Source organism: Gigantopelta aegis, chromosome 13 (assembly GCF_016097555.1).
Source record: "Gigantopelta aegis isolate Gae_Host chromosome 13, Gae_host_genome, whole genome shotgun sequence".
Taxonomy (NCBI): Eukaryota; Metazoa; Mollusca; class Gastropoda; order Neomphalida; family Peltospiridae; genus Gigantopelta; species Gigantopelta aegis.
This window is the reverse complement of record NC_054711.1, coordinates 26,620,452-26,758,384: the sequence shown is the minus strand read 5'-3', so window position 1 is coordinate 26,758,384 and position 137,933 is coordinate 26,620,452. Positions and strand designations below refer to the sequence as shown.

Sequence of the window (137,933 nt, the reverse complement as noted above, 5' to 3'; positions counted from 1 at the left end):
TTTATTAATTTTGACATGTAGTCTTTAGAGAGGAAATCCGTTACATTTTTCCATTAGTAACAAGGAATCTTTTATATACACCACCCACAGGCAGGATAGTATAGATAGATAGGCCTTTAACATACCAGTCGTGGTGCACTAACTGGAACGAGAAATAGCCAAATGAGCCCACTGACGGAAATTGATCCTAGACCGATCGCGCGTCAGGCGAGCGCTTTACCACTGAGCTACATCCAGCACAAACGGCGTATTTAATTCGATCACTGTCACTAGCTGCGATTCTGAAAATCCTAAATGAGACTCTCCACCGTATGGAATCGACCCTACGACACACTGTACGTCAAACTAACCGCACCCTCCTCCTATTCCTTGCCTGCTCAGTATACAAGAATGTGATTTGCAGCTTTTTATTTTATGCCATCTTTCTTTTCATCTTCCTCTTTTTTTCTTTCTTTCTTTTTTTTGTGAAAATAATTTTCACAAAATTGATTTGATTTTTATCTAAAATGGCCTTCTTTTAAGCATGATGTAGAGGTTTCAGCTTTTAACCAATCATCTCAGCAATTTCTTTTTACAAAGGGAATAAAGAGGAAAAGGAATAAACGTATTTTGTTTGTTTTTTGTTTCGCAGGTGATCAGTGTTCCGACAATTGTCAGGAGTCGGAAACGGAAGTCGGAGGTTGCTGGAGCACGTTCCCAGAATACTGTGCACGAGGTTAGTCTCGTCTGTGATTATAAAAATAAATAAGAATACAATGCAGTGGCGGATCCAGAAAATCCATTTGTTGGGATGGGGGGGGGGGGGGGGGGCAATAACATGAGGCAGAATGCCAAGGGAACTTTGGGGGAGGTTTGGAGAGGGATCGTAAAAAACTAAAATTAATATATAATATAAAATTATAACTCATAAAATGTAGGGGGGGGGGGGGGGGGACGGGCGTTTCATGTAATGTAGATAACGAGTAGGCCTGTAGCAATACGATGTCTAGGAATGGCGAAAGGGAGAGCATGTTGGTGGTTTATTCTAGTTGGTTAAATAATAATATAAAATGTGTATAAGACTACAGTTTTAAAGGGACATACCCATACCCTAGTTTTTAAACACTAAGGCATAGTTTTGACTATTAGAGCCGTTTTTGATAACTGAAATCATACTTTACTTAGATTATTCATTTCCGCACATTCCGAGTGTTTTTGGTCATGCTGGTGATTTTAATATCACAAAAGGCATTTCACATATTTTTTAAAACTCACGTGCGTCTGAGAAGTAACAGTTATGGAGTCGAGTTTTAGTCTATTTTTAGAGGGTATTTCACCATTTCACAGCCACAGACTCATGTTTCACTCAGTTGTAACTTTATCAAAATGTGTTACAGGTTTGTAGATAAACTAAACTTAGTGTGCATTTTTACGGGTTGAAACTAGGGTCTATCGCTTTAAGGTCGTTGCAGTGAATAAACTATGGTTAAAACATATCTTGGTACATATCATAGTGATACATCCCACTTAGCGTTACGCCCCGTAACACTTCGACGTCATCGACTGGCGCACTACAACCTTACAGGACCGTTAACCAAACAAGCTGAGTGATATAGATTAAGATTGATTAAGGGTAATAAATAGGATATTAAACTCGCTACCATTTCGGATAATGTTTATGTCCCTCGTGAAATAATTTTCATTGTCATTCACTAAAACTCGTGACAGTTGAAAATTATTTTACTCGGAACATAAACATGATACGAAATGGAAGCTCGTTTAATATTCTATAAATTCGTATTTTTGGCCCTCCTGTATGCGGATCAATTGACCGTGATCCGTTGGATAAGTTGCGATATCTTGTAAAATTGTCCTTTTGACTCGGTCTTGTGCAAGAGGATTATTTGCAAAGTCAATGTTTTTGTCGTTCAGATTAGTTAATCTGACAAACACCAACGTTGTCATGGTATTTTATGACCTTCCGTTAGACCAGAGGAAACATGACTTGAGGAATGACTGCTCACAAACAAATGTCACACGTAGCGTCACGTGTTCACATAAGCCAGTTATGTACCAATGGCAGCCAGAGCAGTATTCAGTGCTTTATTTAAAGTTGGCGGAACGAACTTTGACCAGATGAGATTCTAATTGGTGTACAACTAACTGTAGACAAATGACAGAAATATAACAATTCGATTAATCCTACTTCTGTCTGTAGGAAGACTATCACTCCAAGACTAGTTTGACAAATGTCAACCTGCTCAGCATAGATAGAAAAAGTCCGGCACATTAAGCTTTCTTTCAGATTAGAAATGGCCTAAAAAAAAAAAAAATGCCTTAAAAAAAAAGTTTTCTAACGAACTGTTGATTCCCTTTACAGGACATAAGCAACAATGTGACGAGTCCTGTCCGGAGAGGTGTTTCGGTCCGAGTTCTAACCAGTGTTGTCACTCACAATGCGCCGTTGGCTGTTCAGGGCCCACGGAGTCGGACTGTGTGGTACGTGGTACAGTCGATCTTACTGACACTCCAACTTGGGGTTTCCGGTAGTGGCTCTGACGAAAGTCAGTATCAATGTCTTGCAATCTAATTAAAATTAGCTCCACTATTACATGTGGATCTAAAGACAGCCAGTTGGAGCTCATGTCCACCAATCAAAACCTTACTCGCAGAATCATGCCAGTGATTTAAAACTAACAACACTGCGTGTCCCCAATGTCCAGGTAACATTTCGTCTGTAAATAATAATTTAAATATTGACCAATCACACTTCGCCTTTTATAACGTTATTTGGGAGCATACAAATTCTAAAAATATCGGGCGAGTCTATTTTAGTGGCCGCAGTACAGCGAACCATACCAATACGTACGGGGTGGGTTATCAGTCTTCAATTTTACATTAAAAATTATTTATTTATTTATAAAATTAAAAAAAACTAAATCAGTCTTCAGTTTTACATTACACATTATTTATTTTATAAAATAAAACATGTTTTAAGGCATTCGTAATTCACACGAAACATGTCGTATACCCTCAGGATAATTCGGAATGTTTTCAAATTATTTTTAAATCACTGGCAGGATTCTGCAAGTAAGGTTTTGATTGGTGGACATGAGCTCCAACTGGCTGTCTTTAGATCCACATGTAATAGTGGAGCTAATTTTAATTAGATTGAATGTCTTGTCACGTGTTGATGCGACCATTTTGTTTGTTCGAGTGTATTAAGACGCTGGTAGGTTTATCCCTGCCATGTTTTGATTGGTCGAATAACAGGCCACTTGTGATCTACTAACGGAAAGGAAAGGAATGTTTGTTTAATGATACCTCATTTTTAAGCTACGGTTATTTTGGTGTCTTAACAATGAGACAGAAAAAAGACTAGATGCATTCTCTCTGTATCATTCTGTCTCAGCCAAATACACACAGACCATCGTTCACATAGTTTGTAAACGCACACACACACACACAATAAAGACACATGCACACACACTAAAGAGAGACACACACACACACACACACACAGAGAGAGAGAGAGAGAGAGAGAGAGAGAGAGAGAGAGAGAGAGAGAGAGAGAGAGAGAGAGAGAGAGAGAGAGAGATTAAACACAATCTTGAACGCACCCCATCAATTATTACAAAATTTTATTTATTTTCTTTCATTACAGATGTGTAAGGATTTCAACTTCAATGGAGAATGTCGATCATTTTGCCCGGACGGGACGTATCCAATGAAAAACAGATGCATTACGTTCTAATCACCAGCATGAATGATTAATAACATAGAACACAAACATGCAGCATTTCTGTCACTGTACAGTGCATTTCACATTTAATATTTACATTGCATTATAATTTATTGGCATTTTTAATATGTATACAGTGGTAGAACTTACTGCAGCCTATTTTAGGAAACAGTCGGTTTATTATTTAGACTAATGGTAACTTTAGTTAAGTTTTTTTTATATATATATACTACGCACGAATACGACTGAAAATGGTCTGCTGACATCCCAGTTTAGTACTTACTTGAATCGTTGATAATTCTTTACCGAATGGATTCCAGTTTAGTACTTACTTGAATCGTTGATAATTCTTTACCGAATGGATTCCAGTTTAGTACTTAATTGAATCGTTGATAATTCTTTACCGAATGAATTCAAATGATACAGTTTACCAATGTGATGATCAACGATAGGCAAAAGGCATTCTAAGTAACATACTTAGGGCTAGCGAACAATTGTTTATAGGTTGCATTGTACCAAATCAATTCCTAATGCCGATAATGTTAACGTTTACTAATAAAACTGATGTAAGCAGTATATCCAAAATACAGGCAGTAGACCAATAAAAAGTGTTGTGACACGTCACATTTGACCTCCCTTCAAGGAAATGGAGGGGGCGGGGGGCGGGGGCGGAATGTCACAAGAGATTTGATGAATGTTTTTATTAGCAACCCTCATTGTTGCTAACCGGCCTCGGTGGCGTCGTGGCAGGCCATCGGTCTACAGGCTGGTAGGTACTGGGTTCGGATCCCAGTCGAGGCATGGGATTTTTAATCCAGATACCGACTCCAAACCCTGAGTGAGTGCTCCGCAAGGCTCAATGGGTAGGTGTAAACCACTTGCACCGACCAGTGATCCATAACTGGTTCAACAAAGGCCATGGTTTGTGCTATCCTGCCTGTGGGAAGTGCAAATAAAAGATCCCTTGCTGCCTGTCGAAAAAAGAGTAGCCTATGTGGCGACAGCGGGTTTCCTCTTTAAAACAGTGTCAAAATTACCATATGTTTGACGTCCAATAGCCGATGATAAGATAAAAAATCAATGTGCTCTAGTGGCGTCGTTAAATAAAACAAACTTTACTTTTCATTGTTGCTGAAATCGTAGTTCCATGTTTGCTAAGACTTGCGGTTCCATTTAAAAATTATATATATCATTATTTTATTTTTTTAATTATTATTATTATTTTGGAGGTTTCTTTTGGGGAGGGGGATTACACTTCATTGGTTTCAACGTCTAATGTATACTGCATAACAACTGTCTACTAAATAAAAGCGTATTAATTGGCACTGGATAATAGTGTTTGCATAAATAATAAATGCCATATATTATTGCCAATCAGAACCAATGCTGGTTTTACTCCGTAAATATTTAACGGTGCACCTCGATTTGTGACCCATAACTGTTCTGTTTGGTACATTGCAACCTGTATCCACTGCCTAACGAACCATCTGGAATTGGTGTCAGAAGTGAACGTAGCTGTTGCAGATCTATTTAAAGATATCCGAATGTCTGCCTTGTGGTGATGACCAATATATCACATACAATAAAAATGAATGAATGAATGAATGAATGAATGTCTAACGACACCCCAGCACGAAAAATACACCGGCTATTGGGTGTTAAACTATGGTAAAATGCAAAAATTAAGTGATGAACAACATCAATATAAAAAAATTAAATGCTGACATCATAAATATACAATTCTCAAATAATGTGGGATCGAGCCCATCAACCCACGTTATAGTAGGTAATAACAATAACATAATAATAGATGTAGGCCTAAAAGTTAATGTGGATGGTACGGTGGCTGATTTTTAGTTTGGTTTTTATTAAATTAATCCAAAAAACAAAACCGAAGAAAAAAAAAGAGAAAAAACATTGTAGCTTTAAAGGCATATTGTCACAGACCTCTGACCTATTTAATGGTCTAACAAAGTATTACCTGAACAAAACTAATTTGGTTTGTCCCTAAATGTACTTTATTCAACCATCTTCATAACCACCATACTCCATTTATTAATGATATTTTGTAAAAATAATTGAATTATGGCAATGGTCCATAATTCAAAAAGTAAAATTGCCGAGAGGGTTGACATGGATTTCACTCCATCATGGTTCAGTTAAGGTGATGCAATAGGTAGATTTGGTTTTCAACAATTAATGTAATTTTTATTTATTGTCCATTTTTAGAGAAATAAGGTCCTTAAATCTGTGACAGTATGCCTATAACAACTTTAACGGATAGGATTCATCGAAGTAAATACACACAAACCTACACACAAACAAATCTTTCATCGGCGCATTAGCACATCCCCTAACGGGTCTTACTATGACGTAGGTTTTCAAAATAAAGAAGCACACAAAATTAAAATTAAGGTTATATTTATAAATCTGACTCATTTTAAATATTCTTAGATGTTTTTGTATTGTGTCCACGATAATATGTCCAAAAAATCCAAAACGGTATTTCCAAAGCTATGATTTTCAACACATTTTAAACCATTTTCACACCCATACGAATTATAGCCAAGTTTTCCCAAATGTTACACATATTTATGGAAACCTTGTATGTTCGTTCCGACGCCATATAACCATAAATAAAATGTGTTGAGTGCGTCGTTAAATAAAACATTTCCTTGTATGTTCCTTGTTTGCTTAGCTTAGTAACTGGTTTAACGTGTCCATATACCACTAGGGTTTCGAACACGCCTATCCCGAGTCCGGCCTCCGATAGGATCGGGGGTCTGACTTGGGACTGTTCCTTGTAACAACTCCCATGCCAATAAAACATTAGCTATTCATTTGTTGTGTGAAACCAGTTTTTTTGAATATATATTATTGTCAAATATAGTGAATCCATCATAAACATGTTTTGTGGGGGTTTTAGGAGGGGGTTTAATTTCTCATTGGCTGTCACTGCTTAAAAATGTATTATATTTTCCTAATAACAAAGGTACACAGGGGAGCTAACTGTACCCTGCCTTACAAAAGATTGCGATAATACATGCAGTTACGTCCCGTAATTTGTTTGACTACTGCTAATACTAAGGTCTAACTATGCGAAGTATCATGCTACAGATTAAATTTCGTCGGAAGAAAGAGAGCTAGAAGATTTGGTGGGCGTGGATGTAGTCCATGAGCCAATCGGTATCGGTATCATTTTGGGGAATAAGACTCACAGTAATTTTTAGCAAAGTATGCATATCTAGAGTTGGAAAATAGGTGATAGCATTGGAATAGTTGTAGCTTTTTCCTGACCCTACCCTAAAATAATCATTTTAAAAATACGACCTTCTTCTTCTGCGTTCAAGCTATAGTTGATCATGCTTTGTCAAGTATAAAAAAAGAAAAAAAAGAAAAAGAAAGACCCCCCCCCCCCCCCCCCCCCGACCAACACATGGTAAAACAACCTATTTCTACCCAGTGCTACATTATCATTAATAGTCCTTGTCAATGACAGGGGCGAGACGTAGCCCAGTGGTAAAGCGCTCGCTTGACGCGCGGTCGATTTGGGATCGATCCCCGTCAGTGGGCCCATTGGGCTATTTCTCGCTCCAGCCAATGCACCACGACTGGTACATTAAAGGCCGTGGTGTGTGCTATCCTGTCTATGGGAAGATCCCTTGCTGCTAATCGAAAAGAGTAGCCCATGAAGTGGCGACATGGTGGGTTTCCTCCCTCAGTATCTGGTAGGCCTAATGTTAAATAGCATTTCAGAAAACATTTAATAAAAAGTTTGAAGTTAAAAATGTTAGCATTGGTAGTCCTAATACATACATTGCGATGTCTACAGTTTTAATAAAGAAAGAAAGAAATGTTTTATTTAACGACGCACTCAACACATTTTATTTATGGTTATATGGCGTCAGACATATGGTTAAAGACCACACAGATTTTGAGAGGAAACCCGCTATCGCCACTACATGGGCTACTCTTTCCGATTAGCAGCAAGGGATCTTTTATTTGCGCTTCCCACAGGCAGGATAGCACAAACCATGGCCTTTGTTGAACCAGGTATGGATCACTGGTCGGTGCAAGTGGTTTACACCTACCCGTTGAGCCTTGCGGAGCACTCACTCAGGGTTTGGAGTCGGTATCTGGATTAAAAGTCCCATGCCTCGACTGGGATCCGAACACAGTATCTACCTACCAGCCTGTAGGCCGATGGCCTAACCACGACGCCACCGAGGCCGTATTTCAGTTTCAGAAAAATGTTTATCTATCATTTAGTTTTAAAAAGTCAATAAACGTTTTGGAATACTAACAATTACACATGTTTGAGGTTATTTTATAGAGAAATCCAAATAACTGAATATATTTTATGTAATTGTATATTATATACAGTAGAACAAAAAATGTCAACCCCCCCCCCCCCCCCCAATCGAAAAAAAGACTTCTTTTTGATTATTTTTTAAAATTGTGTTTCAGACCTTAGTTTTTGAAAATTATAGGCGAGTGGAAAATCGCACACCTCAATATCCTAAGGCGAGTGAAAAATCACTCTCCAAAATAAATAAAATAGGCAGAGTAGCTCTGATTGGATTTTGACTAGTACGTCTACAAAATTGTCTATTAAACCAGTATTTCCCGATTTGTTCAACAAAGAGAAATACCAGTTTAACGACTGCATGGAAGCCACTGCCATGTTTTTAACTTTTATTGTTTTAATAAAAGGACCTTCCAATCAGCTAAATGAGCTATGAAGACTGTTGATTTGTGTAAATAAATATACCCATCTATTTTACGTGTGCCGTTTGTTGAGTATAACGTGCGCTGTTTTTCACACTCGTCAGATTGAAATTACGTGCGCTGTACGAGCGCGATCGCACCCGCGCACCTTAAAAAGCAAGGTCTGGTGTTTCATTTTCCTGATGTTGCTGAAGCATACTCTTCTGACATCAAATAAACGTGTATAGTAACATGTTGTAACTATTGTAAACCAGCCTCAGTGGCATAGTGGTTAAGCCATCGGATTTATGTCTGGTAGGTATTGGTTCGAATCCCATTACCGGCTCAAGTCAGAGTGAGTTTGACGACTCAAAGGGTAGGTGTAATGCAACTACACTTAATTATCTCTCACTAACTACTAACAAACTGTCCTAGACCGACAGCCCAGATAGTGTAGGTGCATACCCATTATAAATGAATAAATGAACCATTGTAAGCAATGTAAAGTGTTCAGGAGAAATATGATAATCATATTCATTTTCCACATCCTGATTCCTCATTTGAACTTTTTCAATAGTCCAGTAGTCTACATATCAGTGTAATTTATTGGTAGGTTATTTGATACACACACACACACAATTTGGCTGTGTACTCGTCTTTGGACAGTTTCAAGCCAGCAGATGCAGAATTAAATGACCTCGGCTCCTTCTTCATTTTCAATCATGCACCCTCTACCAATAGTGTTTGGCACAGTCGGTTGTTGATCTCTCACTCCCTTCAATATGTGTCACCTCAAGGTCTGAGAAACAGTATCAATAACCTGGAGGCTGATGACTACATCAACTTTCACGCAAAATAGTTTGTACTCGAGATCACTGACCGTAGTGTATGATGCACTGAGGACACAGAAGAGACGCGTGAATGCCATAACTTTGGAATTTTTATTTAGTTCTCTGGGGGAATCCATCGCTGATCCAACTAAAAACAAAACAAATGTCCTGGGTCTCCCTGAAGCTGGTCAGAAATTTCAGGGCACTTGCCCTACCTCTGGCGGCAAATTAGTGGCTAAAGTAACTTTGTTACTCTTTCTAAGTAATAGATCTAGCTCACGGTAATGGTTCAAGGGATTGAGATAAATTGCCATCCATCTGGAGCATGTGTCCTTGTGCCACCACTAGGATGTAACCAAACAAAGACCCATCTGCTTTTAATGTGATCACTCTCCCTCTTGCTCTTACTTTTACTTCATATTTTTATACGTAATGCTAACTGCTACATCTTGTTAGCTTTCATTAGGTTTTGGAATTGGTTTGCTGGTGGGTCTCTTTCTAATCTCTCACACTTAAAAGCTTTCATGAGTCTAAAAGTGGTGATATCTCTGAGAGCTACCCTTGCAGTAGAAATGCTAATGAGGTCCTACGTTTCTGTGAATGGACCTATCCTTTGATGACGAAAACAACTGATGATGCAGCTTCCTGGTCTTTTTAAAGTTTTGGTCAGTAAATATGATGGAACTTTGATTTGTTACCTTTTAACTGACCTAGAGATGTATTGCTGGGTTCAGCTGTTAATAACACTGTTTGATAATTCCAACTTTGAGGCTCTGCCTCCAGGAGTCTGAGTATCTTTATTGTGACCCCAGTGGTCTAGTTCACAGGGATCCACCAACATGGTTATTGCTAGACATCTGGGGCCTAATTCACTCTCGCAATTTTGCGATCTCGCAGTGCAATGCTAAAATACTTGCAAAGAGGATGCTTTGTTGTCTAGCAGAGCCTAAAAGACCTTTGTGAATTAGGTCCCTGCACTGAAAAGTGGCCCATGTTTCAAGCTTCATGCTTATCAAGATTCGTCTCTAGGAAACTCGCCTTCAGAGCAAAGTTTGGGGCTAGTTACCTGGCATAGTTGATCTAATCACAGGCAGACCACCATAAGACCATAGTACTTATGGCATTAAGGTGCACATTCCAGTTCCCTACACGAAAAGCAAACAGAAGGCCAAGTACATTGTATTACGTCCTCTGTATGTAGAACATCCAGTATGTGAATAGTTTTCCATTGTTGTGAATTAGATGTTTCATGAAATATATCGACATTGTTATCAGCTCACCTAAGAGTGGAGTCTACAAGACGCTATTGAATTTTTGTTCAAATCGGCGACCATGCTAAGATGATCAAATCACTGCTGCCTTAAACATTGTCCTTCACCCACATTGTAAATCGCCATTACAGTACTAATTTCGTAATGGTTTCTTAGGCATACTTATATACCTGACAACATGATTACAGTGCTTACAGTCATGGACCTCAGTGATTAACACCTTAGACGAATGTTTAAAACGTAATAAATTATTTCAGTATCTTTTACAAAAACCTTTGGATCCATAACTACCATAAGTAGTTCAACAAGTAGTTTCTCCCTGATTAGTTCTGACTGCTTAAAGATTTCAAACACTGGTTAACTTTTGCGGCTGGTGCATTGAGAAGGGCAAATACTCAACATCTTCTAAGTTTGGCATTTGGTTGATGTTAAATCTGGCCCACCTTGGGATTCGCCGACCATCTGGACGTGTTTGCCTTGCAAGGATCCACATCAGATTTTTCTTACAGGCAAGGTTAGCAGTTTCATTGGTTTTCTGGATGACGATTCTCTCTGGTGAGATAAAACCATGGGCTCATACGTGCACCGGCTACATAGAAAGAAAGAAAGAAATGTCTTATTTAACGACGCACTCAACACATTTTTATTTACGGTTATATGGCGTCAGACAGATGGTTAAGGACCAAACAGATATTGAGAGAGGAAACCCGCTGTCGCCACTTCATGGGCTACTCTTTTCGATTAGCAGCAAGGGATCTTTTATCTGCACCATTCCACAGACAGGATAGTACATACCACGGCCTTTGATATACCAGTCGTGGTGCACTGGCTGGAACGAGAAATAGCGCAATGGGGCCACCGACGGGGATCGATCTCACACCGACCGCGCATCGAGCGAGCGCTGTACCGCTTGTCTACGTCCCGCCCCATTGGCTACACAGATGTCCAACACTTGGTGTTCAGTGTTGACAGATATCTGCTTTAGTCATCGAGTCAATGAAATAGAAGTTTATGCCAGGGTTTATGGACCACATCGTCCTAGAGCTGAAAAACTAAGGTCCACTATACACCGAAGCTGGATCTGGGTCTGTTTAGTCTGGTGCTGTCAAATTATGTTAGATCGTATTCTATGTCGTCTGCTGCCAGATCTATGGTTCACGCCAGAACAGATGCCTTGTGTTTTGTCACATTGGATTAAGTTTGTTTCTTTTCCAACTGGTACCATACTCACCAAAATTCGTTCCAGTGCAACTACAGTGTGTGTGTGTGTGTGTGCGTGTGCGTGTGCGTGTGTGTGTGGAAGGGTGGGTGAGTGGGTGCACGCATGTAAATATGTACGCATATATGTAAACTTTTATTTCAATATTTTAATTAATTAATAAAAATAAAAAAGAAAGAAAAACATATTTAGTATATTTCACATAATCACCTACGTTCTTTTTTATATGATTTTATAAAAAAATTATGCAATTACAGCTTATTTCTTATTGCGTCCCGAAATTTTGTGACCTCAAAATGACCTTTAATAATTCAAGTAACATTTAGATTTGCCAGATTTTTAACCAAAACTCAATTTCAGTGTTCTTGTACAATAACAAATTAAATAGAAGTCCTGTCATCCAAATACACACGCGTTTCTAATTGTGAGGTTTTAAAAAATCTTTTGTAACTCTTTGCTGAAATACGTACAATTAAGATATTTTTAGCGGTTATTTGATAAAATACATAAAAAAGCTTGTCATATTTGCATTAAATATTATCCTTAAATTTTTTCAGGGTGTTTCTGTTAAAGTATTTTCAGGAAACAAACAAGAAATTAAAAAAAAACAATGCCAATTTCGACAGGCACGGAGGAGCAGGGGGACTGGAGGGGGCTTTAGCCTCATACCCCCAATAATTCTGAATAAAAAATATTATCGGTAGTAAATCTTAAGGCAGCGATAAATTTTACTTGTAGAATGTAGGAAATTGCATTTCAGGACATCTAGTTTTCAAAAGTTTACTATGAAGAATACGCCCGAATGCCCTAAAAATGCGACCTCGATCTCAGTCAGCCCCCCCCCCCCCCCCCCCAGTGTCAACTTGCTTCCGCCGTGCCTGTTCGATTGTAAATATATTTCATGTTGAAGGTTTATATGTTTATAGGTTAGTTTATGTAGATCTACATAATTGCCAAATAATTTGTAATGTTATCGTTTAGCACAATCCAGAATTTTGAAGATACATGTACTGTGGTTTTGAGCTAGGTGTGATAGGGGAGCAGTAGGGGGAGGGGTTTGCTTCCTTACCATCTTGGGCTACGTCAGTGGAAAGAAAGAAAGAAAGAAAGAAAGAAATGTTTTATTTAACGACGCACTCAGCACATTTTATTTACGGTTATATGGCGTCAGACATGGTTAAGGACCACACAGATTTTGAGAGGAAACCCGCTGTCGCCATTACATGGGCTACTCTTTCCGATTTGCAGCAAGGGATCTTTTATTTGCGCTTCCCACAGGCAGGATAGCACAAACCATGGCCTTTGTTGAACCAGTTAAGGATCACTGGTCGGTGCAAGTGATTTACACCTACCCATTGAGCCTTGCGGAGCACTCACTCAGGATTTGGAGTCGGTATCTGGATTAAAAATCCCATGCCTCGACTGGGATCCGAACCCAGTACCTACCAGCCTGTAAACCGATGGCCTAACCACGACGCCACCGAGGCCGGTACGTCAGTAGAAATACATGTGCCTTGTTTTTTTAAACTGTGTGTGTGTGTGGGGGGGGGGGGGGGATGACATCCTTGCCATCTTGGGCTACGTCATTGGAAATACATGTGCCAGGAGTTGATGCCTTCCCAAGCAAGAAACCGAGAAAAAAAGGTTTGTTTTGTTTAACGACACCATTGGTGCCAAGAACAGCGTGCTTGGACCTTAACTGGACATAAGCACGAAAATCAGCTGAAATTAAATGAATACACTCAAACCAGTTTCGGTGGCGTAGTAGTAAAACTAAAGTTAAAGTTTGTTTTGTTTAACGACACCACTATATTAATCATCGGCTGTTTGTTGTAAAACATTTGATAATTCTGACACGTAGTCATAAGAGGAAACCCACTACATTTTGTTCTAATGCAATTTTCCACAGACAGGAAAGCACATACCATGGCCTTTGACCAGTTATGGTGCATTGGTTCGAACGAGAAAAAACCCCAATCAGATGAATGGATCCACCGAGGTGGTTCGATCCTGCGACGGAAGCACTTCAAGTGAGCACTCAAACGACTGAGCTAAATCCCGCCACGAGTCTATGAAATACAATACAATGTTGTAATAATGACCAAGCACCTTTAATAAATCATTTAGCTAAACATCACCATAAATGAGTCATTGTCAATTATTTTATGTTCCATACGGTCAATTTTTAGAATATACCTCGTTATTAACGGCTGTCAAATCCTTTATGCGTGATATAATAAATACAAATAACCAAACATTCAATTCAGGCAAAAATCCAATATTTCCATCGAAAATTAAATTCTTTCTAAAAGACCAATTGGGAAGTAAAATATTTTACAAACTACTAAATAAATCATCTATAGTTCCTACATCACAAATGAAATATTCAGCGGAAGGGTGTGATTTTACCTCTTCATTATGGGCAAAATATTATAGTTTACCAGTTTGCTCTTTAAAAGACCCAACGCTGTTGTGGTTTCAGTACCAAATTTTACATAGAATTATACCAACAAATACTTTTTTACTTAAAATAAAACTGATTGATTATAGAGTATTATAGAAAAATGGTTATTACAAAAAAGTGATTATACCCAGTTGAATAGGAACACAGTCTTATTTGGTATTATAAATAGTAAACATAGGCTATATTTGTAAACTGGTTAATTGTTAATGTAAAATATTACATATACAAATCAAGATTACAAAAGAGTACTTTATAAGAGTACTTTATAAGGTAGTGAAATCAGGGTCTCAACCCTGACACTATCATAACATATTTCTGGGGCATTAAACTATTAAAAAAAAAAAAAAAAAAAAAAAAAAAAATCCGTGTCCAAACGTCTTTTGTGATGCTCTCTGTCTGTTTACCATTCGTGGCTCTTAAAGGAGCACATTTATTTATTCAACATCGGCTATTGGATTGCAAACGTTTGGTAATTTTCATATATAGTCTTAGAGGAAACCCACTACATTTGTTCCATTAGTAGCAAAGGATATTTTTATATGCACCATCCCACAGACAGGATAGTACAATTATACCACAGCCTTTGATACATCGGTCGTGATGCACTGGCTGGAATGAGAAATATCCCAATGGACCTTCCGACGGGGATCGATCCTAGATTTACCAAGCATCAGAAGAGCGCTTTTGCCACTGGACTACGTCCCGATTTCCTCTCAATATTATCAAATGCATAATAAAGGAAAAGAAAGGAAATGTTTTATTTAACGACGCACTCAACACATTTTATTTTACGGTTATATGGCGTCGGACATATGGTTAAGGACCGCACAGATATTGAGAGAGGAAACCCGCTGTCGCCACTTCATGAGCTACTCTTTCCGATTAGCAGCAAGGGATCTTTTACATGCACTATCACACAGACAGGATAATACATACCACGGCCTTTCTTACACCAGTTGTGGAGCACTGGCTGGAACGAGAAATAGCCCAATGAGCCCACCGACGGGGATCGATCCTAGATCGATCGCGCATCAGCCGAGCGCTGTACAACTGGGCTACCCCCCCCCCCCCCCCCCAGTCCATAATAAATTCATAATGGCAACTGATGGAAAAACCTAGTTCTGCGTGCTGCATTATCGATTATTTCAGATGAAACTGCATACCTTGGCTGTCCCAGCATTCCATCTTCACACCTGTATTAGAAATGAGCTTTTTAAATTATTTAAAAGCACAAAGTGTCAATTAGTAGGTTGTATTTTTATACTTTTTAAACAATTTATTTTAATACAAGAGTTGGTATGGGTTTAAAACTTAATGGTATATAGCCCAGTGTAAAGCGCTCGCCTGATGCACGGGCCGTCTAGGATCGATCCCCCTTAAGTGGGCCCATTGGGTTATTACTGCCCGAACATTTATGGATCACACAGATTCAATTATCCATTATTACTGTATGTTTTTTTTTTTGTTTTTTTTGTTTGTTTTTAAATCTTTAAAGTCTATTGAAAAATACATTTACCAAAAATAATAATAAACATAATTTGTTTCAAAATATTCATCACTAGCTTAAAATCGACTCGCAGTTTGCTTGTACTTTGATTGTTATATTTATACTTATTTTCGTTCTTATGTCCAATTCAGTTCAAGCACGCTATCCTGGACACACACACGCACGTTTTATATATATCCTATCCATGGGCTTCCTCTATATGCTACCCAGCCCACATAGGTTTCTTTTACAAGCTGGTTTTCCAGTTCAATGAATATATTATAGTATTATAATATATAATAATAATTAATACTTAAATTTGTTGAATGTATAATTAACATTTTCTTTTTGGTCTTTGTAAGGACTGACCGGCCTCGGTAGCGTCGTGGCAGGCCATCGGTCTACAGGCTGGTAGGTACTGGGTTCGGATCCCAGTCGAGGCATGGGATTTTTAATCCAGATACCGACTCCAAACCCTGAGTGAGTGCTCCGCAAGGCTCAATGGGTAGGTGTAAACCACTTGCACCGACCAGTGATCCATAACTGGTTCAACAAAGGCCATGGTTTGTGCTATCCTGCCTGTGGGAAGCGCAAATAAAAGATCCCTTGCTGCCTGTCGTAAAGAAGGTTAGCCTATGTGGCGACAGCGGGTTTCCTCTAAAAAACAGTGTCAGAATGACCATATGTTTGACGTCCAATAGCCGATGATAAGATTAAAAATCAATGTGCTCTAGTGGCGTCGTTAAATAAAACAAACTTTACTTTTTTGTAAGGACTGTATGAAAAAACTAAATGTCATATTGTTAACGATGTTCTAAATGCGGAATGTTCACATGAAATAAATTATCTTTTATTTTCATGGTACTTTTTCGTATATTTGCCGCCTCCACTCCCCTGCACTTGTTGGGTACGACCCCGGGATAGTAATGAACTAAAATATTTTAATGTGAAATGCCAGACCTGCTTGACAGATGACAGTCGTCCGAAGGTGTATTGGGAGTGGTTTTGAGTCATTCGCTTAAATAGCACAGACCTTTGTGTCCAACACAATAGTCAAATCGAAAAATAAAAATATTTAAAAAAAAGAAAAGAAAAAAAGAGAAAAGATTAAACATTTAAGTTTATGACATAACAAACACGCCAACAAATATAACATAACTATTCTTCAAAATTGAGCATTTTGGGTCGGTTTGTTTGCATTCCAATCAAAACAATCATCGCGCAGTAATACACACAATTACTAAACACGGAAAAACAAAGTCAGGTGAAATAATTTTTAAATTGCGAATGCCGTTTATTTCGATATGCTATAGTTTTAAATATGTTACTTCCTAGGTAAAGAATACTTCTATTTTATTGTAAAAGTACAAACATGGATGAAGAACTATATTTTATAATGCGTATAGCAAAATTGAAAGCGTGCATAAACTTACAGGTGCTCGTTCTCGGCGCATGCGTGTTTGTCAGGAAGCCATCTTGGAATTTGAATTGTTGAGGTTTTCTTTTGAAAACATTACTACAAACGAGGTGCATTTGGTATTTTCGACAATCGTTAGAGGTCCAAAGGGCCTAACTTTTCGGTAAGAGCTATTCTATGATGTTTTAAAATATTATTTTGCGCAGTTCGTTTAAAACGAGAGTGATGCATGTTGCTAAATGAAGTCGCGTTACCATCACAGGTTTGTTTCAGCAAAAGCATCTTTTTTTAAAAGGTCGTTTTGTAGATGAATTCAAAAGAATGTATCTTGAAAATAGCTGACGGTTGTCTCATGAAAGTAGCCTTGTCCAAAGTGTGAATAAATTTCAAAAACAAAGCTGGTAGATGTTTGTAGTTCAAATTATTAGGCCTAATTGCCCCCAATTCGGCGAATCTAAAAATAAGAAACGGTGTTGTTTAAATTAGTTAAATGTCCATTGTTAATAAAATCGGAAAGATATGCGATTGTTACCCCCCCCCCCACCATTATTTTGATACATTTATATAGAAGGGTCATAGCTCATTCCAACCTAAAAAGTAACCCTAACCAGATACATATCCAAAAGCTTACTGCCTTGTGCAGAGGAAGTATGTCGTTAGGCGAAGTTATCATACATATTAGACTTGCTAGAAGACATATATTACAACATATATTATAGTATATATCTACTGTCATTACCAGCATGTTTTTGTGCCAAAACTACAGGGTTATACCACTTATACTACTATTTTTGTGTTGGGACACGCTGTGGCGAGATCGCCATATTTACTTCCGTGTATTACATTTTACAACAAGAAAATCAAAACATAACTACTGCACATAGTAGTTTAACCCTGTAGTTTTGGCACAAAAACATGCTGATAATGACAGTAGATATATAACTTCGCCTAACGATGAAAATAAGTCCTGGCGAACTCGCCCGGGGCAACTTCGCCGGGGCGAAATTGCCAGGCTCCGCGCAGAGCCGGCTCTACACAGGGTAACCCGAGTACTCTGACTGTAAGAGAGCTAGACGGACATTTGGACATAAACACGCTCTCATTACAGTCAGAGACCAGCCTATGTCTTTTTTTGGCAATTCCTGACTACCAAACGGTAGGCAACGAGTCCCGCTCTAATACCACAACAATCCTATGTTTGACGTCAAATACCTTTACATCAATCATTTTCGAGTTAAGTGATACAAAAAAATCCACATATTAATCACTAATACACATACTACAGAAAGAAACCCGACAGCACCCACATTCAGCTACGCTTCGTGACACTCCGTTGCAACAATTACAAAGCTCGGCGATCTATTTCGAGACTGGGCGATTCCGCCTTGTGCAGCAGTTACAGGGGTCGTCTCATAAGAGGAGGCAGTACGTAGCACATACTTTTGCCGTATCCTGTCGATAACACCCCAAATGTATCCTTCAAATTCAAAATGGAATCAATAATGTGTAATTGTTTTGGTTTAATGACGTAATGAAATCCAAATTCATCCAAAACGGCATTAGCCAACTCTTCCATGTTGTAACTTCGCTTGATATGAGACGGCCCCTGTAACTGCTGCACAAGGCGGAATCGCCCAGTGCGCGATCACGTGGTCTACGTCTCGAAATAGATCGCCGAGCTTTGCAATTGTTGCGACGGAGTGTCACGAAGCGTAGCTGAATGTGGGTGCTGTCGGGTTTCTTTCTGTAGTATGTGTATTAGTGATTAATATGTGGATTTTTTTGTATCACTTAACTCGAAAATGATTGATGTAAAGGTATTTGACGTCAAACATAGGATTGTTGTGGTATTAGAGCGGGACTCTTTGCCTACCGTTTGGTAGTCAGGAATTGCCAAAAAAAGACATAGGTTGGTCTCTGACTGTAATGAGAGCGTGTTTATGTCCAAATGTCCGTCTAGCTCTCTTACAGTCAGAGTACTCGGGCTATACACAGGGCTGTTCTGCACAGGACGGTCTGTGGTAGGCTACGGTCATGTGACGTGTATGCAGGCATCGAAATAAGTCGAGAACGGTCGATCAGGTTACATGTAAGAAAAGTAAACACTGCTTCGTTCTCGACAAAAAGTTTCAACGTAACGGTAGTTTCGTTTCCAAATGTAAACCAGGTAATGCATTCCGACTTCCGCATTTCATTTTCTTGTAAGGAATTGCTGCGATGTTCGCGTGCAATTGCAGGCAATTATAGTCATTCTGCATTTAAGCAGCATCCACTAGATGAATTTATTTCTGCGTTTCATTTTCTCGTACGAAATTGCACCGATGTTCATGCGCACTTGTGCAGTTGCAAAGCAATTTCAGCAATCCACGTTTAAGCAGTGCCCACTAGATAAATTTACTTCCTGATTTCGTTTCTCGCACTGATGTTCGTGCACACCCATACAATTCAATAATGTCCACGTTAAAATTAACAGGAATTCAATTCTAACTTTCATATAGTTGTGTTAACCTATAGGTTACCAGGCTATTTTTTTGTGGTAACCTGTAAATGGGTTAGCAGACACAATGCTTGTGTTCTGTCAGTTTATATCAGTATTTTACTCTCACTATAGACCTACAGATGTATCAATATTATCATACATACATTTCAATGAGCTAATGGATATTGCTAACTTTAGACAATATAAACATTTGTCTACCTATATAGACACGTCGTTTTTATAGATCAAATTTAATTCACTATTAATAATAGAGGAGTCATATCTGTGTTAAATACTGTGTTCAATCAATGTTGAGTGTATTGGATATATACGAGAGAGAGAGAATGAAAGAGTTCTGCTGTGCTTTTGTGTAATGAATTCAGTTACCCCACTTCTGGTAATCACACTGTGTATAATGACCTACAACCACCCACCCACCCCTCTGGGTGCACTTGGCCTACTTTATTGATGTTCACCGTTAATTAAATTAGAAACCGTGAAACAACCATGGAAATCAGTATCAATTTATTTAGGTACATAATTCTATACAGAAACAATATACATCAAACACAATATATACCGAATAGGCAGGAATGTTCAATTACTATATATTGTCCTGTCACTTGTGTTATGGAAGGAAATGTTTTATTTAATGACACACTCAGCACATTTTAATTATGGTTATATGGCGTCATACATGTGGTTAAGGACCACAGAAATACTGAAACGTACACTTTTCTTATCTATAACAGATACTTTTATATCTATACCTATATATTTATATCTATATCTTCTTTGTAGTCGAAACAAAGTACTAATTTGAAAGAATCGCCGACTTGTGAATCAAAGATTGTCATAGTTAATTCCTTAATACATGTGTAAAATGTTTATAATGTGGCATCATGCTACTGCTTGTGACAACACAAAATAATGAAACTGAAATGCATAAGAGTAACAAAGCCTTGGCTTGACACTACCTTTTAAATCTTTTATAGAGAACACGTTTTGAGATCGATAATATATACTTAGAGATATCTTGCCTGCAGTACTCGGAAGGTTAATAAGAGGCACGTCTTTTTAGTGTGCAGGCTGCAAAATGACCGGGTTCGCATCGCAAAAAGCGATGCAAAATCGTGCGATTGCGATGCAATATTGTAACAATGACTAGCAGTTTGCGATGCATGTTTTTTGTAACCAAACTGATCTTTGAATTGAGATCGCGGAGAGAACGCACTTAGGGGTGTCGATTTCCGTGATCGCAGCCAAGGTAACTAATTCGCCAATGATAAACATTTTTAAATTTATCTCAGTGTACAACCTTCTCGCGTGTGTTAGTATTTCAAATAGAAAATACTGTCAGAATACGCGGAGGATGTTTGACGTTTTAACAAGAACAGTGACGTAACGTACTAGTTGCCACATCATCGTGGTAACCTAATTTGCAAGCAGCTATGACCATGTACACTGAACTTGTAGCCTACCATGCACGCAAATATATTATGTTCACGAATTAAATACACCGCGAACATGCTGATAGCTCCGCGAATGTAATTACGCGTTAACTTATTTTCGATTTAGCTTTGAATAATGCCTATTGATACAAAACACAGCATGATCTGCGTTCAGCGATAGCCAGTAGTCAAAATGTCTGATAATTATTTTGACCGGTTGTCGAAGTGGTCGTTCGGTTTAACTTGTTGCGTAAAAAACAGTCTGCCAAACATTAGCGACAAATGGCTGCCTGAACTCACGTCTGGTATCTCGTGACTACGAGATTTCAGTTTGTTGTTTTTACACTGATTATTCTTATATTCGATACATACTTGTGGCTTTCGTTATTTGTAAACCTGAATACAACCTATGAATACTACTAATAAATAGTATTTGGTCTAGTTTGTGATTTTTCAAGTTTTCTGCATCATGTATTATCAGACATACATGCGGACAAGACTAACGGCACGCGGACCGCATGGCGAGAATGTCTCGAGTATAATTATATCGTACGTGAAACTGTCATTGAAAGGAGTTCAGTTGATATTGGTCGTTTTTATTTTATTATTGACAAAAACTATCGTGAAAATGTAAAATGAAAGCTTGATCGCGAATTATTTTAGCCGTGAAAATGTTTGCGTATACATACGGTATTATCGACTAATTAACAGCTTGGCGTTTTTAATTTCGAATTGCCTCGGCAAATAATGTTCCGGTGAAATACGAATATATATCGTTTGAGAATTGTCAATTTTCATAACAAAAATGAACACTGAATACGTTGGAATGATCAGCCAAATGAGGAATTTTTCTCGGGCTTCAATCGCACTTTGGATCAGACATACAAATCAACTCAGGAAAGACTAAAAAATCATTTTGAACAAGTTAGACGACCAAGCTGCTTAGCGTAACCATTGACAAATATTATTCAGAAATATGTTGTACTAAAAAAATTAAACCCCGACATTTCTATGCTATTTTCTATATAGCCAAAAAAAAAAAAAAGTGAGATTCTCTGGGTGTGTGTGTGGAGGGGGAGAGGCAACTGCCCCCCTTGATCTCCGGAGGATACGGCCTTGTAAACAAGTGACAGTGATGACCCTTCACATGTACTGTTCTGTACTTGTTTTATTTTGGGGTAAGCAGCCCACAATACAGATACATGTATAAGAAATATGCAATTTTATTGAAAAGAATGTGTTTTATTCATGTTTACTCATTTTATTAAAGTGCTAATCAAATTCCAATAGTTGCTAATCAATTCTCCATCCAGTAGGAAAAACTGCTAATCAAAATTTTAAAAACAAATTGCACCCTGCAGTGTGTCTAGACAGTGTCTGGGTCCGTCTAAATATACACCTGCCAATCAGGAACCACAGGTACAGGCCACGGAAAGAAAATACCAATTAACCAAGAAAACACACTAATTAATATTTCAGTATGTGGGTTATTTTATGTACAAAATGTAAGACAGTTATTTCAACACTTTGACAATGGTGGTTTATTTTGTATTGAAAAATAATATATACTTGATGCTGGCTCACTGGGATGGATATTATTACAGAGCATTGCGATGCATTCGCAAAAATCAGGTATGTTTTGTTTCTTCAGTTCGAAGACTAATTCCTGACGTGACATCTTAGGTATTAACCTTCTGACTACTGCAGGCGAGATATCTCGCCCGACGTCACGTCAGTCGATATACTGTACCCTGTATACAGTGCATTCCCCAATTCATATTTCCTGCCGTTTTGCACACAACACTCACCGGAAACGGAAATATAATTAAAGAAAAAAGATTTTTTTTCAAAATGGTGGGTTTTGTTTTGATTTTTTCAATTGAAAATACCTTGAAATTTTGAGTTCAAAAAGTGGTTTTCGGCAAGTATTTTCGCTTGACAACAATGGCGGCACGTCGCGGTCATTTTCAGGGATCAATAGCTGATTGTGACAGCTAATTTGATAATAAATTTGATCGTTTTACCAACAACGAAAATTACCAAATATTGCAATATGAATCTTAGTTCGGGTTTTAAAAAAAAATTCTGGTCAGAAAACCACTGTTATCGGGAATAATGGACATAAATACTGGACAGCTGGCCACAAATACCCGTAAGTAATCACCATTAGCCGATCTAAAATAATAAAAATTACAAAAAAAGACACGAAAATAATACTTACCGATTAATATATGAACTTTATTTCATGTTTTTATAAAACATTTAAGTGAATATATGTGAGTAAAAATTATAAACTTGTACCCACTCAACGTGGTTTTTGTTAAAAATTAATCCAGTAGTCTAAAGGTTAAGTAACCACCAGCTTGCTAGAGGGTGTATTCACTGGGATGGTACAAAATGACTGCCCGTTATATGTAATAGCCCTCACATTTAAGCGTTTTATTAATTAACTATACAATTATATTTGTTGTTATTAACTGCATGATGAATGTTGAATTAAAAGTAAGCAAGCTTTCAAAATGGGTCTTTGAATTTTGAGAAAACGTCTTGAAAGTTTGTGAATTTTGAAGTGAGAAGTTTGTATGAACCCTGTAGCTTGTATTTGATATGTCTTTGAATTTGCCAAATCTGAATCTGAAGCATCAAGTTTTAAGGTATATATAGAAATGTGTAGTGCACAAGTAATCTATGATCACTAGAAAAAGATAACTAAGTTTTCTACAAGGAATTTTTTATTAATTACTGGCGTAACACTAAAAGGCTCGGGGGGTAAAAGAGCACACAGAGGGTACATAAAAAGCCATATACCCCTAGAGATGCTTCTACAACAAATTTATCTTGCCGACATGTTAAACCATATAGCCAATTAATCAAAATAACGCCAGACAATAATTGTTAACAATTTATTAACGGAGCATGTACCATGCAGAAGCGAACAAAACCACTTGCCAGTGACGAAAAATAGTTCCATCGATAAACAAGTTTTTAACTTCAAATGTTTGTAATACGAAATTGTCTGAAACGGATATTAATTTAAAAAAAAAAAAAAAACACTTTTTAAATTTATAATCTATTTATTGCTTTAGCATTAACTGGGATGGCTGGAAACTGTTGGAAATTACAGACGGGATATAAGAGAATTTGGCTGCGCCCACAGGGGTACAAGGGATTTGTCCAACGGCAAACAACCAATGAGATTAAAGAATTTTACATGAAGGAGAGATAATGGAAAATAATGTATGTGTTAATGTGTTGTCAGTTACTGACTGGGGAGTTACCAATAAATTTTAATTCTTGGTGTTTCCACTTAAGATTATTATGTTACCATGTTGTGTAACCATGGCATAACTAAAGAGAATATATAAAAAAAAAAAATGTATGGTGCAATTTGGGTTCTATTCTTAAGAGGAAATAGCACAAATTAAAGATGGCTGCCGGGTCACATGACAGTTTTGAATTAAAACCTGAGTATTTATGGTTTATTGATTATTAACAAATAATTCTATGAGAAAAATAAAGGCATAATAGGGAAAAAATATTTCACTCCAAAGGTATAGTTTTTTGTGTAATTGCCATACAACAAACCTTGTATAAAATGACGATCTCCGTTGTGGGATGGGCAATGTTGATTGTTGTCAGCTACCTGTTCGATGTTTCACTTCCTGTGGTATTTAATGAAACTAATTCCACAATCCTTTCTACAGTGATTTGTGCAGCTAACAACAACGTATGAAATTACCATGACAAAATATCATTCATCAAAACTGATTTAATTGACTAAAAAACATTTGACTGTTCATTACTACTATTTTCAACAGCAGTTTCTTGCCTACCAAAGCTCACGTGGTGTTTTATCTTGATTTTGTTAACGCTAGAACATAGCAGAATGACAATCGAACACGTCCAGTGTATTTTGTTACCTGATATACATTCGCATTTAAGTCATTGCAATATCGAAAAAAGAAAAGAAAAAAAGTCTACATTTTTGTGTAAATGTTATTGATGACATAACGTGCTCATGGGTTCGATTACTTACTATTTGTAAAATATTTATTTTAAAACATGTTGGGCATTATTTAGGGTTTAAGCTGTCATGGATTTAAGGACCTTATTTCTCTGAAAATGGATAATAAATAAGTTACATAAATTGTTGGGAAACCAAATCTAGCTATCACATCACCGTAACTGAACCATGATGGAGTGAAATCCATGTCAACCCTTTCGGCAATTTTATTTTTTGAATTATGGACCAACACCATAATTAAATTATTTTTACAAAATGTCATAAATAAATGTATGATGGTTATGAAGATGGTTGAATAAAGTACAATTAGGGGCAAATAAATTATTTTTGTTCAGGTAATACTATGTTAGACCATTAAATAGGTCAGTGGTCTGTGACAATATGCCTTTAAAACATTATTAGCAATTTGGCTAATTTGACCCAGAAATCTGTAGCCAGATTCAGGTTTCAATTAGCTAAAAAAAATGATAACAAAATTAAGGCTCTTTTTAAAGCAAAGTGGATGTACAAACATATTTCTGACCTGTATGCGTTTTAATGTATTAACAAATATTCCTCAAAAACAAATGGTGGAAGATAATGAAACAGGATTTTCGAATTAGCTTTTTGGCGATTTGATAATGAAATATTTTCGCCAAATTCAATATTATTTCGCATTTGGCAATTTGGCGAACGACAGCTTAAACCCTGATTATTATTTAATGAAAATTGAAGATTTGTAAAGATTAGCCAAAAATAACTGATAATTAATACACACTTTGGATAGGAATACTTGCCGTCGATTGAAAATGAAATAACTTTATGAAAGCATCATAGACTCATAAACAATAAACAATGACATGGATCATGTTTGTAGGGTTTTAAAAAAATATTTAAAAAATATTAATTAAGTTCTTCTGAAAATTTTATTTGTGTAATTAAGACTCACTAAGATGTTCCCTATTAGGACTAGCTCTGGCACTCGCCAAATTCCCTATTTAGGCTAATCTTAAACACATCTAGAGAGTTACATTAGTTGTTTTCTTACAATTTGAGATGAGGGAAAATGTAGACCTGTTCAAATTGACATATATTTCATGTTGGAAACTTGGGTCAGTGATGACGTTTTCTGGTTGTAAAGCTGGATGGATTTATAAGAGTTATACACTGGGGCAATTCCACGTGACTCGCATTAAATATTTTGCCCACTTTTCAAACTATATCTTTGTGTATATGCTACAGTTGTGTATTTTAAGATTCCAACTGTTGTATGCATGAACCAGAGATGTGAGAGCTACGTGGAAACACGTAAATGAGCTTTTTCATTTCGTCTCAAAAACAAAAACAAAAACATGATGTTTACTATTGTTGACCACACACGGTTCATTTCCATGTTTTCACGGTTTCAAGTTTATGATGTGTGCCTTATATTATAAGTTATAACCAGTTTAGATTTGTTAGCATTGAATGCAATTTTTGGCAGTTCCAGGGTTTGCAAACAACAATTTTTCTTCAGGGGCCCATAAGCGGCCCCTGGACCCCGCTCCCAGTAAGCTTTTTTTGTTCCAGCCCATCTCAAATCCCTGATGAACGTATTTGCTTAAGTATTAAATGATATCAACAAAAACTAACATGATTATGTAATTAACATTTTAATTACTTCTGTCACGTGACTAGTGTTACACAAAAAGGAAAGTGCCAGAAACTACCATAGCACTCTTCAAAATTCTCCTCAAACTATAAATAACAGGAATGAATTAATACCTTTAATTCATTAATAACTAAATAGGCTATCGGATACGGTAGAAAGTGAATTAAATTTTATTCTATGTATAGGCAAGATATTGCATAATCATCGTGACTCATGTTGCATATTTCCGATGACTAATAAAGTACACTTTAGCTGACAGGTATTATGTATTTCTAATTTTGGTTACGGGACAGTATGTCTTTGACCAAACTTGTTATTAACCCTTCAATGTCTGAATATTAGAAGTAATTTTTTGTGTGAGATTTGGATCTGTGAATTTTAATCAGTTTGTTTTACCATCTTCTAGGAATTGAAAATATAAACCCTGATTCTTGCAACAGTTTTATAGTTTTTCAGGAAGACTCTAATGTCTTGCATACGTGCCACTCCAAATTGAAGCTTATCTGGACAGTTAGAAACCTTGAAACCCAAAATGACCACAGTGATTTACAGTGAAGGCTTTTAAAAAAAAAAAAATTATATATATTATTTTATATAAATTTTATTGTCCCCAGTATATAAAAAGGCAGTGTCAGGGTTGGGGTGCCCTGAGCTCACTGTCTCACAATATTTTTAAAATTTCATATGATATACAGTTTTATATACATACATATAAATGGCAGAATATATACACACGAATAGATAAAATCCATGTATATTGTTGTTGTTGATATTTTGTTTGTTTGGGGGTTTTTTTATAATTTTTTTTTTTAATTATTATTTTCTGGGTCCAAGAAGGGAAAAAAAGAAAGAAAAAGGAGATGTTATGTACGGAATTAGTATTGATACAAGAAAGTATTATAAAAAGATGTGTGAAGGAGTATAAAGTGGGAAGAAGGTATTTTAGAAATAAATATATCTCAATATTTGATAGATTTGATAAATTTTTATGATGTTTGAAATAAATTATACCACTGCTCCCATATTGTCTTGAAATCTTCATAATTACCATTTTTATATAAGATACATTTTTCAGTTTTCAACTTTTCTTTAATTATAGTTTTTAAGGCAGAGAAGTTTAATTTTTGTTTTTGTATTTTCATGGAATAAATATAATATTTTATGTTAATAATTAACCAATTTATTGCATATGTATTTGTTTTTTTAAGCAGACCCAAAATGGCAATATGTTTATCTATAATTATGCACTCTTCTATAGTATTGAATATCCAGTTTGTAATATCTTTCCAGAATTCTTTAACATAGCAACACTCATAAAATAAATGTTCAATTGTCTCTGGCATACGATTACAAAAAGTACATTTATTTGAATTGATATAATGTATTGTATATTATATAGAAATGTGTTAGTAGCGAGAAATCTGTGTAGAATTTTATATTGAAACCAACGTAAAGTTGTATCTTTAACGCATTTAAATGGTATATTGTAAAATATATTTCATTCTGCTGGTGAATAACAAAAACCTTTATTTTTATATTTTAATTGAGACTTTGGAATGGTTTTTGTGTAGCATAACAATTTATATATTTCTCTACATCCCGTTTTGTCTTTAAGAAGTTGTTTTAGCTTGTGGGGGTAGACTGGTTTTCGTTTGTAATTGACTCGTTTATTTCATCATTATGTTTTCCATATATTCCTATGAAACATTTCACTGCATTAATTAAAGAAGCATACTCTAGAAAATTTGTTTTTATATTAAATTTTGCAATAAAACCGCATAGATTTAGAAATCTTCCATCAGTATTAACTAAATCACTAATGAAAGAAACTCCATTTTCTGCATATTTTTTATAAAAAATAGGCTTCTTATTTATTAATATTTTACTATTAAACCAAATGTTTATACCAGCTATATCGTTTTCATTTTCTATTGGTTGTTTACACTGGATGTTTCGCCAGCTATCTAGAACATCTTCCCAAAAAGGGTTAGTCATTTTTTTTTTTTTTAAATTAATAAAATGGTCACCATATATAATTAGTTCTTTGATCGATAAACCTGTAACTGACGAGAAGAGACATGCCAGTTTTGTGTTGTTTAAAAATAACCTTCTTATCCACGTTGACTTTAATGATGTTATAAACGTAGATAATTTAATCATTTTTAACCCCCTGTTTTTATGGTCCTGAATTATAACATCTCTTTTAATTTTGTCAGGTTTATTTTGCCAAATGAATTTGAAAAATCGCTTATTTAACTGTTCAACTAATTGTTCTGACGGGGATGGTAGTGAAATTAACAAATTTGTTATTTTTGGTAATATTAGTGATTTTAACACTGAGTCTGCCTAATGGTGTAAGTTTACGGGCACTCCAAGCTTTTAATACAATTTCCATTTCTTCTATTTTTGGCTCGAAATTATCTTTAATACTATCTTGTAAATCTAAAGAGAAATTAATACCTAATAAAGTAAATTTAATTGAACACCATGCTAACTTCCATCTAGAATGATGAAACACTTCTTTTGAATATCTTTTTCTGCCTATCCATATTATCTTTGACTTTGAATAATTTAGCTTCAGACCAGATATTTTTGCAAAGAAATAGTGTAGTAAGTGTATTATACAGGGAATTTGGGGATCCATCCAAGATAAAGGTAGTGTCGTCGGCATATTGAGAAATCAGGAATTCTTCTCCCTCAATATTTATACCTTTGATTTCTTTATTATTACGTATTAAAACTGCAAGTATTTCCGCACATATTACAAATATGTAAGGAGATAATGGGTCACCCTGCCTACAGCCTCTATTTAATTTAAAACCTTCTGATAAGTGTCCATTTTGTGATGGCTTGCTTATGTTTTTTTTACTAATTTGTTGGGAGTGTAAAATATTTCATCAGATTTAGCAGGCCATTTCCAGTTTTTGGTAGCAGGTATATGCACTTTCCTAAGGACAGTACATGTAACCACATCCTTTGATAAATCAGTTGTGGAGAACTGGCGGGTCGGGAAAGAAAAACCAACGGGGTGGTTGAGTCCTACAACCAAATTTCTTATAATAAGCTCTTTCAACACAAAATGTGTAAGTTAAATTGGCATGTATGCAGGCTTGTCTGTTCCGGTGTATGTACGTACTACAATGGCCTCAGTTATTTACACTACTACGTTGGTCAAAATGTGAAAAGAGTAAACATTGTTTTCCTTAATTTCCCTTTCTTCCAGTTAAACTGTTTACATGGTCAGTGTTTCTGCCAGAAAGAAATTTTGGGTATGGTGCTATAGAATTGAATATTTACAATGTGTGTGCTGAATGCAACCACAGTTGACTGAAAGAAAATGGGTTAATTTTAGGGTTAGCGTTAAGAAAATCATACAGTAATGATAAGAGTTCTTAATCATAAGGTTAACTTAACAAATAAAATCTGCAAACAAAATTGGGTATGGCGCCATTCCCGTTTTACCGTCTAAGTATTAATTACAGTATTCTTTTAGTTGAACTTTGTGTTTGTGGATAATGTTGGATAAAAATCTTTTGTTTCTGCTTAAAGTCGCACACCCTAGTTCCATTCAGCGAAAATAAATTATAATTTGGTTAATCTACAAACCTGTAACACACTTAGATCACGTTTTTATCAAATGGAGTGAAAAAGCAGGTTTTATATCGATAAATACCATGGGAATCCCCATGTCCCAATTGCTTGAAATAATTTTGAAAGTTAGTATTCTGATGTCACCGGTAGATGTCGCTCGAAGCACAATAATGCCTACGTCACGACAAGTTTCACAGAGTGCGCACAGACTTGGGGTGCGTTCTTTTAACCTCTCCTGGACATGTTCCAACTGTTCTGTCCTGGTTGTATCCCGTCTCCAGATATCGTAAGACTTAGCAAAATTATTGGTTTTAAGGGTTTGTAACGTTTTGTATTGAGACACTTACTTGTCTGAACTTTATTGTTACTGAAAATGTTCACGAACTGTGAAGAAAAATCTCACAAATGAACAACAACAAATCGGATGTTGATTGCGCGAACCGTGCACGAGAAAACAAACCAAACCAAAATGATAACGGTCATGTGGTATACCAACATCTGTGATGTTTACACAGGAAGATTCCCTCTAAAAATAGATTGGACCTCGCTTGCGTAACGTTTTTTTCTCAACAGCACGTCTTGTGAAAAAATGCATTTCGTGGTTTTACAAACATCAGGATTACCAAAAAGCACTTCAGGTGAATGGAAATGTGTATTCTAAATAATAAAATGTAAGTAAAGTGCAATTTTATTTGTGAAAAATGGGGTTTAATAGCGAAAAACAACGCCGTAATGGTTAACAAATAGCCGTAACTAGGGTGTGTCCCTTTAATAACGTGGTTTCATAAACAAACATGAAGTGAGATGGATTCTGGGGGAAATTATAGCACTGACCTCTGATAAATCTCTGAAACTAATTTAAAGGCTATCGTGATTACAAATATTAAAAGAAAACCAGAACATTCAGTAAAAACATTGTGACTCATGTTACTCTATCCCTTTTTGTTTTGTGACTGGTGTTAAGATATTCCCATGCCTAATATTGTATCAGAACGAGAGACAGTCCTGTTGTTGTTGTCTTTTTCCTAAGTACTGTTAAGGTGATTTAAATTTGCAAAACACCCGCCTGTTGGCGAGTAGATTATTTTGTCGGAATCAAGCTGTCACTGTAACACATTTTAGTTTACTTTATCCTACAATCACTGTATTCATTGTCAAGATATGATGACTAGATAAATCTCTATATTTTTGGTCACATGACATAAGCCCGACTTGACTCGAGTATTTCAGACTAGATTTTCAATAAACATACTCTTTAAATCATTTGTTTTAATACAGTAAATGCAAGTAAAATTTAGCTTTGCAATAACAATACAAAACTTGTATATTTGTTTGTGAATTGGAATTTAGAAATGCTTTTTAAATGTGACAGAATGTAACTAGCGTCTTACAAAGAATGACGTCATGCATCTTGTGTGACGTCATGCATCTTGTGTGACGTCATACATCTTGTGTGACGTCATAGGCAAAATGCTTCCAAGGTTGACACTACTCAATTTGCTTACACAAAAATGGAATAAATAATGATTTTCCGACTATTCCTGTAGGATTGCAGAATAAAAGAAATAATTGATTACTGTCTAAGATGTCGGCTTTATCCTGCTCAGGTCGAATGGCGAATGCAGCTTGGCAGAGCCTCAGTGCATTCCCCATTCTAACCTTCACACGGCACTTGTTTTTCATTAAAAATACACAAAAATTAATTGAAATAAACATTAATGTAATTTATGTGCTTGCTTTAATAAATGAATGGCAAAAGATATAAAAGGCATATTTTATTAATTAATAATACTTTTTGGGGTGTTTTATACTGCAATTTTAGAATTAATTAGTGAAAAAGGCTTGTTTAATCTCAGGGCAGCATGGTGCTGATTAAGGCAAGATGGTGCTAGACTATTGAGGCATGGTGCTGCACCATGCTAAAACAAGCTAGAGAAAACACTAGTTTAACATGTCAAACATCTACACTGTCTGGGTAACCGTTTAATTTTCGTCAACTGCTGTAGAACAGCTCATAAAGCAGGCATTTCTTTGTCCACCAACATAACTTTATCGAAGACTTTTGTCATCTATAGCATTTTCCATTAGTCTATAGTATAAAAAGTGAACTATTACGAGGTATCTGTCACAATTTTAAAGCTTTTGGTATCTTTCACATGTATTTTCTACAAATATCTAACTATCAGGGTTTCTGCCAGAGGGTATAGTGCCATACCGATTTTTTTTATTTTTTAAGTTAACATTTTGACAAAATTAATGATTCTTATCATTATAGTATGATTTTCTTAACCCTAACTCTAAATATAACCCATTTTCTTTGTTGGGGAGACTGTGGCTGCATTCAATTTCATAGCGCCATACCCAAAAATTTCTTTCTGGCAGAAACACTGACTATGGTTGCCTTAATAATCCGGCTTGTTACTGAAAAGTAGTTTTTGAGTCATAGGTGTGGTGGTAGACAAAAAAAGTAAGCACCAATCAGATTACCGTAAAGTGTATAAAACACAAAGAAAATTTAATTATAACTATTTTGGATAAACAGACAGACAAGACAGGTGGAGACAAAATCCACTTGGACTGGTATGGGACTAATGTAAGATAATAATAATTCCTGTGAAAACTCCTCTGACATTGCAGTTATAAAAAAACTTACCAGTATTGTTAACGGCATGAATAAGATACCAAACCAAACCGGTGTTCTTTTTGTTTATTGCATGTACGCATAATGAAAAAAAAAAAAAACATTTGTTTTTATGTAAACAGTGATGTCTGAAAAAAATAAAAATAATGAATAGTTGCTCATAACTTCTGATTTGCAAACTAAACAAATAACAGAAAGTAGAAATGATCACTTATGACCAATTACAGCTGCAATTGAGGCCAAAATACAGTGAAACCTTACCTAACGACCGACCTGATTCTGCGGCAACGTTTGTTGACCGTATCACCTTTCGTTATACCAATGGAAAAATTTGTTACTTACATTTGTCAGTAATTAAAAACACTTGTGGATTTGCTACCTTCCTTGGAGTGAAAAATATTCAGTGAAATGATAGCTAGCAGTGGCGTAGTGTGGGAGGGGCCACCGGGGCGGGTTTCCCTGGGCGCAAAATTCTGGACTGGTGGAAGGGACTCGGGGAGTGCTAATGGTCCACTGGTTAGGGGGTGCAATACTTGCCTTGCCCAGGCATCGAAATAAGCACTGTCTGGTAACCCATTCACAGGACAATTACCACAAAATATAGCCTGGTAACATAGGTTACCACAAATATATGAAAGTTAGAATTGAATTCCGGTTACTACTACTAAATTTAATGCAAAAACGCGGGCGTTCTGAAATTGTATCGGTGTGCGCGAACATTGTTACGAGAAACGAAATCCGGAAGTAAATTTATCTAAGGGGCGCTGCTTAAACGTGGAAAATTACTTGCAATTGTACAAGTGCGCGCCAACATCGATGCAATTCCTTACGAGAAAATGAAACACGGAAATTACATTGAAATTTTTGTCAAACGAAACACTGTTCTCGACTTTTCTAACATGTGGTAACCTCCCGGTAACCTGAACAACCGTTCTTAAATTAATTCGATGCCTGCTTACCCAGGGGGCTGGCAACCCACACTACGCCACTGGTAGCTAGTTCTTCTAAACTTAGAAAAGTGATGCAGAATACTCAAGATTACATCACTCAAAATAGTGGCCTGCAAAAAAGTTAAAAGCTGTCTATTTTTTAAACCTACATATAGCAGATTCACCTGCTAAAATCACAAAAAACCCCAAGGGAAATGGCATCTAGTTCTTCTTAGCTTACAAAAGTCATGCAGATTACTCTTGCAGGGCTCAAAATAGCGGCCTGCAAAAAGTTAATAGCAGTCACTGTCTATTTCTTAGAATAAAAATTCACCTGCTATTGCTAAAGCCACCAAAAAATCACAGGCCATTTTTCAAGAAACAGATGTATACATACATATCTATATATGTACATTAATCTTATTTGCTATTTAGCTTGTGATTCTGTTCAATAATTTTAATGGTCATTATCTCTTTTTTTGTGGGGAGTGAAAAAATGTTTCCCCTCTTTATAAGTCGACAAGTCATAAAATAATTTTTGGGTGAAAATAAATTGACTTATAGGCGAAGATATACGGTATAGATGACTGCAGTATTTTGTGTGTGTGTTGTGTATGTTGACCTCACTTCACAATCAGCCAAGTGGCTTTATGACTGACTTTTCTCTGGTGGCATGTGTCAAACATCTGTCAATGCAGGACGGTAAACAAATGTCTTGTAGTGAGCCAGTTTTGACAGGTACAGTTAGCCTGGGTGCAGTATAAACAGCTAAGAGAAAAGGAAAGGTGTCTTTAATGACACCCCAGCACATGTGTTTGTTCATTCCCATCTGTTTCCTGTAGATGCTTCATATATTTAATAAAGGATATATTTCATTTTATATCTAATATAAAATGTCATACAAAATGTATATATATATATATATATATATTATATTGATTTTAATGCTGAAGAATATTTTATATAATTTTTTGTGCTTAGGAACAACTATTATTATTTAATATTGTATTGCGATGTGATCTTTAAAACACCTTGTACATCATTATGTCTAATAGTTGTTCATTAAAATGAGGGCTTGTCTTCAGTTTAAAGTAGTAGACCCTAGTTTTAACCATTGAAAATAAACACTTAAGTTTGGTTAATATGTAAACCTGAAACACATTTCTGGGATTTAGATTGCATCAAAGTCGTGGCGATAAATGTGCCCAAAATACATACATAGATAGATATACATAGCTCAGAGCACATCGTGCTTAGACTCGCAATTTGCGGGCAATTCAGTGCCATAGGTTTGAGTCCCAGCAACGGCATGGGACAATTTGTGAGGCAAGAAAAGATTTAATTATCCCGTGCCAGTGCGTTAATATCTTATGTATGCAGCGAACATTTTGTTTTCAGAATCTTGATTAGTGACATTTCTAATTAACTGAAAATTAATTAACAACTACTGTTTAATGTTTTAAAATTGTATAGCTATTTCTGAAACTTGTGTAGCGAATTGCGATGTGATACTGAACAAAATGTTCACTGGTATGTAACAGTCAACCTCGACATACATACAATATATAGATATACATACATACATACATACATACATACATACATACATACATACATACATATATATATATATATACCCAAAGTAATCTGATCAAATTGAGTACAAACATGCCGAATTCAAAATATTTCACCTCAAAATAACTTGAAAAGCATTTCTGAATATTGACAACTCTACAACAACTGCTAATAATAGTACTGAACTAAAACGACCTTCCTGGGATCAGAAAAGATAAGTCTTCGGTGTTCCCAAATTAGTGAGATGTAAAACCCTACTTTGGATTAAGTTTCAAGAGAGTTAAAAAAAGAGTTAAACGAAAAGAGTCTGTGACACTGAAGTGGATAATTTAAACAACAAAATCTGAAGTAATGTCTGATTTTGACAAAAAAATGTCTCTAATACACTGTAGTGTTTAAAAACTAGGGTCTGTCACTTTGTTCCTTTCCTTGTATTGGTGTTCTCGCTGCTCCATTCAAGCTCCTTTACCGGCCTCGGTGGCGTCGTGGCAGGCCATCGGTCTACAGGCTGGTAGGTACTGGGTTCGGATCCCAGTCGAGGCATGGAATTTTTAATCCAGATACCGACTCCAAACCCTGAATGAGTGCTCCGCAAGGCTCAATGGGTAGGTGTAAACCACTTGCACCGACCAATGATCCATAACTGGTTCAACAAAGGCCATGGTTTGTGCTATCCTGCCTGTGGGAAGCGCAAATAAAAGATCCCTTGCTGCCTGTCGTAAAAGAGTAGCCTATGTGGCGACAGCGGGTTTCCTCTAAAAAAAATCTGTGTGGTCCTTAACCATATGTCTGACGCCATATAACCGTAAATAAAATGTGTTGAGTGCGTCGTTAAATAAAACACTTTTTTTTTTTTTTTTTCAAGCTCCTTTAATTTTCACCCAGCGAGAACACTGTTGTATGTACATACTTATATATGCAGCCAACATTTTGTTTTTAAAATCTTGATTTGCGATATTTCTAGTCATTTGAAAATTGATTAGCAGCTACTGTTTAACATTTGAAAATTTGTATAGCGATTTATAAAACTTGCATAGCGATTTGCGACGTGATACTGAACAAAATGTTCTGATATGCTATTCCATTCGAGTTCACAAGGGTTGTCTTATAAACCTGATAATACACGACTTTAGAATTTATAATGGTAGTCTGTAGAACAATCGTCACTTTACAAGAAAAAAACTGTACCAAAAAGAAAATGTGAGATAATAACTGCCATTCTGTTTGTTCGTAGTCGACTAACTAGTAAGTTCTTCCATTTAGTGCAATAATTTGAGGCCTAGTTAAATTTTGTAGGGGCCAGTAAAAACAAATTCTTTACTGATGCAGATGGCCACATTAACTTTAAAGTGAAGTTTCAACCTTGATATTTGTATTTTATTAATTCACTACCCCAGGTATTGTAAGATGATGAAAGTCACAAAACCTCACTTGGCGGTGCACCCTGAACATATATATTTCAGTGTTCAGGCCTCTATAATGCAGGAACTGTTTTGTTTGTGTATTCAGTGTGCGAGATTAAAAATTTGGGGCAGTATCCCAGTTGGATACTAACATCTCTAAATCTGGTATCCCACATTTAGTATCTCTCTTCAATGAAATTCATAAATAACATCGTAACAAACTTGGACGACACTGTTCTTGTTCCCAGTCTCTTGCAACGCCGCTATTGCTCCAGTGTAACATTATACTGGGTATAAGTTGGGGAAATCTCCTTACGGCATAGCATTAGACTGGGTACGAGCTCGAAAATACTGTTACTTAACTTCACCAGTAAATGATGACTTTCATTGTTTAGCGAAAAATAAAAACGCTGGATTAAAAAACAAAAACAACATATCGTATCAAGGTGGGATACTGGGTTCTTGAAGTCTGGTATCCAAAATTAAATTCTTGTATCCCCAGGATATCAGGATACCGTTAATCTCGAACACTGACATTGTTTATGCAGACTTTTATTTGGGATTTAACTGATTTACTGTTATTGTAAAATGTACTGAATTTTTTTAATTTAACCCATGTTCATGTTTTAACTTTTACAAGTTTTGAGTGTATAGAACTTAGAAGCCTGATGTTTCAATACATTTTCTGTTTATTTACACTCGCAACAATAAATAAAATTTACACAAGTTCTGTTCTATAATGACAAAATGCATGTACCTTTAGGTACCAAAGAATTAAATAAAAAAAAAAAAATCATGATTATATGGGTTAACTACAGGTAGTTACAGATTATATAAAACCTTTATTTGTGTTCTTAAACTATTACATGATTATTTTTGAAAGGTCCCTTCATGGAAGTGTGACATTTTGTAAATGAACCAACAATAGCCTATGTTAGATGAATGGTGCATTCAGCATGTCACAGGCTGGCACAAGTGATATATTGTGGCAGGGTCGTTTGGTATCAGTGGCTGACGTCACCTTCATACCACAGCCATTTACAATACATGCAGAGCGGCCATGCACACCCTAGACTGGATCTTCGGCTATTGGGACTGTAATTTGCTCACTTTCTCTACTGAGTTGAGGGCAATCACCAAGGTTGTCATTGGGCATTGTAAAATATGTTTAACTATTATATCTTTTAGTTGTTAGGCAATGTAAAATATTTTCAGCTAGTTGTTTTTATACCATATATTAGTTAGGGGCCGTCCATAATTTTCAGCATTTTCACAAGTTTACAAAGAGTACACTTTTGACCATCCCCCTCCTAAAAGTGTACATCTCCAAATGAAAAATGTTGATCGACATTTTTCATTTTCAAAAAAAAAGTACGCTGGCCCCTTGACACACACACACACACACACACACACACACACACACACCCCTGCGTACAGTTTGCACACTCGTGAAAATGTTGAAAATTATGGACGGCCCCTTATTGGGCAATGTAAAATAGTTTTAGTAATTAGCTAAATTATATCTTTTAGTAATTGGCCAATGTAAAAATATTTTCACCTGTTACATCTTTTATTTATCAGGCAATGTTAAAATATTTTTACCTTATTACATGTTTCAGTAATGGGGAAATGTAAAATATTTTCAGCTATTACATCTTATAGGTTTCATATCTTTTAGTTATTGAGCAGTGTAAAATATTTTCAGCGATTAGCAATTACAACTTTTAGTTTTTGGGAAATTTAAAATATTTTTAGTTGTTACATCTTTAGTTACTAAGCAATGTTAACCTGTTTCAGCTATTACATATTTTATGTATTAAGCAGTGTGATGTATTTTAAGCTGTTGCCTCCATCACATTCATCACATGATTTAGTGGCGTTCATAATTATCACATGCGGATTAAGACATGCAATTTTAGGGATTAAAGTGATTAATCACTTTACGGATTAAAGTGTAAAAAGTTTTTGAAACTTTCAGTTAAATTTGTGAAAATGTACCATTGAACACAGGATAAGAATTAAAAAGAAAGAAATGATTTATTTAACGACGCACTCGACACATTTTATTTATGGTTATACGACGTCAAACATGGTTACGGACCACACAGATCATGAGAGAGGAAACCTGCTGTCGCCACATCATGGGCTACTCTTTTTGATTAGCAGCAAGGGATCTTTAATATGTACCATCCCACAGACAGGGTAATACATACCACAACCTTTCATATACCAGTCGTGATGCACTGCCTAGAACGAGAAATATCCCAATGGTCCAACCGACGGGGATCGATCCCAGACCGACCGCGCATCGAGCGAGCACTGTAACTTAAAACCCCATAATCCCAGTACTAAAACATCCATGACAATCACTGTGTTCCAATTTGTACTGTATTAGATTAACTGGCTGCTCTTCATTACAGTAATTTTTGTAGGTCTTATAATCAGAATGTATGTAGAGATAGCTTGCCAATTATCTCAACACATTGGTGTCAGTGTTCACATAAAAAGACACCTGCTGGGGAAAGCTGCTTGCTCTGGTCTGTTTTGACATCTGACATGCTGGTGTTTCCCTGAGCTGTTGATCTATAAATAGACCTGCCACTACCCCAAACTTCTGTCCTGTATCTTGACACTAATGGCAGGCTTCGTGCTTCACTGGACTCATTATTACCACCACCTCCAGTAAGCCTGCATCTGATTGGCTCTCTTCCTCAGACATTGAGTACTGAGGCTTGGTATGACTTTTCTCTGCTGGCAAAAGACAAAGAGAACATCTCAGATTTTGAGCAATCAATTACCAAAATCATGTGTGAGCGTTTATCAGTTAAACCATGTGTCATGTGTCAGTGTTTGTTACCTGTATATATGGTAGTTGTCATTAGTAGTAACCTCGAAGTGTATTCTATGCTTACTACTTGTCCTGGGTAGTTTTTATTGTTTTAAATTGCAAGGTATGAAGAGCAGGGCTCTCAATTTTAACCAGTTAATTATTCTCATTATGCATATTGTCCAGCGATCCTACTTTTCCTTCTTTTTGGTCTATGTCCTATTTTTCCTACTTTTTCTTGAAAATACCTCTTTTTTTTTTTCTACTTTTTCCTACTTTTTTTACTGGTACATTAACAAGGAAGTACAGAATTACTTTTGTGATACAGATGCACCTTATAATTTATAGTGATTTCCCTAGAAATTTGGCACGGCATTATAGACCAAACACTTGGGGCATTTTGACCATTTTCGGGGCACTTGTTTTTCATTAAAAATACACAAAAATCAATTGAAATAAACTAATATAATTTGTGTGCTTGCTTTAATAAATGAATGGCAAAAGATATAAAAGGCATATTTGATTAATTAATAATACCTTTTTGGGTGTTTTATAAAGGCAATTTTAGAATTAATTAGTGAAAAAGGCTTGTTTAATCTCAGGGCAGTATGGTGCTGATTAAGGCAAGATGGCGCTAGACTATTGAGGCATGGTGCTGCACCATGCTAAAACAAGCTAGAGAAAACATTAATCTATGCCAAAAAAAGACCGATTTAAATTTTTTTTTAAATAAAAAATTAGTCTGTATTTAAAAGAGTTGGCTGCATACAAAGGAGAGCGTGTATTATAGCTGGTATATCAATTGGGTAATACATGTAGGCTTTTGCATAAATAAAATTTCGCATATGATCAGCAATGTTTTACGTACTAAGTTTATCATTATTTTATTTTTCAGATTTGATCTGTCATTGATGTCTTAAGTCATGAGTAGCTACCAACTGAACAATTCAGCCGGTCCTGCTAGGACCAGTGAGTATTTTTTACCATTACTTTTATCGTTAATTTTAGAAAATATTATACAAGTTAGTATGTCGTACTGATTTTACGAAACGAGTGTCAGGATTTGTTTTTATTGCTAGAGTGAGAGCGAGGGAAATATATGGATCCTGACACTAGTTCCGTAATTTTAATCAGTACGACTCGCACTAATAATCTCTTTATTATCTATATTATCATTTTTTGAATGAATAACCAGGGCCGTCTCAAAATGTTTCAACCACAACTAGGAAACAAGAAAATGACATCGTATTTCACATGCACAGTCTGACATAGGACTTGGGAAGCAACATCATGTTATGACTTCGCTGCCCAAAATTGCGTCAAATATTACACGTTTTTCATAAGATTTTTTATTAACTTGGTTATGTTGAACTATGTGGATAATAAATTATAATACAGTACATGACACAACTAACTATAAGTCAACTAGCAACTCATAGCTTTTTTAAAGTCTGTAATTATCATTTATACAGATATTTTTGTGCTTATATCAAACTAAGGTTTAAGCACGCTGTCCTGGGTACTAGAGCTGGCCGGTATTGAAATTTGAGGTTCGGTATCGATATCGGTATTTTTGGGGTGATTTACCTCGGTATCGGTACGGTATTCGGTATTGACACGATACCGATATCGAGGGTATAGCCTGTGTTAAGGCTCACCCGCTAATTTCATCTAAATACAATTAAATTCTATACACAAGGCTCTCGTCTGATTTATACCAACCCATTTTGCGTTCGTCAGATATATTATTAGTGGTTTCCGGGAAATATTTTTCAATACCGAAATTTCGGTATTTTGAATTTTGCTCGGTACGGTAAATCGGTATTGACATAATACCGATACCGAACGGTATATACGGTATACCGCCCAGCTCTACTGGGTACACACCTCAGCTATCTGGACTCTGTCCAGAACAATGGGTTAGTGAGAGAGAAGTCTGTGTGGTTGTCTTACATATATCCATTGAGTTGTTAAACTCACATTGGGTGGGAACCGGTACCTACCAGCCTTATGTCCAATGTATACAACATAATAAGCCATCTATTCCTTTATTGGTGACTTGTGGACTGTAGCCACAGCTCACAAACCGTCAGAAATAGATATGGTGCATCATTCAACAGTCCGATGCCATATAACCGTAAATAAAATGTGTTGAGTGCATTGTTAAATAAAACATTTCCTTCCTTCCTCATTCAACAGGGGGGGGGGGGATGTAGCCCAGTGGTAAAGCGTTTGCTTGATGCGCAGTTGGTTTGGGATCGATCCCAGTCAGTGGGCCCATTGGGCTATTTCTCGTTCTAGCCAGTGCACCACAACTGGTATATTAAAGGCCGTGGTATGTGCTCCTGTCTGGGATAGTGCATATAAAAGATCCTGTGCTGCATTAGGAAAAATGTAGCGGGTTTCCTCTAATGACTACGTGTCAAAATTACCAAATGTTTGACATCCAACAGCTGCTGATTAATTAATGAATGTGCTCCAGTATATGTAACAGGGCTAGCTCTGGGTGAGCAAAACATTTCGCCAAATTATCTATTAAGCTTCATAAATTGAAAAACTCAGAGTAACTTTTCAACAAAATAACAATAAATACATTAAATTTTTCTGTGAAATTAAAATAAAATTTGCCAATTGTTTTAAAAATTCACAATTGGCAAATTTGGCGAGTGGCAGGGCTAGCCCTTTATAATTATATAAAAGGAATATCTCCATTCAGATTGGGAACGTGTTAGTCCAGAATTAGGAATAAAAAATGACAGCCTTTTGTCAATGGTGGATAATGATGCAGATTATCGGTGTCTAGAAACACGGATGATAAAACCCTGCCCCATCCAACTGCTTATCAGTATTTAACATTTCAAAATAAAACTTGAAAACCCATTCGATATCTGTTGTTGCAAACAGATAACAACTGATGATCAATTTGATGATGACATTTTAACGGATTCCCATCACTAAGTAGTTTGTCCAGCACAGTGTAATGATATTTCTTCACTTGATTTTAATTTCAATCCCTGCAGTGGTTCAGAATAAATATTGATAGATTTTTGGAATCCTTTGTATAGTTTATTTAAGAAGTTATTTATGAGTGTTTACCCCAGCAGTGGTGTCAGTGTGAATGGTAACATTACACTGGCACTGTAATGCCTGGTGTGTTTGTGTTTGTGTATGTGTATGTGTGTGCTTGATTCATCGGTGTTGTGTAATTTAATGAAGATCTATGCACATACCAGTTGGCATTTATCTGATAACTAATCCAGACAAAAAGAATATACAGCCTTGTTTTGGGTCAGGGGTTTCGAGCTCCACTGGCAGTCTTGACATTTATATACATACTTGAGTGCCCACAAGCCTTGCTTATTTAGACACATGTACATGCATACATTCTGCTTGTATGTATGAAGTCAACTTGTTCAGTTCCTAGTTACAATTTTCATTTAATAGCTGTAAAATACATGTTTTCAAGTGTGTGTGTGACAACAACTTGGATTAAATTTTCATGTGCCTGCATGTAAGTAAGCTAAACTTGTATAAATTTTCTGTTTGTCTGTCGATAGTTACGATGGTAGTGCTCCCACCTATTTAGCTTAGTTGGTTGAGTGGTCACTTGAGGTGCTTGCGTCGCAGAATCAACCCACCTTGGTGGATCTATTCGACAGATTTTTTTTTTCCTTATTCCAACCAGTGCACAACAACTGGTCAAAGGCTATGGTATGTCCTGTGTAAAGTGCTTATAAAAGATCAGGGTTTAAGCTGGACTTAAAACATTATTAGCAATTTGGCTAATTTGACCCAGAAATCTGTAGCCAAATTTAGGTTTCAATTAGCCCCAAAAATTATGACAAAATTAAGCCTCTTTTTAAATTAGTTTATTGCTATTGCTAGGAGTTGTATTGACAGTACATTGTTAAATATTCAGCAAAAATAAAAATAAACAGTTAAATAGTTTAATCAGCGTTTTAACGATCCTTTATGATATACCCGGTAAGCGGTATTCCATGAACAGTCGATCGAGACATGTATGCTTTTTCCCACACGCAAGAAATCACGTGACATCGGCCACATGGAGGAAGCGAAAAGAAGCGAGCTATTCCGATTTAACAAAAATAAAGCCAGTTACGGAATCCGACGCAAGTGGCTCAAAACAAGCATGCACAAATTAGATGTACAAATAACAAATAGTGAGACTAATGTTGCATTTGTGTTTACTCGGAAGTTGTTATTTCCGACTTGTAAACATATTTCCAACCTGTATGCGTTTTAATGTATTAACAAATACTCCTCAAAAACAAATAGCAGGATATAATGAAACAGGATTTTCGAATTAACTTTTTTGAGATTTAATAATGAAATATTTTCGCAAAATTCAATATTAATTCACATTTGGCGATTTAGTGAATGACAACTTAAACCCTGAAAGATCCCTTGCTTCATTAATTTAAGAAAATGTTTTGATAACAATGTGCTCTAGTGGTGTCATAAAACTAAACTTTAACTCCTTTCCTCTTTTAACAATGGATTATAGATTGACTGTCGTACCTTGGTCTTGAAAAAAAAAGAATACAAAAAAAGTTTTGTTTAATGACACCACTAGAGCACATTGATTTATTAATCATCGGCTATTGGATGTCAAACATTTGGTAATTTTGAGTCTCGGAGAGGAAGCCTACTACATTTTTTCATTGGTACCAAGGGACCTTTTATATGCACCATCCCACAGACAGGATAGCACATACCACAGCCTTTGATATACCAGTTGTGGTGCATTGGCTGGAACAAGAAATAGCTCAATGGGCCCACCGATGAGGATCGATCCCAGACTGACCGCACATCAAGCAAACACTTTACGACAGGGGTACGTTCCACCCCTCTCCCCCTTAATCTTGAAGACCCATTCTGCAGTTCTGCTGGATCATTGGAACATAGATTGCTCCCCCTTTTTCTGCCCCTAGTTTGAACAAGAAAGTGCTGATTTGCTAAAGCATTAGATCATGGCGGGGTACGTAATAAAAACAGGACATAGAATTGATCCCCGTTGGTGGCCCATTGGACTATTTCTCGTCACAGCCAATGCACCACAACTGGTATATCAAAGGCCGTGGTATGTGCTATCCTGTCTGGGATGGTGTATATAAAAGATCCCTTGCTGCTAATCTGAAAGAGTAGCCTATGAAGTGGCGACAGTGGGTTTCCTCTTAATATCTGTGTGGTCCTTAACCATATGTCTGACGCCATATAACGGTAATTAAAATGTGTTGAGTGGGTCGTTAAATAACACATTTCTTTCATTTGCCATTCTCATGCCTGTGTACCAGCCCTGTTCATTACAACCGATTTGGTTGCATATATGACCATTTTTTTCATTTGGTGACTAAAACATTTCATACTATCTATATAAAAATACAAGTAGGCGTCATGTGGCTCCTAGATGGAAAGGTTAACGTAGAGGGCTGTGTGCTGTACTGTCAAGAGTGTTATACACATTTACATGGATTGTTGATGTTGATGTCACAGAATAAAGTTGGCATGTTCAGAATATTGATTCCACATTGACACCTAGTTCTAGGTAAAGAGCTTTTAAAATACATAACAATTTCTACGTTTTCATGAACATATATTTGAGTCGGGCCATTCTAAAATGAACAATTGTATTTTATACCTTGGGGCTCTATATCATTTATATTTTATTATAATTGTATTTTATACCTTGGTCTTTTCTCTTCCATTGTGATAAATTCTGCAAAAGCCTTCACCACAGATTTCACTCAATATTATGGGGTTTTTTTAGTTTTGTTTGTTTAACATCACTAGAGCACATTGATTGACTAATTATCGGCTATTGGATATCGAACAATACATTTTTTCCATTAGCAGTATTCCATTCAGGGTATAACAAACAAAAAAAAGTTTTGTAAATTCCACTAGCCCACCAAGATAAAGCACAGCCCAAATTTCTGATCAATTTACAACAAACTTTATATAAGGCTGAAAAAGTATGTTTCAAGGAACCCATCCCCTAATAGCTATAGTACCTAAAAAAAAAAAAAACCTACGGCTGACCCTTTTTCTTCTCTTTTATTGATGTACATGAATATATTTTATTTTTCAATTTTTTTTATTTTTTTTTAGTATTATTTAGTGAAAATTTATGTTGACCTATAGAGGTGAATGAAGTTTCAAAAATAAATTAATATATATTTTTTTTACAACTGCATGACCTACCCCATGTTTGATCCTAAACCATTGTCCCGTTTTCGCTTTTGTTCCCTAGCGGCTAGTAGATTTGTCGAACTATGTAATTTTATAATTTTTACATTGATTTTGAATATTATCGTATACCTTTGTTTGACACCCAATATTTGATGTGTTTTGTGCTGGGGTCTCATTAAACATTCATCCATTTATTCATTCATTCCATTATGTTCCATCTTGTTTTTTAAAACCTGTCTTATATTAACGATCCAGTATAAAAATGATTGTAAACTGATGGCGAGTGTAGTGTATTCTCTGTTGTGATTGGTTGCTTACATTCTGTTTCCAGGATCAAATAAAAATAACAGGAAAGATAATGACGTCATTAATAATGTTTGTTTTTTTGTTTTTCTCACTTAGTGAATCCTAACAGCGGTATGGACCTTGGCGACATGCCGATGGAGTCTAAACAACAGCAAACAATGATGTGGCAACAGAGTCAGTACATGACAGATTCAGGCATTCACTCGGGCGCTACCACACGGGTAAGAACACAGGGTCAGGAAACAAGGAACAGAATCAGTTATAAGTGGGGTGGTGGGGGTGATGCATGGAAATTTTGCTCAGTATTATCTTGTGATACACTACACAAGTTTCAGAGATTGCTACACAATTTTAAAACACGAGCAGTAGTTGCTAATTAATTTCCAGTTGACCAGAAATGTTGTGGGAGAGAACGAATTGATGTGTATTGCATTTATACTACTCAAAAGAATTTAAGGGTCAGACGATATTTTCGACATTATTTTCTGAATGTTAATTATATCAGCTAGATCATAATGTCACGCATGGTATTGTTCCATTTTGACGAAAGTGGGTCTAAGCAACCCATAAATGAATTAAAATCCACTGTCATTGACACTTGTCGACTAGTTCTAATGGCGAAAAAATGTTTACATTTGCACGTAAATTGGGCGAAGGCGAAAGGTCTACTAAGTGCCCATAACTTGCTTTTTCACAAAGCGCTTCATTTGCACGCTTTGCATGTGTATTCCATGTTCACAATGCTGAATTTCCGTATAATTGGAGCTTGCATTCGTGTATGGTGCACACTCCAAATTCGACAATGGTACGACGTCGACTGACTATCGAAGATCGAGGAAGGGCTATTACTTGGCTTCAGGATGGCAATACGCAAAGAAATGTTGCTCTGAGACTTGGTGTCAGTCAGAGTGTCGTTGGCCGACTGTGGCAACGGTACCAAGCAACGAATTCTGTTCGAAATCGTCCACGTTCGGGAAGACCCCGAAGCACTACAAATAGAGAGGACCGCTACATCACCAATATGGCTCTACGTCAACGTACAACCACTGCACGCCGATTACGTGACAATCTGCGGACTGCGACTGGAACTCGAGTGTCTGATCAAACCATACGCAATCGTCTGAGAGCCAATAATCTACGCTGCCGTCGCCAGGCTGTTCGACCACCACTCCTACCACATCACAGAACGGCCAGACGTCACTGGTGCACACTTCATTTGCGGTGGCAACGTGTTCAGTGGGGTCGAGTGATGTTCACTGATGAGTCCAGGTTTAGTCTCCAGTTCAACGACGGTCGGGTTCGTGTCTACAGACGTCCTGGGGAGCGCTTCGCTGACATTAACGTTAGACAACGTCACCGGTTCGGTGGTGGCAGCGTCATGGTGTGGGGCGGCATCTCTATCCACCACAGGACCCCCCTCTATGTGGTGGATGGCAATCTGAATGGAATCCGCTATCTGAATGAGATTATCCGGCCGTTGGTTCTCCCAGGCCTTCAGCAGATTGGCGGCGGGGCAGTTCTGCAGGATGACAATGCCAGACCCCACCGCGCCAGGGTGGTAACGGACTTTCTCAGACAAGGTATCGCCAGGATGGATTGACCAGCATATTCACCTGACTTGGCCCCAATAGAGCACGCCTGGGACGAATTAGGCAGGAGAGTTCGGGATAACCATGCCCCTCCGGCCAACCTTCATGATCTGGGTCAACTTCTTATGGCAGAGTGGCAGGCCATTCCCCAAGAGTTCTTCAGACGTCTGATCAACAGCATGAGGCAACGATGTGTCGAGTGTATTCGCACCAGGGGTGGATTCACACACTATTAAACGAATGTTCTAATGTGTAAAATCCATTTTTGACAACCTTCAACTTTGACAGCATGTCATGTGACTTCCTTGTATACAGTGACGTTTATTTGTGTTTTTTTGTAAATATGGAACAATAAATTAAATTTTTGGTGTAGTTTACATCATCAATCTAATACACTCTGAAACTTATTTGGTTATAAATTTTTGACCCTTAAATTCTTTTGAGTAGTATATTATTGACAGTTGTCATGAGTGTCATAAGTAGCTTTGTAGGAGATGTGAATCTCTGGCGACTAACATATTTCGTATCAGATGGTTTAATGGCTGCGAAAAACGGTCTACTAAAGTTTACATCGGAATGGTTTAAGACTAAAAGCAATGAAACATTAACTTAGACAAAGTCTCTGGAGCTGCCTGTCAAGGGTTTTAGCGATGCAAAATTAAAAGATTCATACAATAAAATGAACTAATTTAATGGAATGTATTTGCTACTTTTAACAATTAGAATTATAGATATATTCACACAGATTTCTAGTGAATTTGAATTCTCCACATGTATCAGTATTTAAAATTTCATAAAATCTGCCTCCCCTTCCCCCTAAAAAAACAACAAAATCCCAACCTCACATAGACCTTTATCACAGCTCTATTTTTCTCATATCGTTTCATTAAAAAAGACAGTTGTACAACTACTAATCAATACTACATGTCTATTATTTAGTTATTTATTTATTTATTAATTTAATTTATTTACTTTTCACTATCATTTATATCAGTATATGGTATTTATGAAGTTAAAAAAATTCTTCGTTTATCTTATCTTATTTATTTCTTTATATTTCTTTCTTTCCTTTCTTTTCTTTCTTTCTTTTCTTTTCTTTTCTTTTCTTTTCTTTCTTTCTTTTATTTACTCTTCACTATATTTTATATCAGACATGTACAATTTCATTTGAAATATCTGGTATTTATGAAGTTTTAAATATACATGTATTTATTTTATTATTATTATAATTAATTTTTTTAATTATTATTTACTTTTATTCTTGTATTTACTTTTCACAATCATTTATATGAGACACATATAACTTCATTTGAAATATCTGGTTCTTACGGAGTTTCAAAAAATATATACGAGGTTATTTCTGTATCGTCAATATCATGTTATGAATATGAATAGAAAATGAATTATTCGAGCCTCTGCCGAGCATAATACATTGTTTATTCCTAATATATTATATTGATAATACCGAAAAATATGAGGGTAATAATCTATCATATAATCTCAGACTAATTATTTTGGCTTAAATTCAGGTTTGGCGTGTTTACTTTTGTTGATTGTCAGTTGTCTAAGGCATGGTACTTAATGTTTGTTTCCAACATTCAAACGAAGTACCTTTTGACTGCGCATAATAAACCCTCTTGTGTTTATAATAAAGGGACCATCCTGAGTTTGTAACCATATTATCAAGTTGTCGGCTAGTTTAAAGGGACATTCCCGAGTTTTCTGCAATCTTTAAGATATTATCGACTAACAAACCCTTTTTAACGATTGCAATTACATATCAAATATATTTTTTGGCATAAAATATTAGTGGCTGTATAATTAAACATGTTTCTGATCGTTCTAATATCCGTACTAGGTTAAATTTCATTTTATTTCCTGAAATATTGTTTTTTCGTACATACGAAATTATTTGATGACAAAGTCCAGTTCGGGCTTCTTAGAAATATTAAGACAACCAGAAACACATTGAATATACAGACGCTGATATTCTAAACAAGAAAATATATTTAATATGTAAGTTTAATCGTAGAAATATTTTATTAGTCGGAAACATCTTACAATGCAGCAAACTCAGGAATGTCCCTTTAATCTCTTATAAATAAAACTTACATATTATATAAATCCGGTTTAAAATATGGCTTGTGCCCCTCCCCATTAGACTGTCCTTCCACTACAGATTGTGCCCCCGACCCCACCCGTAAGTCCAGATATTATTCATACGGGCACGATTCTAATGTTTTATAGTAGCTCAAATTTCATATGTATCATTTAATTTTTCCTCCAAATACTGGACAAAATTTTAAATAATTGTATGAAATAAAATCCCGACAAAAATCAAGAATGTATTTATCCGTGGGCAATTGCAGGATTTACATTGTAAAGTGTAATGTTTTTTCAGGCCCCGTCTATGAGCAGCAAAGGAGGCTTTGCGGAGGAGCTGGAGGATGAAAGCATGGACCCCTCCAAGATGATGTTTGACTGGGGACCAGGAGGATTCGGGGAGGGATACAGCCAAGAGCAAGTTGATGGTACCCTTATAGATTTGTTTATTTTTATAGTTTTCATTCAGCAGTGTATGAAATAAGCACTTGTCCGTTTGTGAAAATCTGTTTGGACAAGCAAAATGTGCTTCAGTGGTTGTCAAGTGAACAAGTAAAAATGTTAGTGCAGTTTCATTTTGAGCAGTCACAATCATCATCCTGGTACTTGAATAAAAGAAAGAAATAGATTTCTAGATGTATTTGTCCGGTGGCCTAGTAAAAGATTTTGCTTATTTCTATAACTGTTCAGGTTGCCAAGGGTTACCTTTTTTTTTTTTTTTTAAGTCAAGAAAGTCGAGCATGGTACTTATTAAACTAAAACTACAAAACTTAAAGTAACAACATTTATACATTTGATCTTTTATACTACACTTGTGAGGAAATAAAAATGTGTAATACTCTTGTAGTTTGTTCACAATCTATTTACAGGTTTTGAATTAGTTTATATTTCTGGACTAGGCCATCTTTTTCTTTTTAATATTCCTAACTGTCGTTCGAAGTCTCGAGAACAATCTATAAACCAAGCTTTTAAAATGGTGTTGAAACGTATGGGCTTATCTGTGAAAAACATGCATCAAATTAAACATAGTGCCTGGTTACAGGTTCCCACAAAATAGGTGCCTAGTAACCTAGTAACTAGGGTGTGGCAATATACTTGACTGTACTGTGCACCGAAGAGCTATTTATATCGTATTTGCATTCATATTCGTATTCGTCACTAGCTGAACTGAATACACGAATACATATGTCATGCTAACTGTACAATTTATATGTTTAATTCACACTTACCAAAAACGCAATACTGATTCAGTTGTTTTGATAATGTCTGAATTGGTCTTGTACTAGATCAACCAATCCTTTTTTATTCAACCCATTGGACTGATACCCTGCTACGCTTAGTTAAAAAAAATCTAGTATGATACGCTAATGACGTAATTGGACGTAATCTTGGAATACAATAAGGGCCTAATTAAAAACTGAATTCATCATTTCTGTGGCTTTTAATTTTTTTTTATTCCAACATATAAAAGTATAATTTGCGGATTAAGAACCATTGTAAAACAGTTATAGTAAGATGTATTCAATAACAGACATGTAGTTTTATTGTAGGCCGAACCCAGTGTTGTGTACTGTAAAACCTTCAAGGCACTGTTCTTTAGTTACGTTACGCTTGCATGCCGTGAATATAGAAAATTGCATGTGAACGTATGCCAGTTAGGAATAGAGTAATTTTAATTTTAACTTATAATATCATATTATCATTCAAATTTAGTATTGATCACATCGCATTACAGTTAATTTTGGCTTTATTGCATTTCGATGCTGTTTTAAAAACAAAATTCTGGTCATTCATAATACTGTTCAAATCGCCCGACTTACTTGACAAAATTCGTTACATTTCGGGTATGTCCGTATCCCTAAACCAAAGACAAGCGTTATCTATGCTAAAAATAGCATGACTCAGTCTTTTGCTGTTACTATGACATAGATATTTGGTGTTATTTGGCGTTTTCTTTTGCTACGCTCAGCTTGTCATGAATGCTACTCTCACTTGTGGCTAAGGGTTGGCAGCTTTGTTAATGGTACATGTATCTACTGGTACGGGCCACTTCATTTGCCCTTTTGTAATTGACGCACCGACTAATGTGAGAGCCCCCCTCTAGGAATCTGGCCTTTAATATTATAAGGAACAAACACTAGGGCTACCAGGTAAACTCTACATATATATCTGAAAATTGGCTCAAACTAACTTTCTTCCTGTGAATCCTGCAACATCTATAGGTAATTATCAATCACTACAGTGAAATAGTGTTTTACCATAACAGACACAGATTCATCAAGATATTCCATAATGTGGCAGTTCAACATCAATAATATGATCTCTTCCTTTAAATTCTTATAAGTGGCTTTGCCGAAACCCTCCTATCCCAATCATGGTTTATCTTAAGTTAACTTTTTGACAGAATTAATTACTCTTATCATTACTGTATGCTTTTCTTAACACTAACCCTAAACTTAACTCATTTTGTTTCTGGGGGAGCCCCCACCCATACCCTGGTTGCATTCAACTCCATTGTGCCATACACAAAAATGTATTTGTAGCAGAAATACTGCCCCTATCCTACCAGCAACTAATTTTTTCAATATACAGTGAAACCTCTCAAAACAGGACCCTGTGTAAACCGGAATTCCCCGGACACTTTGCACGGTACATTTTTAAAATTTGATATAGAACTTAACCCCTCTAAACAGGATACCTCTTAATATTGGACATTTTACTTGGACCCTGGGTGTCCGGTTTAGAGGGGTTTCACTGTAGGTAGCAGCTCTATAAACGCATCTTCTTTACTGTTTTCTTAAACAGTGTAATTCATCTCTAATATAATGATCAGATTATTATTAAAAATGTAAAACATAACATTTTGTGCAAAGGCTGCAATAGCCAATGAAATTTACCAGTTGCCTTCTTATTTTGACGTCTGGTGTAAGATTTTGTAAAAGAAGGTTGAGGATACACTGACTGGATTATTAGTAATATAAGTATGAGTGAGTGTAAACAGGCAATATTATTTAAGTGATATTTGCCACTGAAAAAAAGTGGGTGGTGCTAACCTAAATATCCACCCCTGAGAACAAAATACTTAACTGTTCTACTAAAAACATGATCAACAGTCACTAAAAACAAAATGAAGTAAAACAAATAAAAATGTATTTGTGATAGGATGCTTACAAGCTGATGTTCAGTTTCTCAAATCAGACATGTAACACACGCAACAAATTTATGTAACACACGAAACAATATATTTTAATGATTTGGAAAACGTGTGTTTGAATAATGAGATTATTATTTTCTGATAAATATTAACTTACATTTTGGTGATTAAAAGTAACCTACAAAATTTTATTATCACTTGTAAACTCAAAGAACTTTGGCAACTGTTAAATCTCATCGAAAAATGTCTCGTGTGAATGTAACACACGTACCGCAATCAGATGTAAGCCATTACAAATATGTTTGAAATTTAGCCAATGTTTCTTGTAGGATTATTACTAATCAGTAGGTTATAACAGGAGCCCTTTCATAAATTTCTAATTTACACATATTTTCACCCAATGTGAGTGAAGTGTAACACGTAACGTCGAATGAGCCTTTCTAATTCGTAGTGTTTTCCCTAGCTTGTTTTTATCATGGTGCGGCACCATGCCTCAATAGTCTAGCGCCATCTTGCCTTAATTGGCACCATGCTGCCCTGAGATTAAACAAGCTTTTTTCAATAATTAATTCTAAAATTGCCTTTATGAAACACTAAAAAATATTTATAATTAATAAAATGTTCCTGTTATATATTTTGCAATTCATTTATTAAAGCAAGCACATTAATTACATTTATTTTCATTTCCATTGTTTTTTTCTTTAATGAAAAAAAAACATGCCCTGAAAATAGTGAAAATGTCTCAAAAGTGTTTAGTCTACCATGCCTTGCTAAGTTTCTAGGGAAAACATTAATTCGTATTTGTTACCTCATATTCATGATATGTGTCATATTCGCCATCATGTGTGCCTTTCTCGGCTTTCTTGACATGATGTAACGTCATGGTAACCTAAACAACAAATCTCGACTTATTTTGATACACTGAAACATTTCAATTAACAGCTTATAGTAGTAATACTCGTGACAGGTAGCCACACTTTCACTTTAGTATCTACTTGGAGTTCAAAGACTTCGTACGCAATTCTTAAAGGGAGTGTTGCTTCATACTTGTTCCATTTTTCAAATTGTAAATCATTTGGTAATACTAAATTGTGATGTCGCATATACGTCATGTACCAGGTAAGTTGCAGCATTATAAATAGAAGTTTTAAATTAAGCTGAAAGAAAACAAAGCCCAATAATTTTGGACATTGCCAGTGTGACAAAAATGTATAAAAAGTGGGTTTGTGATTTCCACTATACCCTAAAGCTAAAGCCTAAATATATCTTGAATATTTGTTTATTGTAATTATAACAGTACAGTTAATTAACAAAAGCTATTCATGTTGTAACTTGTAAGTTTAATTTGTTGGTAATATTTATGCAGTTGATTTGTGCAGCTTTCTGATGTTTCTTTCAATAAAAGTTTGACATTTAAAAACTGTTACTTTTCTTTAAAATAATTTTTTTAGCCATTACCAAAGAGCGGACAAATAGTAACGCGAGTAGCCGACCTTTTTGATAGCCAAAAATGTATTAATTGTACAATTTAAAAAAACTAATCATATAAAGATACCTAAACACCATAGCTATGCACCAATATATCCACTTTTATCATAGCTGTTACAGTATGAGGAGACTTAGGATTCTAAGTATGTAATTTTTTTTGTCATGTCCTTTTGTTTCTAACGCGAGTAACCGATGTTTACACATTTACAGTATGAAAACTTAATCATTTTGAAAAAGCCTTAAATTTGAAGGGTTGCTCTAAAAAGTCCCTATTTTGATGATATAGCCCTATATTTTTATGGGCAAGTTCACAAAAGACCCTAAATTGGGCCATATAAGCCCTGAAGTCGATTGACATTTTTCTTCTTCCGGAAACATTAAATAAATTAACAAAAATACCTCAATATCTACTTTCATTTGTTGATCTCTGAGCTCGCTCGAACGTTGGTGTGTAAACAGTGCCAAAATGATACAACGATTCATTCGTAACTTTCGGGGAGTGCTTGATTGGTCATTCTCTCGGTGCAAACTAAATAAAACAGAATATTCGAAAATTATCTGAACTGAATCGGACATTTATGCCTATGTGGATTCTACGTATTTATGTTTATGAATGTTTATGGCGGCCTGCTCGAACACTCCCATTATTTTGTTGAGTTCGAAGATCATTGCAAATGGCAGACAGCAAAGTTTTAGTCCCTAAATTTTACTTACATTGATTGTAAAAAATCCCTAAATTTAGGTTTGAAATTTCTGTATGCACCATGTTAATTAACTAATAAAATGTAATAAAGAAAATAAGTGTTGAATGTATAATTATTCATCCTTAGCAGGCATCGAAATAAGTCGAGAACGGTCATTCAGGTTACAAGAAGGAGCCCACATGTAAGAAACGTCTAGAACGGTGTTTCGTTCTCGACAAAAAATTCAACAGTAGTTTCTTTTCTGAACCTAAACCAGGTAATGCATTCTGGACTCCCACGTTTCATTTTCTTGTAAGGAATTGCATCGATGTTTGCTCGCACCTGTACAGTTGCAAGCAGTTATAGTTAATACGCATTTTAACAGCGTCGACTAGATGAATTTTAGAGTCTGGCAAGTATGGTACCAGTTAAAAAAGAAATGCACTGAAACTGAATCACATGACTAATGTGACAAAACACACAGCATCTCTGCTGGCGCGAACTACAGATCAGGCAGGAGACGATATTATAGAACATGTTCTATATTTTGACAGGGCCGGACTGACCAGTCTCAGCTTCTATGATTTTGGTCTGAGGCTGTAAACAAATATAGCTCAAGTATAGTATGAAGACTTTTAGTCGCTACTGCTGAATTACAGTAAACATCAATTGAGACACTTGTTATTTCAGACATCAGTGCCCAGCTGAGTCACACCCGGTCCCAGCGTGTGCGGGCAGCCATGTTTCCCGAGAGTCTGCCGGAGGGGGTACAAATCCCCCAGACGAACCTGCACCCCGACCAGCCCACTGCCGTACAGCGCCTCAGTGAGCCCTCGCAGATGTTGAAGCACGCCGTCGTCAACCTCATCAATTACCAGGTATGGAACACTTCTTTTTTAGCTGGTTCTTTCTTGTTTATTAGTCACCTATCGGTCTAACCGGAAGGTACTATAGATTTCATCTCATCCCTCTGTCCGTCCATCTATCCCACATATAGTTAATCCCCTATCGGTCCAACCGGAGGATACTATAGGTTTCATCTCCGTACCTCTGTCCGTCCATCTATCCCACATATAGTTAGTCCCCTATCGGTCCAACTGGAGGATACTATAGGTTTCATCTCCGTCCCTCTGTCCGTCCATCTATCCCACATATAGTTAGTCCCCTATCGGTCCAACCGGAGGATACTATAGGTTTCATCTCCGTCCCTCTGTCCGTCCCTCTATCCCACATATAGTTAATCCCCTGTCGGTCCAACCGGAGTATACTATATGTTTCATCTCCGTCCCTCTGTCCGTCCATCTATCCCACATATAGTTAATCCCCTGTCGGTCCAACCGGAGGATACTATAGGTTTCATCTGTCTGTCTGTCCGTCCCTCCATCTGTCTGTCCCACATATAGTTAATCTCTATCGGTCCAACCGGAGGGCACTTTAGGTTTCATCTCTGTCTGTCCCACGTATAGTTAATCCCCTATTGGTCCAACTGGAAGGTACTATAGGTTTCATCTCTGTCCGTCCATCCCTCTGTCCCACATACAGTTGATCCCCCTGTCGGTTCAACCGGAAGGTACTATAGGTTTCATCTCTGTCTGTCCATCTATCGGTCCAACCGGAGGATACTATAGGTTTCATCTCCGTCCCTCTGTCCGTCCCTCTATCCCACATATAGTTAATCCCCTATCGGTCCAACCGGAGTATACTATATGTTTCATCTCCGTCCCTCTGTCCGTCCATCTATCCCACATATAGTTAATCCCCTGTCGGTCCAACCGTAGGATACTATAGGTTTCATCTGTCTGTCTGTCTGTCTGTCTGTCTGTCCGTCCCTCCATCTGTCTGTCCCACATATAGTTAATCTCTATCGGTCCAACCGGAGGGCACTTTAGGTTTCATCTCTGTCTGTCCCACGTATAGTTAATCCCCTATTGGTCCAACTGGAAGGTACTATAGGTTTCATCTCTGTCCGTCCATCCCTCTGTCCCACATACAGTTGATCCCCCTGTCGGTTCAACCGGAAGGTACTATAGGTTTCATCTCTGTCTGTCCATCCATCCATCTATCCATCCATCTATCTATCCCACATATAGTTAATCCCCTATCGGTCCAACCGGAAGATACTATAGGTTTCATCTCCATCTGTCTCTGTCCATCTATCCCACCCACAGTTTTCTGAACCTGTTATATACATGTAAATAATATGCTAAATTTAATGTGTGAATGGAAAATAGGTTGCGCTAAATTAGATTTGTGTGAACAATGCGCAAACAAAATGATAGTCCTCCAAATTTTCAGAGGCCTGAATAAGCATAATTTATAATGTGTAGTGATGTCAATAAAGGGGCGCTATGTAGCCCATTCGAGTCGGTATGGGATCGATTCCCGGTTGGTGGGCCCATTGGACTATTTCTCGTTCCAGCCAGTGCACCACGACCTGTATATCAAAGGCAGTGGTATCTACTACCCTGTCTGTAGCATGGTTCATATAAAAAATCCCTTGCTGCTAATCGAAAAGAGTAGCCGCCCATGAAGTGGCGACAGCAGGTTTCCTCTCTATCTGTGTGGTCCTTAACCATATGTCTGACGCCATATAACCGTAAATAAAATGTGTTGAGTGCGTTTCGATGCCAATGAAAACTGCTTTCCTTTGATTTGAAGGATGATGCCGACCTTGCTACGCGAGCCATCCCAGAGCTGATCAAACTACTGAATGACGAGGACCAGGTGGTCGTGAGCCAAGCTGCGATGATGGTGCACCAGCTGTCGAAGAAGGAGGCAAGTCGCCACGCCATCATGAACTCACCACAGATGGTGGCCGCTCTTGTCCGAGCAATGAACAACACTGACGACCTGGAGACCACCCGGTGTGCGGCGGGCACACTGCACAACCTGTCACATCACAGACAGGGCCTCCTGGCAATCTTCAAATCGGGGGGAATTCCAGCTCTGGTCAAACTTCTAAGGTATGCATCACTATAATCGGGTTCTTATTTTCAAATCTCTCTCTCCCCCACCCCACCCCACCCCACCTAACCCTATCCACACCCCTTGCCCCTCAAACAGGTGACACCTATTAAAGAATTGGTCGGGTGGTGTAAGAGACGTATTTTTATATGCCCGTCTATGATGGGTCGTATTATGGTATGGTGTTGTCTGTCCATCCGTTTGTCCAGCGTACGTACGTCTGTCTGTCAACTTTTTCTTGTCCAGACCATATCTTGCATACAGAACCATCAGACCTCACATGTAGGAACATCAGTAAAACACTGATTGGGAATAAAGGCGATAAATACTAGATATCTCATCACAAATTAGTGTTAGCTACTCTGAAATATCATAAAAATTGAATAAATGTACAAAAATAATATGTAGTTATTTATCACACGGTGCAGGACGTGATCGGTCTGGGATCGATCCCTGTCGGTGGCCCCATTGAGCCATTTCTCATTCTAGCCAGTGCGCCACGACTGGTACATCAAAGGCTGTGGTATGTGCTACCCTGTCTGTGAGATGGTGCATATAAAACATCCCTTACTACTAACGGAAAAATGTAGTGGGTTTCCTCTCTCAGATTATATGTAAGAATTACCAAATTTATGACATCCAATAGCCGTTGATTAATAAGTCAATATGCTCTAGTGGTGTTGTTAAATAAAAACAAACTTTTTATTTATCATAAATACATGTCAAATAGCAAAATATGACGCTTGCAACTATTAGAATACACCTTTAATGTTATGGAATTCGTTTTAGCTCACCGGTGGAGTCCGTCCTCTTTTATGCAATAACCACTTTGCACAACTTACTACTGCACCAAGAAGGATCCAAGATGGCCGTACGACTGGCAGGTGGATTACAGAAGATGGTGGCTCTGCTACAAAGAAACAACAACGTCAAGTTCCTGGCAATAACAACGGACTGTCTGCAGATTCTGGCTTACGGAAATCAGGAGAGCAAAGTAGGAACATTTACACCACCATTTTTTAAATTTAAATAACAAAATTGTGTAACAGTTTAATCTTTCTTTTGTCTGTCTTAACCTTTAGATACTGGATTAATTTTTGCCAAAAATCATGTTGAGTGGGTACAAGTTTATAATTTTTACTCACATATATTCACTTAAATATTTTATAAATAATCTGTAAGTATTATTTTCGTGGGTTTTTCTAAATTTTATGATAGTTTATTTTCGGGTATTTGTGTCCAGCTGTCCAGTATTATGTCCATTATTCCCAATAACAGTGGTTTTCTGACCAGATTTAAAAAAACAAAAACAACTCCAATTCATATCCAAATATTTGGTCATTTTCGTTCTTAGAAAAACGATCAAATTTATTATAAAATAAGCTGTAACAATAGCTATCGATCCCTGAAAATTACTGCGATGTGCCACCATTGTTGTCAAGGGACACTTGCTGAAAACCACGTTTTAAAATCACATTCCATGGTATTTTCAATTGAAAAAACAAACAAAAGACACATCTTAAGAAATAAGTTTCCTGTATTATAAATCCGTTTCCGGTGAGTGTCTTGTGCAAAACGGCAGGAAATATTTGTACAGTGTACAGTATGTCGACTGGCAGACGGTCAGAAGGTTAAATGAGGGGCAGGTGGTAGTTCAGTGGTACTTTCATCTTTGTTAAATATTCTTCCTTTGTATTCATTACATCTGATTAATTGTGCCAGGGTGTTGTTGTTGTTAAGTATTCTACACTTATCGTTACAACTGATAACCATAGCCTGGGTGTTGTTTAGTATTCCACCTGTATCGTTAGAGCTGATAACCACATCCTGGGTGTTAAGTATTCTACACTTATCGTTACAACTGATAACCATAGCCTGGGTGTTGTTTAGTATTCCACCTGTATCGTTAGAGCTGATGACCACATCCTGGGTGTTAAGTATTCCACACGTATCGTTACAACTGATAACCATAGCCTGTGTGTTAAATATTTCCTATATCTTGTTACAGCTAATTATCTTGGCGAGCGGAGGTCCCGGTGAGCTGGTTCGCATCATGAAGACGTACACATATGAGAAGTTGCTGTGGACCACGTCGCGAGTCATCAAGGTTCTCTCAGTGTGCTCCAGCAACAAGCCGGCCATCGTTGAAGCAGGTTAGAACACCGTACACGCTTCTTAACCCTGCTCACTTATGTAAAGAGAGACAAAACTGTCCTCCCTATGTCCTGGACATCGGCAAAATTATAAAAATATATTGAACTGCACTGAAATTGCAGCAGTCATATTTGTAGTTGAAAAAGAAAAATATGGGAAGACGAAATAGTATATATGATTTTGTATTACTGGATATATTCAAGTTGGCAATAAGTAACAAAAATTTTTTATACAATGGTTGGGCCCAAATCAGCAATGCTGGGTCTGGGTCTGGGTCTAGCGAGTGTGGCAAAGTCACTATATCTGGTGTATTTTGACGTCTGGGTCTGGGTCTGGGTCTAGGTCTGGCGAGTGTGGCAAAGTCACTATATGTGGTGTATTTTGATGTCTGGGTCTAGGTCTGGCGAGTGGCAAAGTCACTATATGTGGTGTATTTTGATGTCTGGGTCTAGGTCTGGCGAGTGTGGCAAAGTCACTATATGTGGTGTATTTTGATGTCTGGGTCTAGGTCTGGCGAGTGTGGCAAAGTCACTATATGTGGTGTATTTTGATGTCTGGTTCTAGGTCTGGCAAGTGTGGCAAAGTCACTATATGTGGTGTATTTTGATGTCTGGGTCTAGTCTGGCGAGTGTGGCAAAGTCACTATATGTGGTGTATTTTGATGTCTGGGTCTAGGTCTGGCGAGTGTGGCAAAGTCACTATATGTGGTGTATTTTCATGTCTGGGTCTAGGTCTGGCGAGTGTGGCAAAGTCACTATATGTGGTGTATTTTCATGTCTGGGTCTAGGTCTGGCGAGTGTGGCAAAGTCACTATATGTGGTGTATTTTCATGTCTGGCGAGTGTGGCAAAGTCACTATATGTGGTGTATTTTGATGTCTGGCGAGTGTGGCAAAGTCACTATATGTGGTGTATTTTGATGTCTGGCGAGTGTGGCAAAGTCACTATATGTGGTGTATTTTGATGTCTGGTTCTAGGTCTGGCGAGTGTGGCAAAGTCACTATATGTGGTGTATTTTGATGTCTGGGTCTAGGTCTGGCGAGTGTGGCAAAGTCACTATGATGTATTTTGGCGAGTGTGGCAGAGACACTATGTCCTGGTGTATTTTGGGTCTAGGTCTGGCGAGTGTGCAAAGCAAAGTCACTGTATTTTGATGTCTGGGTCTGTGGCGAGTGTGGCAAAGTCACTATGTCTGGTGTATTTTGATGTCTGGGTCTAGGTCTGGCGAGTGTGGCAAAGTCACTATGTCTGGTGTATTTTCATGTCTGGGTCTAGGTCTGGCGAGTGTGGCAAAGTCACTATGTCTGGTGTATTTTGATGTCTGGGTCTAGGTCTGGCGAGTGTGGCAAAGTCACTATATGTGGTGTATTTTGATGTCTGGGTCTAGGTCTGGCGAGTGGCAAAGTCACTATGTCTGATGTATTTTGGCGAGTGACAGAGACACTATATCCTGGTGTATTTTGGGTCTAGGTCTGGCGAGTGTGGCAAAGTCACTATGTCTGGTGTATTTTCATGTCTGGGTCTAGGTCTGGCGAGTGTGGCAAAGTCACTATGTCTGGTGTATTTTGAAGTCTGGGTCTAAGTCTGGCGAGTGTGGCAAAGTCACTATATGTGGTGTATTTTGATGTCTGGGTCTAGGTCTGGCGAGTGGCAAAGTCACTATGTCTGATGTATTTTGGCGAGTGTGACAGAGACACTATATCCTGGTGTATTTTGGGTCTAGGTCTGGCGAGTGTGGCAAAGTCACTATGTCTGGTGTATTTTCATGTCTGGGTCTAGGTCTGGCGAGTGGCAAAGTCACTGTCTGGTGTATTTTGGGTCTAGGTCTGGCGAGTGTGGCAAAGTCACTATATGTGGTGTATTTTCATGTCTGGGTCTAGGTCTGGCGAGTGTGGCAAAGTCACTATATGTGGTGTATTTTGATGTCTGGGTCTAGGTCTGGCGAGTGTGGCAAAGTCACTATATGTGGTGTATTTTCATGTCTGGGTCTAGGTCTGGCGAGTGTGGCAAAGTCACTATGTCTGATGTATTTTGGCGAGTGTGGCAGAGACACTATGTCCTGGTGTATTTTGGGTCTAGGTCTGGCGAGTGTGGCAAAGTCACTATGTCTGGTGTATTTTCATGTCTGGGTCTAGGTCTTCAAATACTATATTTTAACTGGCGTGTGGCAAAGTATCTGGTGTATTTTGATAATAATTATGATAATCCTACTGTGATATATATATATATATATATATATATCCAGAACTTCACGTACGTTGTTTTCGCTTCCTATTTATTGCGTAAGAATATAAACCACGAGACTGCATAGCGGTCGAGTGGTATAGTTTTTCGTAAATAAACGAGTGCAATAAATAGGAAACGAATACAACATATGTGAAGTTCTGTATTTATTACATATCTTTTATGTTTTACAAAAATGGTTTTTAATTTGTCATAACAACACTTTGTTAAGTCTTTGATCAAAACTCCGTTCATCGATTTATTTGACGTTAAGAATCTTACTCTGCAGCAGCCTTGTGTAATGTTTCAAATACGCTGTGACGTAATTTGTAAATCGCAGTTTACTGCAGTAAAAATAAAAAGGAATTCCTCATTTAAAAGTTCCAGTCCAGATTGCACATATGAGTGATACAAATTAAATTGATCACACTGTTTCACTGTAAAATACTGCTTGCTCAGGCTCCAGCTGGCAGCAGCGTAAAAATGTAGGGCATGTTTTATGTCATCTGGTGCACAGACGTGGTGTATTTTGTCACATTCGATTCAATGCATTTCCTTTTCGACTGGTACTATACTCGCCAGACCGAGACCCAGCTTCGGTACGTTTTGGGCCTTAGTCATTGTGTGTTTTAAGCAGCTGCACACATGTGATAGCAATAACAAGTGAACATTTGTTGGTGTGTTTTCAGTGGAGTTTAGTATATTTTCAGTGGAGTTCATTGACCTTAATAATAGGTATGATAGTAAAGGGGAAGACACTCTTACATTTTTATTAAAATAAGGGCTTACAAGTTGGCAGCAAATCCCGCTGACGGCATGCTGAGTTAATTAATAAAGCAAAACATAGTTTGATTGTTAGCAGTCATATAGCTCTGTTGTTGGTGATTGTCCTAAATGTTGTATGTCTTGTTATGATTGTTCCAAACTGGATCCAATGGGAAGGGGGCACTAATTATTGGTTGACCCAGTTTTTTTCATTTTGCATACAAGGCTAAAATAAACTTGATGGTATTCACAAAAATGCCTGCCTCCACAAACAGTATGAGTATTGTGAAACGTCAGTTACATTGATCTCCAACAGATGTATATGCAGTGATTTCTTGAAAATTCGTGAATTTGTTTACCACCAGTACTCCAAATTAGCAATTATTTGACTTTTGTTTTAGGATATCATGGAAATTTGAATATATGATTGCATTAATTTTTTATATACAGTATTGAAAGCTTGATGAAATGAAAAAAAAAAAAAAATGATTCATTAACAATAACAAAATTACTTACTTACTTATTTATTATTATTATTTTGTTGTGATCCACTGTAAATCCATGTGTAGTGATGATCCTAGAATTGTTTGGAAATATTTTTGAACTTGACTGAACTACAAGTGTGTAAGTTGAACCCATTAATATTTGTCTGATACGTGATTGTCATTATTTACAGGTGGCATGGCAAGTCTTGCAATGCATCTTGGTCATCAAAGTCAACGATTGGTTCAAAACTGTCTATGGACTCTTCGGAACTTGTCCGACGCTGCTACCAAATGTGTAAGTATTCCACAATCAGGGTTTTATCATCTAGGTTGCTAGATATTTGGCATTGCAGGATGTACATCTAAAAATTTGCTTGTCACCCAAATCTATTCACTTTTCCGAATAAGTGGTTTGTGTTATTCATGCACAGGGTTGATAGGGTTTTTCAGATTGCTCAAAAGGAAATTGCTGTGTAAAGTTTTAGTTAATCTAGATAATCATTGATGTACATTTTGCCTGTTCAAACAGATTTTCATTTGTCAGAACAAATGGACAAGTGTTTATATTGTTGAATACTGCTACAAGTTATTTTACTACTAGATATAACCCATACTTAGCCGGGAACGTTTAGATTGGGGTGTGATGGCAGGGCTTATAGATTTTTTTTTTAAATCCACTAGCCATGGGATCAATGATTTTAAACATTTACTAGCCACAATTAAAAATTCAGTAGCCCTACTTTATTTTAAGTTAATACAATTTTACCAAATAATAGTAATAATGAGATATATCACCTAAAGAGAGAGAGAGAGCTTAAAAACACCAATGTTGGGGTTGTGTCAGGATATTAACATTTACAAAAAGACCTAACTACAACATTTGCCAAATTTGTTTTTACTAGCCGTTGGCATGGCAATAGTAATTATTTACCAGCCCAACATTGAATATCACTAGCCATGGGAGTGGGGCTACCATAATCTAGAAGCCCTGGATGGCCCTACACTCGAATTTCCTACAAAATACGATCGCCGTGAAGAAAGCCGGGGATATATAAATAGCCACTGTGTATATAGGCACTTCAATGTTAAGTGACAAAGATTAGATTTATGGAATTAAATTTTGTATTTAATATTTAGCACAATGGTAGGCGATGACTTGAGTGCAAAAAGATTCTTGGGAAGTGCGACGTCGGAAGTGCAAATCAAAAGAGAAGCTGTCAGAACAATGTAAAACTATTAAAAAGGCCTTGTTTTATAGATCCATCACACCCAATGTTTCAGTATCTGTACAGACTCTTTTAAGTATTACTGACTACTTTCAGGACTCGATAGAAGGCCTGCTTCAGATGCTGGTACAGCTTCTGACCTCCAACGACATAAACATCGTAACCTGCGCTGCTGGAATTCTCTCCAACTTGACATGTAACAACCAGCGTAACAAGGTGACCGTGTGTCAAGTGGGCGGGATCGAGGCCCTGGTGCGCACCATCATGCAGGCCGGTGATAGGGAGGAGATCACCGAACCAGCTGTGAGTACATTTTATTTAACATAGGGGCAGGATTTAGCTCAGTCGGTCGAGTGCTTGCTTGAAGTGCTTGTGTTGTAGGATTGAACGCTAATTAATCAGTGTGCTCTAGTGGTGTTGTTAAACAAACAAACAAACTCTTTATCTTGTGAAGATAAGAATCGAAAATTTTCATTTAACTAGTTTTATCCTGAGATTCATAAAAATTATTTCAGTTATATTGTACAATGCCCTAGAAGTCAAATGAATAATTTTGTAATACATGTGATGTCACATGTAAATGACATCAAAAGTCATAATCTGATAGTATATGTTTATGCTTTAATTTGTCATCATAATCGGTCAATTGAAACCGTGGTTGCAGAATAAAATAATTTAACAAAAATTTGTGCTGAACATAAACATTTTAAAGTAGGCATGTTTTTGAGCTTGAAGTGAAAATAATCAAGATAAATTAAACTAATTGTTTTGATTAAAAACAACAAATTTTCTTTTTGTCTCTCTTGCAGGTTTGTGCTCTTCGTCATCTGACTGCCCGACACACCGAGTCGGAGACGGCCCAGAATGCAGTTAGACTTCACTACGGCCTTCCTGTTCTGGTGAAGTTCTTGCACCCACCTAGCCGCTGGCCCTTGATCAAGGCGGTGGTTGGTCTGATTCGCAACCTGGCTCTCTGCCCCGCCAATCATGCCCCGCTGAGAGAGCATGGCGCCCTGCCTAGGATCGTACATCTGCTCATACGAGCTCACCAAGACACTCAGAGGGTAAGTGTTGCTATGGTAACAAGTCCTCCAAACTATTTATTCTGCAAGGAAATTGGAGGTAAGTCTTGTATTCCCCCCCCCCCCCCCCCCCCAAAAAAAAAAAAAAGGGAACAAGAATAATAATAATTAATTTGTTTAAAAAATGTTATGAACAATATTTTTTAATTGCAAATGCTGTAAGATAGATGTCAGATATTATTAAATTTATGGTACTTACGTTTACTGGTGTTTTGGCACAGGCATGTGTGTGATATATTAGTGATATTGTCAAGTCGGTATACAGTTGGAAAGAAGATTTATGAAACAAGAAATCTCAACTTGGTTTATCTTTTGATGAGGAGTATATTACGACTACATAGACTATTAAAAATAACCCTCTCTTTATTTATTAGCGTACGTCCATCAACTCTCAGAACGGCGGCTCAGGCTATGTTGACGGTGTACGTATGGAGGAAATCGTGGAAGGAACTGTTGGTGCTCTTCACATCCTGGCACGCGAAGCCCACAACAGGGCTGTTATTCGAGATCTCAACTGCATCCCGCTTTTCGTACAGGTACACTTGGCTCAACAGTGCTTTTACAAAACTTGATCGGCCTGTTTTTGTCTAACATTTAGACTACTGGATTAATTTTTTACAAAAGTGGGTACAAGTTTATAATTTTTAACCCACATATATTCACTTAAATGTGTTATAAATACATAAAATAAAGTTCGTATTTGAATTGGTAAGTATTATTTTTCAAATTTTTATGATATTTTAGATCAGTTATTGTTCATTAAAATTTGGTAAAAAAAAAATCTAAGAAGTTCCGTTTATTTACGGGCATTTGTGGCCAGCTGTCCATTATTCCAAATAACGGTGGCTTTTTGACCAGAATTTAAAAAAAACATAACCCTAACTACGATTCATATCCCAATATATGGTGATTTTTTAAAAATTAACTCGGTCGGCTATTGCGCCGGACCATGCGCACACCCCACATCCAGTGTATATGAACCTTTAGGTACATGTAACCACATATATTTATATTTACTCTCATACCGGTTCCATTGGAGAGGACTTGAGGTTATGTTTCTTCCCGTCTGTCCATCCCACATACAATTTTTGTACTTTTTTTTTTTTAATGTGTCGAGATATTGAGCTGAAATTTAATATGTAGCTTTATTAAGTAGTTCTAAATCAAGTTTGACTGATTAGTTTTTCTTCCATTTTCGAGCACCAAGCGAAGCAGTAGTCTCATGGTTTATATAATGTTTCATTGATTACTGGCAGGAAGCGTACATCCTGAATATCTATCATTTTATAATGTATTATTTTCAAGTTACTATGTAGAAAACTGTATTTAACATTTAAACTGAACTGGTAACATTTTCAATCATACTAGGTGTTGAGCGCATGATATGCCAGAACATTGTGAAAAGGAGATGTCCTGACATGCATTTTTCTTATTTATACAAGCTTATTTCATCAAAAAAAATGCAGATAAATGCCTATAAAACATTTTTATTCAGCCCCGTTCCCCCTTGCTCCACTGTGCATGATGGACAAACACCCATTTTTAATTGGAAAATGTACTCATAACTAATTACATTAAATGTTATGAATGAAACCAAAAAGCATGATTATATAAATCCTTCAAAAGCAGCAAAACCTCATATTCCACATTTTTCTGTGGGGGGAACCCTCGTCACGAGCTTCACGCCTTTGGGACTCGCCTCGTCAGGCTACACTGCACACTAGTTCCGTCTGATTCAAAATCAATCCCCCAATTTGACAGGTGGTTACGACCCTGGTGGTGAACACAGATTTGTGATCATGATATACCTAACGTTGACAGCAATCTACAGTGATTCAACTAGACATAGTAGCTGATGGTGTCCAGCCCCCGCTCAGTCCCTATACACTCTTGTGGCTCTGACCTGTTCCCATGCCTGTATTTTGTGCTTCAAAGGTATTAGAACTAGGTGTTATTAACCTAAATCTGAAGAAAAAAAAAGTTTTCACTTTTGAAGGCAGCCACTAATTTGCCTTTTATGGCTGCTAGGAAGTTGCTACACCCATACTAGAAATACAAAAGTAGGTGATTGAAAGTAATATCTCATTTAACAAAGAAAGAAATGTTTTATTTAACGACACACTCAGCACATTTTGTTTATGGTTATATGGCATCAGACATATGGTTAAGGACCACACAGATTTTGAGAGGAAACCCATTGTCGCCACTACATGGGCTACTCTTTCCGATTAGCAGCAAGGGATCTTTTATTTGTGCTTCCCACAGGCAGGATAGCACAAACCATGGCCTTTATTGAACCAGTTATGGATCACTGGTCGGTGCAAGTGGTTTGTTTACACCTACCCATTGAGCCTTGCAGAGCACTCACTCAGGGTTTGGAGTCGGTATCTGGATTAAAAATCCCATGGCTCGACTGGGATCCGAACCCAGTACCTACCAGCCTGTAGACCGATGGCCTAACCACGACACCACCGAGGCCGGTGCTCTCATTTAACAAACTTGTGAACAAAATACACAGGTGCCATCCTGCCAAATATCAAATTTCTTACTCCCTTGCCAATCACTGAAACGTTGTTTTTGAAACACATGCTGTATTTACAATGTACTTCATTCGTGTGGGGGCGAGACGTAGTCCAGTGGTAAAGCGTTCTCTCGATGCGTGGTTGGTGTGGGATCGATCCTCGTCGGAGGGCCCATTAGGCTATTTCTCCACTTCAGTGCTCCATGGTATATCAAAGGCTGTGGTATGTATTATCCTGTCTGTGGGATGGTGCATATAAATGATCCCTTGCTGCTAATCGAAAAGAGTAGCCCATGAAGTGGCGACAGCGGGTTTCCTCTCTCAATATCTGTGTGGTCCTTAACCATATGTCTGATGCCATATAACCGTAAATAAAATGTGTTGAGTGTGTACAGAACAATGATTCACATGAAATATTGTGCCCTGCTGGTTTTCGGGAAGTATTTTTGGTTGACAACAATGGCGGCACGTCGTATTTATTTTCAGGGATCAATAGCTGATTGTGAAAGCTAATGTTATAATAAATTTGATCGTTTTACCAACAACGAAAACCACCATATATTGGGATATGAAACGTAATGCATTTAAAAACAAACAAAAATCTGGTCAGAAAGCCACTGCTATTGGGAATAATGGACAGCTGGCCACAAATGCCTGTAACTAAACGCAACTCTTTTAATTTTTTGCCTAATTTTAATCGACAATAACTGATCTAAAATATAGAAATTAGAAAAATACACGAAAATAATACTTACCGATTCAAATATGAATTTTATTTTATGTATTTATAAAATATTTAAGTGAATATATGTGAGTAAAAATTATTATCTTGTATCCACTCAACGTGGTTTTTGTCAAAATTAATGCAGTAGTCTAAAACTACATGTGCAACAGTTTGCACAATATATAAGCTCATTAAGCATGTCAAACAGTTTGTACCCATAGGCTTGTCAATCCTGTCGGGTTTGATGACAGAGGACAGCATAATCTGAACCATCCTATCCTCTCCCCAAAACAATCTTAAATGTTTGTATAAAATAAAAATTTGCTAGTAAATAGTACGCAGATGTATTTTATAGCTATAAAGTTAATCATGGTAAATGTTTCTTTGATTTAAGAAATGACAATATTATTAGTTCCACTGGAGGGGACTATAGCTTCTGTCTCCTAGCCATTGTCAGTCTGTCACACATTTATTTTATTATTATTTTTTAATGCCTCAATAGCTGAAACTTTGTTTATAGATTTATTGTATAGAGTTTCCGAAGTTTGACTTTCATGCTGATTTGTCCATTTTTCAGTTATGATCCACCAACTTATTAGATATGATTTTTTTTTTTTTTTTTTTTTGGGGGGGGGGGGGGGGGGGGGGGGGTGCAATAGCTTTAGAGGTACTGTCAAAAATGCTTGCTTCTACTAGTGAATTTTAAATAAAGCGTAGCAGGAAATATAAGTTTTAATAACCTCAGTTGTTGTTGGCTGCCTTCATACAACATATTGTGGGGGGGGGGGGGGGGGGGAGTTGGGTGAGTAGCTCAGTTGGAAAAGCACTCCGGATGTGCTTAAGTCTTAGGATCAAATCACCTCAGTCGACCCATTCTGAGATAGGGATTTTTCACATTCCAACGACAGGCATTTCAAAGGACATTATGGTATGTGCTATCCCTTCTCGAATGGTGCATATATGAAAGGTCATTGGGCTATACAGTGGAACCTCGTTAGTCTGGACAGTATGGTTATTAAAAAAAACGTCCGGATTAATGAATTTCCGGATTACTGAAATGTACGTGATGAGTAATCTCCCTTGATTCACAAACAAACTAAAAATGACACATTTGATTTTTTGAACCAGACATTTCTTCAACCAGTTTTGTGTCTACTATTCAGTAGTGTACTGCCAGGTGCTTGTCTTAAAGTTAGAATATGCGATTAAATAAAATGAAATACTGTTTAAAACATGTTACATTGTTGATACTAAATGTTTGATTACTAGCGACAACAAGTTTTAAATTTTATTAGTTGTACCGGTTAATGTTGTAAATCTAGGCCACGTGGTTGAGTTCATTTCCACGAAGTGGGTACGTTGTTGAGGAATGCATATTGTTTCTCACTTGTATACAATCATTATTAGTTTAAAGTTTTTACGTTTACAGATTATATTTTAAACATATAAAATGGCGAAATTATAATTCATTTCTGCTATATCTACTGATATAATACTAGCACCGACATGATACATCCCTCCGCCCCTAGCACATAAATATACCTCTCTCAAAACCGGTGTGAAACTGAATGAGCATTGTTCCACTTGTGAAAGAGTCGCGAGCCAGTGTTTTGATAGCAATAACATATAAAGACATTTCTTTTGTCTTTATTTTGGGTGACTGGCAATTACCTTGAGTTGGACACCAAAACAATTATGAACAGTATTCAGTAATAAATCATACAGGTAAGTTAGGAGGGTAGTTACAAAACGAGGTCATGGGGTACCGTAGGGTATGATCAAGAGTTACCCACTTTTAAAAATAAAATACTCCTCTTTTTTTTTCATTTTAAAAAACATCAAACACTTGTGAACACGTGTGCTCTATCTGACTAACACTAAACAGACACAGGTGAATGGTTAAATAAACTGCGGTGTGAAATCCCGTGCAGCCATTTTATCTCTGTCGATTCCTTGAGCGTTAATTGGCGGATTACTTTTATGTTCAATCAGCGGCGACCGGTCAAACGAAGCAATTTGTCTTTACTTTTTACATTTGGTTCAGAATTATGACCGTCCGGTTCCGGAAGCTGAATATCCGGATTAACGAAAAACTTTACTGGGTAGTCGTTTCGTTTTGTGATAAAACCGTCCGTAAGGTGAGGTTTCCGGAGTAATGGAGTCCGGACTAACGAGGTTCCACTGTATGTAAAAGATACCTTACTGGTAAAGGAAAAATGTAGCAGGTTTCCTCAAAGACCATGTATCAAAATTAATAAACTTTAGACATCCAATAGCTTAACAAATGTTTTGTTTTAATGGCAGCTTCAAAATTTCCTTTTAAACTTTAAATTACATATATTTGCTTTTGTTGACAGTTGTTGTATTCCCCCATTGAAAACATCCAGCGAGTGGCTGCCGGAGTCTTGTGTGAGCTGGCTGCTGATAAAGAGGGGGCAGAGATGATTGAACAGGAGGGTGCCACCGCCCCCCTCACCGAGTTGTTACACTCCCGTAACGAGGGTGTAGGTTAGTATAATGCAGTAGTTTACTAAACAGGAGGGTGCCACCATCCCCCTCACCGAGTTGTTACACTACTGTAACACGGGTGTAGATTAGTATAATACAGTAGTTTACTAAACAGGAGGGTGCCACCGCCCCCCTCACCGAGTTGTTACACTCCTGTAAACAGAGGTGTAGGTTAATTTACTGAACAAGTCCAAATACGTTCCTTTTTAACTAGCAACATGTTTCGTTTCACAGCTACGTATGCTGCTGCAGTTCTGTTCCGAATGTCGGAAGACAAGCCACAGGACTACAAGAAACGCCTGTCAATGGAGCTGAGCACTTCCCTGTATCGTGGAGACCAGAACATGCCTTGGTCTGAGGTTAGTATTCAAGGGACTAATTGGGGGTGGGGGGGGGGTCTATTTTTCTATAGGTGAACTCTGGATGTGGTACAAGATTTATGTTGCAGCCTTGACCTTACTTATCAGGCAGTTAATTTGCTTAAATGTTCAACACAGTGGGTGTTTCTAGTCCCTTTTTTTGTATCTTTCAATTTTATACCTTTAGCAGCTTTAAAGTCAATGTATTTATCCAGTCCTTATTGTTTAAACACAAGCTATTTCTCTTGCTATAGCAAAACAATTTCTGCCCGAGCCAAAAAACTGCTCACCAACTGACATAATTTCATGAGTTGTTTATTGTTGGCCATTGATTTTCAAATCATAAGAGGTTTTATTTCTCTATTTTGATCTGTTGTAAATGAAATGTGATTGTTTTTACGGCCTCTCGGGTTTGACAATGTCCGCGTTTAATTTCTCTATTTTGATCTGTTACAAATGAAATGTGATTGTTTTTACAGCCTCCTGGGTTCGATGATGCCGGCGCATTGAGTCTTCCCACACAAGAGCCGCGAGAACAGATGTACCAGCCTCCCCCTCACCACGGTAGTCAGGGCAACATGGGCGGGTACGAGATGCAGAGAACTCCAGGCAGTATGTATGTCTTTGTCCAGTCACCAAATCTTAACTTGTATTGTAGCCCTTCTATCAAAGGTAGGGGCTGGATGTAGCCCAGTGGTAAAGCGCTCACTTGATGTGGTCGGATTTCAGATCGATCCTCATTGGTGGGCCCATTGGGCTATTTCTCTTTCCAGCCAGTGCATGATGACTGGTACAGGGTTCGAAACTCGCCAAGAAATATGGTGGCCCAAAAAATAATAATGCATGTTGACAAATTATGGTAAGCGAACCAAGATTGAGATTTTAACGTAGAATACAAATATTAATAGTGTCATGTGTTACAGCCCTAAAGAAGATATTATTTGGGCGACTAACACCATTATTTTTTAATATTTAAGTCGTCCAAACAGGACAAAGGTCACATTTGGCGACCTGGCCACAGGCTGTTTCGAGCCCTGCTGGTATATCAAAGGCCATGGTATGTGCTATCCTCTCTGGGATGGTGCATATAAAAGATGAGTTGCCTCTCTTAAGACTCAAAATTACCAAATGTTTGACATCCAATGGCTGATGATTAATGAATCAATGTGCTCTAGTGGTGTCGTTAAACAAAACAACTTTAAACTTTCTATCAAAGACAGCATTTTTCTTCTCAAATCATCTGTACTTTGTTTGGTCTTATGTTTTGTTAGAATGTGCTCTGCTACTTTTTAACATTCTTTGTCTTGCAGCATCTTCACCCGAGGTGTGATGGGTCACAGGATCGATCACCCTCGATGGGAGTTTTTGTTTTTCCCTGTCCCAACCAGGAAAATGTTTCACAAACACTAAGTTTACCTCTGCGACTAGAACTTATACTGCTTACATGTTTTTGGGATGTATTTGACAAAGAAAATTGCATCATTACGGAAGATGGAGCATTGTAGGGACAAAACAAAAACAAAATATGTGTACTTATATATTAGTTGTACTGTTATTCATATAAACTTTGGTTTAGTTGTAGATTTATATTTACATGCAAACCTAGGCTTACAACATTTCGAAAATTGGCTTTACAACTAGTTTACTGTCTATGCTTTTTAGGAGTAGCAGTGGCCAGCCCCGCCCCACCCCCCAAATCTCTATCGACTAATAGAGTCAAAATTACTTTCCTCCTAAAAATAAATTAAAACAATTGTGTTACACAAAGAATAATGTGGATCATTTGACAGGTCTGCCTGAATTTGTCTTTAATATTTTATTTCATTTTGATTGAAAAAAACAACAAAAAACAATGACCAAGAATGGTTTTTGTCATTTTGCAGGTTTTGACCAAGTGCCAGTTGACTCGATGCAGGGCCTGGAGATTGGAAGCCAACAAGGAAGTGGTTATGGACCAATTGAAACAATTCCGGACTTGGGTCCAGGGTCAGGCGATTTGAATTTTGAAAATCTCGATTCCAGTCTGCACCAAAGTGGTGCTGGCGATAATCAAGGCATGGCCTGGTTTGACACTGACCTTTGAAAAGCTGTTCATTGATTGGACGAGAGGTTTTAAAGAAGGTGCCCATGTTGTACTGTATCAAAAATATATTGACGTTGCGACGAGATCTGATTGATTGGTAGACAGGGTTGAAACAAGGTATACAACATATCAAAAATATCCTGAAAACAGTTTCACTTGTATAAAGTTTTAAATGGGGCAATTGTACATTTTATTGTCTTGCCAAAATTCAGAAAAAAAATGTTTATGTTTGGGGAAGAAGTGGGGGGTGGGGTGGGGATCTTTTGACTGATTTTCCTCCTAAAAATTCATAATTAAAACATGCTATTGGTCTTGTTGGGGAATCACTGATTTGAGCATGTAGGTTTTTTTTTTATTTGTAAAAATTCATAATTTACACCTTGATGCTATTGTTTTTATCAGTTTTGCCAGGTAGGTTATTTTTTCAAAGGGTTTTTTGAACATGTTCAGAGTAAAAACTAAAATATTTTTCAATACATTTTTGAGTTTTATCTATAACATATATAACATATTATATAACATTAACAAACTAAAAATATTCCTGTTCTTAATGTTAAATTTTTTTTTTTTTTACAAATGTTATCTAATTTTGTGCAGATAAATTTGGACCTTGTGAAGAAGAAAAACAAAAAACAAATATATAATTCTAAGCTGTCGGTATCTATTAAAATACAAATACTTCATAAACAACTTGAACGTTTTACAAACCATATAATATTCAGCATTGCTTTCATTAAAAATGTGTTTGGCGAAAATGTAAAGTTTCTGGACTAAATAAATTGCCTACCTGTAGAAACCCTGCATATATTTTATAGGACCACTTTGTATATAATCATTAACTCATCCGTTCATTGAACTCCAATCGCCATTACAGTATGTATCATCACCATTCTTGACCGCGTGAAGATGTAACATGAAAATCGTTTAATTATGTTCGCAAAAATTGTTTAAGTTTATGTTCGCAAAAAGTGGCATGTTTGTTTTCAAGTTGTATTTTGAAAATTGAGCATAATTTACACCTCGATGACCCATAAGTGGCCTGTACAGATTTTATGTTGGTATTTTGTCATTTATTATGAAATGTTGCAATTTATTTATAATTTAACTGTTGACTGTGTATCGCTATGTATTTTTCTAAATTGTGCCTAATCAGATTTACTGAAATGTTTTAATTAACTGCACCATTATCAGACCCCAAGCTTGAAATAAACAAGTGACAACCAAGATTAGGTAAAGAATGGGCAAAAATAATGTGACGAAAACAACTACATAAGTAAGAAAATAGTGGTAAACGAATGTATTGTCGCTTAAAGGCCACTTTGTTTATTGTTGTTGTTGACCCACGGACTGAGAAACTTGACTCGTAGGAAGATCTGTACAAAGGTTTTCAATACCCATTTGACCCGTTGACATGGGTCATACTTTACATTTCAAGAAAAAACGGGATAAATTGAATCTCCCAAACAGTTATTTCATTAAACATTGTTTAGTATGAAACTGTGAAGTTGAACATTTTGTTACTCGTCTCCGATTGCTTTATTAAAAACATTAGTTACTTGAATACATTTTAAATTTAATTTTCATAATAGGCTATTTGAATACATTATATATATATATATATATTTATTTTTTTTGGTATTTTTTAATTGTTTTGTTTTGTTCAGACATGAAAGATGAAAATGTTTTGTTTTTGTTTTGTTGAAAATTGTGGCTAATGCAGTTATCTATGTATTTTGGTAAAACGTTTGTGGGTCTTAATTATACAAATGTCCCACTCATCTCAACTTCCAATTTTCAGACATTTCTTCAAAGATTTAAATAATTTTTAAATTTGTAGCCTGATTAATTCACATTTCATGTGTAATTAAAATTGTGGCTAATGCAGTTATTGTTTGTTATTAGTGTTGAAACTGACCAGAAATGGTGTTAATGTATTTTGTGAGTAATTTTATTGTGTAATTAAATCAAGTTTACTGTAGCAAAACAAAAAACAAAATGAGCAATACTTCGAGAAGAAGCTTTATGGCAGTGTACATGTTTTAGGAATTAAATTTAATAACTTTAACTGTTCATTCATTTCTTTCAAAATTTGGTTACATCGTGTGTTACTGTATAAAATAATCATGACAAACACATATATTTATACAAATATCTGTATTTTTCTAACACACCATCTGCTTTCTACCTTGTCCCTGTCTCTAACAAACCTTACAATAATAATAACTCCTCTAACTCTGGATGAGGAGAACATTGTTGGAATATTTATAAAACGCTTTTTAAAGTGCACAAACACAATAATTTGCCAATAAAGTTTGCTGCAAATGGCAAGGTAATAATATGGGGCAAAATATTTAGGGAATGTGTAACCAGTCAGATTTCCAGCCAATGAGTAAGCTTAGTTGCATCATTATATGCAGTTGTTTTGCCAAATGAAAATAAAATATGCTAAATGTTTCAAATTTTTTGTTTAATTGGTAAAAAGCAAAGCTCGGCTTGGGTGATACACAGCTATTAATTGTAGCCAAATTGTGACCTCTCGTTTCTGCCATCTGCAAATTGGGGTGAGATCACAGCAGTTTTGAAGAATCACAAAAGTTTTGGTAAATTATTGAATTGGTTCCTTTGACAAAAAAAAAAAAAAATCACCAAGTGGATAACTATATATTTTTATTATTCAATTGGAAAATTGGCATTTATTTTAAATAGTTTTTTACTACCAGTGGAAGTGACAATTTTAATTTACTTTGGTAGATTTTTTTTTTTTTTTTTTCAATGTATGTATATATATTTGGCTGTGCAAATTTTTAATAATTTGTCTTCTGTATTTTTCTCAGCTTTTGTACATTGCTATGCCCATTACTAAATCTTTCCCTTTTCCAACCTGTCGGCTTTTATATCTACAACTTTTCTTAATAGAGTATACCATTGAACTGGCTATTAGTATATTTTGGATGTATTTAGTTTTCTATAGTTTTACCCATTTTAGAGCACTTTCCTCCTATTGATAAAGTATGTCATTTTGTATTGTCTCTATATTAACACTAGCTATAGTCCATTTTGTAGTAATGCATTCAATGTTAATAAAAGATGGTGTTTTATAAAGAACTGGGGTTTTTTGTTGTTTATTTCTGCCAACATAGTGTGCAATGTGGTTTTACAATTTAGAGAAATTACAATGGTGTGTATGGTTATTTAAAGTTTGTTTTATTTAATGACCTGCTACATTTTCCCCAACAGTACCAAGGGATCTTTTATATGCATCAGCCCACAGACGGGATAGCACATACCATGGCCTTTGATATCCCAGTTGTGCACAGGCAGGAACGAGAAATAGCTCAATGGACCCAATGACTGGGATCGAATTAACAACACAATCTGATTAAAATTAGCTCCACTGGTCTCACCAGTAGATCTAACTGCATTGCGTGACATTTCATCTATAAATAACAATTTAAATATCGAGCGATTACTTTGTAATTCACCCGAATCATTTCGGATATCCTTGGCATAATAGTAATAGTGGAGCTAATTTTAATGTCCCCTCCACATGTTTTAAAGAATTTGTTTTGTTTTTTAAAGCCATAAATAATGTGAAATATTTGTTAAAACGATGTTGTCCCATAGATAACACATTACTTCCCTTACTCCAAAAACAGGATAGCACATACCATGACCTTTGTAGTGCAGGAACAAGAAATAGCTCAATGGACCCACTGACTGGGATCAATCTAATAATTAACCCCCCTTTTTTTTTTAAAACGACTAAAACTCGCCTGTGTAGTACTGAGTTAATGGCAATTCTCTGCCTCTCTATAGTCCACAACTTGGGCACATCTTCACGGTAACTTGGGGTCGTGCCCACTTGCCATTCCCTATGGCCTTCTGTATATTTTGCACTTTGATCATCTCTCATGTTTAATTTGTTTTAAGTAAAATGTAGTTCAGTATTTATTACATTCTGTTTACTACTATAAATACTAAACAAAGAAACGGGGGAAACAGTTGTTTCAGTTTACTTCTTAGGATCAAAATTCAACACTTGTACAGCATAGACAAACAAATATGACTTGGTAAATTTAAATTCATTGCAATGAAAAATGGTAAATTACAATAAAATCAAAACATCCACCTGTATACAGCACTTGCCCTTGTTAAAGGGACATACACTACTTTCCACCCATGAAAATTAACACTAAGCTTTGTTAATCTACAAATCTGTAACAAAGTTACAATTGAGTAAAATATGAGTCTTGTGACTTTAAAATGGTGAAATACCCTCTAAAAATGACTAAAACTCGACTCCAGACTTCTCAGACGAACGTGCGTTTTTAAAAATATGACAAATGCATTTTATGTTTATGATATTAAAACACCAGGATGACCAAAAACACTTCGAATGTATGGAAATTGATAATCTAAACCATAAAATGTAAGTAAAGTTCAGTTATCAAAAACGGCTACAATAGTAAAAAAAATATGCCTTAGTGTTTAAAAACTAGGGTATGTTCCTTTAAAATCATCCAGTGTAGTACAAACCATCTTCATAAATCAAGGCTAATGTTCGTTCCTCATATTCAGGGAACGAATATTAGCCTTGATTTATGAAGATGAATACAAACCGACTTGTGTTATTCAGCCACCTGTGTTAAATAAAGTTTGTTTTTATTTAACGACACCACTAGTGCACTTTGATTTTTTTTATCTTATCATCGGCCATTGGACGTCAAACATATGGTCATTCTGACAGGTTTTTTTTAGAGGAAACCCGCTGTCGCCACATAGGTTACTCTTTTACGACAGACAGCAAGGGATCTTTTATTTTACGCTTCCCACAGGCAGGATAGCACAAACCATGGCCTTTGTTGAACCAGTTATGGATCACTGATCGGTGCAAGTGGTTTACACCTACCCATTGAGCCTTGCGGAGCACTCACTCAGGGTTTGGAGTTGGTATCTGGATTAAAAATCCCATGCCTCGACTGGGATCCGAACCCAGTACCTACCATCCTGTAGACCGATGGCCTAAACACGATGCCACCGAGGCCGGCCTGTGTTAAATGACCATGTTTTGATACTCCCTTTGGTGGTTTCTTAATACAAGTTTGATTGTAATCACACTGATGTTGGAAACCATACACAAAATTATATTTTGTAATCGATTATGAATTTCATTTAAAAAAAAAAGAAAAAAAAGTGTTGACAACACCACATCCCATTTTAAACAATAGCCATGACATGGTGTTTACAACATCTAGACATGATTGTGGTTACAAATATTATACTTGACTATTCAAATAATAAAAAGAGGATATTTCACGTTTGCAATCATATCTCATGAGTCGCGCTTGTATAACGAGTGTGATATGATTGCAAACTTCACGAGATGAGACATAAATCATATTTGACCCCAAAAAATGAAATTTTCTATTTATTATATAACCTTTGGCAATTTACCTTTATTTTAAAATGCCAGCAGCAAAATAGTTCCGGCTTTCTTACAGTGAAGATAACACTTTCTAGAGTGATGATAACACATATTAGAGTGAAATTTTCACTCTAAAATGTGTTATTGTCACTGAGTGACTGATAACACTTTTTATTTCACTAATATTTTAAGATATTTCACTAATGTTATATAATAAAGTCCTTCATTATCGGTAAATATCAGGGCCCTGGTTCCACGAAATGATCTTAGCCCTAAGATTACCGTAGGCGCATAGCTACCCTATGCACTTAAGTTGATCTTTGGGCTAAGATCGCTTCATGGAACGGGGCCCCGAGTGATAAATCGATGTCATAACCGACCTCCAGAAGAGTGATTTGTGTTCTTTTTTTAAAATCTTGAGCAAAACTTGCACATATTGACAAAAAGAAGTATTGAAAAGCACACATTACAATTGCTGAATCAGTATAATGATATTCAAACATTGACGCTGGGTGGGGTTGAGGCACTTTTTCAAATAACCAGTCGGAGACATGGTTACTATTAGTTTTAGATGGACAATAAAAACACTTCCGAGACGTGATTGCACACCTCAAATGTAAAGAACTGATTCTGGCAGCTTGCTAAAGTCTGGGCTTATTATGGTACATTGTTAACTGTAACACCCATTGTTAAGCAGGTGCTGATCTAGGGGGTGGTGGGGTTGCAGACCCCCTCCCTGAATTTATTAATATGATGTAGGCCTAATATGGTTGGCTGGGTGGAACTCATTCTTAGAGGCATCCTGAAGCTTCCCACATTAACAACTGATGTAAAACTGGATTACCACAGTGAACTTAATGTACTCATTAAGGTGAAATGTAACACAATTCTACAGAAAGCAACATCCCATGTTACTCCATATAAAAAAACAATGTGTGTATTTGCACATCCACACATACAATGATGTGCACACAGTGAGACGCACGCACACAGACACACGCGCACACAGACACACACACACACACACGCACGCATGTGGACATGCACACACATACACACACGAATGCACGCATACAGACTACATCTCCTCTGTTCATATTCATCTCTAAATCTCAGTTTTCATTCAACCACATTACATGACATGACATCTAGGGCTCACTTTGGTGAACAACTGACTCGAAAACAATTTGGCTAACATGTTAGGAAACGTCGGCTTACTTGGCGAATAAAATTTTACACTACTCTGTTAAAAGGAAGAAAAACAAATGATTTATTTAACGACGCACCACTAGACACTTTTAATTACGGTTTCATGGCATTTGAGGACAACATAATTAGAGAAGAAACCCACTGAAAACCACTATACATGCAATTTGTTACTCTTTTCGATCACAGCAGGAAGGAATCTTTTATATGCACCATCCCACAGACTAATAGAATCTATCAGCATTGTATGAATTTGCTTAAATTTTTTAAAACAATGGCAACTTGTGGAATAAATAATTCAACAGAATTATGAAAAACGTTAATTATGACGTCAATCATAACATCTTGAGTTATGATGTCAGGTGTATTTATAAATTGTCTAGCCTTGTGGGGGGGGGGGGGGGGGGGAGTGGGTGGGTGTGTTGACGGCTAACAGAGTTATCTAGCACCATGTAAAAGCTTCCTAAATCAGTCCAGTGGGCAAGAAAACAAAAATACATAAATGTACTTCACAGACAACTGTTAGCAGCAAGGGATCTTTTATATGCACCAACTCACAGGCAGGTTAGTAACAACTATAACAGCCTTTGATATACCATTGCCAGCACACAAGTTATTCCTTCTGATTAGATTTGGTTATTTCTCATTCCAGCCAGTAGCTCTGCAACTGGTATAACAAAGGCTGTGGTATGTACTATCTTGCCTGTGGGTTGGTGCATATAAAAGATCGCTTCTTGGTAATCAGATGTTCTCATTAATTAATGCCATTAAAATGTGTAAGAGAGTCACTAAACATTTCTTTCTCTTCTTTCCTTCCGATTAGCAGCAAGTGATCTTTTATATACACATTCCACACACAAAGGACAGTACACACCATGGTCTTTGATCAGAGACAAAAATTAATATCGACCAAAAAATTAAGAAAAATTTGCAGGGTCCTTTAAACAACTATTTTGTGTAGTTTTCATCAAAGAAACGTTAACTACAACACATTGATTAAATGCCTGTTGGCTGTCAAACATGTGGTCACTGTGACTTCTAGTCTAAAGAGATATCTAGAGAAAACCGGCTATATTTTCCATTAGCAGCAAGAGATCTTTTATATGCACTTTGATATATCAGCTGTGAGACACTGGTTGGGATGGGGAAAACCCAGTCAGAGAACGAAGTAAGGAAGGAAATGTTTTATTTAACGATGCACTCAACACATTTTATCTACGGTTATATGAAAAGAAGAAAGAAGTGTTTTATTTAACGACGCACTAAACACATTTTATTTACGGTTATATGGCGTCAGACATATGGTTCAGGACCACACAGATTTTGAGAGGAAACCCGCTGTCGCCACTACATGGGCTACTCTTCCGATTGGCAGCAAGGGATCTTTTATTTTCGCTTCCCACAGGCAGCATAGCACAAACCATGGCCTTTGTTGAACCAGTTATGGATCACTGGTCGGTGCAAGTGGTTTTACAGATACCCATTGAGCCTTGCGGAGTACGGTTATATGGCGTCGGACATATGGTTAAGGACCATACAGATATTGAGAGGAAACCCGCTGTCACCACTTTATGGGTTACTATTTTCGATTAGCAGCAAGGGATTTTTTCATATGCACCATCCCACAGACAGGATAGTACATACCACGACTTTTCTTACATCAGTTATGGAGCACTGGCTGGAACAAGAAATAGCCCAATGGGCAGTCAGAGAACCTTTGGTGAGTTTTATCGACTGAGCTAGATCCCCGCTTGTCATCAAACACTGGTTATATTGGAGAAACATTGGGTCCAATGAAGGGGATTTATCCTACAATCCATTATTAAAAACAAAACCCTCATTTTAGAGTTGCCAAACCTTGAAAATAAGAAACCTCAAAATGTTTTTAGCTCTAAAACCTAGAACATTTTGGACCACAATTTGTTTTCGCTTATACAGAATTTCATATATTTTAAAGGAACAAAATTATATTCCTGTTTTAAAGGGACGAAATTAGATTCCAGTTTTTAAAGGAACATATATTCCAGTTATTAAAGAGACATATATTCCAGTACTTAAAAATGTTGAAGAGACAATTAATTATATTGTAAGTTGTTAAAGGAACATAAATTCCAGTCTTTACAATAACATCATTATATTCCAGTTTCAAAAGATGAATATTCCAGTTTTAATAGAGGAACATTTCAGTTTTAATAGAGAAATATTCCAGTTTTAACAGTCAAATATTCCAGTTTTAACGGGAATATTCAAATTTTAATATGGGAATATTCCAGTTTTAGTAGGGGGATATTCCAGCTTTAATTGAGCAATATTCCAGTTTTAAAGGGGAATATGTCAGTTTTAATAGAGGAATATTCCAGTTTTAATTGGGGAATATTTCAGTTTTTATAGGGTAATATTCCAGTTTTAATAGAGGAATAGTCCAGTTTCAATAAAGGAATATTCCAGTTTTAATAAAGGAATATTCAAATTTTAATAGGGAAACATTCCAGTTTTAATAGAGGAACATTCCAGTTTTAATAGGGAAATATTCAAATTTTAATGGGGGAAAATTCCAGTTTTAATAGAGGAATATTCCAGTTTTAATAGAAGAATATTCCAGTTTTAACGGGAATATTGAAATATTAATAGGGGAATATTTCAGTTTTAACAGGAATATTCCAGTGTTTAAGACACTATAATGTTTTATCTCCGTCCCCCACGTCCGCGACCATTCATTGCCTGACCCTGGTGACCTGTCCTAGGTGCCGGATTCTGTATTCGAGATCTCGGATCACGATTTCCTCCATTTCCACGATCTGAGAAACAAAACAGAAGAAAAGAAATCAAATTTATCACCAAATAAACTGTTGTGGTAAAAAGCCCATTAAAAACAATAATTTCACCAAATTAAATTTCTCACCTACTAAATAGGGGTTTGGCGTAATCCAGTAAATATTTCTGGCATCTTATAAAACTTGACTCAGTATTCCAACATTGTATGCATTTGTTTAAATCAACCACAGTGTTAAATATTCAAACAATGTCCCTTCAATATTAAAAAACTCCTCAATGAAAATGGCTGAAGGAAATTTTAGTTGCTTGATGGTTACAAATAATGTTGGGAATAGATTTGAATTTCACCATTGATTACCACCGATCAACGTTCAGTGAGAATTGTAATTATGAACATAAGAAAGATTTGAATTATTTCAACCATGCACTTATTGTCATGGTCCCCGGAATAGACCCTCGACCATGCAGGTTAGCATGCAGCATGCATGTTAATAATTACTTCTATCTCTTTTCTTTTCTGTCCTTTCAGTTTATTCAATCTTTTTCACAAATGTTTACTTTAATTGATTGATTGATTTATTGAAAATTGCAGTTGCCATTATTGTACAATTTAATGTTTGTAATTAGGGGAGGGCCTCGTAAGTTGGATAACTTGTGTCCAATCCTTGGGTGTGTGTGTGTGTGTGTGTGTACAGTGTGTGTGTCACATGTGTGTGTGTGTGTGTGTGTCACGTGTGTGTGTGTGTGTCTGACGTGTGTGTGTCTATGTGTGTGTGTCTGTGTGTGACGTGTGTGTGTCTATGTGTGTGTGTGTGTGTGTGTGACGTGTGTGTATGTGTGTGTGTCATGTGTGTGTGTGTGTGTCACGTGTGTCTGTGTGTGTGTGACGTGTGTGTATGTGTGTGTATGTGTGATGTGTGTGTGTGTGTGTCTGTGTGTGTCACGTGTGTGTATGCGTGTGTGTGTGTGTGTCATGTGTGTGTGTGTCATGTGTGTGTCACGTGTGTGTGGCACGTGTGTGTGTGTGTGTCTGTGTGTGTGCATGTCTGTGTGTGCGTGTCTGTGTGCGTGTCTGTGTGTGTGTGTCTGTGTGTGTGTGTCACGTGTGTCTGTCTGTGTGTCATGTGTGTGTGTGTGTGTGACGTGTGTGTCACGCGTGTGTGTGTCTGTGTGTGTCACGTGTGTGTCATGTGTGTGTGTGTGTCACGTGTGTGTGTGTGTCACGTGTGTGTGTGTGTATATATATATATATATATGTTACAGTCAATCTGTGAAACCAGTCATTATGCGTAATGCCTAAACAAATCAGTCATTTCGCAAAGTGCCTGTGACCACTAGCCAATACGCGAAATGACTGAAAATTGCAGGCATTTTACGAAATGACTGAAATCATGGCCAGCCATTATGCAAAATGACTAAAGTGCTATCTATAATACCACACCACTCAAGTCCTAATGTAACGCTTTATTTAAACTCAAATCAAATCATTTCAGAAGTTTGTACATGAAGATGAAGTTGAATGTTACCAAGTACATGTAGTATCATGAAATCACGAAAGTAACATATTGGTATAGAAAGGTCACTTGTTTTTGCACACAAGGCTACCATGACAACCACATTTACATCGATTGGACTCGCATCTCTTAGGACCATGCAGAAAAAACAAATCACAGAAGAAGTGGATGAACCTTCTAGAAATTACGGGTAACTGGTCAGTCACCGACGGGTTTAAATATATATCTATATATATTTAAACCTGCCGGTGACTGACCAATTATATATATATATATAAACTTTAGTTGGCTCTGATCCAGCAGGCTAGTGAAATATATTTAATTTCTGCACCCCTGTTGTTGGGTTTTTATAAACATATTTTTAAAATATTAAGTTCTTCTGTAAATTTTATTTGGATAATTAGACTAACTAAGATGTCCCCCAAAATATTAAACATAATCAAAAGAGTGTTACGTTAGTTGTTTTCTTACAATTTCAGGTGGAAAAATGTAGGTTCAAAATTACATATTGCATGTTGAACAATGTAGGTTCAAAATTACATATTGCATGTTGAACAAAATGTAGGTTCAAAATTACATATTTCACACTGAAAACTTGGATCAGTTATGATGTTTTCTGGGTGTAAAGAGTTAATAACTATTAAATATCTTTTTTCTTTGTGACAGCAACATAGCCTGGCACAATACGGCTTGCTCACTTCAAGTGAAGGCAGCCAGTTCTGTCCAGGCATCGAAATAAGCATTGTGTCTGGTAACCCATTTACAGGTTACCACTAAATATAGCCTGGTAACCTATACGTTACCACAACTACGTGAAAGTTAGAACTGAATTCCTGTTATCAGTAGAACTAACGAAATATGGAAGTAAATTTATCTAGTGGGCGCTGCTTAAACGCGGATTGCCGAAATTACTTTGCAACTGCACATGTGCGCACGAACATTGGTGCAATTTCGTACGAGAAAACGAAACGCGGAAGTAAATTCATCTAGTGGACGCTGCTTAAATGCGGAATGACTATAATTTCTTGCAATTGCACATTGATGCAATTCCTTACCAGAAAATGAAACGCGGAAGTCCGGAATGCATTGCCTGGTTTACATTCGGAAACGAAACTACCGTTACGTTGAAATTTTTGTCGAGAACGAAACACTGTTCTCGACTTTTCTTACATGTGGTAACTTCCCGGTAACCTGAATGACCGTTCTCAACTTATTTCAATGCCTGTCTGTCAGTCAGCTATTAAAGATTCTCTAATTAAAAAATAAATTAAATAAAAAATGTTTATCTCTATTAGTTAGAGCTGGGTTGTACTGAAATTGATATTGATATTTTTGGGTGATTTACCTCGGTATCAGTATGGTATTTGGTTAATACAATACTGGGGGGGGGGGGGGGGGATTTAGCTCAGTCGGTTGAGTGCTCGCTTGAGGTGCTTGCGTCGCAGGATTGAACCACCTCAGTGGATCCGTTCAACTGATTTTTTTTCTTTCTTGTGGCAACCAATGCACCACAACTGGTCAAAGGCCATGGTATGTGCTTTCCTGTCTGTGGGATGGTGCATATAAACCTCGTCTAGTTAATTTGTATTTGTCTCAGCAGAGCCCGATTAACAGACTTGGTTGATATTTTACATATTAAAAAACATGAGTAGCAAATTCTATTTATCTTACAATACTTCAAAAATAACATTTTAATTTAATATTTAGTAAATCAAAGTTGTGAAGTCGTCTCACCGGTAAATATGACGTCATTACGATTAACACAAAGGTAGTTTGACATCACCCACTTTTAACTAAATCTCACAGTGTTACACTCAGAAATGACCCAAATGATTAACAGACTTGGTTGATATTTTACATGTTAAAAACACTTGTCACGAATCGTCTATATATGCACTTTCCCATTGATAGGATAGTACATGGTGTGTGCCTTTGACGTACCAGTTGCAGGGTACTGGTTGGAATAGGTAAACAAAAAAAAAATTACCAAGGGAGTTAGATCCCACGACCTATCACAGCTCAGGACAGTGATGTACCACTGAGCTGTAGCCCGCCCCGCAATGAATGACCGTTCAATGACACCCCCACACAGACAAAACGACCTATCACAGCTCAGGACAGTGATGTACCACCGAGCTGTAGCCCACCCCGCAATGAATGACCATTCAATGACACCCACACACAGACAAAACGACCTATCACAGCTCAGAACAGTGAGGTACCACTGAGCTGTAGCCCACCCCGCAATGAATGACTGCAGTCCTTGGTTTTTGATAATTATAGGTGAGTGGAAAATCGCACACCTAAATATGCTAAGGCGAGTGAAAAATCGCTCTCCAAAATAAATAAAATAGGCAGTGTAGCTCCAATTGGATTTTGACTGGTATGTCTACAAAACTGTCTATTAAACCAATATTTTCTGATTTGTTCAACAAAGAGAAATACCAGTTTAACGACTGCATGGAAGCCACTGCCATGTTTTTAATTTTTATTGTTTTAATAAAAGGACCTTCCTGTCAGCTAAATGAGCTACGAAAACTGTTGATTTTTGTAAATAGTGGAAATAAATATACCCATCTATTTTATGTGCGCCGTTTGTTGAGTGTAACGTGCGCTGTTTTTCACACTCGTCAGATTGAAATTACGTGCACTGTACGAGCGCGATCGCACCCGTGCACCTTAAAAAGCAAGGTCTGTGACTGTTTAATGACACCCCTGCCAGGGGTCTAACTTCCACATACGCAGATTATAAATATTTTTTTTTATTATTAATATATATGATGTAAATGTGTGTATGTATGTATGTGTATACGTTTTATTCCATCGCCGAAAATGTCTGCTACCACCTGAAAATCCCAAGCTAGGCTCCTGCCTGCACAGACAAAACGTTCATGTGAATTACCTGCTGTAACATTAACTGGAGCATTGTTGCCAACAGGTGGCGCTCTGTTGCTGTTTCCTGATTGGTTACCACCTGATGGGTCACTTTCTGTCGGCGACTTCCTCTGACCTGGAATTTGTTCCTGCATCTGTCAAAGAAGAATTCTGTGGAATTAAATATTGCACCTACGAAAAGTATATTAGATGTTGCTTATGGTTCCATTCATAGATGTTCATCTGAATGCATGTAAAATAATATAATAATAATAATTAATCCATACCTGTGACGTCACACTATTGTTATATACTCTTCAAAACAAGTAGGGGAAAGAAAGAAGTGTTTTATTTAACGACGCACTCAACACATTTTATTTACGGTTATATGGCGTCAGACATATGGTTCAGGACCACACAGATTTTAAGAGGAAACCCGCTGTCGCCACTACATGGGCTACTCTTCCGATTGGCAGCAAGGGATCTTTTATTTGCGCTTCCCACAGGCAGGATAGCACAAACCATGGCCTTTGTTGAACCAGTTATGGATCACTGGTCGGTGCAAGTGGTTTACACCTACCCATTGAGCCTTGCGGAGCACTCACTCAGGGTTTGGAGTCGGTATCTGGATTAAAAATCCCATGTCTCGACTGGGATCTGAACCCAGTACCTACCAGCCTGTAGACCGATGGCCTGCCACGACGCCACCGAGGCCGGTACAAGTAGGGGAACTCTAATGAGAATTTATAATTGCCAAAATTGTAAGGTATATTTGCTGTGGGGAATGGTTATACCGTAGCCAACGCCAACGCCAACGCCAACGCTGTAGTCCCTGCAGATACGTAGACTGCTAACAAAACAAAATTGTTTTGTTTAACAACACCACTAGAGCACAATGATTTATTAATCTTTGGCTACTGGATGTCAAACATTTGGTTATTTTTAGTCTTAGAGAGGAAACCCAATAAAAATTTTCATTTGTAGCAAGGAATCTTTTATAAACACTATTTCGCAGACAGGACAGCACATACCACAGACTGACATACCAGCCATGTTTGATAACAAATGACACACACGTTTTGAATTAGCTTTTTGATGATTTAGTAAAACACAGCTGAAACCCTGCCTTCAACCTTAGAGGAGTATGGAGGATTTTTCTAGGGAGGGGATGCAGTGTTTAAGAAAGGAACAGCATTCTAAAGTGGGATACACTAACAAACAACCGGGCGGAATTTACGAAGCCTGTTTTTCTTAAACGCAGGTGTTTAAGCATTGTGAATGTGTGTAGTTACATGTGTGTAAGACATAAACAGGTGTTTAAGCATTGTGAATGTGTGTAGTTACATGTGTGTAAGACATAAACAGGTGTTTAAGCATTGTGAATGTGTGTAGTTACATGTGTGTAAGACATAAACAGGTGTTTAAGCATTGTGAATGTGTGTAGTTACATGTGTATAAGACATAAACAGGTGTTTAAGCATTGTGAATGTCTGTACATAGTTAACATGTGTGCAAGACATAAACAGGTGTTTAATCATTGTGAATGTGTGTAGATACATGCGTGTAAGACATAAACAGGTGTTTAAGCATTGTAAATGTGTGTAGTTACACGCATGAAAGTCATAAACAGGTGTTTAAGCATTGTAAATGTATGTTGTAACACGCGTGAAAGTCATAAACAGGTGTTTAAGCATTGTAAATGTATGTTGTAACATGCGTGAAAGTCATAAACAGGTGTTTAAGCATTGTAAATGTATGTTGTAACATGTGTGAAAGTCATAAACAGGTGTTTAAGCATTGTAAATGTATGTTGTAACACGCGTGAAAGTCATAAACAGGTGTTTAAGCATTGTAAATGTATGTTGTAACATGCGTGTAAGACATAAACAGGTGTTTAAGCATTGTAAATGTATGTTGTAACATGCGTGTAAGACATAAACAGGTGTTTAAGCATTGTAAATGTATGTTGTAACATGCGTGAAAGTCATAAACAGACTAAATTTGGCTTATTATGTTTGATGATTAATTAAACAAAAAAATAGTGGAAGATATACAACATAGTTCATACTTGAAGTACTATAAAAAGAATATATATAGGGAATAACTGGTTACTGTCTTAAGATATCGACTTTATCCTGCGAAGGTTAGAATGGCGAATACATCGAGGCTCTGCAATCCTACAGGAATATTTGGAAAATCATTATTTATTCCAGTTTTGTGTATGCAAATCGAGTATTGTCAACCTAGCAAGGCTTTTGCCGTATGACGTCATACAAGATACATGACATCGTTATTTGTAAGAAGCTAGCAACATTCTGTCACATTAAAAAAAGTGTTTCTAAACTAATTCATAAACAAATATACAAGTTTTACATTGTTATCGCAAAACTAAAAGTTATTTGTATTTACTGTACTTCAACAAATGATTTAAAAAGTATGTTTATTGAAAATCTAGTCTGAAATACTCGAGTCGAGTCGGACTTATGTCACATGACCTATATTTCTAGTCAGTAACAGAAAATATAGAGATTTATCTAGTCATCATATCTTGTCAATATATACGGCGATTGCTGAATAAATCAAAATATTCAGGCAGGGGTAGGGTGAAATATTTTCCTTATTTACAGCAAATGGTCTAAATCATCTACAAATGATAGACATAACTGGTGTTTCAATTCTGATTCCAAAAGTACTGGGTAGAGTCCTACACCAGTTTTAGTGCCATTTCTTCTGAAAGAAAAAAAAAATATAAATCAAATCAAAACTAAAAACTTACCATTTTAACAAACTCAGGATTTGGCTCGCTCATGTTTGGCACCTCGGAAAACTGCATACAGAACCTTATAAAAAAAATGTTTTACTTCAATATTATTAAAATTCACATTGATTTTATTTATCATCGGCTATTGGATGTCAAACATTTGGTAATTCTGACATATAGTCTTAGAGAGGAAACCTGCTACATTTTTCCATTAGTAATAGTAGGAAGGGATCTTTTGTATACACAATCCCACAGACAGGACAGCACATACCAGTCCTGGTGCACTAGCCAGAATGAGAAAGAGCCTCACTGGGCTATGTTCCAAGCCGTCAATATGATTAAAATATCAGTATTATTAAATATTAATTTATGTATTATATAAAAAAAAAAAATAAAAAAATGTATGATTAAAAACATTATGTATTATTAAACAAGTGGGATTGGACATAGCCCAGTGGTAAAGCACTCGCTTGATAAGCAGCTGGTTTCCGATCAATCCCTGTCGGTGGGCCCACTGGACTATTTCTCGTTCCAGCCAGTTCACTATAACTGGTATATCAAAGGCCGTGGCATGTGCTGTCCTGTCTGTGGGATGGTGCATATAAAAGATCTCTCGCTACTAATGGAAAAATGTAACAGGATTCCTCTCCAAGACTGAATGTTTGCTATTAATAGACCTGATTGAGTCAAGTACAGACTTCGCACGAACAATCGGTTTATGTTGATATTCAATTGGTTTGGCATAACCTACAGACAAACAACAAAATTGCTTGTGCCATATTTTAAGCCCCGCAACTTATTTTTCTTCCACCCGCTAAACAAACTTTGAAATAATTAAGTCATAGGAAATCCTGAATGTTTTTATGTGTGTAGTGTTTTTATTTTTAAAACATGTTTAACATAAGATATTGTTTAAAAAATAAAGAAAAAGTAGGATGTATGTTTATTTTGTTGGGAAAGGGGACAGAACTCTTGCTATAGCTTAAACTCAGGACAGTCCCTTTAATTTCCGGTAAGCATATGATTTTGTACACATAGCGAAATAATCCAAGGGAACGTGCATCTATGTTACTAAACTTTTTCGAGACTTCTAAACACAGCCCCTGCGCATGTTGTAACCTCACCGTGGTGCAGGGGTGTAACATTCTCTTTGAGAATGGCCAATACAGCACAAATTGAAATTTTGAGTAAAAGTCAGTATCCATCTGTGATATTTGTATTTTTGTACAGTTCTTTACACTGTTTTTATTTAAATCTTGAATTTTTATATTGATGTTGATCATCACTTTATTTGTTTGCATTTACCATAGTTTGACACCCAATAGCCGATGTATGTTTCGTGCTGGGGTGTCGTTAAACATTCATTCATTCATTCTAAACACAACGCCGATTTTGTATCGACTGCGATGCTGATTTCATACGGATACATTGCATCTTTCTCAGGCTTTCTGTAGGCTTATTGTCTTCAAAAAACAGCGATCATTTTGTAAAAAACATTTTCTAACAAACAATTACAGCTTTTGCACAAACGATCCATCGTTTCTGTTGATATTGGTTTTGCATAACCAACAGATGAACAACAAAATTGTGTGTGCCAAATTTTATGCTCTGATTTTTTAAAATAAAAATCTGTACATATAATAATTTTGTTCTTCAAAACCACACAACCCATAAACAAAAGAATGTGATCAACTTTGTCATTCTTTTAATAATTTACCAGTATTTAAAAACATTGTATGAAAAAATGCCTGGACTAGAATATGGGTCTCAGAGAAGGTAAATGTATCAGGGCTTCTAGAATCTTTATAAAATACACTAGCCATGGGATCGGTGATTTAAAAAATTTACTAGCCATGATTAAAAATTCACTAGCCCTACTTTACTTTAAATTAATCCAATTTTACTAAATAATAGTAATAATCAGATATGTCACCTAAAGGGTGATATAGAGCTTAAAAAGACTAACATTGGGGGGTTGAGGTGGGAGCAGGATATTCATATTTACAAAATTGACTTAACTGTAACATTTGACTTCTTTTTGTTTCACTAGCCATTGGGCATGGCAATAGTAGTATTTACTAGCCCAACATTGAATATCACTAGCCATGGGAGTGGGGCTACCATAAACTAGAAGCCCTGTCTGGCATGGCAATAGTAGTTATTTACTAGCCCAACATTGAATATCACTAGCCATGGGAGTGGGGCTACCATAAACTAGAAGCCCTGTCTGGCATGGCAATAGTAGTTATTTACTAGCCCAACATTGAATATCACTCGCCATGGGAGTGGGGCTACCATAATCTAGAAGCCCTGTCTGGCATGGCAATAGTAGTTATTTACTAGCCCAACATTGAATATCACTAGCCATGGGAGTGGGGCTACCATAATCTAGAAGCCCCGTCTGGCATGGCAGTAGTAGTTATTTACTAGCCCAACATTGAATATCACTAGCCATGGGAGTGGGGCTACCATAATCTAGAAGCCCCGTCTGGCATGGCAGTAGTAGTTATTTACTAGCCCAACATTGAATATCACTAGCCATGGGAGTGGGGCTACCATAATCTAGAAGCCCCGTCTGGCATGGCAATAGTAGTTATTTACTAGCCCAACATTGAATATTACTAGCCATGGGAGTGGGGCTACCATAATCTAGAAGCCCCGTCTGGCATGGCAATAGTAGTTATTTACTAGCCCAACATTGAATATCACTCGCCATGGGAGTGGGGCTACCATAATCTAGAAGCCCTGTCTGGCATGGCAATAGTAGTTATTTACTAGCCCAACATTGAATATTACTAGCCATGGGAGTGGGGCTACCATAATCTAGAAGCCCCGTCTGGCATGGCAATAGTAGTTATTTACTAGCCCAACATTGAATATCACTAGCCATGGGAGTGGGGCTACCATAAACTAGAAGCCCTGTCTGGCATGGCAATAGTAGTTATTTACTAGCCCAACATTGAATATCACTCGCCATGGGAGTGGGGCTACCATAATCTAAAAGCCCTGTCTGGCATGGCAATAGTAGTTATTTACTAGCCCAACACTGAATATCACTAGCCATGGGAGTGGGGCTACCATAATCTAGAAGCCCTGTCTGGCATGGCAATAGTAGTTATTTACTAGCCCAACACTGAATATCACTAGCCATGGGAGTGGGGCTACCACAATCTAGAAGCCCTGATGTATGTTACAGATACTGAGTGCAAGCTACATGAATAGAACAGATCCATAGTTGGGGATGGTGGGGGGGGGGGGGGGGGGGGGGAGAGAAGGAGTTTCAATAGAAAGAAAGAAATGTTTTATTTAACGACGCACTCAACACATTTTTATTTACGGTTATATGGCGTCAGACATATGGTTAAGGACCACACAGATTTTGAGAGGAAACCCGCTGTCGCCACATAGGCTACTCTTTTACGACAGGCAGCAAGGGATCTTTTATTTGCGCTTCCCACAGGCAGGATAGCACAAACCATGGCCTTTGTTGAACCAGTTATGGATCACTGGTCGGTGCAAGTGGTTTACACCTACCCATTGAACCTCGCGGAGCACTCACTCAGGGTTTGGAGTCGGTATCTGGATTAAAAATCCCATGCCTCGACTGGGATCCGAACCCAGTACCTACCAGCCTGTAGACCGATGGCCTGCCACGACGCCACCGAGGCCGGTGAGTTTCAATAGATGCACTCAAATAACAGAAAAACCCAACACTACTATAATATTTCACCATATTAAATTCACTTTCCAAATACATTTTTTAATTATGATTTTAGTTTGCATAGGTTTACTTTACCTCCCCACCACACCAAAATGCACACCCCTCCCTCCCCACCCCCCAACAGGAAGCCTACCAAACACTTTGCAGAGCAGCTATAAATGCAAATTAGTATGACTGTCATCTTGAAAGAAACTTAGAGATAGTGGAAGTTTGGGAGGTATACATTGAGCACTACCATAAATCTTTCACTGAATTTACTTTTTGGGTGTAGCATTTGAGGAAAAACAATTGAGGAAAAACAATGTATTTGATCATTAGCACTGGCTGCCTAACTTACTCTCCAATTTTAATAATAGCACCATGTTTTCCTGTGTAAATGGTCAAACAGCCCTTCCACATTGCAGCGTATCTGAAAACAACAACATACAAACATTAAATCTATACAGGGTGTGTATAAACCTTGTGTGGACTAATATAACTGAGTAACATTAACAATCAGAAGTACTTCCTCAAACAGCTATTGTAAAACTGTTCTACAATGACCCTTTATCATTGTCAGTTATTTACCTTATTATCTGTACTAAATTGCTGTCACAAGTTGACCGATTCATTGGTTATTCTGTAAAAGTGAGATACGTGTTTTCCTTAAAAATATGGCAAGGCATGGCAGACTAACCAATGTTGGGGCATTTCCACCATTTTCAGGGCATTGTATTTTTCATTTTAAAAAATCCAAAATAAAAATAAATGTAATTACTGTGAATGCTTTAATAAATTAATGGAAAAATATATAACTGACATTTTATTAATTAATAATATATTTGTGAGTGTTTTTTAATGACAATTTTAGAATTAATTAATATTGAAAAAGGCTTGTTAAATCTCAGGGCAGCATGGCACTGATTATGACAAGATGGTGCTAGACTACTGAGGCATGGTGCCATACTATGCTAAAACAAGCTAGGAAAAACACAGAAGTTTTGTTTGTTCAACCAAGGGGCAGAGTCTCTCGTTCTCATCAAAATGAATTCACAGGGATACAGACATCCAGGACTTGAACTTAAGAATTTGTCACCTACAACTTTTTTTTTTTCAAATTGCCGTGGGTGAACTGGCCCACCAACAGCAATTTTGAGACTGCCTCTGGCAATTTTTTAAAAGGTGACTTTTGCACAGACCTGTCAACCCTCCCAGATTCCGCAGGAGTCTCCCAGTATTTGATCAAATCTCCTTTCACCTGTGCAGGAGACAGTTTCTCCTGTTAAATGACATTTTTGTAAGCATAAAAAAAAATATCGATCCTCTTTTGTCAAAATAACAGAAGGGAATTAACTCTGCCTTTTTTTTCTCATTCGGAAAATGTCGACTACTTTCGGTTTCCGAGAATGTAACAGGCCGAATTGTCCCGACTGTTTAACCTTTGCCGAAGTGAGAATTGTGGGATAGCAACAAATAAATATGTCTGAAAGGACTTAGGTAATTTTGTTGCATGCAGACATATTTCAGATGTACAAATGTTAAATACTGGTAGATAATTTACACCAGATATATTCATCTTGCTGTCATTGAGGAGTTTTACTGACAGCAGTAATTTTTTATCCAGCGATGCTCCCAACCCATGGCAATTTATATCTCAACGACGGCAATTGCTGTCGGTTCTATTGTTAAGTTGGAGCCCTGGAGGTGTTCTTGGGCTGCTTAGACCATAATATATTTGACCAATTTTAAAACTGTTCAAACTATCATTTCACTTTCCTCGGGGTCATTCAAATATTATGTAACACTTGAAGGGGTTGGTAGGTACAGGTCCAAACATTACGTAGCGTTACAGGGGGTGGGTGGGTGTATTAAACAGCATTACATAACACACTTTTAAATGTTTTATTACTAAAATATGGTGGGTGTAGGTCCAAACGTTAAGTAGTGTTACAGGGGGTGGGTGGGTGTATTAAACAGCATTACATAACACACTTTTAAATGTTTTATTACTAAAATATGGTGGGTGTAGGTCCAAACGTTACGTAGTGTTACAGGGGGTGGGTGGGTGTATTAAACAGCATTACATAACACACTTTTAAATGTTTTATTACTAAAATATGGTGGGTGTAGGTCCAAACGTTACGTAGTGTTACAGGGGGTGGGTGGGTGTATTAAACAGCATTACATAACACACTTTTAAATGTTTTATTACTAAAATATGGTGGGTGTAGGTCCAAACGTTACGTAGTGTTACAGGGGGTGGGTGGGTGTATTAAACAGCATTACATAACACACTTTTAAATGTTTTATTACTAAAATATGGTGGGTGTAGGTCCAAACGTTACGTAGTGTTACAGGGGGTGGGTGGGTGTATTAAACAGCATTACATAACACACTTTTAAATGTTTTATTACTAAAATATGGTGGGTGTAGGTCCAAACGTTACGTAGTGTTACAGGGGGTGGGTGGGTGTATTAAACAGCATTACATAACACACTTTTAAATGTTTTATTACTAAAATATGGTGGGTGTAGGTCCAAACGTTACGTAGTGTTACAGGGGGTGGGTGGGTGTATTAAACAGCATTACATAACACACTTTTAAATGTTTTATTACTAAAATATGGTGGGTGTAGGTCCAAACGTTACGTAGTGTTACAGGGGGTGGGTGGGTGTATTAAACAGCATTACATAACACACTTTTAAATGTTTTATTACTAAAATATGGTGGGTGTAGGTCCAAACGTTACGTAGTGTTACAGGGGGTGGGTGGGTGTATTAAACAGCATTACATAACACACTTTTAAATGTTTTATTACTAAAATATGGTGGGTGTAGGTCCAAACGTTACGTAGTGTTACAGGGGGTGGGTGGGTGTATTAAACAGCATTACATAACACACTTTTAAATGTTTTATTACTAAATATGGTGGGTGTAGGTCCAAACGTTACGTAGTGTTACAGGGGGTGGGTGGGTGTATTAAACAGCATTACATAACACACTTTTAAATGTTTTATTACTAAAATATGGTGGGTGTAGGTCCAAACGTTACGTAGTGTTACAGGGGGTGGGTGGGTGTATTAAACAGCATTACATAACACACTTTTAAATGTTTTATTACTAAAATATGGTGGGTGTAGGTCCAAACGTTACGTAGTGTTACAGGGGGTGGGTGGGTGTATTTAACAGTGTTATGTAACACACTTTTAAATTTTTTATTACTAAAATATATATATATATATATATATATATATATATATATATATATATATATTTTTTTTTTTTTTTTTTCATAAACACTGTTATGGTGACAATGTTTAACGTACTGGGTAGGTAGTTGTAACTAGACATATAACATTATGCAATAAGGATTATAAATTGAGTTAAATGCATATATGCGCTTTGCCAAATTGCAAAATAGTATGTTAGACTAACATTACACCCATCACGGCTTGTTTGTGAATGGGGTGTATGTGTGTCTCCAAGCGCTATGTAATATCTTTGGGGGTGGGGGGGGGGGGGTATGGTCTAGTGTTACGGAGCCTTACAGGGGGAAGGGAGGGTGTCTAATTTCGACCAAAAAAGTGTTACGTAATATCTGAACAGCCCCTTATCTACTTTCTGATTCCGCAGCAGGCTTCATTCATGCATTAAATTTAGGACATCACAACTGGTTTTTATGCATCTATAACAATATATATAATATATTTATGCAAATATAGAAGTCGTGTAAACAGGAGATCAGCTGTGAAATAGCCCATGTGTTCAATTACATGTTATACCTCCCTGAAACATCAACTGTACCGGTACATACTTTTTTACCTGTTTTTTCAATTACTCTTTGTATTTAATTATGTGCTGTGTGTATAGTGTATTGTTCTTTTTTCTTGTATTTTGTAATTTATGTTTTATAAACTGTACCTTTGCCTAAAAAAGAAAAATAAAGAATTCATTTTTTTTTTTTTAGGACATCAATGTTTACAACAGGCTATGCAAAAAATTAAATAGGTTATTTAAATTGTAATTTGCATAACTCTTCAATGATTTACACCAGTTGTTTGTTCTCTGAGGTCTCCTGCAGTTTATCACTGATTTCGATCTTACCCTTTTGTGAGTCTACAGATATCACCAGTCTGTAAAACATTGCCGGCCTCGTCCCAGACTGAAATGTTCACGGAGCCAGTTTTATCGGCCACTTTACACGACCACACATCATGGCCATCTTTGGTGTGAGTCGGCTTTCCTAGAACGAAAACAAAAAAATAATTACTTTCTGATGATCATTCATGTTCAAGCACATAGGCTCTTTATTTTGTATGTGAAAGTGTGAAAGGACGAGAAGGCATATAGATGTCGACAGACTTTAAAAAATTTTTGGCCGCCATTTCAAAAACTTTGTTTATTTTTTTTAAAACAGAAACGCCATGTACCCAGTTTATGGTTATTGTAAGGAGATTCAAAGTGACGTCATTGGAATACTGACGTCATTCAAAATCAAACTTAGCTATATTATTACAATGCTTCGCCACATTAAAATAAAAACTAGTCTACTAACCATGACCACTGTCAAAATCATATAACAAGCAGACAACGCTGTTTACATGTCAGTATGTTTTTATTTTTCCTAATTCTGGACAAAATTTTAATTTTAAGTTTGAAAAGATGAAAGAAATAAAAAGTACCTTTTGTCAAATATATCAAATCTAAAAATTACTGTTGGTTGTGTTACATTTATTGTGTACAAAACCAAAACAAGGGTGCGAAAAGTGACTGTCGTCGACCTTCTAATAATTATGTAGTGCTCTCTTCCTTACCCCAGCTGAAAGGCAAATTAAAATTTAATAGGGTAATGGGGGTTTTCTTTAACATCAATAGAACACCTTGATTTATTAATGATCGGCTATTGGGTGACAAACATTTGGTTATTTTTACATGCACATATATGTAGGGCTTACATGTAGCAAGGGATCTTTTATGGTGCACCATCCCACAGACATGGTAGCACATACCGCAGCTTTTGATATACCAGTCACGGTCGTATGATCTTAGTAGGATGGATTAAAACAAAAAATTTATACTAATAATAATCCACTGTTTTTTTAATTAAACTTTCCCAACTCCAAGTAATAATTTTGTGCTGGGGTGTCGTTAAACATTCATTCTTACACACCCATTGGTGAGAACATAATTCATTATTTTTGGTAACACATACTTGTTACCACAAGTATGTGTGTTAACAATTTCAAGACATATAACTGGCTGCTCCTCGATGACGACCAGATCACCAATGCCATATGTACATAAATCAAATGAAAAAACAATGCATGTTGGAAATCGATTACACTGTGACGTATAGTTATTGTAACCGGACAATCATTTGTCTGTGACGCGTAAATTAGCTACAAGTGCAAAAGCTGTAAATAACTTTTAGTCCAAAAAAAGAAGTAAAAATTTGCTTAAAACTTGGTTTTTGAGGATATGTAAGAAATAGAATAATACATTTGTATCCATTCAATACCATTTATCTTACAACTTGTTGTTTAAAAATATATCAAACTCGCTTTCACTTGTTAAGATTCGTCTTAAAACATCTCGCAAGATAAATGGTATCTGACAACCACTTGGGTATTATTCTTTATTTCATGTACCGGCCTCAGTGGCGTTGTGGTTAGGCCATCGGTCTACAGGCTGGTAGGTACTGGGTTCGGATCCCAGTCGAGGCATGGGATTTTTAATCCACATACTGACTCCAAACCCTGAGTGAGTGCTCCGCAAGGCTCAGTGGGTAGGTGTAAACCACTTGCACCGACCTGTGATCCATAACTGGTTCAACAAAGGCCATGGTTTGTGCTATCCTGCCTGTGGGAAGCGCAAATAAAAGATCCCTTGCTGCCTGTCATAAAAGAGTAGCCTATGTGGTGACAGCGGGTTTCCTCTAAAAAAAACCAGTGTCAGAATGACCATATGTATGACGTCCAACTGCCGATGATAAGAAAAAAAATCAATGTGCTCTAGTGGCGTTGTTAAATAAAACAAACTTTACTTTACTTTCATTCCCACTAACACATTTTTTTTTAATAATAATAATAATTTAATAACTAAATAAACAAATAAAATAAAAAATTAAATAAAATTGTTTTAAAATGCTACTAGTGCTTTCCCTAGAAATTTGGCAAAGCATGGTAGATTAAACACTTTCAGGGTATTTGCACAATTTTCAGGGCACTTTTTTTTTATTAAAGACAAAATTAATGAAATTAAAATAAATGTAATTAATGTGTTTGCGTTAATAAATTAATTGCACAGCGTATACCAGGCATATTTTATAATACATTTTTCTAAGTGTTTTGTAAAGGCAGTTTTAGAATTAACTACTGAAAAAGGTTTGTTTAATCTCAGGGCATCATGGCGCTGATTAAGGCAAGATGGTGCTAGACTATTGAGGCATGGTGCCGCACCATACTAAAACAAGCTAGAGAAAACACTATGCTACCATACCAAAACTAAGCTAAAATAAACAACAACCAAAAGTAATCAACACAAACAAGTTATGCAAATATAAACTTTTTTTGGTGGATGGGGTGTGTGGGATTGCATTAAATATAGTTGGGTTTCATGTTCAACTTCAAATATTAGTATATTACATGATTTAAAATATCTTATCTTACAAAAAAATTGATATACTATTATATTTGATCATCTTGAAATGATTATTACAATTAATTTAACAATAATGAAGTGTTTTTCACAACAAATGCACAAATTTAGGCCCCTACCAGGGCTTCTAGATTATGGTAGCCCCACTCCCATGGCTAGTGATATTCAATGTTGGGCTAGTAAATAACTACTATTGCCATGCCAGACAGGGCTTCTAGATTGTGGTAGCTGCACTCTCATGGCTAGTCATACAGGGCTAGTAAATAACTACTATTGCCATGCCAGACAGGGCTTCTAGGTAGCCCCACTCCCATGGCTAGTGATATTCAATGTTGGGCTAGTAAATAACTACTATTGCCATGCCAGACAGGGCTTCTAGATTATGGTAGCCCCACTCCCATGGCTAGTGATATTCAATGTTGGGCTAGTAAATAACTACTATTGCCATGCCAGACAGGGCTTCCTGATTATGGTAGCCACACTCCCATGGCTAGTGATATTCAATGTTGGGCTAGTAAATAACTACTATTGCCATGCCCAATGGCTAGTGAAAAAAACAAGAAGTCAAATGTTAGTTAAGTCGATTTTGTAAATATGAATATCCTGCTCCCACCCCACCACACCCCCTTATTAGTCTTTTTAAGCTCTATATCACCCTTTAGGTGACATATCTGATTATTACTATTATTTAGTAAAACTGAATTAATTTAAAGTAAAGTAGGGCTATTGAATTTATAATTGTGGCTAATAATTTTTTTGAATTACTGATCCCATGGCTAGTGTATTTTATAAAAATTCCAGAAGCCCTGCCCCTACTCCCAAATGCATCCATGTCATGTCATCCATGATCCAATGCGCAGTTCTATCAATCATTTTGTATTGACCACGCCCCTTTAGAAGTTTCCTTATTAGCAGGTTATATAATAAAATTACAATGGAAACTTTACCTAATAGTCAGTACCTACCTATTTCAAGAACAATAAACATTATGTGAATGTTCTTCATCCCTGGTCGAACTTCTTTCACACATACATGTGGAACTTCAGACATTTTGAAAGATTTTGCAGTTGGGTTCGGACTTAATCGTTGTAGGACAGTGGCAAGTCTAGATTCCTTTACTTTGTTCGACTCTTAAATGGCGCCTATTTGCCAACGCGATGCCACAAAGCCCGTTATTTTAAAAATAATAAAATAACAGGCAAAATGAATGCCGGTATTTGTTTTTTTAAATTTTGTGTCGATATAGCGTCTTTCATTTTAGATAATTTTCAAAGACAAATATAAATAAAAGCTCATTTTGTAGACTTCGATCGATGGTAGTTTATAAAGGACACGAGAAAGTCTATGTCTTTGACGGAAAAAATGTATGTTCACGGTATTTCAGTATTTTTGCCGATATTAGATCGCGAAAGATGTTACAGAGTCAAACAGAACGGTATAGCAGTCGGTGGACTACTAGGTCAACCAAAAGTTTGAATAGGTTTCTATCAACTGTGCTTTAAACACAGCAATTCACATAACGCGAGCTCGACACGATGTTCGTATAAACCTAACATCCGGGAATGTGAAAGCCGGGGTCATCTCAAAAGCCATAATAGATGAAAATTATTTATTCAACGTTAGATTTTTTTTCCTGTTTGATTCGTTTAACATTATTCGAAAAATATTAACATTTCCAAAATGGGTGAAACAAATATCTGTTTTATATGTATTGTTTTATATTTATTGAATTAAAATAAATAAATAAATAAATAAATATCTACGTACGTAACGTAGCGCTCTAGGGGGACAGGATAAATACGTTCACGGCATGGAGGGGAGAGGGGTGTTAAAAGTCAATAGTTACGTAACGTTTTCCATACAATTATGTTTTATTTATGGAGTAAAATGCAGCCAATAATTGAAACACTTTATGGAGACCAAGAATCCCTCCGTGTCACTGTAAGATTCACCCTGGCAGCAAACATCTCCCTGTGATATCATTACCAGAAAGAACGAAAAGAGATATTGCTATTTTTTTTTGTCTTTAACTGTTGGTTTTCCATCAATTAAACCATTGTTTGACACCCAATAGCCGATGTATTTTTATGCTGGCCAGTGTGTCGTTATTTAAACATTCATTCATTTAATCATTCATTCCAATCAGTAGTTATTATATTACCCCCCCCCCCCCCAAAAAAAAAAAAAAAAAAAATAAAAAAAAAAAAAAAAATAAAAAAAAAAAATAATAAATAAATAAATAAATAAATATATATATACGTATGCGTAGTCGGTCTGGGATGGATCCCCGTCGGTGGGTCCATTGGGATATTTCTCGTTCCAGCCAGTACACCACGACTGCTATATCAAAGGCCGTGGTATGTACTACCCTGTCTATGGGATGGTGCATATAAAAGATCCCTTGCTGCTAAACGAAAAGAGTAGCCCATGGAGTGGCGACAGCGGGTTTCCTCTCTCAGTTAGTGTGGTCCTTAACCATACTATGTCTGACGCCATATAACCGTAAATAAAATGTGTTGAGTGCGTCGTTAAATAAAACATTTCTTTCTTTCTTTTTTTTTTCTCTTTATACAGACACAGGGGAGGATCCAGAAAATATTTCGCGGAGGTGGTGGTGGTGGGGGGGGGGGGGACTGACAGGAAGACGTAGGCTACATAAATCAACTCGTCAAAAGTGGCATCTCAGTGGAAAATCACTTTTAAAAAAGAGGGAAAAGGGGGATTTTCAATATTTTATGGGGCGGGTCCCCTGGTCCCCCTTTGATTCACCTCCAAACACAAAATCTAATATTATTGGCCGAATTACGTTATTGCGACAGAGAATTCGGTGGTGGGGTGGGTTGTGTACCATCGACGAGTGTAACGTATTTTTATAGAGAGATCGGCCAAAGCGTTACACTGCAATTCTCACAAAACTGGTGCCATTTTAATGTTCCATTGATCTGACAGGTATGTTACGTATATTTAGTATACATATCTACCTTCCTATGCGTCTTCATATCAAGCTGGGATCGATCCCTGTCGGTGGGCGCATTGGGCTATTACTCGTTCCAGTCAGTGCACCACGACTGGTATATCAAAGGTCGTAGTATGTGCTATCCTATGTAGCGGTTTTCCTCTCTAAGACTACATGTAAAAATTACCAAATGTTTGACATCCAATAGCCGATGATTAAGAAACCAATATGCTCTAGTGGTATCGTTAAACAAAACAAACGTTTTCACATCAAGCGTAAATACACACACAATCTATTTTGTATTGCCGAATGTGCAATTTTAATATCAGTCCGTATACCTGGCAAAGGGGCGGGACGTAGTCTAGTGGTTAAAGCCGCACACCCTAGTTCCATCCAACGAAAATAAATTATAATTTGGTTAATCTACAAACCTGTAAGACACTTAGATCACGTTTTTATCAAATGGAGTGAAAAAGCAGGTTTTATATCGATAAATACCATGGGAATCCCCATGTCCCAATTGCTTGAAATAATTTTGAAAGTTAGTATTCTGATGTCACCGGTAGATGTCGCTCGAAGCACAACAATGCCTACGTCACGACAAATTTCACAGACTTGGGGTGCGTTCCTTTCACCTCTCCTGGACATGTTCCAACTGTTCTGTCCTGGTTGTATCCCCTCTCCAGATATCGTAAGACTTAGCAAAACTATTGGTTTTAAGGGTTTGTAACGTTTTGTATTGAGACACTTACTTGTCTGAACTTTATTGTTACTGAAAATGTTCACGAACTGTGAAGAAATATCTCACAAATGAACAACAAGCAAACGACAACAAATCGGATGTTGATTGCGCGAACCGTGCACGAGAAAACAAACCGAACCAAAATGATAACGGTCACGTGGTATACCAACGTCTGTGACGTTTACACAGGAAGATTCCCTCTAAAAATAGATTGGACCTCGCTTGCTTAACGGTTTTTTCTCGAGTGCGCGCGGCATTTTAAGAAATACAAAAAATGCATTTCGTGGTTTTACAAACATCAGGATTACCAGGATTACCAAAAAGCACTTCAGGTGAATGGAAATGTGTATTCTAAATAATAAAATGTAAGTAAAGTGCAATTTTATTTGTGAAAAAATGGGTTTAATAGCGAAAAACAACGCCGTAATGGTTAACAACTAGCCGTAACTAGGGCGTGTCCCTTTAAGCGCTCGCTTGAAACGCGATCGGTTTATGATCGATCCCCGGCGGTGGCCCAATTGAGCTATTTCTCGTTCCAGCCAGTGCACCACGACTGGTTAACAAAGGCCGTGGTATGCAGTATTCTGTCTGTGGGATGGTGCATATAAAAGATCCTTTGCTGCTAATCGAAAAGAGTAGCCCATGCAGTGGCGACAGCAGGTTTCCTCTCTCAATATCTGTGTGGTCCTTAACCATATGTCTGACGCCATATAGCCGTAAATAGAATGTGTTGAGTGCGTCGTTAAATAAAACATTTCCTTCCTTCTTATACCTGGCAAAATGCCAATCATGAAAATGCATGTCAACATGACTATAAAACACGACTATAAAACTGCAATCACTATTTCAGTTACATAGCATATAATGTCTCCCAGTTAGTGGTAATTTACGTTATATATACATGTACATAAAATTACATTATTTTAGTAGTAAAGGTGTGTGCGCATGTTGCTAAATGTACACTTTTTTTTTATATAAACGTAGCGTATTGTCACACAATTCAAATTCATCGTCTACATCACTATCGCAAAATTCTTCTTCAAATATTTGTTTTACGGGTGTAATCTACGTGGTAACGTTTGTACACCTATGTATAGTATCACAACTAAATTGAATGTTTTCACAAAGTGACTAGTGACAAAACATGTGCAGTGGCGGATCCAGAAAATCCATTTAGGGGGGCCCCAATGACATGAGGCGGAATGCCAATGGAACTTTGGGGGAGGTTTGGAAGGGATCGTAAAAAAAAAATGAAAATTAATATAAACTAAAATTATAACTGTCGCAAAATTTAGGGGTGGGGGTGGGCCTCTGCCCCCTCCCCTAGATCCGCCTCTGATGTGAGATAATACAACAACTTCGAATCATGAACGTTGCATAGGCCTGTATCATCTCGCAGGGTCATGTATTGAATGCGATGGCATATCTTGTAGATTACAAATACGAGTGTGGTCTCTTTACAATCTCCTACGACTGGTACATCAAAGGCCGTGGTATGTGCTATCCTGTCGTGGGGTGGTGCATATAAATGATCCCTTGCTGCTAATCGAAAAGAGTAGCCCATGAAGTTGAGACAGCGGGTTTCCTTCCTCAATATCTGTGTGGTCCTTAACGATATGTCCGACGCCATATAACCGTAAATAAAATGTGTTGAGTGCGTCGTTAAATAAAACATTTCTTTCTTTAAATCAAGATCTCGAATCCTAATTTTCTAGGACAGTATATTACAAAACTAATATTGTTCTTGATAAAAAAAGAAAGAAAGTATTTGAACAAAACATTTAAAACGTTTTCTTTTTTAGTTTTGTGTCTCAACTGGCACAAGTTTCATGAGAATTGCTATACACTGGGGGGTGGTGTGTGTGTGTGTGTGTGGGGGGGGGGGGGGGGTATTAAAAAAGGACACAATTCGCACTACGTAATTAATTGTTGAATGTCCCCAAAGCTGTTTTGTATGTAGCCTAACTTATTTCTTACATAATTGTTCCTCCCCACTCCCCGTTGATTTTGTTAGATATATACTCTTAAAAAACAGTAGAGGAACCTGAAATATTAATGTTAATATCAACTATTAGACCGAACATACGTTTTGACCACAGACATCCTAGTAAAAAACGTTCAGGTCTATTTATCAACACACCGAAACACATTCCATAGTGTGCACGTTCATCACGTTTGCCCCGTACACGTGCGTGGGGTGTCATTCTCGATTTTGACAATTTCCAGGAAGGTCGATTAATCACTGTGGAACATTATTTCTGTCAATCTTTTTCATTATGTTGATCATACAGTTGTTGTTGTTTTATTTTTAATCACTTTTATTGTTTAAATTTGCGATTTACTGATAAACAAAACGTCCACTTTCAAATTTCACATCTGACCACAATCGTCCTTCAAGATCTTTTGTGGTCATAAAACCTACTGTAATACTGAACTACCGGTTGTAATGTTTACCCAATTAATTCAGTATTATCATATAACCATTCCCCACAGCTAATATACTTTACAATTTTGGCATTTGTAAATTATTAGAGTTCCTCTACTTTTTTGAAGAGTATAGTTAGTTTAACTATCAAACATTAATGCCACGCTGATTTGACAGTTTTCTTGTAGTTTAAAGCTGCAAGTTGTCAGTTTGCAGAGTGATATATTTCGCCATTTTTAACATTTATTTCTGACAGTCTGTTTGCCATAGCATTAAACCTTACAGTTCGATACCCATTGTTCTTTGTAATTTTTTGGGGCGGGACGTAGCCCAGTGGTAAAGCGTTGGCTTGATGCGCGGTCGGTCTGGGATCGATCCCCGTCGGTGGGCCCATTGGGCTATTTCTCGTTCCAGCTAGTACTCCACAACTGGTGTAACAAAGACCGTGGTATATATTATCCTATCTGTGGGATGGTGCATATAAAAGACCCCTTGCTCCTAATCGAAAAGAGTAGCTCATGAAGTGGCGACAGCGGGTTTCCTCCCTTAATACCTATGTGGTCCTTAACTATATGTCCGACGCCATATAACCGTAAATAAAGTGTGTTGAGTGCGTCGTTAAATAAAACATTTCCTTCCTTGTAGTTTTGCACTTTTGGACGGTGCTGACTGAACATCCTGCGGGTGCAAACTTGGCACCCATGAGTATTTTGAAATATTCAAGATGGCGTCCAAGATAGTGGTTAAAACACACAACTGGTATACCTTATCACCCATGACGAAACTGTTGATGTCTATGATGGTGTTTTAGGGGTCAGGGAATTAGTTTTGAACCAACCCGAGCTAATCAAGACATTACACATCATTTATATATCCAAGTGTATAGCACTCAGAACAAGGACATTGTATCGCATTTATCGCTTTTACATCAACTTGAACGGGATTGTAATGCTAATGATCAAGTTTTATGAGTCAAGGAATTCATATATAACAACCGCTTGCTAACTAAGATGTTATATAATCATTTAAATCCAAGATAACCATGAAAAATGACCGCCAAGGATAAGAAATGGTCATATGTTACATTCTAGTTTATCTGAAACAATCATTTTTATTTCAAATGAAGGTCTTTTAAAGGACAGGGCATTCAATGTTAGCAATGTGTTTCTAATACAGAGAAAATTATGATTGCTTGAATCCAAGATGGCTATCAAAATGGGTGCATTAATCGGTTGCACGATTTCAGAGTTTTGGCGTCACTCCACTTGGGATAGTTAAGTGTAAAGCTTCACCCGCTCCTCCTGCCCCCCCCCCCCCTCCCCCCCCAACCAACCTCTATGATATCTGTATACGGCAACACATCATGTAGCATGTGGTGATGTATCCATAGGGACTAGTATCAGCATCTAACACCTCAAAGGGGCGGACGTAGCCCAGTGGTAAAGCGTTCGCTTGATGCGCGGTCGGTCTAGGATCGATCCCCGTCGGTTGATTGGACTATTTCTCGTTCCAGCCAGTGCTCCACAACTGGTGTAACAAAGGCCGTGGTATGTACTATCCTGTCTGTGGGATGGTGCATATAAAAGACCCTTTGCTGCTAATCGAAAAGAGTAACCCATGAAGTGGCGACAGCGGGTTTCCTCTCTCAATATTTGTGTGGTCCTTAACCGTATGTCTGACGCCATATAACCGTAAATAAAATATGTTGAGTGCGTCGTTAAATAAAACATTTCCTTCCTTCCTAATACCTCAAAGGCATACTGTCACAGACTATTGACCTATTTAATGGTCTAACAAAGTATTACCTGAACAAATATAATTTGATTTGTCCCTAAATGTACTTTATTAAACCATCTTCATAACCACCATACTCCATTTATTAATGACATTTTGTAAAAATAAATGAATTATGGCAATGGTCCATAATTCAAAAACTAAAATTGCCGAAAGGGATGACATGGATTTCACTCCATCATGGTTCAGTTAAGGTGATGCGATAGCTAGATTTGGTTTCCAACAATATTAATGTAATTTTTATTTATTATCCATTTGTAGAGAAATACGGTCCTTAAATCTGTGACAGTATGTCTTCAAGTTTAATAATGTTAAATACTTCAAGCAGACTTTTGGATGACTATTATTTTTGCAACTCTCTATATCATAGCGGCTGTAACACAGCCTGAAAGGGCATGGGCTAGCAGATGAAATGCAACCCTTTCATATTTATTTGCTGTTGCCTAATTGTCCACTGCAGTTCTTGCCAGTAACTATCATTTGGACTGGATGCTAAATGTGAGCTTTTAAAGGGACATACCCTAGTTTTGACATATTTTGACTAGTAGAGCCTTTTTTAATACTAAAAGTAACTGAAATCATACTTTATTTAGATTTTATGGTTTAGATTATCCATTTCCGTACTTTCGAAGTGTTTTTTGGTCATCTGAGTCTTTTTAATATCACAGAATGCATATCTCATATTTTTAAAAACGCACGTGCGTGAGAGGTAACAGTTATTGAGTCGAGTTTTAGTCTATTTTAGAGGGTATTTCACCATTTGAAAGTCACAGACTTATGTTTCACTCAATTGTAACTTTATCCAAATGTGTTACAGGTTTGTAGATTAACTAAATTTAGTGTTAATTTTCACAGGCTGAAACTAGGGTATGTCTCTTTAACAGCTCAGTTACCATATAATATTATGTAGCTGCCATGCATCAAATGCTAAGACAACTGCTGCACGAAGAACAACCTTACACGATGTTATGAGTAGGATAAAAACGAAGAAGCTGAATATACCATTACACATCTACCGCGTTTACAGCATTAGGCCATTGATCATTGGGAGATGAGGCCTTTTTTTCTTCAAAATAAAGTACTTTTTATTGGTCAGCAATTCTGTCGTTAAAGGGACATTCCTGAGTTTGCTGCAATTTTTAAGATGTTATCGACTAAGAGAGACTTTTTGACGACTGTAATTACATATCAAATATATTTTTCTGCATAAAATATTAGTGGCTGTATATTAAACGTGTTTCTGATCGTTCTAATATTTGTACTAGGTTAAATTTCATTTTATTTCGTAATGAAATTATTTGAAGATAAAATCCAGTTTGGGCTTCTTACCAATATTAAGACAACCAGAAACATATTGAATATACAGACACTAATATTATAAACAAGAAAATATATTTAATATGTAAGTTTAATCGTAGAAATATTTTATTAGTCGGAAACATCTTACAATGCAGCAAACTCGGGAATGTCCCTTTAACTGTATCTCGTGAACACATGGCTATTGAGTTGATTTGATGATGCCCTTATTATTTGCAAGTATAGCCGCTGTATACTAGTACGTTACAGTGAGAATAAAACTAAATTGTCTTGGTCGATAAAATGCAATGATAAAGTATATTTATTAACAGAGACAGAAATTGAAAGTGAATTTTTAAAACAAATTCTAGAACATCAATCATTTGTGATTTTTGTGATTTCCATTTATCACAGTGCTCAGCGTTTTGGCATTGTGAACTACTTATAGATACTTTTTTGTTTTTCAGTGTACGGTACTACAGTAACAGTGCACTCTTAAGAGTTAACAGTTGGTTTCAAAACGATTTCTTTATTTTTGCATCTATTTTGAAATACATCTTTGATTCAAAAAAAGATGAACATTTCTTTATTAGAAAGTGAATGCTAAAAGTGAAAGAAATGTTTTATTTAACGACGCACTCAACACATTTTATTTACGGTTATATGGCGTCAGACATATGGTTAAGGACCACACAGATTTTGAGAGGAAACCCGCTGTCACCACTTCATGGGCTACTCTTTCCGATTAGCAGCAAGGGATCTTTTATTTGCGCTTCCCACAGGCAGGATAGCACAAACCATGGCCTTTGTTGAGCCAGTTATGGATCACTGGTCGGTGCAAGTGATTTACACCTATCCATTGAGCCTTGCGGAGCACTCACTTAGGGTTTGGAGTCGGTATCTGGATTAAAAATCCCATGCCTCGACTGGGATCCGAACCCAGTACCTACCAGCCTGTAGACCGATGGCTTAACCACGACGCCACCGATGCCGGTTGCTAAAAGTGAATTCCTTGCACCCTAAAACCTTGCTTTGAAAGTATAAATTATTGTTTGAGATGCCGTAATGTAGAATAGAAAATATGTCCAGTATCACCTTTTCCGGCCATTTTTGTGGCCATCTTGAATCTAAATGAAGATGCAATATTTCAGTTACAAAGTGTGTGTGGGTGGGTGGGGGGGGGGGGGGGGGGGTTGGGGTGGGGGTTACAAGCCAGATTTTAATTTTTATATAGAGGACAAAAAAACCCCAAAAACCCCATAAGTTTTCGTCTACAAGTGTGGTGGGGGCACATGACTCCACCCCCCCCCCCCTCACGGTTCCTATAGGCCTGCGTTATGATTGATTATAAATATGTGAAATTTGTTCTATATGCAACAAATAATCAAAGGGGAGGGCTAGAGGTGACTCGAGCTACCCCGATTCATATAATCCTTGACCAGGCCCTGGTATTTATATAATAATGACATATAACTATTAACTGCACGCATATAGATGGATATTTTAAACAACCGGGTCAGCTTACTCTCACTCTAAACATAATCGTGCAAGGAGTTTGCAATCACGACCGAATCCAATTTGTGTGTGTCGTCACATAGATGCGCTTCAGATTTGGGGTCGAATTTACCTCCAACGAATCGGCCATTTCTTAGTATTAAAAATATGTTTAGATAAATGAATTTTCTTTAATACACTTTCTAAGTCCGTTTCGGAATAATATCATACATACATTTTTTTAAAATATACGTTACGAAAGTAGACTAATATTACATTTTGCCACCAGTACCTAGACACCCACTTCTACAAACAAATAAACATATAATTTTTGAAAATAAGTGCACATCTATACACATCAGCATTTAAAGGGCTACATTCATGTCGTAATCTTGTATGTAATATATTTTCTGTTCTTCTCCCACAATAAAAATAAAATGGAACTTTATTTACCACTGGCATTAGATCTTTATTGAAAGACGACATTGTATCACACTTTCGAATTTTCTCGTTAGTCCCCCCTCCCTCCACAAAATGTTTCCTAGATCCGCCCTAGCAATAATACAATTTGTAGACAACAACAACAAACAAACAAACAAACAATAATAACAGAAGAATTGATTAAAGGGACGTTCCTGAGTTTGATGCAATTTTTAAGATGTTATCGACTAACAGAGACTTTTTAACGAGTGTAATTACATCTGATCGTTCTAATATTTGTATTAGGTTAAATTTCATTTTATTTCCTAAAATGTATTGTTTTGTACATACGAAATTATTGGAAGACAAAATCCAGTTTGGGCTTCTTACAAATATTAAGACGACCAGAAACACACTGAATATACAGACACTGATATTCTAAACAAGAAAATATATTTAATAGGTATGTTTAATCGTAGAAATATTTTATTAGTTGGAAACATATTACAATGCAGCAAACTCAGGAATATCCCTTTAAAACTGGAGCCATTCCACAAGTATACAGGAGGAATATTTTATATAAACAATTTATAAAACACGTGACAAGAGTGTTGGCAATCAGTATGTTAATTACAATATAAATAATTTTCTATAAACAAATACATACATGTTCTTACAAATGTTTGCATTAGTAAATGATGTGTGTGTGTATATATTTATAAATTCTTATTAGAGTTCCCCTACTTTTTTTGAAGAGTATATAGTGTGTGTGTGTGTGTGTGTGTGTGTGTACTCTTCCAAAAAAGTAGGAACTCTAATAAGAATTTACAATTGCCAAAACTGTAAGGTATATTAGCTGTGGGGAATAGTTATATGATAATAGTGAGTTAATTGGGCAAACATTACAACCGGTAGTTCAGTATTACAGTAGGTTTTACGACCACCAAAGATCTTGAAGGACGATTGGGGTCAGAAGTGAAATTTAAATGTTGACGGGTTTTTTTATCAGTAAATCGCAAATTCAAACAATACAAAATACTAAAAACAAAACAATAACAACTGTATGATCAACAGAATGAAAAAGATTGACAGAAATAATGTTCCACAGTGATTAATGGACCTTCCTGTTGAATTTTTATATTGACGTTGATCATCACATTATGTTTACATTTACCATAGTTTGACACCCAATAGCCGATGTATTTTTCGTGCTGGGGTGTCGTTAAACATTCATTCATTCCTGGAAATTGTCAAAATCGAGAATGACACCCCACGTACGTGTACGGGGCAACTGTGTAATGCACGTGCAAACTATGGAATGTGTTTAGGTATGTTGATAAACAGACCTGAGCGTTCTTTACTAGGATGTCTGTGGTCAAAACATATGTTCTGTCTAATAGTTGATATTAACATTAATTTTTTTTTTTTAAAAGAAGAAATGTTTTATAGGCACGGTGTAGTAAGGGTACTGGCTTTAGCTCCCCCCCCCCCCCCCCCCCACACACACAAAATAGCTCTATCCCACCCCCAATTATTCTGAATCAAAAAGGTTTTATTGATATTTCTCACATTTATCATGATGCATTTTACTTGTAGAATATAGGGAATTGCATTTCATTCATCTATTTTAAACATTTTGTACACGGGACCATATCCATAAACCCTAATAAAATTAAACGCGCTTCGAATAGTAAACGCGCTTCGAAAAGAGTAAAATCAGTTCAGGTCAGTTTTGAAATACAAAGTCCTACACATTGTAAATTGATAAATTGTTATTATTATCCGACTTGTTATCATTTGCGATTGAAACTGTAACGAATTAATTGATCGGATCGTACAGTTGCTTATTGTAGTAATTATTTGAATGTTACAGCAATTTGCTACATGGCTGCGGTGTTAATATATTCAGCGCATACACGTACTTGTATACAGAAGTTATACTCTTGAAAAGTACTTTTAAAGGCATATTGTCATAGATCACTGACCTATTTAATAACCCAACAAAGTATTACCTGAACAAAAATAATTTGATTTGTCAATAAATGTACTTTATTCAACCATCTTCATAACTACCATACTCCATTTATGAATGATATTTTGTAAAAATAATTGAATTATGGCAATGGTCCATAATTAAAAATCTAAAATTGCCGAGAGGGTTGACATGGATTTCACTCCCTCATGGTTCAGTTAAGGTGATGCAATAGCTAGATTTGGTTTCCAACAATTAATGTAATGTTTAGTTATTATCCATTTTTAGAGAAATAAGGTCCTTAAATCCGTATGCCTTTAAAAAGTGTTACATTTATATTTGTCACGATGAATTTTACTTGTAGAATGCAGGGAATAGCATTTCAGAACATCTAGTTTTCAACATTCCCTGGAAAAGTATTCCCCTGTTGCATTATAAGATGTTTCCGACTTATAAAATATTTCTACGATTAAAATTACATATTAAATATATGTTCTTGTTTAGAATATCAGTGTCTGTTTATTCAATGTGTTTCTGGTCGTCTTAATATTTGTAAGAAGCCCAAACTGGATTTTGTCTTCAAATAAAAATATATTTTAGGAAATAAAATGAAATTTAACCTAGTACAAATATTAGAACGATCAGAAACACGTTTAATATACAGTCACTAATATTTTATGAAGAAAAATATATTTGATATGTAATTACAATCGCTAAAACGTCTCTGTTAGTCGATAACATCTTCAAAATTGTAGCACACTCAGGAATGTCCCTTTAATTAATTACTCAATTTGATCACCATACATATAATTAAACAAAGTACACGGTACAGTCCATTCGTCCTGCTGAGTGTATTACCAGCAGTCACCATTCGGCTTCCGGCACAGGTCATCTTGTCAAGCCAAGGTAGCATGACGTACACTATACTCAACGGTACCTTAACTTGAGACGATGACATCAGGTAAAAAAACGTAAAGTTTGTTTTATTTAACGAAGCCACTAGAGCACATTGATTTTTTTAATCTTATCATCGGCTATTGGACGTCAAACATATGGTCATTCTGACACTGTTTTTAGAGGAAACCCGCTGTCGCCACATAGGCTACTCTTTTACGACAGGCAGCAAGGGATCTTTTATTTGCGCTTCCCACAGGCAGGATAGCACAAACCATGGCCTTTGTTGAACCAGTTATGGATCACTGGTCGGTGCAAGTGGTTTACACCTACCCACTGAGCCTTGCGGAGCACTCACTCAGGGTATGGAGTCGGTATCTGGATTAAAAATCCCATGCCTCGACTGGGATCCGAACCCAGTACCTACCAGCCTGTAGACCGATGGCCTAACCACGACGCCACCGAGGCCGGTCATGACATCAGGTTGACAGGACCGTAACTGCTAAATGTCATTTAGGGGAGTACATACCCACCCCATTTTGAAAAACCATAACTCTTTTTCACTAAATAATATTTTAAAATTCAACGGTAACATGTTTTTTAAAATATTATTATTAAAATGCAATTGAATGCCTTTTACGTAACCCAATCTGATTAAAATTAGCTCTACTGGTGGTAATACTAATTAACCAGTGGAGCTAATTTTAATTAAACTGAATGGCCAGTGCCCTAACTTCTCTAACATTAACCCAGTGACTTTCTTGTTCAACTCGCTCCAACCAGTGCACCACGACTAGTACATCAAAGGCCGTGGTATGTGCTTTCCTGTTTGTGGGATGGTGCATATAAAAGATCCCTTGCTGGTAATCGAAAAAAGAGTAGCCCATGAAGTGGCGACAGCGGGTTTCCTCCCTCAATATCTGTGTGGTCCTTAACCATATGTCTGACGCCATATAACCGTAGATAAAATGTGTTGAGTGCGTCGTTAAATAAAACAGTTCCTTCCTTCTTGATGAACATTAACCCAGTGACTGTCTTCATGGTTGTGTGCCCAGAACGGAGTGCTTGAACCTTAACTGGATATAAACAAGAGAATCAAGTTAAAATAAAAGACAATTCTTACAAAGACCGCTTGCGCAGAAAGGAGATATTTTGGGGTTTGTACGTGTCTTTTGTAGACAGGACGTGTTATAGTTCTATATATAAAGCTAGATATACAAATTTGCTTTTCATTGCTGTTTGTTGGAGTCATTTGTGGTATGACAAAAAGCACAAATCGAGCGCATGAACGCTTTCACAATATCGACATTGATCACCCATGGTTGCAGTAGATTTGTGTAAGTGTCCGTACTATAGGTACGTCAACAGAGTGATCTATACAGTTTAGTTTATTGTATACTCATCTGAAATAAGTTGGATTCGTATAGGTTACATAGAGCGTCTGTCCCGGGACAAATTTCTGGCTATCCAGAGATCGGCACCGGGACAAACATGCTCGAAACCTTAGTGGTATGTGAGCATGTTTAAAAATTACCTGACCTGAGGTAGAGCGTTAGGTGACCAGATGGAGGTAACATATTGTCTTGTTTGAAGCATAGTCCACTAAAAGGGTTCGTTTCAAGACGTTTTAGTTTAACAGCGCCTCGGTTAAATGGATCTGGGTAAAGGTAATAATAATTCGACAAAACCATCATGCATGATCAATGCCATATCTCTGCACAGTGCAGTCGAATGGATATTTTTTTTGCAAAATAGTGGTTGATTCCATGAATTCGTGCCGAGTCTATCTAGTGCCTCGTCCATAGGAGGTCGGTTTTTAGGAGATCATGGACAATACATCCTTCTTATACTGCCACCAAGAAGACTGTCATTCCCAGACTAGGTTACTAAATCAAAACTAGCACAGGACAGAGCTCATTGGGATAAATATAACTGGGATGATATGTGCTCATGAATCACTGTCAAAACCGTGATGACATCAGGTGTTCGTGAAAGGTAAGCATTAGTTTAAAAAAACCCCAGGATAAATGACTAAATATAATTTGTTATTGTTTAAATTATTATTATTATTTTTGTTTTAATGTACATCGTGTAAACTTCAGTTTGTCGCATTTTCATTAAATTAATTTATGGGCGGAATTAGGGGACAAACACGGAAAGTCCATCTCTACCAATATTTCAGCTAGTACACTTCCCGTCCCTTCACTTTTAGAACCGTGTTAATCCTCCCCGGAGTAAGTGGCACTGATTTAAACAAAGAATAAGTTTACTTTCCTGCGATTTTAATTGATTTCAACTGATTTTCGTGTTTATATCCAATTAAGGTTTAAGCACGCTGTCCTGGGCACACACCTCAGCTATCTGAGCTGTCTGTCCATGACAATGGGTTAGTTGTTAGTTGGTTAGTGAGAGAGAAGAGGGTGTAGTGGCATTACACCTACCCACTGAGCCCTTAAGAATTCGATCTGGGTTGGAGCCGGTATCGGGCTGCGAACCCTGTACCTACCAGCCTGTGGTCCGATGGCTTAACCACTGCGCCACCGAGGCCGGTTGCGATTTTAAAATGTATTCAGATATTTTTTTTTTTAATTTTTATTATTTTTTTTTTTTTTATTAATTTACTATTTCTTGTCTTTTTCTTTCTTTCTTTCTTTCTTTTTTCCTTCTTCGTTTCTTGTTGTTGTTGTAGAAACCATTTAAAAGAATACTAAAGTATACGTTAGACCGTTAGACTATTGAACGCTTTCAGTGATAATGATACACAGTTCTGAAAGGTTTACCGAAATGTCCATTTCTTTTTATGACAAGTATATATGACACATTACACTCTTAAAGTCACTCAAAACATGTAGTGCCCAAGAATATTTGGATTGTACACACAGACAGGTATGATATACACATATATTGTATGTTTATCTACTCAATTTACTAGCATTTTCATATCATTATTATAAAACAGAAATTGTCATTATAATTTATTAGCATATACATGTATTATTATGACAATTAAAGTAAAACTTTCAAATGTATTTATACACATAATTTAGTAGCATGTACAAATATATTTATACACATAATTATCGTAACATGTAAATATATAGTCAGCAGCGGATACAGGGATGCGTGTGTTCGGGGGTGCGAACCCTCCCTTTCATACAAGATGCCCTTCTTAATATATATAAATGTGTTTAGCACTACTGTATAATTAGATCCACCGCTTCACACAGGAATTATTCACCATATTCGTGGCAAATTAACAATAAAGCGCCTGATATATATATATATATATATATATTACACATATACACACACAGTCAAACCTGTCCTAGCGGCCACCTGTATTCAGCAGTCACCTGCCTTAAGCGGCCACTTTTTTTCCCTCCCAAACGATTTATAACGTAAATGCACCTGTAATAAGCGGTCACCTGTCTAACGTGGCCAGCGGACACCCAGTTCGGATCCCAAATCGCTAAAATACTTGTATTAAGCGGCCACAGTAAATGTTTACTATTATATAAAAGGGATATTTAACAACAGCGATAAGATGCAGCAAAGAACCGATCTTCACACCTTCAGGTATACTAGTACCCATTCAGTCCCGACATCTCTACTGTGTATCAATTAAGAAAGTATGGCTATGGAGTGCATCTAATTGCCTCTGGGCAGGCTACGCTTGGCATTTGTAAGTTCACTTACTATGACAATAAACCGCATGAAGTAGAAATTAAATAATTAAATGAAAAGAAAACAAACTTGTTGAGAACGGTTAATTTAATACATTCCAGTTGCAGTTTTTCCAGAAGGAGGCGACATGTCAAAAGTTTATTTATAGTAAACTGCGAAGCACACATCCGTTAATTAGCAGTACACAAGCTAAAACACGAAACAACAACAAATGTTTTAAAGACGATATGCCGCAACCTGTAATCAGCGGCCACCTGTCTTAAGCGGCCACTTTTATCTACTCCCTTGTGTGACCGCTTAAGATAGGTTTTATAGGACAGGGATGGATATATATATATATATGTATGTACTGTATACATACATACATACATACATACATACATACATACATACATACATACATAGGTATATATAGTTATTTAACAAAATTTGTAAAATAAGCATTTTCTTTCGGTGTGAACTGCACGAAAACAGAAAGTATTGGAAGTTGATCAGTTACCACCGGTTTCAAAACAATAATAATGTCATAAAGACATGCTTTCGTTTTTGTTTGGTCTTAACAAAGGAAGGAAAAAACAAGAGGAGAAAATTGGACGAAACGTGGTCTTGGTGCCACCATAGACGTATGGGAACCTATTTGTGTAGTGGAGGTAGGCTGGCTTTTGCCCACTGGCGTAGCCAGGAATTTAGATGGGGGCAACCCACTATGGGAGTGGGGGGGGGGGGGTGGGTGGGGTGGGGGGCAACCCTAACCATGTATGTATGTCTGTATATCTATATATATATATATATATGATTTTATCAAATTTAATACAGCGAAAAAAGAAAGAAAAAAGCTTTGATGGGGTGGGGTGGGGTGGGGGGGATATGGCCCCATGCCCCCTCCATACGCCACTGCTTTTGCCCGAACCTGGATAACATTTATTCATATTAGCATTACTACCAAACAGCTATATTTGGGTGCAAACTAATGACTACGCATTTTTACATGGATTACAACTAATTTGCTGGTAGAATAATGGAAATACATATTAAAAAGGTATCATGTTAGCACATTTTGCTCGAATATCTCTATGGTTTTTGCCCCAATTTGAGGTTTTGCTCCAGCAATAAATGGCAGGTGCCCTTTCCCCCGTTTCATAAGCTTATGGATGCCCTGCCTTTGAAAGAAATGTTTGTTTTAATTTTTTTTATTATTGTTTCCAAGCTCATTTTGACAGTGTCAGGGTTAGGGTGGCCTGATTCATCGCCACACAAAATATTAATTAGAATATGAAAGTTAAATACTAGAAGAGCATATAGTATGGTAAGAAAAATGCTAATAATAGTAACGGTGGTAGTAGTAGTAGTAGTAGTAGTAGTAGTAGCAGTAGGCCTAATGTAGATGATTATAATAGTCAAGGAAATTTTTGTTTGATTCCTGTTACATGCCTCCCCCCCCCCCCCCTAAATTTTTTTAATAATAACCAGGGTACTGTAGGTAGGAAAGAAAAACGTTTTATTTTTTAAATATCTTTTTACACATTTTCGAGCTAATATTTGCTGAATAGCATTCCACATTATTATTTTAAAAGTTGACTCTTTTTCTTACAATACATACTCTAATCAGAATGATTAATAAGTTTATAGAATTATCCAGCCAGTGCTCCACGACTGGTGTAACAAAGACCGTGGTATGTACTGTCCTGTCTGTGGAATGGCGCATATAAAAGATCACTTGCTGCTAATCGAAAAAGAGTAGCCCATGAAATGGCGACAGCAGGTTTCTCCTCCTCTCTCTCTCTCTCTCTCTTCTCTCTCTCTCTCTCTCTCTCTCTCTCTCTCTCTCTCTCTCTCTCTATATATATATATATATATATATATATATAGATAGATAGATATATATATATATATATAGATAGATATATATATATATATATCTGTGTGGTCCTTAACCATGTCTGACGCCATATAACCGTAAACACAATATGTTGAGTGCGTCGTTAAATAAAATATTTCCTTCATTATGGAATTAAAATATTTTAGAATTATTTAAAAAAAAAAAAATTTAATCATGTAAATTAAAAAAAAAATCATTCTATAGGAATCCTCAGCTAGTAGCTCTGAAAAAAATTAATTCGACTCCAGTTTATATTTTATAACTGCAATCGGTTTAGGGTTGCAGAACCTTTTTTCTTGTTGTTTATAGCTGCAAATACCTCCCCTGGCTACGATGTCACAACCAATTAAAAGTTTTCTAACCTATTATGTGTTCAACGTCCCATTAAATCTATATAATTATATGTATAAACAGACCAGGCTTCGTAATTACTTTTAGGTTTAGTAAAATGTACTTATGGTAAATAAAGCCGATTATTTTAATATATTCAGCATACTTCCAGAGAAAGAGACAGCAAGAGACAGAGACAGAGACAGAGAGAGAGAGAGAGAGAGAGAGAGAGAGAGAGAGAGAGAGAGAGAGAGAGAGAGAGAGAGAGAGAGAGAGAGAGAGAGAGAGAGAGAGTGTGATAGTGAGACAAAAACAGAGACAGAAATGGGCGAGATGGTTGTGCGACAGAAAAAGAGACAGGGATAGAGAGACAGAACGGGGTGAGAGGGGTGTGTGTGTGGAGAGAGAGAGAGAGAGAGAGAGAGAGAGAGAGAGAGAGAGAGAGAGAGAGAGAGAGAGAGAGAGAGAGAGAGAGAGATCGGCGACAGTTAAATAATGCTGGTATTTCAACTTTCAGAAACAGAATTATGCTGTGTACAACAAAAGAGAAAATAAAGCTGCACCTAGAAAAGAAATGCCGGAACACTGATCATGTTGCAGATGAAGAAATCCAATCTGAAGCGTTAAAATTTATTACTAATGGGAAAAGGTTTGTCTTAAAAATTATTTATCTTTCCATAGTGTTTTTTTTTTTTTTTTATGTCACTCACTCACCCCCCTCTCTCTCACCACCCCCCCCCCCCCCCCCGTTTTCAAATTCTTTTCAAATCACTGGCATGATTTTGCAAGTAAGGTTTTGATTGGTCGAATGAAAGGTCAACTAGACATGAGCTCCAACGGGGTGCTGTTAGATCCACAGGTAATAGTAATTAATTAGATTGTTAAAGTGGCAGTTACCATTTGAAAGCAAACGTTAATACGCACGTTTGAAATAGCACATATTTTAACCCTTTCAGCACTTTCGACTACAGCAGCACATCCTCAGTCCAAACCTCGAGTCAAAGACAACATACGTTACGTGGAACCAGTTAACCAGAGCACACCCACGAACCAGATTGATCCAGACACAATCCAGTTAGATCCGGTTACAGCCAGACAACCACGGGAAGGGAGACAACAAGCAGGTGCAAGAAATGTACATCCGGTTACGGCAAGACAACCGGAAGAAGTCGGAAAAGTGTATCCGGTTACAGCAAGAGAACCGGAAGAAGTCGGAAAAGTGTATCCGGTTACAGCAAGAGAACCGGAAATAGCGAAAAAAAAACCACCACCCGAATCACTGTACCCGTATCACGCAGATGCAACCTATCGCAAAAGGGACGATGCTCGTCAGAAACCAATACCTTACTACGACGATTCGGACGACGAAAGCCCCAGACAGTTGTATCCACACAACTGCAAATGGTTACAATACGACATAGCAAGGGAGCCCGTCATAGGCGGGCTGGGACAAGGATATCGGGTTCTGAGAAGGGACTGGAATAAAGGCGCTTACAAATTCGTGTCCGTTGATTGTCTTCGGGATCCGACGGTGCGTTGGGAGCTGGATCGGTCAATTTGTGCGAGACTCAGAGAGGACAAGTATCTTCCATACCTCACGGATATCACAGTCGCTGAGACCGTCTGGGGGTCGGCAATAGTCGTTGGCGATCACATGAACAAATCCGTCAAATGCTTCTTCTATAAGACCGACCACTACAGGCACAGCTGTTTTCATCTCAATGACTTTCCCAAAGGAATCACTAGGTCGACACTAAGTGGCGTTGCTGTAGCGATTCCGGATGCAAAGAAAATACTGTTTCTAAGCGTGACCCCTGAACTAAAGTATAACTACCACGTGATCACGCAGAAGAAATATCATTACTTGGCAAGCATAACGGAGACCAAGCTGGCAGCTAGCGCCCCCTGGGAACACGTTCCAACAGTGGATGTCGTGGATTCCTCCGGACACGTGATATCGTCTGTCTGCGCACACGGACCTATTTTAACGCGCCCGACGTATCTCACGGTAACACCAAACAAGGAGTTAATCATCGTCGACAAAGCCTTTCGCTATGCTAGATGGCGAAATGACGTCATGCATGAAACTGATTTGCGTCAGTCTGTCGGGCAAGGTGAAATGGACGTACCCATTCGAAGACACGGGGTATGCGGGTCAGGGTCACGTGCTCAAACATCCGACTGGCGTGAGCTGTGACAGAGACGGTGGCGTGTTCGTTGCAGACTACAGACGTCACAAAATAGTCCAGCTGACGTCACTGGGCCGATTTGTAGCAGATATTATTACGCCGGATGACGAATTAAGTAGTCCCGACGGGGTGTATTACGACTACCACAAAAACAGACTGTTTGTCGCGGAACGTAGAGGTCAGATAAAAGTGTTTAATCTTCCATGGCAAAATATACATGTATGACTTAAATCATAACATAGATGGGATAGCAAGTAAAGGGTTAACACTTTTAGTTACTGTTATATCTATTAACTGAATTAAACTGGATTTAACCATAAACCACAAACACGAGATTTAACTCGCGAAAGTGTATTCCAGAAGAGGAAGATCATTACATTATATCATGAGATCAGAACCTAACTCGCTAAAACTCGGAACAGACTGCCAGTAGTAACACGGACTCGGACTGCAATACACTACATTCCTCCCACGTCTCCCAATTGTTAAGTTCACTTGTATTCTTTCAAGTATTTTGGTAGCTGCTTTTCTCGTTGAGGTCTAGGCGATATCACTGTAACCTGGTTTTCTTGAATTACATCCGATTCAGTAACCCAAAACACCATTCTCATCATCATAAGATGTAATGTAAACTTCTGGTTGATTTCCATCTTGGTGAACTCTATCTGGGTCTTCGCAATACTTGCGAACATGTGAAATATTGCGTTTGTACTGTACTCCTTCTGGTGATTTTTACCGTTATTCGACTGCCACGTCTATCAATTACATCGTATGGAATATTCGCAAACTGCGTTGAAAGTTTGTTTTGGATAACCATGTGTACAAAACATCCGTTCAAGGCTTTCAATCAGTTTCTCTGAAATTATTGTTTTCAAAATGTCTATCTCGAAAAACCGACTATAGTAGTCCACTACTACAAATATTTAACTACTATATGGTAATGGTCCAAGTAAATATGCTGCTAATACTTTCCAAGGTCCGGACGGCAACATCGTCGACTTTATAGGTTCAGGAGGTGATGGTTGACTAACTAGTTGACACCCGAGGTGATGGTTGACTAACTAGTTGACACCCGAGGTGATGGTTGACTAACTAGTTGACACCCGTGGCATGATCTCGACTTGTACTCTATATCTTGGTCAGCAGTTGGCCACCATACTTTACTTCTTAATCTTTGCTTAGATTTGACTATCCCCTGGTGTCCCTCGTGCGCAAGATGTACCACTTGTTTCCGCAATTTTCTTGCAATTACAATCCTTGATCCTCGCAGAATCAATTGTCCAAGTACTGTCAGTTCAGTTCTCACCTGTTTATATCCCTCAGGTGTATTGGTCCAAATTCCGGTTTGAATACTCTCATAATTTTATCATCTCCGGATCAACAGACTTTTCTCGTTCTACGAGACCAATTGGAACACTATTCGGTGTTGAGTTTTCTGCAACGAATCAAATATAGTCCTCTGCCGTATTATCCTTCTATGGTACTGATTTGTTTGTAAATCGTGACAACGAATCTGCAATGATAACATTTCCTGGAATTTATCGCACTTTGAATGTGTATGGCTGCAGACGAAGAACCCATCTTTCAACACGTGCACTTGGTTTGGATTTAGTAGAGTAAATGAATTCTAACGGTTTGTGATCAGTCAACAGTTCAAATGTCAATCCATAAAGATAAGTATGGAACCTCTCACATGTCCATACCAGTGCTAAGGCTTCTTGTGTTCTGTCTGAGAATACCTTCGCTCAACATCTGACAAACTCCGACTCGCATAACTGATCACTCTTTTCTCCCCGTTTTGTTCCTGAATTAACACCACAACCAAACTGACAGGACTAGCATCTGCAATTACTTGTGTAAATGCATTCTGGTCATAATATCCCAATTTTCTGCATTTGCTAATCGCTGTTTCAATTTCTGGAAACTTTGAGCTTCTTCGTTACCCCACACAGAAAAGTGTCATTTTCTCTTGACTTTAATCTACATAATGTCTCAGACACAGTCGCCAGATGTGGAATGAACTTCCCACTGAAATCGGCCAGTCCCAAGAAACTGCGAACCTCACTAACAGTCTCTGGTTTTCTAGCTTCTAAAACTGCTTTCACTTTTTCATCAGTTGGTCCAATTCCTCGGGATGACAATTCATGAACCATGTATGTCAGTTTTGACATGCTGAACCGACATTTTTCTAAATTCAAAGTCAGTCCCAATTCTCGAAATTTCTGTAACGCTATTTCGACTTAACAGTTGTGTTCTTCTACCGTTGAAGCATCATTCAAGAAATTGCTAACACCTTCACAATCTTGATGTGCATGTTGCAAAACACGTTGATAGATCTCTAGTGCACAGCTAATGCCAAACGTTAACCGCCGATACCGACAGAGACCCTGATGTGTAGCAAATGTTTTTATCTCCCTTGACTCTGGACTTAACTCGATCTGATGGTAAGCCCACGTTATGTCCAGTTTAGTGAAGATTTTGCTTTGATTCATTTCTTGCAAAACTTCGTCTACGGTTGGAATAGGAAAGAAAGAAGTGTTTTATTTAACGACGCACTCAACACATTTTATTTACGGTTATATGGCGTCAGACATATGGTTAAGGACCACACAGATTTTGAGAGGAAACCCGCTGTCGCCACTACATGGGCTACTCTTCCGATTAGCAGCAAGGGATCTTTTATTTGCGCTTCCCACAGGCAGGATAGCACAAACCATGGCCTTTGTTGAACCAGTTATGGATCACTGGTCGGTGCAAGTGGTTTACACCTACCCATTGAGCCTTGCGGAGCACTCACTCAGGGTTTGGAGTCGGTATGTGGATAAAAAATCCCATGCCTCGACTGGGATCCGAACCCAGTACCTACCAGCCTGTAGACCGATGGCCTGCCACGGCGCCACCGAGGCCGGTAGGTTGGAATAGGATGCCGTTCTCGGATTACTGCAGTGTTTGCTCGTCTCAATTCAACACACACAGTCTTATATCCCCATCGTCTTTTGGAACTATTACTACTGGTGATACCCATGGTGTAGGTCCTTCAACTCGTTCAATTATTTCAAGTTTCTTCTCCAACTTTTTTTGAAAGTTTGTCCTCAACAGAAAAGGACCGGCCTCGGTGGCGTCGTGGTTAGGCCATCGGTCTACAGGCTGGTATACAGCACATTCGATATCTCATTCGTTTTGTGTTGATAATTCGGTGTATTATATCAGTCTGCTTACCACAGCTCCATACACTGTTCTTCATAGTCTAACCATAGCGTTTATTTTTGTCTTTTTTTTTAAAGATTTTATTTTTAAAATCTATTATTATTACTTATTATTATTATTATTATTATTATTATTAATTACTTATTATTATTATTATTATTATTATTATTGGTAGAGGCTATTTATTGTTAAAGGGACATTCCTAAGTTTGCTGCATTGTAAGATGTTTCCGACTAATAAAAATATCTCTACGATTAAACTTACATGTTAAATATATTTCCTTGTTTAGAATATCAGTGTCTGTACATTCAATGTGTTTCTGGTCGTCTTAATATTTGTAACAAGCCCAAACTGGATTTTGTCTTCAAATAATTTTGTACGTACGAAAACAATATATTTGAAGAAATAAAATGAAATTTAACACCTAAAAGCCGATGTGGGTTGTTTTTGTGCTGGGTGTGTTATTAAATATAAACATATTCCTTCATTTATGCCTTGTCATGATTGCATAGAGAGAGAGAGAGAGAGAGAGCAAGCTGGCGACAGGTTTGATAGTTCAGAGAGAACTTGTTCCCCATCTGTGACATCACGTTGCTTTCCATCCTCAGCAAATGTATAAATGAGTATTTGTGATAAATTCTTCCAGATTTATTTGCATGTGTCCTGTCTATATTTGGCACTGGTTATACGTTTGGTGAATTAGTTTTGTGGGCGTCTCATACCATATTCACTACCATAACCAGGGCCCCAAATCACACCACTTCAATACCCCCACACCTTTTATATATGTATATTGCCCCATAATACGTCATAGACAGTATAGGCTCCACTCCCACATTCCACTCCACTACAATCATGGCTACGCCAATGGCCACACTCCACTCCACTGCAATCGTGGCTTCGTCAATGACCACACTCCACTCCACTGCAATCATGGCTACGTCAATGACCACACTCCACTCCACTGCAATCATGGCTATGCCAATGACCATGTCTATTAGTAGGGCATATTCTTCAAATGTTTTGGCAGTACAGTGCTTGGTATCAACATATGGACTATTCCATAGAGAATAAAACATCAGAACACAATACTGTGAGTGACAATTTGCTTAGGCGATTAATATTTACAAAACATTTACTTTTTGATGACATAAATTTTATTTTACAGTATCAGACATACGGCAAATATAATAATAGTATGACGCATTGACAATCAAAACTATAAGTATGAACTTCAGCATTTTGAAGTCGCCCACGGTATTCTTAATGGCATATCATACTCAGAGTTTCGGTAAATTCCTGTACGTATGTGATGGCTTATGTTGTTTAATATTCCATAAAAAAGTGACATTTTAAAATTTGTATGAAATACCCCAGGGGCAGGATCTAGCTCTCGCGTGAGGAGGTTGCGTCGTAGACTAGATACACATCATAGGCACTTGATGACAGGATAATGTAAATATTGTCAATATACCACAATACACCCCTCAAAAACCCTCTTAGCACGCACTAGCCTACATACAAACCCCTGAAAATATTGCTGTTGTCAAAGAGGAAGAGAATTATTTAAAAAAAATAAAATAATAATGATATCCACTAACACGTAGCCTATATTGTTGCAAGGCTTAACAAGCGTTTTCCCTACACTGAACGCAAAAATATAAATTTGAAAACTGACTTGAAATAATTGATGTTTAATTAATTAAACATTTTAAATCTCTGAACTGGTTTATGAAGTTGCAATAAAATGACAAATGTAGATATTATACAAAGTAATTAAAGAACTTACATTTTCAAAGTGTTTTTAATACCTGATTATATCAACGTCATACGGTATTTTTCAAGAAGCATAATGATACACATTAAGCTGCAAAAGTATTTTTTAAACTTATTTTTACATTTCTGTTATGTAGTTTTGTGTTTTAAAATTTGCATTATGGGCGGGGTAAAATCCTCACTTCGTCCTGGCTGGGAATAAAACGCGAATCAAAATGCTTAGGATAGGGTGCTGTTAAAACAAAATAAAATAAAACAAAAATAGTACTGAATGTTTATCGGACATTGGGTTTTCAATCACAGTGACTAACTCAATGCAGTAACCACCGTATCATGTACTAGTATCATTGGGAAATAGTTTATTATCCTGTCATCAAGTACCTATGATACACATGTATGACTAAACTGTATTTGGTGATGCATACTGCACACACTAAACATCGCATGTAGTAGGGGTGCATAGTAGGTGGTTACAAATGCCTCTTAACAATGCCAGAAGTAACTACTAAACACTCCCCAAAGCGGTCAGACTAAATCCACATCTAAAAGCTGATGGGGAATGGCAGGTGTGTGGCACGGATAGTCACAAGAGACAAGCACATGTCGCGGTTGGAGAGACAAGAACTAGGATGTGGAGGTGGACAGCGAAAGAAGTTGAAAGATAGGAGGAGTTGCCAGATCGAGAAGAAATGAGACGGAATTCAAAGGACAGAACCGAAAGGGGGCAGTGGGATAAAAAAAACCCACAACAAAAACAAACCCCTTCCCCCCCCCCCCCCCCCCCCCCCCCCCCCCCCCCCCCCCCCACCCCCATCGCATGTTAAGAATTAGGTGAAAGTTATAATAACTAGAAAGTAAATGTAAATATGTTAGATTTTATTGTTTTGGAAGTAAACATCGGCATATTTTATACTGGGGGACACCCACATGGGAGAGGCAACCACACTGTCTTGGAGTCTTCTACGCGAAAATGTGACAAACAAGAGGTGTGATTTGGGGGAGCAATACCCCATGTCCCAATACCCCATGTAGACCTTCTTATTGCTGGTGATTGGTAATGGTGTGTATAGGGCTGTATTACAATGTAACAAGTATACTATATTCAGTGGTCAGGGTATACAACACTGTGGACCCGTACCGTTTTGGCCTTATGGTACTCCTTTATTTTGCGAAGAAACGTAGCACTTGACCGGTACGTGGTCTCGTGGTATATCTTCTTGCGCAATATAAACTCGTGCAATAGCCTCTATTAGAAACATACTTATCTGCCCATCATTTGCATCGCGCTAAGCGGCCCCAATTAGCCACTAAATTATTTCCGGCGCGAGCGCTTTATCGCTGGGCTACTTCTCGCCTCCAGGCGTAAATGGTGAAGATTGAATCAAAGAAAGAAAGAAATGTTTTATTTAACGACGCACTCAACACATTTTATTTACGGTTATATGGCGTCAAACATATGGTTAAGGACCACACATATTTTGAGAGGAAACCCGCTGTCGCCACTACATGGGCTACTCTTTCCGATTAGCAGCAAGGGATCTTTTATTTGTGCTTCCCACAGGCAGGATAGCACAAACCATGGCCTTTGTTGAATCAGTTATGGATCACTTGTTAGTGCAAGTGGTTTACACCTACCCATTGAGCCTTGCGGAGCACTCACTCAGGGTTTGGATTCGGTATCTGGATTAAAAAATCCCATGCCTCGACTGGGATCCGAACCCAGTACCTACCAGCCTGTAGACCGATGGCAAAAAATTGAATCATAACACGTCAAAAGTGAACGTCTATGGAAACCCAGCCTTATTGCTATCTTTGTATCATGGATAAGCCCCCACCCTCCATAAAACATTTATGCAATAGAATCGGTATGATAAAGCTTTAAGTACAATTAATAACAAGGAGATGATTAAAGTTTGTTTTGTGTAACGACACCACTAGAGCACATTGATTTATTAATCATCGACTATTGGATGTCAAACATTTGGTAATATTGACATATAGTCTTAGAGAGGAAACCTGCTTTATTTTTTCCATTAGTAGCAAGGGATCTTTTATATGCACCATACCACAGAAAGGATAGCACATACCACGGCCTTTTATATACCAGTCGTGGTGCACTGGCTGGAACGACAAATAGCCCACTGAACCCAGACCGACTGCGCATCCAACGAACGCTCCAGCTTAGACTTAGATATGTTTTTAACGTGCTCATATACCTCTATGGTTTCGAGCACGCCTACCCCCGAGTCCGGCCTCCGATAAGATCGGTGGTCTGACTCGGGGCAAGCGCTCCAGAACTGGGCTACAAGGCGACAGGGAGATAACTGTACAATGGTTAAGAGATTGGCTATCTATTAAGATAAAACTTACTTTGCAGAAAATGGACGAAATGTCGTAAATATGCAGGCATAGACACATTATTGATAATTAGTTGTAATCCATGTAAAAATGCATAGTGATTCGTTTGCAATCCTATATAGCTGCTTGGCAGTAATGTTAATATGAAAACATGTTATTCAGATTCAGGCTTTTTCGTTCAATTCGGGCAAAAATCAGCCTCCACACATCCTACAAAAATGGGAGCCCGTACGCCTATAGTTTTACTGCTATCTAAATAAGTGCTTCGTAAGTGCTATATCAAAGGCTGTGGTATTTTCTTACCTGTTTATGAGAAAGTGCATATAAAAAACCTCTTGTCTCTGTTCAGTACGAGCCGCTTGTGTGACGGTAGCGGATTTCCTTTGAATTCTAAACCAAGTGTAACACCCCGCCACCCCCCCCTCCCCACCCCAACCCCCCCCCCCAAACAAAACCAAAAAACAAAACCAAAAAACCAAATACAAATACAAAAACAAAACAAACAAACCCACCAACATATTATTATGATGGACACTACATATCTGTAGTTTAAAATATTCAGAGATTGTTAAACACACATTCCTTTCCTTTATTTAATTTACACTCTCCGCTAAACTCTGCGGGTTTCCTCTCTTTCGACCAAGTGCTGAAAAAGCTACATATCTGACACCAACTAGACATGAATTAAAATGTACCGAGGTGTCATAATTAAAGTAGTTTTCCTTTCATATCCTTTTATCATAATCTATATTGTTGTTGTTTTTTGTTTGTGTTTCTTAAACGCCCTTTTAGCATTACCACTCCAGGAAATAATGCTGGTAAGGACCCTCACAGGCAATTGAGAGGGTTGGCTTTGGGTTATCGAACTATGTTTTTGTCGCGGAGTATAAATAACGAGCCTGACAACGGAGCTATTAGGTTTTCTCACCTGTCCAAGTAGACAGATTCTGATAACGTTGACGCTTTCAAACTCGTGTCATTCGCCGAACGCTTTGGATAACAATTCTAATGGGCAAGGTAAGCTGCATTTTGTTTTTGTTTATATACGTTTAAGAAAAAGCTCAACAAAACAACAATAATAAAATAAATAAATAAAAATAAAATAAATTAATAAATGTATTATTAATAATAATAAAAGAAAAAGATGATAATACATTTAGAAAAACAGTGTCACGATTTTACATCAAAATACAATCATTTATTTATTTATGTATGTTTCGTTATTTCCGATTAATTACTAAATTTAGCATTTAAGTGTGTCTGTCTGTCTGTCTGTCTGTCTGTCTGTCTCTCTCTCTCTCTCTCTCTCTCTCTCTCTCTCTCTCTCTCTCTCTCTCTCTCTACACACACACACGCACACGCATATGTATACACATATTGTTTAATAAGTGCATTATATACGAATGTATAGCTTTAATTATGTATCGTTTATGTATATACAATAATACCATGTACAGCAATGATTCAAGGCCCCAGCCATGACCTTGCTTATGTTTCTGGGGACAATAAAAAAAAAAAAAATGAACAAACAAAAAAGTTTAGCATTTATAACATTTGAAATTCGGGATTCGGTCTCAAAATAGATGGAAATGAGCGAATATTCGAATACCAACTAAACAAAAACTTACTCATCAAACTAACCGGGTTTTTAAAGTTTGAATTGTGTACTGAACTTTTAATACCCAGACAAAAAGCAAGTTACGACAGAGAAGAAAAAAATATTACTGAACTTTTAATAACCCGACAAAAAGCAAGTTACGACAGAGTGAAAAAAATAACTGAACTTTTAATACCCTTACATAAAACAAGTTACGACAGAAAAAACATGCATGCAGCAGTGATTTATAGCTAACTTAGTTACATACCTTGACATCTCGTCTAGTATTACAGAATTAGCATTATTATTATTATTATTATTATTATGAAAAACACTAAAACAGTATAACCAAAAACAAATATGCGGTAGGAACTCATACAGGAAGGAAGGAATTGTTTTATTTAACGACGCACTCAACACATTTTATTTACGGTTATATGGCGTCGGTCATACAGGAAATCACCAGATCACTTCACATGTTGTTGTTTTTTTGGTTGTTTGTTTGTTTTCTGTGTGTTGTTGTTGTTGTTGTAGTTGTTGTTGTTTACCAGAAACTGTAGTATTCTGATAATGCTCAGCTTTAAACGATTTCGAGACTCGCTTTGAATTGAAAGAAAGAAAGAAATATTTTATTTAATGACGCACTCAACACATTTTATTTACGGTTATATGGCGTCAGAACCACATTATGGTTAAGAACCACACAGATTTGTGAGGAAACCCGCTGTCGCCACTACATGGGCTACTCTTTCCGATTAGCAGCAAGGGATCTTTTATTTGCGCTTCCCACAGGCAGGATAGCACAAACCATGGCCTTTGTTGAACCAGTTATGGATCACTGGTCGGTGCAAGTGGTTTTACAGATACCCACTGAGCCTTGCGGAGCACTCACTCAAGGTTTGGAGTCGGTATCTGGATTAAAAATCCCATGCCTCGACTGGGATCCGAACCCAGTACCTACCAGCCTGTAGACCGATGGCCTAACCACGACGCCACCGAGGCCGGTCGCTTTGAATTGATTACTGAACGGATTCGGGTGGAGTTATTAACAACACTACAATATGTAACAAGATAACGATACAAATAAATAAATAGTTAACATACATGACAAGAACACGCATCGTGTAGATAACAAGAAACACCAGGTACGCAATCAAAATAGCTTTTAAAAAAAGGAAAAACCATCAATTCACAAGTTCACAAGCCTAAATAAAAAAAAATTCAATAAATGAAATAAGTTTTTTTTTAAGTAATGGTGCATTATACAAAGACAGCATATCTTTCATTTTAATATTTTAGTTTTAATATTTTAATATATTATTTTCTCCTAATGGTTTCAATATTTATATTTTTACAATATATATGATTAAATAATAGTATTCATCTCCAGTATCATTATTACGAAGTTTACATATGACGTATTTTGTACAGGAATCAGAGGCAGATCTAGGGGGCTCCCTAAATTTTGCGATAGTTATAATTTTATGATATATTAATTTTCATTTTGTTTTACGATCCCCCTCCAAACCTCCCCTAAAGTTCCCTTGGCATTCCACCTCATGCCATTGGACGCCCCCCCCCCCCCAATGGATTTTCTGGATCCGCCACTGGGAATGTTAAACCATCTGTCTGTTTCGAGTGGTAATCTTAAATTTGACGTACGCGATTTAGTTATCCAGTATCTAGTTAGGATTCGAAGACGACTTTCGCTTTGAGTAATACATAAAACTGGTCTCCAGAAGAGTTTGTAATATTCGTAAAATCACTGTTGTATGAATTCATCGAGATGTTTCGTTTTAATCACTGTGTATAAGATTTGAAATCGATAATTGATTAGTGTAGATGAACCCCATTCATTCCCGTGTTATCAAAACTATTTTTGTTATGAATTTTCGCCACCCGTATGATGCTACTGTTTACACACTATTATAAAACTCAAGGCAAGCTTTATGTTCCCACCCTGGGTTGTCATGCCACGATCGGAAGAAATCAGGCCCTTTTTAAGGGCCCTACTGGCAACCCAGGGAGACACCTCATCAGCCGCAGGCCCTAATTAACGAGCTACTCTCGGCCTACTAAAATCCAAACCTATACGTAGCTCCCTACCTTTTTATGCTTTAGAACGACCATCAAAATTGCGCCAAATTTCTTTCATCAAAATGCGCACCCATTTCCCTTTGGCTTAATCCTACGGGACATTCCAAATTACATAGCACCATATCACCTCCCGCCTGTTACCGGCTACGGTCGGACTGCTGGTGCTCCCTTGCACCTGCCAGTGCAGGCGCCCCTCCCCCCTCCATCCACCCTTTCCTGTCCTGGACGGAGGAACCGGCCGAGGCCGGTACTTCTGCCCAGGACAGGCGTGCGCTACAACAGTTTGCTCTGAATGTGCACGTTAAACGATTTTCCATTCCATTCCATTATGTTCCCGCAGATATGTGAACAAAATTCTGTATTTTGTGTAGTGTTTTGAAAGAACATGATGGTTAAACGTTTTTAGTTCATAGTGGCACAAACCGTGGATTAACATGTCTGGTGAAAATATGACTGTTTTGTGTTAGACAACTTGAAATCGTCACTTTGCAGAACCACCACGCTCGCCTTTTCTGAACAAACACATATACATACGCGTATTGTAAACATACGCGTAAGAATGTAGTTCCACCTAACCTCTGCGTGTTTTATCGACAGCCCATGTTTACTATCCGGATGTTATCTTCAAACGTCTTCAACTGGACTTTAATGTTTGAATATTTAAGACTGATAAAACGAGTGTATCTCATACATTAAAGGGACATTCCTGAGTTTGCTGCATTGTAAGATGTTTCCGACTAATAAAATATTTCTACGATTAAACTTACATATTAAATATATTTTCTTATTTAGAATATCAGTTTTTGTATATTCAATGTGTTTCTGGTCGTCTTAATATTCGTAAGAAGCCCAAACTGGATTTTGTCTTCAAATAATTTCATACGTACGACAAAAACTATTTTTTGGAACTAAAGTGAAATTGAACAAAGTACAAATAGTAGAACGACCAGAAACATGTTTAATATATAACCACTAATATTTTATACAGAAAAATATATTTGATATGTAATCAGAATCGTTAAAAAGTCTCTGTTAGTCGATAACATCTTAAAAATTGCTGCAAACTCAGGAGTGTCCCTTTAAGGGAAATAGGCAAGCAGACACTTGTTGATAATAAACGTGTTCATTTCTGTTTTCTGTGAAGCCTAGTGCTTTAAAAAAAAAAAAAAAAAAAAAAAACCACAATAAAGAGTAAACCCTTCAAATGTAGCTAACTAGGTTAATATAACTAACTCTTCCCCACTCCATGTATATCTTTAAAGGGGATGTCTTTTTTTGGTGAAGTTGAATTTGTATCTACGATTAGGGACTTAGGGTCAGTAAACCTAAACATTAAGTAAGGAAAACAAACATACAGCACGCACTTTAATTACAACACTATCACACAGGATGCATTGACTAATGTTAACAATGCATCCGCGCACAAATAATGACCCAGCACCTCGTACTTAATAAGGAGCCGGGCAAAAGAATACCGTCTCCAAGTACACAGCTGCTATGCATCCAGAGGAGGTTGGAGAAAAGAATACCGACCCACTCTACCCAAACCCCAATACTTGCTGTTGGTGTACATGACCGATAACATCAGATGGGAGAGATGGAAGAGGAGGATGACAAGAGGATGGACAGAAAAGAGGAACGGAGCAACCGAAGGAAAACATCATGGGAACCTGTCGGCCTTACCTCCCTATAGTACACAAATTGCTTCGAGTCTCTCCTGGGTTGTCATGCCACGATCTGAACAGATCAGGCCCTTTTAAGGGCCCTATGGGCAAGCTAGGGAGACATTTCAACACCTACTAGGTCCCCTTAACTCTCGACACACTAATCTTCCAAAAAGTATAGGCCTATGTAGCTCCTTCTACTTAGGCGAACCGTTCAAAATTGCGTCTAACGTCCTTCACAAAACTGCGCACCATTCCTCTTGGGCTTAATCCTACGGGACAATCCAAATTCCATAGCACCATGCCATCCATCGCCTGTTACCGGCCCCGATCGGACTCCTGGTCCACCCTCCAACCCACCCCACCCCTTTCCTGTCCTGGACGGAGGAGCCGGCCGAGGCCGGCACCTGTGTCCAGGACATGCGTGCGCTACAACAGTTTGCTCTGAATGTGCACGTAAAACACTCTGACCTGACCTAACCATCAAGTAACGCCTTTTCTCACACTATGAAATTTACTACAAGTTATTTATTTCTGAGCCAATTGTTTTGTTATTTCCAAAACACGTCAAACCAAATTGAAATTATTTACAAAAAAACACCTTTATTGGAGGATGGGACGGGCTATAGATAACGTATAATTAATGTTGTCTAATGGTATTTCTCGTTAAATAATGAGGCCATGGATGGGGGGGGGGGGGGGGGGGGGGTGTTACTGGCATTTCTTCTTCAATGAGAATGGCACTATGAGAATTGTTGATGGATACCCTATATGGGTGGCAGGACGATCGAATGACTTCTATCGACTGGTTATATTGTGTCACCAAATGAAATATCCTTTTCTGCTTTTTGGAAGGAGTAACGTGTATGGCGGCAGCGGGTTTCCTTCTCTGGTTTTCACTCTCCCTATTCTCCCTGTCCATATATATATATATACATATATACATACATACATACATACATACGGACATACATACATACGGACGGACGGAGGGGGGGGAGGGAAGAGAGAGAGAGGAGAGAGAGAGAGAGAGAGAGAGAGAGAGAGAGAGAGAGAGAGAGAGAGAGAGAGAGAGAGAGAGAGAGAGAGAGAGAGAGAGAGAGAGAGACAGACAGACAGACAGACAGACAGACAGAGAGCGGAGAGAGAGAGAGACAGACAGACAGACATACAGACAGAGAGTGGAGAGAGAGGGAGGAGAGGGAGAGAGAGAAGAGAGAGTGGAGAGAGAGAGAGAGAGAGAGAGAGAGAGAGAGAGAGAGAGAGAGAGAGAGAGAGAGAGAGAGAGAGAGAGAGAGGTGAGAGAGCGCGCACTGGATTTTATGTTGGGGAGGGGAAGCAACCCACACCTTGTTAGTATGTATGATTTTATAAAATTTAATACAGTTTTTTTTAGAAAAGAGGTTTGATTGGGGGGGGGGCATGACCCCATGGGGGAGAGAGAGAGAGAGAGAGAGAGAGAGAGAGAGAGAGAGAGAGAGAGAGAGAGAGAGAGAGAGAGAGAGAGAGAGAGAGAGAGAGAGGGGGGGGGAGGGCAGGAACAGGACAGTTAGTAACAAAGATTCTGTATAAAAAAGTTTGTTTTGTTTAACGACACCTCTAGAGCACATTGATTTATTAATCATCGGCTACTGGATGTCAAACATTTGGTAATTTTGACATACAGTCTTGGAGAGGAAACCCGTAAAATATTTCCACTAGTAGCAAGGGATCTTTTATATGCACGATCTCACAGACAGGATAGCACATACCACGGCCTTTGATATACCAGTCGTGGTGCACTGGCTGGAACTAGAAATAGCCCGATGGGCCCACCGACGGGGAAGATTCTATAAATAAAGCATGATTGAAAGATGCACAAAACACAAAGAACAATTGTACCGAACTGCAAGATTCAGCCAGAAATGCTAGGATCAAACTACCAACTGTCACAACAAAGTTGGCCAATTTTCTGCTCT

At 37.3% G+C, this 137,933-nt stretch overlaps 4 protein-coding genes across 4 annotated transcripts in view; 3 read left to right on the top strand and 1 right to left on the bottom strand.

Annotated features, from left to right (window-relative positions):
* LOC121387542 (epidermal growth factor receptor-like) overlaps positions 1-4,343 on the top strand; it is a 16,354-nt gene extending 12,011 nt beyond the window's left edge. The window contains exons 4-6 of the mRNA XM_041518696.1: positions 632-715; positions 2,360-2,478; positions 3,644-4,343. Coding sequence (XP_041374630.1) covers positions 632-715; positions 2,360-2,478; positions 3,644-3,733 — 293 coding nt within the window. The 3' untranslated portion in view covers positions 3,734-4,343. The remainder of the gene's footprint in view (positions 1-631; positions 716-2,359; positions 2,479-3,643) is intronic.
* A 12,807-nt stretch (positions 4,344-17,150) lies between these two features.
* Positions 17,151-74,555, top strand: LOC121387430 (catenin beta-like). Its single transcript, XM_041518541.1, has 16 exons — positions 17,151-17,278; positions 40,561-40,634; positions 46,278-46,402; positions 50,172-50,301; positions 55,889-56,076; positions 57,857-58,161; positions 58,952-59,156; positions 60,171-60,315; positions 63,979-64,082; positions 65,110-65,316; positions 65,823-66,077; positions 66,470-66,631; positions 71,698-71,848; positions 72,083-72,207; positions 72,687-72,819; positions 74,091-74,555. The coding sequence occupies exons 2-16, from the start codon at positions 40,589-40,591 to the stop codon at positions 74,288-74,290; spliced, it is 2,481 nt and encodes an 826-aa protein (XP_041374475.1). The 5' UTR covers positions 17,151-17,278; positions 40,561-40,588; the 3' UTR covers positions 74,291-74,555.
* A 7,950-nt stretch (positions 74,556-82,505) lies between these two features.
* LOC121387659 (SOSS complex subunit B1-A-like) lies at positions 82,506-102,739 on the bottom strand. Its single transcript, XM_041518846.1, has 6 exons — positions 102,167-102,739; positions 98,649-98,787; positions 94,904-94,975; positions 90,861-90,924; positions 88,113-88,239; positions 82,506-83,719 (listed from the first exon to the last, which is right to left on the bottom strand). Exons 1-6 carry the CDS (start codon positions 102,249-102,251, stop codon positions 83,607-83,609), a joined length of 600 nt encoding a protein of 199 aa, XP_041374780.1. The 5' UTR covers positions 102,252-102,739; the 3' UTR covers positions 82,506-83,606.
* An 18,810-nt stretch (positions 102,740-121,549) lies between these two features.
* LOC121387738 lies at positions 121,550-125,896 on the top strand. The gene is made up of 2 exons (XM_041518936.1): positions 121,550-121,736; positions 122,044-125,896. Exons 1-2 carry the CDS (start codon positions 121,727-121,729, stop codon positions 123,282-123,284), a joined length of 1,251 nt encoding a protein of 416 aa, XP_041374870.1. The 5' UTR covers positions 121,550-121,726; the 3' UTR covers positions 123,285-125,896.
* Positions 125,897-137,933: the final 12,037 nt, after the last annotated feature.

What these genes read in the sequence shown, in the direction of transcription:
- LOC121387430 (XM_041518541.1), top strand. Translation starts at nt 40,589, where the DNA reads ATGAGTAGCTACCAACTGAACAATTCAGCCGGTCCTGCTAGGACCA. An exon ending in GCCGGCCATCGTTGAAGCAG is followed by an intron (nt 60,316 to 63,978) that starts GTTAGAACACCG and finishes CATTATTTACAG; the next exon opens with GTGGCATGGCAAGTCTTGCA. An exon ending in CCGACGCTGCTACCAAATGT is followed by an intron (nt 64,083 to 65,109) that starts GTAAGTATTCCA and finishes GACTACTTTCAG; the next exon opens with GACTCGATAGAAGGCCTGCT.
- LOC121387659 (XM_041518846.1), bottom strand. Translation starts at nt 102,251, where the DNA reads ATGTCTGAAGTTCCACATGTATGTGTGAAAGAAGTTCGACCAGGGATG. An exon ending in ATCCTGAGTTTGTTAAAATG is followed by an intron (nt 88,240 to 90,860) that starts GTAAGTTTTTAG and finishes CTTCTTTGACAG; the next exon opens with ATGCAGGAACAAATTCCAGG. An exon ending in TCCAGTTAATGTTACAGCAG is followed by an intron (nt 83,720 to 88,112) that starts GTAATTCACATG and finishes TTTGTTTCTCAG; the next exon opens with ATCGTGGAAATGGAGGAAAT.